The 144,179-nt window shown below is 38.5% G+C and overlaps 2 protein-coding genes across 3 annotated transcripts; both read right to left on the bottom strand.

Annotated features, from left to right (window-relative positions):
* Nucleotides 1-30,004: 30,004 nt before the first annotated feature.
* On the bottom strand, nucleotides 30,005-128,163 carry LOC103035230 (protein diaphanous homolog 1). 2 transcript variants are annotated; one of them, XM_049474734.1, is made up of 18 exons: nucleotides 127,350-128,163; nucleotides 84,315-84,341; nucleotides 80,230-80,391; nucleotides 78,922-79,023; nucleotides 77,324-77,454; nucleotides 77,117-77,200; nucleotides 75,872-75,941; nucleotides 74,146-74,285; nucleotides 72,583-72,688; nucleotides 72,172-72,282; nucleotides 70,662-70,780; nucleotides 69,181-69,297; nucleotides 64,499-64,614; nucleotides 59,657-59,721; nucleotides 52,484-52,663; nucleotides 45,880-46,452; nucleotides 30,934-31,048; nucleotides 30,006-30,757 (listed from the first exon to the last, which is right to left on the bottom strand). In XM_049474734.1, exons 1-18 carry the CDS (start codon nucleotides 127,458-127,460, stop codon nucleotides 30,705-30,707), a joined length of 2,382 nt encoding a protein of 793 aa, XP_049330691.1. In that variant the 5' UTR covers nucleotides 127,461-128,163; the 3' UTR covers nucleotides 30,006-30,704. The 2 variants fall into 2 exon arrangements, with proteins under 2 accessions (XP_049330692.1, XP_049330691.1); XM_049474735.1 differs by lacking the exon at nucleotides 84,315-84,341 and having other exon boundaries at nucleotides 30,005-30,757.
* A 10,586-nt stretch (nucleotides 128,164-138,749) lies between these two features.
* LOC125799041 (small integral membrane protein 32-like) lies at nucleotides 138,750-141,313 on the bottom strand. The gene is made up of 2 exons (XM_049474733.1): nucleotides 140,659-141,313; nucleotides 138,750-139,419 (listed from the first exon to the last, which is right to left on the bottom strand). Exon 2 carries the CDS (start codon nucleotides 139,395-139,397, stop codon nucleotides 139,047-139,049), a length of 351 nt encoding a protein of 116 aa, XP_049330690.1. The 5' UTR covers nucleotides 139,398-139,419; nucleotides 140,659-141,313; the 3' UTR covers nucleotides 138,750-139,046.
* Nucleotides 141,314-144,179: the final 2,866 nt, after the last annotated feature.

Raw genomic sequence — 144,179 nt, 5'->3', positions numbered from 1 at the left:
CTGCAGGAGAATGATGGACACTGAGATGGGAGGAAAAGAGAGAGAGAGAGAGAGAGAGATAATGAAACATTGAGCACTCAATACTCAATTTTTGTGGAAAAAAAGAAACATGCGAGGGCAAAGTGAAAGTTACACGAAAGAGAGAGTAATATGAGTAATATGGTGTGTGTGTGCGCATGGTGTGTGTGTGTGTGCTCTAAAGGTTTGGAGCCTGAGGGCTGGATATAATGAGACTTGTACTATACCTCACACACGGACCTTACACACATCAGTCTGAAAATTTCACTCTTTGTCTCACACTCACACACACCCACACATCAACTTTTCCAAAACACCACAATCTATCAGGTACACACTGCACACCTCCGAATTTACACTTCATAATTCAAAACAGCTTGATTGTCTCAGCTAATTAAATAATTCAACAATAAATCAAATGTACATCTGATTTATATGCTGTATTGAGAATGTAATTCATATCCTCACTCTCCAGTGGATACACTATAGACTTTAAGGGTTTACAATATGGACAATAACAAATGGTATTTAAGATAATGCTGTTTTATATAAAACAATATTGATGGGAAACATAAAGATCCTAAATTAGTTTTTTGGCTTGGCTGCACAAATTTTTCCAAGTTTAATTAATAATTTACTGAACACGTTCACTTTCGACCTTTACCTCACTCTGCCTCCAGCCTTGTTAGGTCATGTGAGCACAGACTGCGGCATGAAGAGTCACCTCTGTTGTTGCGCGCAGGTAATGTAATTTTAATGGGCTGCTAATCATGATGTTATTGCAGCTCTTTCAATAGCAATAACAATAAAATAAAAATTATTTATCTTAAAGCCCCACTAGACATTGTAGATATAAGAGTAGATAGTAGAGTCCAAGGGTTTTTCCTTAATACCAAGAACAAGAAGAAAGCAAAAACAAGCTTACAAGAAGAGAAAACAAGGACAGAAGATCTATTAAGATGCTATGTACTTAATATGTTATTAGCTTAATTATTAGGGGTGTCACGATTCTCTAAATCCTCGATTCGATTTTATTTCCGATTTGAGGGTCACGATTCGATTCAATTCTCGATTTTCTTTTTTATTATATATTTACATTTTATTATTTTATGCCTCATAAAATTTAAATAATATATTATTTATTATTATTATTATTATTATTATTATTATTATTATTATTATTATTATTTATTAATATATATATGGTAATGCCATCTAGTGACTTTTTTGGTAGCAACAGTGTGCACTATTAAAACTGCAACGTGCAAAATAAAATAAAAAAAATAAAAAAAATAGGAACAATTAAAGCCTTAACAAACTGAACTCTATCCTACTATAACAGTTAAACATGAAAAATAAGACTCGGTCCCTGAGAATTACAAGTTTTTTTCTTTAAGAAAGATATATTATTAACTTTATCTGAGAGAAAGTTGTTTTTTTAATTCAATGGAAAGCAACAGGTGTAGTCAATCATAAGTTTAAGATTTTTAATCCACCTGACTGTGATCTATAGTCAGTGTTCTCAAGTCACACTGACACACGCATTTCAGCGAGTTCACACGCTCTCACCTGCGCGCACCCACCCCTCCGTCAGATACAGATAATCCGTCGATCGATTTCGATAAAATATCGAGATCGTGACACCCCTATTAATTATATAACACTACTGTTGACTATAACAATAAAATCCAGCTTTTCATTTAGTCAATATTAAACAAAGCTAACCAGATGAGCTAAAGCAACCACAGGAAGCTATACGAGCCTCATGAGAGAACAGAATAAACATTATATTGTTGTTTATCAAATAAACATAGATTTGACAACTGTATATTTCTAACATCATAATTTTAAGCCAGAACCAGGTGCCACTGGAATTTACAATGTGAGAAAATAAACATGTATAATTATTGGCCTGCCCAGCATTTTCTGCAATCATATAAGCGCTGATCTCTCAAAGAATGCTGGGAAATTTTGCTCATTTTTCTCGGCGAGTTACTAGACATCTTTGATTTTGGGAGAGGAACAGGAACACATCTGAGAACTTAAACTGTTCTTAGTAAACATGTTCTTAAATACTGCAATGCAACTTGAGCACAACTGTAATATTTTAAAGATGAGCAACATGAAAGCTGCTATTTGTATGCCCTTACCCAGTAAAGAAAACTGGAGCAAGAGCACACAAAATATAGACAGGAGGAGAGACCATGTGACCACCTTGGTCCAGACATTCAGGTGTGAAAATGCCCTTAGTTCTGTTCTGTAAATATGTGATCTGATTTACTCTGTATCAACTCTTGAGGCTTTAGTGGAACAGTATTGTACGAATGCACATGTGTACAAAGCATTAGCAAGGTGTTGTCTATTGCGTACATGTGTGAAAGGGGGGGAGAGAGAGAGAGAGAGAGAGAGAGAGAGAGAAAGAGAAATGGAGCACAAGAGAGTTTTGGGTAGTACACGGATCAGTGTGATCAGATTACAGAATAAAATCCTAATTAATCCAGATTAGCAGGATTTTGAGCACTGAGCCCGAACTGACAAGCTCCCTACACAACGCAGGTCCTGATAGACTGTGACACTGTGTGTGTGTGTGTGTGTGTGTGTATGTGTGTGTGTGTGTGTGTGTGTGTGTGTGTGTGCCCATCTCCCATGTGTGTTAAGCGACAGTCGGATGATAGTTAGGGTTATATGGGCCGTATAATGAGATAACTCGTCCTGTGTGAAGTGTGCACTCCAAAGTGTACACTCTCTGGGGGAAGAGTGTCACTGAAGTGCACTTCACACACCAGCACAGTAGAAGAGGACAACTTACAGTGTCCCAATAGTGCACAGGACAGCTGGAGCGTGTGTACACACACACAACCACATGTTTAACTACATCATGAGGACCACTACTATTTTTGCATTATTGTAGCCAAGAAACAAAGTATCTACACATATATATTAACCCTTAACCCTCAAACCATACTTACCCATAACAAACCCAAACCACAATAACCACAACCCAAAACATATTAATCCTAATCTAATCATACTAGTCCTAATTCTAATCCCAACACCACTAACCCTAATCTTAAAGCTAACCAAAATTATACTAACAAATCTACATAGTGTTTTTTTCACATTTTGTCACCTTAAAACCACAAACTTTCATGTATTGTATAGAGATTTTAAGTGGTAAACTAACAAAAAGTAGTGTTTAAAAGTATTCAGCTCCCTTTACTCTAAAACCCCTAAATAAAATCCTGTGCAGTCAACTGCCTATAGAAGTCACTGAATAAGTTAACAGAGCGCAGCTGTGAGTAATTTAGTCTCAGTATCAATACAGCTGTTCTGTATCAACCCCAGTGGTTTGTTAAAGAACACTAGTGAACAAACAGCATCATAAAGACCAAGGAACTCACCAGACAGGTCAGAGACAAAGTTGTGGAGAAGAAGTTTAAAGCAGGGTTAGGTTATGGAAATATATTCCCAACCTTTAAGAATCACAAGGAGCACTGTTTATATTCTACAACTGCAAACCCACAAACTGACAGTTCCAACAAGGAGAGCACTGGACACAGAAGCAGCCAAGAGGCCCATGGTCACACTAGAGAAGCTGCAGAAATCCACAGCTCAGGTGGGAAAATCTGTTGACAGGACAACTATAAGTTGTGCACTCCACAAATCTGGCCTTTATGGAAGAGTGGCAAGAAGAAAGAAATTAGAAGTGCTGTCTGTACAGCACAGATCAAAGAATATTCATGTGCTAGAATGGCCCAGTCAAAGTCCTGACCAAAATACCATTGAGTTTCTGTGGCAAGACATGAAAATTGCTGTTCGCAGAGCTGTTTTGTAAAGAATAATTAGCAAAAAGAGATATACCCCAAAAGACTTGCAGCTGTAATTGCATTGAAAGGTAGCTCTACTAGGTATTGATATACTTTTGCACATCACATTTTTTTTATTACATTTTTTTTTTTTAATCGATCTATCATTTTTATTCCACTTCACAATTACGTGCTATTTTGTGTTGGGTTACCACTAAAAAACTCAATAAAATACATTTAGGTTTGTGGTTGTAAGGTGACAAAATATGAACAAGTTTAAGGGGTATGAATACTGTAACACTGTATTTAAACATACACTAAACCTAACCAAACTAATCCTAGACCCAACTCAAACCATACCAGCCGTAATCAAAGTCAAACAATACAAAATAACACAAACTATAACCCAAACTACCTCAAACTAAACCATATTAACTAACCCTATTCCTAAATCAAATTGTATTTTACCTTATTCCCAACCCTAACCAAACCATCTCTAATTCTAACCCTGAACATTCTAGCGCAAATTACCTTTGTATTATACACCTCTACACCTGGCCCTAAGTTTAAGAATTTGTGTTGAAAACATACTGAAAAAAAGCCTATTTAGAAGTGGCTTCTACAAAAAATGTCCTCACTTTGCAGCTGCCCTATAATTGTGAGGAGATTTTGTCTTCACAAAGGCAGTGAGCCCAAGGACACACACACCAAATAAAAATCCATTAATCTGAAGATGGTAATTAAACTGCATTGATTGAGGTTATGGAATGTTAAGACTGTTATATTCACACAAAATGTACTTATCTCAGACATATTTTAGACACAGCAAGGTATGCTACCACTCAAATCAAATCCAACAGAATCAGGATGAAATGTATGATGACATGAAGTACTGCTTCATTTCCTGAAGAGCTGTGATTGAGTCACACACAGAGCTCTCTTTGTGCAGAGCTGTATCCTGGCCATATGAATTATAGGTCAGCAGAGAGCAGTGAGAGAGAGAGAGAGCTGATCCTGATCATTAAAGCTCATCTCAGTCTATTGACAGAACTTAAGATCTACAGTCCACCAGGAGCTTTTAGTGCAGGGATTCAAACACTGAAATCAAAAGATGCTGTAAATCAAAGAGACTCCACCAACACACACACACACACACGCACACACACCAACCAACACACACACACACACACACCCACCAACCAACACACACAGATCCACACAGCTGAATTTTAATACCGCCTTTTCAATATTTTGTAAACTGCTTCTACTGGACAGACTGGAAGCACTTTCTCCTTCAGTGTGTATTGAGAAACATTGAGAAACCTCTTTCACTCTATTCCACACACACAGACACACACACACTTCACCTTCATGTTTTCACTCTCTCCCTCTCGCTCTGTTCCCCCAGCGGGAGATGGACTGATGGACAGATGCATTAACATGCTTTATTCACTCAGCGTCTCTCTATCTCTCTGAATGCTTGCTCATGTTCAGCTCTAAGTGGCATGCAGTATTCAGCAGCCAGTCTCTATGGACGGACACACATACACACACATATACACACACAGTTCACAGAGTGTGTGTGTGCAGAAAAAGGTTCATGGGGGTGTGTTTGTACATGTGCCTATGGCGGAATGACAATGTCTGTGTATGTCTTCTAAAGGTTAGACATGTCTATTGTGTACGTGTGCGTAAGTGTGCCTATATTCGTGCACAAGACAGGTTTTGGTTTCTGGTCTAAAACCCCAGTTAAAAGGATTAGCCTACAGTATAAGAACCAACAGAAAGTGTTTGCCTATAAAGCACCTTCTGCAAATTTAAACGTTTTTATTGTAACTGTGATGTGAAATTTTACAAAGAACACATCAAAATAACAGCAAACAGCAAACATTTTATTAGCCACAAGCAGCAACAAAGTACTTAAGTTACTTAGTATTAGTATTAAGAAGTGTGTTCTCTGTTAAGAATGTGTATTATTTTTACCAAACTGTTGTAAGTGTAAGAGTATACGGTTTAAATGTGTGACTGTATAGAAAAAACATTATATATATATATATATATATATATATATATATATATATATATATATATATATATATATATATATATATATATATATATATACACTGCTCTAAAAAATAAAGGGAACACTCAAATAACACATCCTAGATCTGAATGAATGAAATATTCTCATTGAATACTTTGTTCTGTACAAAGTTGAATGTGCTGACAACAAAATCACACAAAAATCATCAATGGAAATCAAATTTATTAACCAATGGAGACCTGGATTTGGAGCCACACACAAAATTAAAGTGAAAAAACACACTACAGGCTGATCCAACTTTAATGTAATGTCCTTAAAACAAGTCAAAATGAGGCTCAGTATTGTGTGTGGCCTACACGTGCCTGTATGACCTCCCTACAACGCCTGGGCATGCTCCTGATGAGGTGGCGGATGGTCTCCTGAGGGATCTCCTCCCAGACCTGGACTAAAGCATCCGCCAACTCCTGGACAGTCTGTGGTGCAACGTGACGTTGGTGGATGGAGCGAGACATGATGTCCCAGATGTGCTCAATCGGATTCAGGTCTGGGGAACGGGCGGGCCAGTCCATAGCTTCAATGCCTTCATCTTGCAGGAACTGCTGACACACTCCAGCCACATGAGGTCTAGCATTGTCCTGCATTAGGAGGAACCCAGGGCCAACCGCACCAGCATATGGTCTCACAAGGGGTCTGAGGATCTCATCTCGGTACCTAATGGCAGTCAGGCTACCTCTGGTGAGCACATGGAGGGCTGTGCGGCCCTCCAAAGAAATGCCACCCCACACCATTACTGACCCACTGCCAAACCGGTCATGCTGAAGGATGTTGCAGGCAGCAGACCGCTCTCCACGGCGTCTCCAGTCACGTATGTCATGTGCTCAGTGTGAACCTGCTTTCATCTGTGAAGAGCACAAGGCGCCAGTGGCGAATTTGCCAATCCTGGTGTTCTCTGGCAAATGCCAAGCGTCCTGCACGGTGTTGGGCTGTGAGCACAACCCCCATCTGTGGACGTCGGGCCCTCATACCATCCTCATGGAGTCGGTTTCTAACCGTTTGTGCAGACACATGCACATTTGTGGCCTGCTGGAGGTCATTTTGCAGGGCTCTGGCAGTGCTCCTCCTGTTCCTTCTTGCACAAAGGCGGAGGTAGCGGTCCTGCTGCTGGGTTGTTGCCCTCCTACGGCCTCCTCCACGTCTCCTGGTGTACTGGCCTGTCTCCTGGTAGCGCCTCCAGCCTCTGGACACTACGCTGACAGACACAGCAAACCTTCTTGCCACAGCTCGCATTGATGTGCCATCCTGGATGAGCTGCACTATCTGAGCCACTTGTGTGGGTTGTAGAGTCCGTCTCATGCTACCACGAGTGTGAAAGCACCACCAACATTCAAAACTGACCAAAACATCAGCCAGACAGCATAGGTTCTGAGAAGTGGTCTGTGGTCCCCACCTGCAGAACCACTCCTTTATTGAGTGTGTCTTGCTAATTGCCAATAATTTCCACCTGTTGTCTATTCCATTTGCACAACAGCAGGTGAAATTGATTGTCAATCAGTGTTGCTTCCTAAGTGGACAGTTTAATTTCACAGAAGTTTGATTTACTTGGAGTTATATTGTGTTATTTGAGTGTTCCCTTTATTTTTTTGAGCAGTGTATATATATATATATATATATATATATATATATATATATATATATATATATATGTGTGTGGTGGCTTTCGTCTCTTACTTTGTCAGGCCTTCATGTGTTTAAAGGTTTTTAGAGGGTGAGAGAGAGAGAGAGAGAGAGAAAGAAAGAAAGAAAAAGAGAGAGAGAATGAAACTGCCGCTGGTCTTCCCGCCGTACACGTTCATTGCGCTCCGTCGCTCCCAGTTTGTGTGCAGGTGGAAGTCGAGCACCAAACTCGTTGGAACAATCGCAATCAGGCTGCTGCCACAGCAACGCATCTCACACACGGGAATGAGCACTGAGCTGCGCACACACACACACACCCCGTTTCACTCGCTCGCCCGCTCTCTCTCTGTCTATCACTCAATAGCCAGGTGCTTTGATCTCTCATTTGATCTTCTGTCAGTCTCTGATTCTTTTCCCTCTCGCTGAGAGTTCACTTTGATATTAATCTCTGTCGGTGCACAGAACAACAAACAATATCCACTTTGGAAAACAGGAAAAAAACACACAGCTCGGACACACACTTTCAATTAGCAAACAAAGAAAATAAAAATAACTCTAATGAATCCAAAAGTCCAATATAAAATCAGGAGTTACCATGGATCTTGTTTACTTTCTCCAAACATGCAGAAAGTAAACACAGCTAAAGATGTTCAAAAATTGGATGTTTTTTTTTTTTTTTTATAATTTATTTCAATTTTTTTTTTCGCCTAATTTAGCTAGGCCAATTGTCCCACCCATTCAGCTGCTACTCAGCTGTATATCCTCCACCACTGGTGATGCCACAACACAAGGAGGGTAAAGACTAGAACATGCCTCCTCCGATACATGTGAAGTCATACACATGTCTCTTTTTAAACTGCGGGTGATGCAGCATTACCGAGTAGCAGGAAAGTGCAGCGACTCGGATCTGATACATCAGCTCACAGACGCCATTTACCCACCCAGAGAGAGCAAGGCCAACTATGCTCTTTTAAGGTTCCGGCAGCTGATGGCAAGCCGCATGACCAGGATTCAAACCAGTGATCTCCTAAAAAATTGGATGTTTTACTAGAGTTCTTAATTGTAAATGATTACCAGTTTTCTTTGTAGAAAATGTATGCATAAATGTATACAATTTCCTTTTTTTTTTTTTTTTTTTTTTACTGGTTTTGCAAAATCTATTAAAGATTGGGGCAGCCAGTTAGAGCAATCCTCGTTCATCTCAGCAAGATGTGTGTCATAATTCCAAAGACTGCAGTTCAAATTGAAAGCTGAAACATACTACAAAGTGGGATGACTCGATATGTAGCTTTATCTTCATCTATAACAACTTCATCATGTTGATGTTTCAACAAGTGTATATAGATCAAGACTGCAGATCCAAGGGTTCATGGATATTAAGAATTGTTGTAAAAAGAGTTGTTTGTGCTGTTATCCCACAGCTTAAACAGGATAACTCAGGTTGCTCTCATGTCTATGTTACCTTCTGTCTCTGTCTTTTTAGTTAGACTGTTGCACTCTATATTGGCTAATGTTTACATTCTCTGTACAAATGTAAACATTTAAAAGTCAATTTATTTACGTGTTTCAGTGTTAACGATATCTTGCCTGTACAGGCTGACACTCCAGTTACCTGCCTCAGGCCATCTGCAACTGCCCAGCTACTACTAGCTGCCCTAGGTTAGATAGCAACCTTCATCACTGACTAGGTTCCAAATGATTATTTTCTGCTATCAAGATTTTAGGGTTTTGCCCTTTAAAACCTGGGTTAGAACTCAGATGTGCTAACCTCATTTTTAACTGTTTTAGACTTTGTGTATATATATTCATTTTCAGAACTTGAAGTGTTATCCCCTCCTTAATAGCCTAGAACTGCCAACAATTGATAAAAATATATATATATATATATATAAAAAAAAAAAAACACAGATCGAGTCTTGACTGATTGATGGTGTAAAGTACCACATGTTTTTATTATTATTATTTTTTTTAAATATTGATTTGAACTGACTGAAGCAAACTGAAAACGCCACGTAAGCCACGTTAACACACTCCACTTTTTCTCTGTTTTCATTGCATTGTTACTGCTGAATGTATAATGACCACACGGCTGGAATAACAGCAGCCAAAACAGGAAACTGCTTTTTCCAATATATTCATTGCCAGACATTTGTAATGCTTGTTAACTTCTGAAAACACGCCTCAGTTCTCCAAAACAACAAAAATTCAGGTCATCTCAATACAGGTGCCACATGAGTGGTGTAAACAGAGTGCAATGCCAATTCACTAAAGCATGTCGGGGTCTGGCTATGCAGTCTTTTTTTATTATTATTATTATTTCCTGTGCAGAATTATGAAGCAAAAACAATTTTTTTTACATTCTAGTCTGGTCTGACTTTAAAGCCCACTCAGAACAGACAAGCCTATACTCCAAACACCAGTTAAGACAAGCAAGCCTGAAGACAAAATCGCCAGTGAAGAAAGAGTGTTCGTAAGCAGAGAGAGAGAGAGAGAGAAATAGAGAGATGGAGAGCTAGAGAGAGGAGGTGGAGTGAGGAGATGTGCAGCATGTATAATTGAGGAGATAGATTTGGGTTTTTAGAAATAAATGTGAAAGCGTGGTTAAAACAAGTGGAAAGGGGGAAATCTATCTCTCCTTCATCTCTCGCTCTTAGATGAGCCGCTCGTGTATTTTTAATTCAAACAGTTTAAAAATTCAGAGCTTGGGGTGCGGAGAGGGGGGGATGTAGAAGCAGTGGGGTAGAAGTACCTGAAAATGGACAAAATGAATGAATGTCTTCGGGGGATTTCTCAAGTACGAGACTAAGTGGAATACCTTGCTTTGATTAGCGAGAGAGAGAGAGAGAGAGAGAGTGTGCGTGTGAGAGAGCGTGCGAGAGAGAGAGAAAGAGAGAGAGTATGTGAGAGGGGGAACAAAAAGTGGCATATTCAAATACTAGAAAAAAGTTTGACATTGTGAAGAAGGAAGAGAAAAAGTGAAAAGATGGAAAGTAAACTCAGAGTAAGGACAGAAAGAACGTGCGACAGCGTGAGTGTGCGCGAGAGGAGAGAATACCCTACACATTTCCATGCAACAGCAGGGCACGGTGAAAAATTAAAAGTGCCTTGAGGGGAACAAAGAATTGGAGACAGACACTGACAATCACACAGATGCACACACGCATGCTCACACTCGCGCACAGAAACATGAAGTGTTCTATAGCCTAAGTGTGCAGAGAGATAGATAGAGAGAGAGAGAGAGAGAGAGAGAGAGACACACACAAATGAGTGCATCGTAAAGGGCAAAAATTAAGGTCAGAAGCAAATGGAAGGCACTTTAAATACCATGTGTGCTTAATGTCTGTTTCAAATGCCAACCCTGCCTGGCTCTCTGGGTGCTGAGGCCATGTTGGTGAACAGGTACACACTCGCGCGCTCTCTCTCTCTCTCACACACACACACACACACACACACACACACACACACACACACACACACTCTCTCTCTCATACACACCCTGAGAGAATGTGTCTAATGGTCTAACCTACAGATGCTTCTGTTTCTGTGCTGGTGAGGATGGTTACTTCAGTCGATGTTGGTTGGTTGGTGATGGCAGTATGTGAGGCTCATGCTGGTGAGGGTGATAATCAGTGTGCGTGTCGGTGATGATGTTAAGGTACGTGAGAGTTAGTGAGGGAGAAAATGATGGTGAGGACTGTACCATGAGCACACCATGTTCTGACCCTAACAGCTCTTCTTCTACAGACAATTATTTTGACTAGTAACACGTAAGCTTCCCTTACTGATTCTGAGAGTGCTTTCTCTCTTTATCATCATTACCAACTTGCAAAGCTCTTTCTATCTTCACAAACATCCGGTTCCTTTACAGTGCTCACCAACATGCACTGCTCGTACCAAGACAGACCCCTATGACCCTCACACACTAAGAAAAGTAAGTACAGAGTTGTACTTAAAAGGGTGCAAAGCTTTTTGCTGGGGCTGTACATTATATTGAGGTACAATAGAATACCTTTTGGTGAAAGTCTTTTTTTTGTACCCATGGTTTTTGTACCAGCAAAGATTATAAAGATTCTAAACATTATCATCAACTGAATATGTGAATATAATTAAAATATATACTGTTTTTAGTACAGTGATACAGAATACAATTGATCTAATGGTACAAATCTGTACTTCCTGCGGTTGGAAAAGACTTTTTACTGAACTAAAAATAACAAACGTGTATATATATATATATATATATATATATAGACTCCGCATAGCGAAGCATCCAGCGTCATATATATATATATATGTCTATGTTAAAAAAAATAAATTATTTTTTAAGTGATTGACATCACTAATATAATTTAATTTAATTTTGTCAATGTAATGCTGACATTTTTTATTCAAAACTCCTAAAACTGAAATGCTTAAAGCAAAATGCGTAGGAAAAAAACACATTAAAGGATTTTTGTTCTCAATAAAGCGCCACAAACGTGCTTACCTGTTTGTTCCAACAAGATCTAAAAAAAAATCTCATGGTGACAGTATGAGAATATATAAATGAGATTACTCATGTTGGCTGTTAAATAAATAAGTTGTGTGAGAATAATGATCATTTTTTGTATTTATTGGTTACAATTTATCAAAAAAAGTATGGTAAGTTTGGTTATCGGTAGTGAATTCAAAGTATCACATCAGTATTGACATTTTTAAAATGATATCCAGCACTACTCTTACCATTCTCAGACAGTGAACCTCTTTACTTACAAACATACACTCTTCTTACTGTCGGTCCTCACTGACATGCTATCCTTACCATCCTCACAGATGTCTACCAATCACCTTCCTCTCCGACACACGTTCCCCTTTACCAAACACACAGCAATAGAAAAGGACTGCACTCACAGACACACACCACACTTACCATCCTACACTTACCTCAACAGCTCTTTACAGACATGTTTAATTAGGCCACTTAAACAGCTAAATACATGGGAAAAAAAAAAGAAATGACATTTATTCTCTATAATATAAGTGTCTGATATGGTGGTTGGTCTTATAAAGTTTTCACTGAAGAATGACATTGACTGAAGAGAACATTCATATTCTCAAAATATTCAGATAAGTGCAACAGATAGCATTTTGGCAATAATTCATTGAGCATGTTCATATTTGCAAATGTGTAATATGACAACTTTTTAAAAATGATTTATTTAGACAGAAACCCATGACATCTTCAGTTACTTTAAAATCTGTTAATAATCCAACTAAAGAAGAAACATAGAAACGTTTAATTTTTTCCTTTATTTTACATGTTGGACCAGGTGAAGTGCTGTGTTAGGTATAAAGAGTATACACCTTCAAATATAGTTTTTTTATTATATATAATAATTATATTATATATATTATATATATTTTTTTTATTTTTATTTTTTAAGATATAATTCAATACACTAAAGTGTTTTTATAAGCACTGGAGTGGTCCGTGTACGTGCACTGTGCCTTTAAGAAATCTTTACTTGTTCCTGGATATTTAGGAATAAGTTAGCAGTAAAGTTATGAGCTTATAATTGTTTTGTCCCTTTTGCCCTAAAGAGAGGTTCTCACACTGTAATTACAGATTAAAAATGAAAAATATGAAAATTTTAGGGAATGAGGAAGAAGCTGCTGCCTTGCTCTCCGCTTTAGGCATGAGTCTTTAATTTCTCAGAAAATGTAAATTGGCTTAAGTGTGTATGTGTGCCCGCACAAGTGTGTGTGTGTGTGTGTGTGTGTGTGTGTGTGTGTGTGTGTGTGTGTGTGTGGGAGTGAACAATACGTTTAAGGTAGCCGCAGTGCCCAATTGGTATAGCTGATCATATCAAATAGAGGGAGGGAGGAAGAAAAACATCCTATAATAACTAAAGCCCCAACATCCTCCACTTACATGCCTTCTTTTCTATAATCGTCCCACTTTCCTCATCCCCCTCTTCTCTTTTTCTTCCAGCTTAACTTTAATTGCATGAGCATCAGTGCTGGAGTGAAGCCCTGAATCCCCCCCTTCTCTCTCTCTGTCTGTCTAATGCTAACTCTCCTCCCTGATAAGAGTGTGAGAGAAAGAGAGAGTGAGAGAGGAGAGAAGAAGGGCTGTTAATGCTGCTATCTTGTCATCTCCTGCTTTGAAGATGCGGCTGGAGCGTCTTCCCTCTCTCCCTCTCCTCTCGCTGTTATCAGTGGCATCAAAGTGGGGGCCAGAAAGAAGCCACAGTCAGCTTAAAGCCCGTGGGAGCGGCGCGGCTAATGCAGTTAAAAAATAATTAAAAACAATCTCCATCATCTGAGGGAGCCGAGGAGAGGCCTAATCAGCTCTGCTTTTCATGTTTGCGCCGCTTCCCTACACGCATTCGCGCACACTCTCGCACGCGCAGGCACACACTCGCGCAGGCACACACTCGAGCCCGCTTACTAGCACTCGTGCCACTTTAAATTCGTAACTTGCACTCGCTGCTCTTCTTTTCTTTCTGAGGCTATTCCCTTTGCTCTTTTTCTCTGAAACTATCGCCATCTCCATCACTGTCCCACTTGCAGACACTTGTAACCCCCTCCGCCTTCCTCAAACGAATGAATTAATTAAGTAACATATGCCTCCTGATAATTATTCAAAGACCCAACAGCCTCACATACGCTAACAGGCAGACATATGGGCACACGGATGAGCTGCACACAAGCACATACAGCTAAATGCCAGGCCTGATCTTTAGGTAGGTCACATTCTCTGTCCACAAATTACAACACAAAATAAAACTGAAAAGAAAAGAAAAAAAGTTAGGAGAGTACGTTTATGTTTACGTTTAACTTACTTCATTGCAGACAGAATAAAGCATAGATACTTAGTTGTTTATGTTTTGTCTGGTCAATTTAATTCCATATGTTACGATACATCCTACAGACATTCCTGCATTTTACAGCCTGCCACACAATACGAATAAAAAATAAATAAATGGGACAGGGCAATATTGTAATGAAGTAAAAATAAATAAATAAACGAATAACAAGGTGAAGCCAATAAGTGATTTTAATCATGGTTTGGCACACAGCAGAATCCACAAAAAGCTAAATCTATTAAAGCCAAAGATGGGCAGATGATCTCTTTTTCCACAAATGTATAAAAAAAATAAATAAATAAATAAAAATAATGTATTTTTAAACAAGACAATGCAAAAACATGTGCTGCACACACAGCAAGGACATGGCAGTGTAAGAGAAGGGTACAAATACTAGATCGGCCTGCCAACAAGAGTAATTTGTAAATTGTAAAGAATTAAGGAAACAAAAGAAACACTGCATCACTTGGTATCCTCAGTGCCAAAATGTCATTTAAGGGCGTTTTCACAACAGCACTTTTTGGTCCGTTTGAAATGGACTCTCGTTCTTTTGTAATTTTAGTGCGGTTTGTTTAAGCAGATGTGAAAACAGTAATTACACTCAGGGACTGGACAGAGACCAGGTTCGCTTGTGGTGAGAATGTTATTCGGTCTCGATCTGACCCAGCAGTTTAATCTGATATTCTAGCCAAATAACACTAATTACCACAGGTATGAACAAACGCTGTCTCTGCTGCTCCATGCTGTTTATACACACGCTTTGTGCTGCATTCACCACTCGCAGCTGCGCAACTCCATTTACTACATGTACATCTGCGCTTGCACGTCTTGTTGAAAATACTGTGTTTATAAGCCAGACAGCTCTGACCAATTAGAGGAAACTACATGCTCACATGGGATATTAGTACGCTTACTTGATGTTTTCAGGTTTGTGTCGGTGTGAAACCAAACCAAACAAAACTGAGGGAGAGATCGCTCCAAGTAAACAAACTCAGGTGTAAAAACGGCCTTATTGTTGTGAGAAGAAGAAGCAGCATTACAAAACAGCAAAGCTTCACAGCTTTACTGTCCAAACCTTTTTTTTATTTATGGAATGGATGTATATTAAATTAAATGAAGCTGCCCACGTCAATTCTCATCAATTAAGTAAAATTAAGCACAATGTGGATCTATAAAACGCAGCTTTTCTAACAGCATACTATCCTCCCTAGTGCCCAAGCCTTTTCTGATGTGGGGTTCTTGGACGCACGTTTTTATGCTTAGTCTCCTCCACAGAGATCCCTTGTCTCTGCACCTGATGATGGAGGGGTAATGTAAATGGTAGCGCAGCTCTGTGATTAGAAGCTCTGCTTTAGCATCTTTAACACCATTTCACTAAATCCCCATTAAATATCTCGCCGCTTTTTCTCTTCCTCTCCTCCGCCTCCTTAATGGCAATAAGCATTTAAATGGTAATGGACTCTCTCTCTCTCTCTCTCTCTTTTTTTTTCTCTCTCCCTCGCTCCCTCCCTCTCTCTTCCTCTCTCTGTGGAACTTGTTTAAAACGTGGCTAATCTTGGGCAGATAAAGCGCAGATTAAAACGGCTGAGCGCTATAATGTATGGGAGGCTCCAGCGAGCGTCCTGAATTTGCATGTAAACGAGAGCTGGAATGGGAGCGGAGCGGCGGCACAAAAGCGCAGGCTGTTTGGGTAAATAATCTGTTGCGTTTGGCAGCGGCGGCGAGGCAAGCCAACAGATGTGTTCGAGTGTGATAAAGAGGAAATGAATGCGAGGAGACATCCTCGAACCAACACATTACACAACGCTAGTATAGGACGAGAGAGAGAGCGCGCATATACGAGAGAGAGTGAGAGAGAGCGAGAGAAAGAATATGAATAACAACTGAAACTCAATCGAGCCAGCGAAACACTTGAATTACCGTCAGAGCAAACTTCACTTCTTACAGAGATAAGAGGACATAAACACTCACTCTACATTATACTGTGGAAAGCAATAGATGAGCAGCCATTCTCACTCAGACGCTGTTTATGCTTCACTATGCAAACTCTGCACACGCACCAGTTTACTCAAGAATTCACAACTAAACCAAGCCCAAACTCTCAAATCCCATCCTACAGATATATTTCAAAAAGAATGAAGAAAAAGAAAAAAAGCCTTAGCACTGCAAAGTAAAGGAAACACTATAAAAGGAGAGAGAGAAAGGGGGAAAAAAAATCTTGGAGTGTGGATTGAAAGAAGATAAAAGCTGAGAGGAAAGCAGAGATGTGGAGGCATATGGATATCTAGAGAAGAGAAATAAGAGGTACTTGCGCATGGTATTAGTGACCCATGCATTAACCTCTCAAAGAAAGACGAAAGAGACGGCGCAAGTGCGAGAAAGCGAGCGAGGGAGTGCAAGCAAGAGCGAGAGAGCGGGCGACAGTGACTGAGTGAGGGAAAGAGAGAGTGAGAGAGCGAGAGCGAGAGAGAATTTATTTATTAGAAGGACACTGCATGGAAAAATCTGCCTTTATCTTCTTCCTGTCTCACAACAAACACAAAACACTATCTAATATCTCTGCTTAATATCCAAGTGGTTGCATCCTCTATACACACACATGCACACGCTATTTAAGCATTACACATACCTTGGATACATCAAAGCAACAAGTGATGATATATGTCCGAATGTTGGGCAAAATAAACAAATGTAAACATATTGTGATACATTTTGTCATCATGATAAGTAATGATTACTTTAGTAGTAGACTAAAGACTAATCTATTGTTGTTCAAATTAGCCAATGATTATTTCTGCCATCTCCGCTTCAGTGCTTAAATTAAATTGACCAATTTCTCATTTCATTACAGAAAGTGTAATTAGCACAGTTTAACTGGGTATACAGCAAGTACTGAGGACAACTCTAATGCTGGATCTGATGCATTCTGTCTGCGGCTCAAAATATTGTTTTATATTGTGATATTAAAACAAAAGGATCCAGCATCCTGACTTTCTCTTGCTGTAGTCACTGAACGCAACCAAATTTACACAGCAATGCTCCAAAATCACGTACAAAATCACGTACAAAATCACGTACAAAGCTTTCCCTGTATAGTAGTGACAGATACTCAAACAAAATCAGGATCAACTCTTTTTAGCTTTGATTTCAGGAGAAACAATAAATGAGCAGGTGTCTCAATATTTCTGTCTATTTAGAGCATCTGACATACAGTGTCATTATTCTGAACAATCATGACATTCTATTAAATACCACACAGTTTAGTAATTACCATACACCAGTTCTTGTTTACTGATTATCATCTTATTATTATATCATTATCTGTTACACTGATACACCTATATATAAACTGACAGCGTGTCCCATGACTTTTGCCAAATAATATGAAAGCTAAAGAACGCTACTCTGACCAGTCGGGCCAGATTCGCTTGTCTGTTCACATGGACAGTTCTAGCCAGATACTGCCAGTCATGATCATAACCCACTGCACTGTCCACTATGGGTGGTAATATCTTCTATGATTTATTCACGGTGCACATTTGACACATGTTGTCTTGCCATGAACACATAGACCGGTCTTCAACCTCATTCGCAAGATAATACCTCACAACTTACACAGGTGTGCGCATTCCCAAGCCGTCCCCTGAGGAAACACTTTTCCCATTCTTTATATCCACACCTCAATGTTAGCAGAACAAACAAAGAGTGAAAGAACTGTTATTTGAAAGCTCCCTAAATAAACCCACTGCTTCACACTCCCAAAACACTGGCGGTAATTTATCACCTCATAAGCTGTGTACACAAACTTTATAACCTGCCTCTAAGGAGAGTACCACAATAAAACACAAAGCCTTATACGACGAAATGAATCAGAACGTGGAGAATAATCCATAAACACAGACCAGACCACTCTCTTTCTCTCTCCCTCTGTGCTTTCTTCCCATTTCCCCATCCATTAGCAAGCAGAGATGAACCTCCATCACTCCCACATGATTGAACTGGGAATTCCAAGCACAAGAATAGAGACGGACAGACAGACTGATGGTTGTACAGAGCAGGTTGAGCAGAGAGAAAACAGTAACAGTAATAAAAAAGGAAATGCCAATTTTTTCTTCCATTAAAACTTTAAATGTACACGTCTAAAACTCCTCCACTTTGGCCTTATTCCATTAAATGACACACTAAAACAGAGCCCCATGTGAGGAGAAGTAAAAAACGATATATACAGCAAAAAAGAAAGAAGGAAAAAACACAATAAAATGGTTTATGGACAGGAAAGAGGGACATTAAGGCCAGGATTTGGAGAGAGAGTGAGTGCGTGAGGCAGTTAGACACCTGTAGTTGAAAGGGCTTTATGGGGTCACTGCAGTGGGGCTGATTTCTGTAGACTTATCACAGAATAAGTGCTCTAAATGGGCCGGCATAGAAGCACACAATGTGTGTAATTGCTGGGTCATAAAGACATACGTGCACCGTGGGGACAAAGTCACACAGCTGGGCGAGTGTAGTGGGGACTCGCGAGTGAGCATTAAAAGGCACAATAAATGTTTAATGAGGACTTGTAGGATATTATTAAATAAGGACATGGACATGCCATTGATGTCCTGGGATAAGTACGGTATAAAGCTTTATGTGAGCACAGTTTACAACACTAACTGCAGAAAGAGAAATACAGTATGGAATTACTGTACGCTCAGCTAAAACACTGAGGGTGTTTTAGATCAACCTTCGTTTCTAAAATTATGTCTAACTCTCTCTTTTTAAACTGTCCATTATATCAATTCCATTGAGAATACAGGAGCACCTTGCATTTCTATATAATTACAGACTGTATTTCTTTTTCTTTCACCCTGTTCTTTATTGGGCAGGACCCCACAGGATAGACCACCACAGAGCAGCACAGTATAATTTGGGTGGTGGATCATTCCCAGCACTGCAGTGACTGCACCAACATGGTGGTGGTGTGTTAGTAGTGTGTGTTGTGCTGATACGAGTGGATCAGTGCTGCTGGAGTTTTTAAACACCTCAGTGTCATTGCTGTTCTGAGAATAGTCCACCAACCAGAAATATCCAGTAGGGCTGCAACAATTAGTCGATATATCTCTCCTGAAAACTGTTTATTTGGGTGAGTAAAGGGCTTCTGTTTATTTACAGTAAGCTCAGATTCCCAAATTTCTCCAGCACTAAGGCTGAAGCATTAGCGGCTAACCATTAGCGACTAGCAGCTAATGCTGCCCGACAGTGCTACCTTGAGAAACCCTGCTCCTGTAAGCCAGAGTGATATTAGCTAGCGGTTCGTCCAACATAGCTTGCTTTAACACAGTCTGATATTCTCCCCTTTAAACAACGAAAGAGCTAGTGTGGTTAGAGGATACTGCTAATGCTGCTCCAGCATTGATAGCTGGGGTTAGTGAATTGAAACAAGGCCGGGAAAAAAACGCCCTTATAAGGAGATAAGTAGCCCAAGAATAGGCGAAAAAAAGAGAACGGCCAGAAACTAAAGTCATGCCAAGTGTGACAGAGAAACAGGTGAGGAATGTAAATAAAAGTTCACCAGAGAAGCATTTTATTTTTTTTTATAGTTATCGTTAATTATAGTTTAAACAACCTCAGAGGCTGTCTATTGCCGACCTCTGCTATATTTTCAGTGGAGCTGAAAATGTGTATAGAAACAATGAATTGGTCATAATACTCTGACTAAACTGTGAAGGTGAATAGAGAACAGTGTGTATAGTATGATAGACCCAATATGTGCTGCTAAAAGGACATTTATGTTATTATGGAGACATTTCTTACTGCACTTTATGAGGACATGCTAAGACTAGGAAGAAGGTGGTAAAGTGTGAGGTTATTGTGGTGAATGATGTCCACTTTATAGGTCTATTATATCATAATGGGCAACATCCACAATGAAATGTGGAGAGAACGGAAAATGTTAGAGCTGAAGGCCCGTCTGCATTCGAGGCCAAGGACGGCTAAGCAGACTAACGCATCATTATCTGCGCTCCTGCTTTGCTACGGCACTCTGTTGACCTTTACAGCAAGATCTACTTCATTATCATAACTAGAGAGGCAGAAAATTAGAAACATAGAGAAGAAGATGATACTGATCTCCACAAAGTGTGAGAAGAGACACATATATTCAGACATAGTTAGAAATTACAAAGTCACACAACCCCTCAAGTACTGGGCAGCTTTAATTAAACTTACTATTACAATTATTTTACAAATGGCTTAATTTTCCTCTCTTTCCCTGCTCTCCCTCTCTTTCTCTCTCTGCTCTACCATCTGTATCCCTGTGCAGGGAATTCCCATCACAGCAATGAAGGGACTGACTGAATTTTATCTTCTGATTATACCACTGTACTGCTATTGTAAGCTAATAGGCTGCTTAGTTTGATTCTACATTACAGGTATTCCTACACAATTCTGCATAATAGTTGTGTAAAACAATACAAATATAGCAACGCATCACAATATTACGTTTTGCATCTATATAGATTTTAAAAATCAGAGTCATTTTTTTATTTTTGGTTTAGATGTATGGATATATGTCAGGCAGTGGTTAATATAGTGTTGTAGTTAAATCCTGCACACTAGATAGCCATGGGTGACATCTGCGGTTAGCCGCTAATGCTAAAGCCTTAGTGGAAATCTGGAAATCTAAGCTTACTGTAAATAAACAGAAGCACTTCACTCACCCAAATAAACAGTTTTTAGGAGAGAAATCTGTGCAGAATAATATCCAGTGCTGGTTTCACTTGTCTAACTCAGTTACAGTTTTGTTTACTTAACTTAGCTTTACAGGTCTCCCCACCCAGCTGTAAGACCTACTGAATTAGAGGGAAACCATGGCGACACACCTGTTCCTAACAAGTGCCATTTAATGCGCCTTATAATGCGATGCACCTTGTGTCTAAAAATAGAAGTGAAAGTAGACGTTAATAATAGTGTGCCTTATAATCCGGTGCCCCTTATAGTGTATAAAATACAGTTTTCAGATACACTGAATTATCTCTGTATCGTTAGAAGTATTGTATCTAGTTCTTGTCAATACAGAGCCTTACTGAATACCTTAAAATCAGATGATGCTCAATAATTTACACACACTGGGACTCACTTATAAAATATGAACAGAAAAATAACTGTGTCCCCCCATAAATTCCCACATTCACTTAACTGTACACAACGTGCAAAATAACTTGCAAAAGTATTAAATAAAGAGATAACATAAAACTAGAAATCCTAATCTCCTAAAGAAAATGTACAACGGTTGCGTAGCTAAATGGAAGGACGGAGGGAACATAAAGTGATAGACAGATGAGTGCAGGTCAGAATGACTGTGGATTAGAGCTTAAAGACCTAGCACTGAAGAGCACATGCAGCTTGATTGCTGCCGGGCAAATGAAACTTCACACTGATAAAAATGAATAGGAGTGAATGCAAGGAACAAGGCATTACAGAAATGACAAATAGAGAGGTGTGGGTCATTACAGCTGTGGATCACAGATCAGTTACCTGCCCTGAGGGAGTACAGGTGTCACAGAGAACCACAAGTATGGAGGCTGCTGGGCAAATGAAACTCTACGCCATGGTCATGTTTGAAAATGAGTAAGAGTTAAAGGGAAAAGAACAAGGAACAAAGGATGGAACAAAGGAAAAAAGGAAGGAATAAAGGAATGAAGGAGAGAAGGAAGAAATTAAGAAAGGAACTAAGAAAGGAACAAAGAAAGGAATAAAGGAAGGAAGGAAGGAACAAATGAAGATAAGTAGGAACTAAGAAACGAAGGAAGGAATGAACAAAGGAACGAACAAACAAAAGGAACGGCCAAGTATGGTGGATGCTGGGCAAATGAAACTCTACGATGTGGTCATGTCGTACAACAAGGAAGGTAGTAAGGAACAAAGGAAGGAATGAAGGAAAAAATTAATGAATGAGGGAAGAAAAGAATAAAGGAAGGAAAGTAGGAAAGAAGAAAGAAATCATGGAAGGAAGGAAGGAAGGAGCGTAGGAACAGAGGAATGAACAAACAAAGGAACAGGTAGGGAAACAAGAAACGAAGGAAGCAATGAATGAACAAAGGAATGAATGGAGGAAAGTATGGTGGCTGGAGGACAAATAAAACACCATGGTCATGTTTGAAAATGAATAAGATTTAATGAGAGAAGAACAAGGACTGAAGAAAGAAACGAAGGAAGGAATTCAGGAAGGAACGAAAGAAGGAAGAAACAAAGAAAGGAACAAAAGAAGGAACCAAGGAAGGAACGAAGGACCAAGTAATGGAGAAGGAAAGGAAAAAACGAAGGAAGGAACAAACAAATATTTGAAAAGAAATGTAGCAGTTGAACAAGAACATGCATCCTAAATCTGAATACTGCAACTATACCAAACAGTCTGAAGCTAAAATGGTGCCATTATTTCAAAAATTAAGAGGGGAGAAAAGGGCAAATTTTCTTGTTTACTTGCAGTTTGATCAGGTTTATTTGTAAAATCTGTATATAACTTGAAATAGGTTACATTTTAAGGCGCACTCTTTGCTGCACTCTTCTGTAAAACAACAGGATTGGGTGTTGTTGAGCAAGAACACACAAACCCAATGTCCCCATGCCCAATGCCAAGCCTTCACCAGCGAGACAGACTGGGATGCTTTGGAGCAGGTAAACATAAGCCCAAGGTCTCATGCCCAATGTCAAACAACTGGCACAAAGGACAGCTGTGAAGCACTGAACTGTGTGTCAATAGATCTACATTCTCTGGAGTGATGGAACATCACACAATACCTCTGGGATGAGTTGGAGTGGTGTTTATGATCTAATTATGCACCATCATCCCCTGACCTCAATAATGCTTTTGTGGCTAAATGTAATCAAATCATCATACCAATGCTCCAACATCTAATGTAAAACCTTCCCAGAGGAGTAGAGACAAGCCCTTTAAATACCCTTGACTCCATAAGAAATGTTATTTTATAAATTAATCATGTGTCTACAAAGGTTTGGACATATAGTAAATCTCATTCAGTGATGTTTTGGTTCTGTTGCTGTTCTGGACGTGTTGAAAGAAGTCTATTATCTACTGGTGGATGTCATAAACAACACAATCACAAGACTTTTAAAAGTAGTGAGAGCTTGTAGACTGTTTTGGGGATCGTGTGGAAAAATCCAACCAGCGCATGCAATCTTGCAATAAAATGCAATTGAAATACAAACTCTATAGATCTAGAAAATGTTTCAACCACATTTCAGCACTATAATATTGCAAATATACTAGTGGTTTAATTCCTTTGCCAAGCAGAGCACAGAGACATAAGGAGGAGGCTGACTTTACATGCATCAGAGGAGGCATGAGCTCGTCCACACCTTCCGAGTGCTGGGAGTATTGCTCTGTCAATTTGGGAGGGAAATTGGGCCAAATACAATTATTACACAATATCAGATCATAAGGCCATGCTTTGCTAAAGGTATATACACTTACCAAGCATAACAACTGTCTCACAAAAAAAAAAAAAAACACCCTGCCCTTATTATTATATTTCTCTTACCCCCTCTATATCCTTAGATGCCTGTCTTAAAGCGTTCATTCATGGTTCCAATTCCTGCGCTTTTGTAACACACTTTTCCCACTACTCAGCAGAGTTTAACACAACCATTCGAACCCACTTTTTTCTTTCCTTCCTTTCTCTATGTTCTCTCTCTATCTTTTTCACACATACCAAGCCAAGATGCCTGGCCAGCCAGCTTGCCTGGAGGTGTCCGTTCTTGGTTCCAGCATTCCGGAATCAGGCCTGTATAAATACGTAGCACAACTATTCTACTATTCTAATCACATTCTTTGCTTTCCTTCCTTTCTGTTCTCCATCTCTTTCGCATGTATCTATAGATGCAGATTGTCACCTGATGTTGCCCAGCCTGGTTCTCCATTGCCCTGCTGCCCACTGTGATGCAGTCCTGCCCTACAGACCTGCACTGATCCATTCCTGCCACACTTCACAGATGTCCACATGAATGTTTAAATTGTCTGGACTTTAGCTTTCGCTCATTAGCTATAGCTCTCCATTATCTCGTTAACATCAACACTGAACATGTGCCCATCAGAACCTGTTTCTACATTAGCTGAAGTTCTCCATTATCTCATTATCTCTTATGTATATCTCATATGTTATTTGTTGGTGCTGTCCTGGTCGCCCAGATGAGGATGGGTTACTCTTACTCATTCTTGGTCCTTTCCCAGGTTTCTTCTTCTTAATATAAGGAAGTTTTTCCTTGCCACTTTTAACAACACCACCTTGTCACTGTTGGCACTATCACTGTGGTGATTATTCATAAGATGATTGGACCTGTATATATGTAAAGCTGCTTTGTGACAATATTTTTAGTAAATAAAATACAAATAAAAATAAAATTTAGTTGAATTAATATGCATAAACACCAGCTACAGTTTGGAGTGATTGTTTTCCAGTACCACAGCCCAAACTTGGTTACTCAAGCCAGGGCTCTGGATAAGAACATCAGCCAAATACTATAGATGTGAACTCAACCATCTGTTTATCTGTAGTTTTACATAGGATCTCCGGTGGATTTGGCGTTTTACAGAGACTCTATAAGACTAGGTCAGAGGCTGAACTGCACTTACCATGGCATTACACATGTAACCTAGGAAACGGCAAAGACTGTTATTAGTGTAAAAATGTCTTTAAAACGTTTCTAACAGTTGTCCATTTCATTGCCTTACAGTGCTGTTAGCCAATCAGAGTCAATCAAAATCCTATCATTTCTCCCTGCCCACTCCTCCACCGGACTAAAGCAGCGCTATACTGGATCATTGGAGCATTTTTTAAATATATAAATATGAGCCAGATCACAGGACTTTAGAGACTAGAGACCACAAATAGACATTTTAAAATGAATGAAAAAACAATGGAATGGAACCTTTAAAATATGAAAAAGAGGTGTGAGCTGGTCTTCAAAGCCAGATAAGGACTGACAAGGCACTTCAACAAATTTGTCTGTGTTGTTTGTTTTTTACTCCTCAGTTTGGTTTATCTGTGCAAATCTGCGATCATTCCAAACACATGACATTTAACTGCCAGTATATGTGATTATTGATCTGCAGACAGAACAGAATACAGAGCAGATTTCCAGCAGATAGTATCACCAGTGCAGAATGATGTACCTACAAATGCAGAAGCACGCTAACAAGCTTACACAGAACCTGAACACTGAAACGTGTTTCCAGCTGTAGCGTGTGCAGAAATGAGTCAGATTAGACAGAGAGAGATCCAGAAATGGTATGTACAGGAACAGCCGCGTGGCACAAGAGGCAGCCCACCACCATATTTCATTCAGCAAGTGTCTCTGGAAAAGTCTCAGAGGAACGGATTGGAATAAGAAATTAGACAGCAACAGATGGCAGAGGAGTGACAGACAACAGCGAACCCCCTAGACACCCCACTCTGTGTGTGGAAATACAAAATTAAACCTGCCGGTGTATTTCTCTAAAAGGTTTAATGCGTAGCAGCAGTGGGAGTGTGTGCAGGTGTGTGTTAGAGAGAGAGAGTGTGTGTGTGTGTGTGTGTGTCAGTGATCTCTGCAGAGATATGAGGTGGGAAGGTGAGAAGTGATTTAGAGGGTATATACATGACGCTGGTCGCTGCAGTTTTAAAGCAGGCTGCTGTATGCATCCCAGAAGGTGAGTGTGAGCGCGAGTGTGAGTTGGAGCGAGTGTGTGCGCGAGAGATAGTAGAGGTGAGGGGTTGGGCAAAGCCGGCTGGCAGGTGCCACTGAGTGCACCCCATAGAGAGATGATACTCTCAGAGGAGAGTGGAAAAACAGGCTGGCAGCAGGAGAGAGAGTGAGAGCATTAAAGAGTCATCTTCATAATGAGACAACACACACATTCGTGCGCGCACTTTTCTCTCTTCTCCATACTGCGTGTTTATAGCTGTACACCCCTCTATCTCGCAGGCTAATTGGGCTATGCGAGGTATAGACTTCAAAAGGCACGGGCCTATCTAACAGTCCATCGGCATCCTGCCTGAAAAACGAGATAAAGCGGGAGAAGAAAAGACATGTCGAGATTTCGTAAAAAAGCAAAGGAATTAAAGTCAAAATCAGACATCAGTGGAGCTGCTCGGTGCAGGGCTAAACACTTGCGTAACACACACACACACACACACGCAAAACCTAAACAACTTTCATTAGCCTCAAAACACTGCTGACACTCACTACTAAAAAACATAATAAACACTAAGAACTCACAAAGACATGTAAAAAAAAAAAAAAAAAAAAAAAATATATATATATATATATATATATATATATATATATATATATATATATATATATTAATGACTAAAATGAACTCTTCTACCTAGGAATCACTTTCAAAGGAATTAATTAAGACTCCAAGAAACACAACCACTAGCAGTTAAGATCTGTAAAGCTGCTCTCTGAAACTTAAAACTAACATACAGAAGAGAGTAAATTAGTACTACATATACTGTATATTTAAGTGTATTTTTATGTTTAAGGGCCCAAAATCGAGCTAAATAACCATCTAACCAGATATCTGTTATAATAGAACATTGAACTAAATGATCTAATCTTGACTGTGTCATGCTAGAAGAAATAATTTGTTCATGCATTTGTTTATTTGGCCACTATTCCATATGAGTGTGGTTTATCTGTAAAATTTCACACCATTTCATAAAAATATAGTTTGGCTGTTCAAAGTTCAAATCGGGAAAAAAAAAAAAAAAAAAAAAAAAAAAAAAAAAAACATTTTGGATTCATGGTCAAATCACTGGACCACACAGCTTATTTGGTTATTAGTGTGTAATGGCAAGTAACTGATGCTAACGGGTACATAATGAAAGAGGGGTTACAATATTAGAATATACTTTAACAATTGTTTTATTGTTTTATGGTTTTGGCAGAGGACTATATAGGCACTAAAGAGATATCTGAAGTTTTTATGAGTTTTCATGAAGCTTTTAGGCAAGTCAGGGCAAGACAAGTCACACAGATTATAAGACGCACTATCAAAAACATCTATTTTCTGGTCTATTTTTATAAATAAGGGACACTAGATAATGTGGTCTAAGTAAACAAAACTGGGGGAAAAAATAAAATAAAAAAATCAACCGAGTCAACGGAGTGCTGGATGTTAATCTACACAGATTTCACTCCTGAAAACTATTAATTAATGTTCCTTTATGTATTTACAGTAAGCTTAGATTTCCTACAAGGGTAGGCTCTAGCAGCAGTTACCAAGAGCTTAGCCAGCCACGGTCAGCAGCACAAGTTTGCTGCAGTTAGAAGTGCTTACCCAGCCACGGTCAGCAGTGCAAGTTAGCTGCAGTTAGCAGTACCTAGCCAGCCCCGGTCAGCAGTGCAAGTTAGCTGCAGTTAGCAGTACCTAGCCAGCCCCGGTCAGCAGTGCAAGTTAGCTGCAGATAGCAGCACTAATTAGCTGCAGATAGCAGCCCTTAGCCAGCCCCTGTCAGCAGTGCTAGCCAGCCGCGGTTATCAGTGCTAGCCAGCTGCGGTTAGTGCTAGTAAATGCCACCCGATAGCAGAATTTTAAAAAGAATAGCTAGCGGTTCGCTCCATGTAGTTATACTCACCTTTGAATGGAGAAAGAGATAGCACTGCAGTTAGGTGCTAATACTAATGCCAATGCACACAACCTCAGCACTGGAGAAACTTCACTGAAACTCCTTTATAACGCTGTACTTCAGCGGAGTGACTTTACTGCTCCTTACAACCTGACTGATAAAATTTCTTCCATAAGACGCACTGGACCTTACAGGTCAACACAGTATACAGATGTATGTTGCTAATGCTCTATTCCAATCCTATTTACAATATCTCCATGTTGAAAAAGCTCTTCCCATGTTAACTTCTGTTCAGCATGTTTGTAAGAACTCAACAGTATTCCCCATGTGTGTCAGCAAAGCAGATGCAGATGTGAAATGGAATAATGGGAGCGCTGAAGAGCCTCTCATACACACTGAGATCAGTGTAAATACACACAAAGCCCACGCCAAAACAGATTCCCTCAGGCACCTAATTAATACACATGTGCTGATGCCACTGCTAAAATAATAATTCGTATATTTTGTTCTACATACTGCACATAATCTTTGATTAGTAAAAAAAAAGGGGGGGAGACCAATGCTCCTTTACAACTAACTATATTTTTGATAAACAAATAAGAGAGATGACTCTAGCTTTAGGGCCCTTCGAATAACATCAGCAACAAGTCTTGTGAGGTCATAGACCTGCGACCCCTCTGTCAGCATGAAGATATAGAAAGAGAAAGAGAAGGAGAGAAGGAAAGAGACAGAGAGAACGAGGAGAGGACGGAGGGAAGAAGGGAGGTGATAGGTTGTTCTGGGCTGGCAGTGTTGTCCTTTCGCTTGGCTGGGTAGTCAGGGATGACCGGAGGAGAGGAAGAAGGGTGGAAGAGGGAGGAATGCGAGACTGGGTCGCAATAGCCTCAAAGAAAAGAGCAGCAACACACACACACACTTTTGTATGGACAGGACTGGACAGATGGAGAATATGAAAAGGGCAGCATTCATTTAAAGACAGATATCAGAAAAGGTTATCCTGCATCAAATCAGACAGACAGACACACACACACACACACACACACAAACACACACCTCAGATCACAACACAACACAGCTGTCAGATATGACATTTCCAGGTTTTTCTTTTCACATTAAAAAGGCATATATGCATGCATGTGTATGTGTGTGTGTATGTGTGTGTGTGCACGCGCGTGTGCGTGCGTGTGTGTGTGAGTATGTGTGTGTGAGTATGTGTGTGTGTGTGGAGGTCTATGATCACACAGTTGGGACACAACCTTGTTAAGTTTGAGGGTGTTGAATACTGAATCAGTCGCATACATATGGAGTAGAGGGCATTCTGACAGCAGCACAGAGAGAGTGGACCACAGCATGAGAGGACGCAAGAGGGGAGAGAGAGAGAGAGAGAGAGAGAGAGAGAGAGGGAGGAAGTGAGAAAAGGAGAAACACGGACGGGAAAATGTGAAAGAGAAATATTACATGAGAAAGAGAGGCTAGGGATGGTGGGAAGACATAGAAGGAAAGGAGAATGGATCTGAGCAATAGAGAGAGCAAAAGGATGTGTGTGAGAGAGAGAGAGAGAGAGAGCGAGCGAGCGAATGTATGGAGTGTGTGTGTGTGTGTGTGTGTGTGTGAGTGAGAGAGAGAGAGAGAGAGAGAGAGAGAGAGAGAGAGAGACAGAATAAATGTGAGAGAGAAACCAAGACAGACAGACAGACAGACAGACAGACAGACAGATAGATAGATAGATAGATAGATAGATAGAGAATGGGTTAGGATATAGGATGAGGGAAACAATTTGTAAGAAAGAGAAAGGAGAGAATTTGTGAGAGAAAATAGAGTATAAGAGAGGCAGGATGGAGAGAATGGAAAATGAGAGAATGTGAGAAAGAAAGAGAGAGAAAGAACACCAGAGTGAGACAGCTAGCAGAAGTATGAGAAGAATACGAATCTGAAAAACAGCGTGAGAGAATGTGAAAGATATGTTAGAGAGCATTATGGAGGGAGATCATTTTTAAAAAGAGAAACAGAAAGAATGAGAGAGAGAGAGAGTGGGAGAGAAAGTGAGAGAGAGAGAGGAAGAGGATGTAAGAAAGAAAGAGAGAATGGACGCGAGAGAGACAAAGTGAGAAGCAGGGGGTATAAGAAAGTGTGAGGGCAGGAGGTGACATGCAGGGGAAGGGCACGGACAGCACTGCAGAAACACACACACACAAATATCCCCCCACAGGGATGTATCTGGCTGTAGTTTGACACAGAGCAGACTTGCCAGAGGACAAAGATTCTCTCTCTCTCTCTTTCTCTCTCTCTTTCTCTCTCTCACAAACACACATACACCAAAAGGTCTTGCTCATATTTAATTCAGCATGAGAGAAGTTTTGCATATAAAGTCACAAGAAGTGTGATGTCTGTTCTCCTGAGGTAAGCACCAAATACACACATACACACACTCACACACGTGCACGCACACACACACTCAGCCCTGAGGGAGAGGGACCAGTTCTCTGCCACCCACATCCTCCTCTCTGTCACTGAGACTTTCCACTACAGAGCGATGAGATTTCTCTCTTCCTCCCCCTCCTCCTTTCATCCATCCATCCATTTTTTTTCAATCCATCTATTGCAGCAAAGCTATCCGCCTCCTGCGGTGAGTGCTCTTTCTGTCTTCCTGTCTCAGAGGACGGAGCAGCAAAGCGCCACCCTCTCTCTCGCTCACTCACGCACACACACTTACACGCAAAAATGAGGGGGTGTGCTTACCTTTGGAAGCTGCGTGGGAGGATCAGAAATATGTGGAGAGAGACAGAGAGAAAGAGGGAAAAGAAAGACATGCTTTTTACTTTCCTTCAGTAGTGAAAACACATACAGTAGGAGAAATAGCACAGTGTGATGGAAATGGATGGAAACATACAAAAACACACAAATACACAGGGAATAAGACTCACTCTTGGTCTGGGAGGAGAAGATGAGCGTGAGCTTGGAAAAGAGTTCATTGCTCTCGAAGCGGTCCTCTTTTGCTTTGACCCAGAAACTCTTCTCAGAAAGGTCTTCAGCTGCAATCTGCAACATAGAATAGAAGACAATCAGCCTCAGCCACCCAGACATGTATCTATGCATCAATCAATCAATTATAAAAGTTTCTGATTTTTCCTCTCAAATGTCAGTTTACAACATTGATGATATTATTTTTATATTCACATGCTAAAGGTCATGGGAGAAGAACTAGAATTGCTTCCAATTTCGCTTTTCGTTTGTTGCTTGTCTTGTTTGCACTGACAATTCTAGCTAATTCTAGCCAATTCAGACACCACCAGTCACAATCATCCCACTGCACCGTCCACGGAGAGTGGTAATGCATTGTGGATGACCCCACCGATCCCTCACATGGACTCTACTACCAGACTCTGCAATAGCTTCTGCCACCAGGCAGTCAGACTCCTCAACAGAGACAGAGCTGAAACCTTCCCCCTGCAATATTCACTGTTACATTCAATAAAAACTATAAACTCTCTGCCTCAGTAACACCTGTGATCATATATAGTCTATATCAGGGGTCGGCAATTAGGATATTTTCCAAGCCATTAGGTGGCGGGCCACCAAAAAAAAAAAAAAAAAAAATCTGTTTTGGAAAATGAGGTGTAATGGGATGGAGTGCTACAGGCTAGTAGCTCTCCAGCCCAGAGGGTTGTTGAACCCAATTGCAGAACAGTTGAATTAAAAATAGGTAATCACAAAAAGAAAGGAAAAAAAAAAATAAACACACTACTCCTCACGCGGGATCGAACCGTGCCGTCAGGATCGTGGTCCAATACACTACCAATGCCCTGGGTAGTGAATTTGTACACAGCCATATTAAAAAAAAAAAAAAAAAAAAAAAAAAAAAAAAAAAAAAACGCCCCTATAACGAGATAGGGAGCCCAAGAACAGGTGAAAACTAAAGTCACTCCGAGCGCGACAGAGAGACAGTGGAGGAATGTAAACAAACCGCTATTCGAACCCAAACGACTCCTGGTCTACATGTTACAGTGTGTTACATATCTCTCCACCTTATTCTGACTAGAACATTTCATTGTACTGTATCGATAATGTTGTCTCTCTTAAATTGTCGCTTGTCTGTTGTATTTATTGTAGTGTTATAATTCTATGTTGCACATTTGCACTTTATGTTTATCTATTGTAGTGCTGTTCCATGTTGCACCATGGTTCCAGAGGAATGTAATTTCTTTACACTGTGTTCCTGTTCTCAGATGGAAGCCTCTTGACATGACTTGAGAAATGGAATGTCCACTTTTTAAAAATCAAGCACCTCGGCCAGTGTTGAGCATAATCCTCAGGGTAACACAACACTTACAACTTATACAGGAATTTAATTGAACACCATCATTCCAGAAAACACAATTCCACTGGTCTACAGCTCCCCTGTAACTCTACAACCCACAACTGCTATCAGACATGATGCCAATAGATTCATGCATATCTCTTCCAAAGCGTTCCCATTCTTTTGTACTGTAATGAACTGAAATTGAACCCAGTCTCTTGAGATCAGAGATTTGTAGCAGTATTAACAGTCAGCTATTAATAAACACCATCAACTCTATATCTAAACAAAGCATTATCTGTAATTCGCCAACACTTTTATTTATAGAACACATTTCACATTGTAAACACAAGCTGGGCATTACAGGCAGCAGAAATCTGTGCTGACTGAAATCCTCTCTTACTGGAGAAATAACAACCATCCTGCCAGTTGCGGAGATTACCAATTAGGGGTTTAATGGATTATAGTGAGTGAAAGCTTTATCGCGAGCTACATTCTACTTTGGCTCATCGGAGCCTCACTCTCAGAAAGACACAGCACCTCCGAAACTTGTTCCAGCACTATATGAACACAGCTTCAAGTCAATTAATCTCTTTCGCCGGCAGAGTGAATAGTGGGACCTGCTAAAGGTCTCTGAGGTGTCAGTCAGAGCGCTGCTACACAGGCCCCACTTCTGCAGCGAGAAATACAGAGCCTCGTGCTAACAATCTCCAGCCTACAGAAATGAATAACCAAACACAAGAAGCCAGAGAAGAGCGAAGAACAAGGATTAAAGCATAGGAGAAAAGATAATGAAGAGAGGAAGGGGGCAGAGAAAAGAAGCACGTAGGGGGATGAGAGAGGGGTGAAACTCATTAAAACTGATCCTGATTCTCTACACAAAGGACCAAAACGGGACAAAAGGTCCAATACACTCAGGGAGCGAAGACAAGATACTCCCCCTCTCTCTAATTTTCTTTCTCTCTATTTCCTTTGCTTTCCTCTCTCTTACTCATAACTGGATTTCCTTTCTCCCACCTCCTCTCCTCCTTACACAAATCCGAGCCTATCAATCGGCGCCGCCACGTACCTTTCTACTTCCCCCATTATGATGCGCTCTCTTTTATGCGGGCGCTCAACAGCTTCAAAACTGAGCAGAATTAGATTCAGTTCAACAGCAGAGAAATTCTCAGCCAATTAGAGAACTTTAAATATTTAGAGCCTCAATCAGGATGTTTTTGGAAACCATTCATGTCCTTCTTCCTTTGCTAGTTTCTCTATTGTGCTTCCAAACTGTATCAGTTTGAAGCTGCACACAGTAGACTGTAAAAGATGATTATGATTTGTTAATTAATTCATACACAGAGAGGTCCCAATCAAGTTTATTTGCCCCCAATCCATTTTGAGTACCTCACCATTTCTCCCCAGAACCCACATTAAACACATACACAGATACTTAATATTTAAATGTACATTAAATAATGATGATACTTTAACATTATGCTTTTAACATTTAACATTAGGCAGCAGAAATCTGTGCTGACTGAAATCCTCTCTTACTGGAGAAATAACAACCATCCTGCCAGTTGCAGACTCTCTGCACAACCAGCAAGCTGAGTCTGCTCCCTGCTCTGCTCTCTACTACTCTGGTCTGCTGCTGTGCTGGTCTGCTGCTCTGCTGCTGAAAGCTTGCTCTAATCTTAAACTTCTACACTTTTCTCTGTTTTCTTCTCTTTTACTCTCTTCACACTTACTAATCCACTTTTAGTCTGCTTCCTCTTTGCTCTACACACCTATTAATCCACTCTCAGTCTACTTTTATAGACTTTTTCCTCAGGTTTGCTGGATTAGCTGTTTGCTGCTGCAGTTTGTTTGTGTAAGTTTCTAATTTCAACTGAAACAAGGTGAGTGCTTTTTTTTCTCCATGGCTTCTGCTCAGGTTTACTCCTGTTTAGAGTGTGGCAAATAATAGCTTAGACCCCTTGTCCACCGATACTGGTAACAATAGTGGTATTTGTAGTAAGTGTAGTAAGTGTGAGATAGTTAGCACCTTGGTGGATAAGGTGAATAAGTTAGAGCTGCACGTCCGGGGTTTAATAAGGGATAGACAGCAGGATTCACTGTTAGCAGCCCCGGGTGTCTCAGGGAGAGTTAGTACCCCCTCGACTCCGGCCTTAGAGCCCTCACAGCGGGGCGAATGGGTAACGTCTCGGCGGCATAGTCGAAAGGCTAAGGCTAATGCTACCACAAAGGCCACAGCCAGCCCACCTGAACACCACGCTCCCCCAGTTCACGTGTCAAACAGGTTTGCCCCGCTCAGTGAAGCACCAACTGAGGAGCCTGTTAAAGGTACTCTGGTGATAGGAGACTCTATCGTCCGACACGTGAAATTAGCTACTCCTTTAGGGGCACCAGCGGCAACAGTTACTTGTTTACCGGGAGCCAGAGCACCGGACATTAGTGGCAACCTTAGGCTGATAGGGAATAGGAGATATTCGAGGGTAGTAATTCATGTAGGGGCCAATGATATTCGTCTGCGGCAGTCTGAAGTAACTAAGGCTAATATTAAAGAGGTGATTAAACAAGCCCAGACGCTGTCCGAGGAGGTAATCTGCTCTGGCCCCATCCCAATGAGGCGTGGTGATGAAGCTTACAGCAGGCTTTCTTCGCTGAACCGCTGGATGTCCAAGTGGTGTGCAGAAAATCATGTGGGCTTTATAGATAACTGGCTACAGTTTGAGGGAAAGCCTGGTCTTTTAGGTAGGGATGGTGTCCACCCCACGCGGGAGGGTGCTGCCTTACTTTCATGCAGCATAGCTCATAGCCTTTTAGTTAGTCGGCAGAGTAGTATTAGAAGCTGCTGACAATCCAGAGCCGGGACCAGGCCGCAGACAGAGAGGCTTAACCAACTGTCTGCGAGCTGCAAAGAGACGATACCTAGATACCAATGTATTCAAACTGTGTCTGTCCCCCGAGTGAAACAAAAACATCAAAAAAATAAAACAGTCAATCTAAATAACTTAACTTATATTAAACAATCATATCCAGACTGTAGTACTAACACTTCAAGCCTAAAGATTGGTTTACTTAATATTAGATCTCTAAATTCAAAAGCAGTTCTAGTGAATGAAATCATAACTGATCAGAAATTCGATATTCTGTGTCTGACAGAAACCTGGATTAGGCCAAATGAATATGTAGCATTAAATGAAGCCACCCCTGCAGGCTATAATTATATACACAATCCGAGATTGTCCGGTAGAGGAGGTGGGGTCTGCATATTTTTCCAAAGTACCTTAATTAGCAATCAGAAACACTATGATAATTTTACTTCTTTTGAGCTTCTTTACACCAGTATAATTAATCCAATTACAAAAAAGAATGCATTTTCTTTAATTAACATCTACAGACCACCAGGGCCCTATTTAGAATTTTTAAAAGAATTTAGTGATTTTGGCACAGACTTAGCAGTAAGTAGTGATAAAGTGATTATAGTTGGAGACTTCAACATTCATTTCGAAAAATTGGATGATCCATTAAAAAAGGCATTCACATTGATTTTAGACTCAGTTGGTATTATTCAAAATATAACAGGACCTACTCATTACTGTAATCATACTCTGGATTTAGTTTTGACCCTGGGTGTGAGCATAGATAACCCGAATATTCGTTCTCAAACCTCCGCAATTTCAGATCATTACCTTATTTCATTTAAATTACATCTTAGTCATAATATACGTACATCCCCTAGCTACTCTGTAAAACGTTCAATTACGCCTTTTACAGCCCAACAATTTACACATAAGCTTCCAGACTTATCAACTCTAATGTACTCTCCTATAGACCCAGTAGAACTAGACAAACTAACCGAAGGTTTAGAAAATACCTTTCGCTCTACCTTAGATGTTGTAGCACCCCTTAAACATAAAATAGAGAGACAGAAAAAGCTTGCACCGTGGTACAATGATCAAACTCGTACCTTAAAGCAGTTAGTACGAAATTTAGAGCGTAAATATCGGTCAACTAAACTGGAAGTGTTTCACTCTGCGTGGAAAGACAGTCTTGTAAAATATAGAAAAGAACTTAATAAAGCCCGCTCAGCATATCTGGCCTCACAGATCGAGATAAATAAAAATAATCCTAGAGTTCTCTTTAGTGTTATTTCCAAATTAACTAAAAGCCAGGCAGGTACTGAACCTCAGATTCCAGCCATTCACACCAGCAACGATTTTATGGACTTCTTCGATAGTAAAATTGAAAACATTCGGGATAAAATTAAACAGATAAATATTACATCCTCTCTGTCATCTGGTGTGGCTGATTTAGAACAAAACCCTGTTACTGAAGTTAGGTTGGAAGTCTTTAACCCACTTCCACAGCTAGAACTAGAGAAAATTATCTCCTCTTCAAACAGCACAACCTGCACACTTGATGCAGTTCCCACAAAATTATTAAAGCAGGTACTACCAGATATAATTAAACCTCTGTTAATGATAGTAAACTCATCGCTCACCCTAGGCCATGTACCCAAAGCCTTTAAAACAGCTGTAATAAAACCTCTGATCAAGAAACCAAATCTTGATCCTAGTGTACTGTCTAACTATAGACCTATTTCAAACTTACCGTTTATTTCTAAGATTTTAGAAAAAGCTGTGGCCCAACAACTTTGCTCTTACCTGCAAAGAAACCAAATCTATGAGAAATTTCAATCTGGATTTAGGCCTCATCATAGCACTGAGACAGCTTTAGTTAAAATAGCAAACGATCTACTTACAGCTGCCGACCAAGGCTGTGCTTCCCTACTCGTACTTCTCGATCTGAGCGCAGCCTTTGATACAATAGACCATACTATCCTTTTAGAAAGACTAGAGAACATGGTTGGTGTAACTGGAACTGCATTATCATGGTTTAAATCATACTTAAACGATCGCTATCAGTTTGTGAGGATAAATGATATGTCTTCCAGTTATACCAAGGTAAGATATGGAATTCCAGAAGGCTCTATATTAGGACCATTATTATTTACATTATATATGCTCCCACTGGGCAAAGTCATTAGAAAATATGATGTAGATTTTCATTGTTATGCGGATGACACGCAGCTCTTCATATCAGCCAAACCTGACGACAGAGTGAGATTAAAGAAAATTGAGGATTGTGTAAAAGATGTGAAATTGTGGATGTCGCACAACTTCCTCCTATTAAATAGTGATAAAATAGAAGTTCTCCTATTAGGCCCCAAAGCTGCTAGAAATAAATTATCAGGCTTAATGCTAAATCTGGCCGACTTCTCAGTCACACCTGGTTCAGCAGCTAAAAACCTTGGAGTTATTATAGATTCAGATCTAGCATTCGATAAACACATATCTAATGTTACTAGAACAGCTTTTCTACACCTACGTAATATTGCCAAGCTAAGAAATGCCCCATCACTGCATGACGCAGAAAAATTAGTCCATGCCTTCATTACCTCAAGGCTAGATTATTGTAATGTGCTACTGTCTGGATGTTACTGCAGTCACTTAAATAAACTTCAGCTAGTTCAAAATGCTGCAGCCAGGGTCCTTACTAAAACTAGAAAATTTGACCATATTAGTCCAGTCCTGTCAGCACTGCACTGGCTGCCAGTCAAATTCCGCATAGACTATAAAATTCTCCTGTTATCGTATAAAGCCCTACACGGGCTCGCTCCTGAGTATTTACGAGACCTCATCTCCTGTTATGAACCACCGCGATTACTCAGATCTCAGGGTGCTGGTTTCTTAGTAGTCCCTAAAATTCAGAGGAGCTCTGCAGGAGGAAGAGCTTTCTCTTATAAAGCGCCTCAACTCCCCGAATATGTTCGGGACTCAGACACAGTCTCAATCTTTAAGTCTAGACTGAAAACTTACTTGTTTAGTTTAGCTTTTGGTAATTAATGTTTTTTCCTTTAGATAAGGCTGCAGATTCAGGGGTTCATGGACAGAGGGAATTATGGTAAACTGAGATGCTGGCTGTTGTTCTCCCACTGCACACGGTCACTCAGGTTTGTGGACGGTGGAGTGGGTGGATGCCAGTGTTTCAGGGAGCCTCCATGTCTATGTTACCTTCTGGCTCTCTGCCTTTAGTTAGGCTGTTTTATTCAGTTCTGCCGGAGTCATTTGCCACACTCTGATAATGTTTTAATATTCTCAGTTTTGCATAAATCCAGTCAAAACTAATTCCATCTCTCTGCTTTCCTCTGAGTTACTGACTGCCCACCTGTCTGACCCGATACCGATGTTGGACCCTCAGGCTCTCGCGTCTCCTGTCCGGCCAGACTGATGGAAGCTTCTGAAGTCAGCTCTTCTCCACCACCACCACAGATCAGCTGCTCATCGACCATCTTACTCTCCACTACAGATTACATCCAAGCCATTAGTGGCGCTATTACACTCCTGAATACATAAAACCTATATGGATGTATAAAAGACTTTTTAAATTTTAATTTAAAAGCCGTTTGACCAGTGGTAGGATGGCCCCCCCTCAAATGTGAGTCTTGGTCCTCCCAAGGTTTCTTCCTCCTCCTGCAGCTCTGAGGGAGTTTTTCCTTGCCTCCGCGCTCACTGGGGGTTCTGTATTCTGTATTTTCTATGTTTAATGTTTTGCCTGATTCTTTGTCCTGTAATCATGTTTCTGTAAAGCTGCTTTGTGCCAACACCTGTAAAAAGCGCTATACAAATAAATTTGATTTGATTTGATTTCTTTTCTTCATTTTTTCGTATTGTACTGAATATAGTTATTTCTCTTTTATTGACATAATGAAATATGAGGGTTTTTTTAAGACTTTATAGTATGTTTAATATTTTATAATCCAGTCTGGCTGCCCAACCAGAGCATCAGTCTCCCACTTCCTTTAAAACACTGCAGTTAAGTACATCCGTGTTTATCTCTGTTCTGAAAGTACTGTTCATCACTGGTCGGGGTCAGTCACGCTGACCGCACACACACACTGTCCTTATACATCATAACAACCTCCTCCACACTCACATGTTTGTTTCTGTCATAAACTTTTGACTCTAAACTGTCCTCTAGTGCAGAGGTTCTCAACATTTTCCACCTCACCTCCCACCTGTTGGTAACGTAAAAGCATTACGGCCCACAGGAAAAAAAAAAAAAAAGCTTTTAATGTTTGTTTATTTTTATTTCTTAAGAGCTGGCACTGGAAAACGAGAAATACAGCTTGATCAAAAGCATAAAAGATAAATAGTCCATTAGTGTTAAGTTACAGAAAGTGTGGGTTTTTGGGTTAGCATCACCTGTTCTCTCTCACAGATCTATATTTGAAGTATTTGATGTTTGGTTTGGTTGTACATGAAGATTATTTTTGTTTTTAGCTTTTTCTGTGGAATAGTATCACCAATCTTTCTTTGTTTAAGAACCTTCTGTTTCTTTGGTTAGCAGCTTGTCTGCATCAGGTGCCCATTGTGGATCTGATGGTGTTTATTTTGCCAAATGCCTTAGCCAAAGTTAATTCTGCAATCTGTTGTATTGTTGTGTTTCTATTATGTTTATATAATGCATATAGTTTGAATAGGACTTAAACCTTACGCAATATTATATTAAATAAATATAAACTATAAATATAAAAAAAAAAACTCACCACCTGGATTTAACCACAGTAAATAATCTGAGGTTTCTGCTGTTGGTCAGGTCTAGGTTCAGCAACAGTATGTGCTGAAAGAATGAGGTCAGCTGACTACCTGAATATACTGAATATAGACCAGGTTATTCCATCAATGGATTTTCCCTTCCCTGAGGCAAATTGAGGCATATTCCAAGATGACAATGTCAGGATTTATGGTGCTGGAATTGTGAAAAAGGGATTCAGTGAGCATGAGATCATCATTTTCACACATGGATATCCCATTGAGAAACTTTGGGATGTTTTTGGCCAGGGAATGTATAAGCAATTAAGTAAACAATATGTTTTACATTTAACACAGAAAAACACATTGGTTTCAATTGGATGTGTAGCACAGATGGTAAATTACACTCTAGATGGGTGTAATGCAATAGTGTAATTGATTCCATTGAATCAGACGCACAGGGGTATAACAATTTTAACTTTTGCTTGTCGCTTTTGCTCAAAACTCAAGGCAGAGCAGCTAATCTGCAAGTATTATTATCAGCAGTTTGCACAGATGTGATCAGGGAGCACAGTGCATAACAAGTGCAGGTACCGGTCCACTACAGACTACTGCCTCCCTGAGGATGGTCTGTCGACCACTTGACAGAGCTTCACAACCCACTGGTTGAGACAACCTGCTTTAGAGGATGTATTGCTCAACATCCATGCCAACCCATAGGTTCAGTGAAGCATGTGGGCAGTAATGGTTGCATCACTACAAACATATTCATGTCTATACATAAAAGAAGTATATATGAGCCTTTACACAAACTTTCCATTCCAAATGTGATGATATTTCTCGTCAAGCTTAAACCTGTCTCGCGGGAGAAAAAAAAAACAGTTTAATGTGGACTTTTTAAGAGGGATTTGGCAACCCAGTAGCAGCGAGTGTGAGAGCAGCTCTCAGCAGAAGAGGAAAATTCGGGCATTTGTATAGAACAGAGGTCAGTAATGGGCGGACCGCGGTCCGGACCCAAACGTTGTCCAATGCAGACCCAAACCGATAAACTGCTGAGAAAGATTTAATTGTGCGGCGCAGTAAACTCACAGACCAATCACGTGTGGGGTAAGATCACCAAACGCTCTCTTCAGTCAATCAGATCTATGCAGACGCGGTAAGGAAAAAAATAAATAAATAAACACACCGCTCCTCACGCGGGATCGAACCCGTGTTGTCAGGGTCGCGGTAATGCGGCCGTGAAAAACCGCCTTTATAAGGAGATAGGGAGCCCGAGAACTGGTGGAAAAACGAGAACGGGCAGAAAAACGAGAACGGGCGGAAACTAGTCACGAAGAGCGCGACAGAGAAACAGGGGATAAACGTAAACAAAATCTGTCCAGAGAGGCATTTCTTCTTCTTCTTCTTCAACTTCTATATTTTTACATCATTCAGTTCAAACAACCTTACAGGATATAGCACTTAATTATTTAATATAATTAAATACCCCTGATATAGAAGATGCTTCTGCTACTTTTAAGTTGTATGTCTGGCTGCATTTTGGCTCCAGTGAAAACAATAAACGGTAACAGAGTGACCAACAAGACTCAAACCATATATAAATATTGTAAGTAAATCCTACACGTGACTGTTTCATACGCAGTTGTACTAATCCCTTAGCTCTGTACTGTATTAAAAAAATGTTCTGTCTCTGTTTGCACTTCAAGCATAGTCTTAATATGAGTGGTTATGGTTCTGCATATTTAAATTACAAGATATTTAGGAGAAAAAAAAACACAAACCATAGACTTAATATGACTGGTTGTGGTTTGCACTTATTGTTTGCACTATATAAGACCAAGAAACATTTTATTTTTATTTTTTATTCTTATTTCTATTCCTTATAGAATAAATGTGCGAGAGAAACCAGTCTGTTAAGTTTGCAGTATATGATTTTGTCCCAAAAAAATATATAGTTTTCTTTAAAATTTAATTTTTAAATCTCGTCTCATCTCGTTATCGTGAACCCAATATCGTGTCTCATCTCGTCTCGTGGTATTAGTGTCTCGTCACACCCCTAACCTTAAATGCTGCATCGGTTTCACTCTAAAGCAGAGATGTACATACGTAATGTAACTGCTGCAATATTTATGGTGGAACTGGTAATGCCACTGAACTTAAATAAGTTAAAGCACTTTTTTGTTTTGTTCACCTAAAAAAACGTACAATTTATCACAGTCTATTGTAGTTTTTGAATTAAAAATGACACAGGAAATAGAAGTGCAGCAGCTGAGAATCATGTTTGATAACATCACATCTCCTACATCACAACTAAGGACTGGAACTAGCTCAGGATTTAAATGTTGATACTCAATTAAGCTTTTAATATACTTGGATCAGCCATGATCCACTGTATGCACAGGATCAGACTAGAGCATCCCTATTATATATTTATCCCTATATATATATATATATATATATATATTTACTTTTAAACCAGACAGATTGAGGTGGTTGCCACAGGTCAATTGAAATTCAGCTCAAGGAAACACCTGATGGAACCAATGTTCTCCCCGACTTATTCTCCCTGGTAGTGTCTCAGCAGAGGACTACTCTCTCATCTCGCTTTCCTTTTTCAGAGAAAAATGGGAAGAAGAAAGTGCCCCACACGAGAGAAATGGATGGAATGAAGAGGAGAAATGATTGAAAAAGCCAAAGTGAGAGAAAAGAAAAGGATAAACAGAGGAAAAGCTAGAAAAGAGCAAGAAAGCCAGCCAGACAGAGGAACAGACAAAAAAGACAGAAAACCAAAGAAAGAAAGAAAGAGTGCAGGGAGGAAGCAGTGACTCCTCAGATACCAGCTTCTCATTACCCTCAGTGCCACTGGCTGAGTGTGAGCAGCATGTGTGTGTAAGTGTGCCTGTGTGTGTGTGTCGTAGGGTGTATATGATAGCAGGAAGCAGCAGCGGAGCAAGCAAAGAAAAATATGTTAATTTAAATTACAAAAGAATGCTGTCCTTTCTAGCAGCAATTTAATTATCTTTCACAGCCCCAGTTAAAAGAAACAGGCTTATTAAAAAGCAATTTCACTGACATCCTCGTCAAAGAGCTCTCACTACGAGAAGAAAGCATATGAGAGAGAGAGAGAGCGAGAGAGAGAGAGAGCGAGAGAGAGAGACACAGAGAAAAAGAAAGAGCGAGAGAGAGCCTCATGAACTCAACTGCAGCCATTAAAGAGTAGCTTTAGGCTAAAAGGGGAGACAGAAGCGTTTTGATGTTTTAACTCTTGCAGAGAGGCGAGAAAGAGCGAGGGAACAAGAGAGAAAACAGAGAGAGAAAGAGCAGAAAAAGAGCAAAGACTGATAGTCACGCGTGACTCATACATATACATGCAATATGCTATTAGAGAGCCATTCTGGTTTGGTCACACTCGCACACATACACCCCCAGGGCTGGTCGGCTATACCTTTCAGCTGCAGGACTACCTGTGATTTATATTCCAGCTTCTCCATCACGCAGGTTACATTCACATTACAGGGTTGACGAGGCACAAATACGTATTTGTCTATCTAAATGTAAATGTCATTTTTCAGGATCATGTAATAACAGCGAGGACATGCAGTGTCACTGATGCAAAGCACCACTCTCACCATGCATCAACAGCTACTCGAGTGCTTATAACTTTGTGGAATCTACAGCCAGATAAATGCGAGGGAGTGAGAGAGCGAGCATGTTACCGGCAAGCTTCAACTGCTGCACCACAAATCAATATCATGATTAATTGAACATTTTACCTTAATTATGATTAATGAGTTGCTTAGTAAACTTAGTGTTTGAGTCTAAAGACTGGATGGGGAAGGGTTTAAGGGGGCAGTGCATGAACACATACTATGGAAAATATTAACAGAATAATAATTATTAAATAGGAAAAAAAAAAAAACTACATGTGGAAGATTTCACTAGTTAGAGGTTCTAAATACTGTTTTGATTCACATTATTAATAGCCAAGATCAAGGAATACCTAAAAATCTTCACTGGGCATTTGTATGAAATGTAACCCTTATTACACTTACTGGCCTTGACAGGGTGTAAATGGGTTGCCCTGGTCTGCATAAAGGAATGTATATATATATATATATATATATATATATATATATATATATATATATATATATATATATATATATATATATATATATATATATATATATATATATATATATTAAAGCATTGTGCTGTATTTGTGTCCCCATATGGACTGGTACTCTGACCTGGATTAACCCCTCTAGTGCAGTCCTTTATGAGTCTTTTCCTATCGAGAGTACATTATGTGCAACTGGCTGGTGCATCTCGTGTGTGTCTTGTGTCTTGGTAGAGTGCTAAGTTTGAAATATGATGCGGAATGTTAAATATAAAGCATGCTTGCACATTAAAAGGTGCTAAATAAGTCTAATTTTCATTTATCCATTATTTATCAGGTATGTATATACTTATATTAAGCATTATTTGGGCATCAGCTGATGTTAAATCTGATCTTTGTGTTTTTATACATAAAAGCACATTTTAGGTAAATATATGCTAGTCTGTTCAATTATTACAAGTGTTTTTTTTTAGTATGTGAATCATTTGATATTCTGGACAGATGTGTCTGTTTGTTTTAGGTCTATTTTTTTAATGACCATATGTGCGATATGTTTAATGTTACCTAATTATCCACACTGAATTTTATTAAAGTTATTTAATGGCTTAAACAGTGAAATAACTTTTGATAAGTTTTGGTATGTGCAGAACAGTCTACTCTGTGATACTCTGTCTATTGTATTGCATTGTATTGTTTGGATTACTTATTGATAACGATAATGATTATTTAACAGCATCATGACCACATTGATTTCATACCACTTTCTTACCAGTAATAGAGTGTAGAGTGAAACAGAGCGCTTCTGATAGCTTCGCTTTTAACTGGTCACAACTCATAAATGAAGAACATTGCTGGAGGCTATTTAGCACATGGTTTTGAAGGCATGTAGTGCATGACTAGATGAAAGGTGCGTGCTTTACGTGGGCGCTTAAGATGAAAGGTGGTTCGTTCAAACATGTTTTTTCATTAAGTTCAAAGTTTCTCTGCCACCTTAAAATACTTCCATATTGAAGAACATGCTTTACTTAAAAACGTGAACAGAGTAAAGAATCTACAAACCAGAAAATAGCTTTAAAGTAGGGGTGGAACGGTACGTGTATTCTTTACGAACCATCACGGTTCTGGGGTCACAGTTCGGTTTGTGTAAACACACGCAGAATACACGGTACACAGGCTGGAGCACACAAGCAGTGAGTGCTGCCATAGGAAATGAATGAGAGCGCAGGGTTAGGCGCTCGGACTGTCTGTCTCTCTCTCTCTCTCTCTCTCTCTCTCTCTCTCTCTCTCTCACAGATATTAATGCAGTACAAAATGATCTAGTTTGTCAGTTCTAAACCACATAACACTATTATTACTGTACCCTTACAATAATACTGGAAAATTCCTGCATTAAAAAAATGATACATGATTTTAAATCATTTTTAAGTGATTAACATCACAAATATAATACATTTCAACAATCTAATGCTGATGGTTCTTAAAAAGAACTAGTAATTTGCTTAGAAAAAAATAAGTGTACTTTAATCAGTTAAAGTAATGCTGTTATTTTTGTTCTTAATAAATTGACACAATCAGGCTCACTGTTTGTTTGTTCCAGCAAGATCTAAAAGATGGAGCCTCTCATGAGAGAACCCTGGTTTCAAGCATTTAATAATAAGTGCTCGAACTCCATTTTAACATTCCATCCCAAAAAACAAAACATGATTCTAGTGAAGATTGACTGTTATTATGAAGTTAATATCGATGAGGCTATACAGAATGCCCAGCCTTCTTATTTTCTCTACCAACCGTACCGAAAACTTACACATTTTCTGTTCTGCTACACCCCTACTATAAAGCTAGTGATGCAAACACAGTTGGTACACACCTTACTCCAGTTGGCCCTCTTCAGCTGCACCTCTGGTTTGTAATCCTTCTTTTGCTCCAGGCCGAATGGTAGTTGTGGAATTGCAGGGGCCCAGGTAAATCCACCTGGAGGAGGAGGAGGCATCCCAGGCATTGGGGGAGGAGGAGGCATCCCGGGCATCGGAGGAGGAGGAGGGGGCATACCTGGAGCTCCAGGAGGTGGAGGAGGGGGTGGAGGAGCACCAGGTAATGGAGGAGGTGGAGGTGGCATCATACCTCCTGCACCAGGCAGAGGTGGAGGAGGTGGGGGTACAGGCATACCTGGAAGTGGAGGGGGTGGAGGTGGTGGGGGCAGAGCGGCTTGGCCTGGGGGCGGAGGGGGTGGGGGCAGCGAGGCTTGGCCAGGCAGTGGTGGGGGTGGAGGGGGTGGGGGCAGCGAGCATTGACCAGGTAGAGGTGGGGGTGGTGGAGGAGGTGGCACTGCAGGTGTAGAGGCTAAGCCAGAAGACTGTGAGGGAATGCGCACAGGAACTGGAACTATTTTCAGCTTGACATTAGCCTTGGCTTCTTCAAGATCTTTGGAAAGCTTGGTAACCTAGGAAAAGAAAACAAAATTTAAAAAACACACTCTGTAATAAGATAATGTACACTCATGGTCAATAAAATATACAAAAATGAAATCCTGAAGGAAGTGTCAAAATTGCAATGCTACTCAGAATACAGGAACAATAAATGATTAAAAACCTTTAAATAAATAATGATAAATGCATGTGTAGTGCAATATTCTAGGTAACTCTGTATGGATTTGTAGAGGTTCCTAATGGTGTCCTGTAACAATTCCCATGCAGCTTAAACATTAAACATCCACCGTTCCTGGAGTGTTAGTAGCACATTTATTAATACTATCTATTCAAAGTGGGCTTCAAAAGACAGCAGTATGTGAACAAGCATTGTCCTGTTGGAATAGTGCACCAAAATGTTTAAAAAGCAGTGGTGTGCAGTGAGGCCCTTCTAACCCTTCAGAGAAGGGGTGACGATATGTGCATGTAAATAATGACAATTTTAAATCAGGAAATATAAATTATAGTTATTATAAGTGTTAGGACCTATTTTATAAATTAACAGATTAAATAAATAACAGCAACTAATTCAAAGCATTAGTCTGTGTTTTTCAGTTGCTACAGGACTCTTATATGACTGACAGCTGTTTTAACCAATCAAAGCTTTTTAAAATGGCTTCTGCCCCTGCGTGACTGCGCGACCCTTCTCCTGATTTTGAGAAGGGTGTAGTAATGAGTCTGTTAGCAAAGTCATGAGACAATCTAACCTATCAGATTCATGATTTTCACTCCGAGGGCGGGGCCAATTGTTGTCTAATCCCTTCTCGGCATTCTGCTGTAGGGGTACACATTGATAAGTCGTAAAACAGAATGCATGCTGGATTAGTTCAATAGCTAGCAAACTATCATGGATTGTGACTGCAAATGAGACAGATATTGTCTCATATCTAATTAAGAAGCCTTTTTAAAAGGCTGTCCTTCAATGTGAAACTAATTCACAATAATATGCAGCCTGACTGGTGAGTTTTCGTGTGCACTTAATGTTTTGGCTGCTCTGGCATCCTGTAGACATACAAATGAGTGATCTTTGTTGAACGCCTCTACTTGTAGGAAAATTAAGCACTGATTGTTGGGTCTATTGTATAATTTTGTGGTTTGTAGCTGTATTTGTCAGCTGTTAATGTGTATTAATTTCATATAACTCAGTCAAGATAGAGAATATGTAGTTTGCAGAAGGGGTACCCACTATATTCACTACATGCCACTGTTAAAAAGGTATGATCAGTGGTTGCAGGACCTCATTAACATAATATTAGTAACTGCTTGCTGCAAGAGAAGCATTGCTGTGCCTCCATAACAACTCAACTACTAACCAGTTAAAGAACAGATTGTGTATAACCTTCCCTTTCACTTCTAGTCTATAAATTCCCAATGTTCTGCATGTAACATCAGTTCTCATTCTTGGATGTTGTACAAAGATGGAACAAAAAAAAGAAAAAGAAAGAGAGGGAGAGAGAGAGAGAAAAAAAAGAGAGGACACAAATTAGCAAGTGATGTGGATTACACAGAATGGGACTGCAGCGTTGTCAAACTAAGTTTTCTCAAAGCAGAGTTTACTAAAAGCCCCAGGGACAAATAATGAGGTTAGGCCCGGACAGGGAGAAGGAGAGTGAGGATGGGCGAGTAAGTAGATCTAAAAAGGTCAAGGCTGGAATTGGAGAGAGATGAGTGGGGGGCTAAATCCATGTCTAATTAGAAGCATCATTTATTTATCCAGAACTCGACACAGCTCATTAAAAATGACCAGCCTGCTAATACCACATCAGGGAGAGCGCGAGAGTGAGAGAATGCCAGCGAGAAAAAGGGCGAGAGAACGCGGAGAAGAAAAGCGCGAGAGAGAAAAAGTGAAGCAGAAGAGTGAGGAGGCTTTTCTTGCCCAGCTTAGTTGGAGCGTGTGCCAGTGTTTGAAGTGTGACAGGGAGAGGAGTCCATTGATGCTGAGAAACCTGGATGTAGTTCAGAAGGCCAGGATGAAGAGAGAGTGTGTGTGTGCGCGCACAAGTGTGTGCAAGTGTGTGTGTGCAAGTGTGTGTGTGTGTATGATGTGATGACAAGCGTCTCTGACAGCTGTTTATCTGTTCCACATTAAAAGCAGGTTGAGGTGACAGGCTGTGTTTAGCTCAGCAAGTTTTTCGCTCTCCCTCTGCCTCACTCTTTCGCAGCCGTCTATCCTCTTGCCATCCTCCACTTTCTCTTCCATCCATCCCTATTTAGTCCAAACGTGTCTCCACCTCCACCTTTCTCCTCTCATCCTTCCTAAGAACTTCTCTACTTTCGCTGAGTCGGGTATTTCTCCTGCTGCCATCAACTGTAATTATCTCTCCAACAGACACACACACACACATACACTATCTTTCTCTCTTTCTCTCACACATACACACACACACACTTGTGCTTGTACAGTGCTGATGTCAGGGAGTTCGCTGACAAACAATGTATGTCACCGTAGTTTGACGTAGCTCTAACTTTTATTCCTTTGCTGCTTCATCTTCTCTCTCCCCTTCCATCGTTCCATCTACCGTTTCAGTGATTTTCACCAATAACACAATCATGGCAGCAATTCACACCTTCTCCTGATATGAGCACGGCTCATCAGATGACGGATCCCAGTACCGGTCAATATAAACCTGTTTTCTGGTGACTGGGTAGAGCTGCATTTATCTTGTCAGATTAGTTTCTTTTTCTGTCTTCATCTGATGGATTCACGGCGAGACTTGGGGAGGTTCAACTCATTATTTGAGAAATAATTTCACAGAAAAGCACAGGATTTTTTTTCTCTCCATCTCTCTCTGACAGTTTCAGAGTGCAGTTTTTGAAAGAAAGTGAATTTCACACCAGTTTGACAACTTCTGTTTACTGGTTGGCTGATCAAGTTGATCTCATTTCAGACTGTAAACGTGCACGCCTCAGCATTCTGCACAAGCAAAGCAAAGATGAGGGGTAAGAAAAAAAAAAAAGAAAGAAACGCAAAAGGATGGAAGGAAACTTCAGTGTGGAAAACTGAAGAAAGACTAGAGAGAATATAAAGGGAAGAGAAGCAGAAAACACCTGCTTCATGACATGATTAACAAACATATCTGTCTGTCAACAGTTTGATTTGCAGAGCTGGAGGAAATAATAAGGCTGGAAGACTGATATTTATGATTTTCAGATGTTAACTAAAAAACAGGGGTCTCCTGTATAACTAAACATGAGTCATTTTTGTAAAAATGTTATGACTAGTGTGTATAGACCCTTAGCCTGGCTTGACATTTTTTCTTCATCTGCACTTTTTTCTTTATAAATAATAAAATAAAAAAGTGTTGCATTAAATTACTTTACAAAGAGAAAGTGACATAATTTAAACTCAGAGCATCCCTTTATGATGTTCAAAGTTAAATTCAGATAAAAACTGAGACTTCTACACATACCATGAATTCTTTATTGCTGTATTTGTGCACATTCTCTCAAAACTTACTAATGGGGATTTAATGGAGCAGTGTAGCCCATAGCTTATGTTAAACACAGCCACTGCTATATATACACAATCAAAAATGAACTCTTCCAGAAGCAAAAAAAAAAAAAAAAAAGGGTGTTAAACTGATTGTCATGTGTGCCAGGTCAAGAACTCGACCACATGATGATCTGTGGCCATTCTGGGATCATATTTACCACCTCCTTACACAGCTCTGTCATGCTTTATTGTGAGTATGGCAGCCATGCCAGTCAGTATTAATAGGATATTACAGAATTAATGAGGATTTTATGCCCGAGCTGTTTCTGAAAGGATTAACATCTCAAAAAGGTGTTTAATGAGAATTTTGGAAACTGTAATATGTAAACGGCACCCGTCTTGTAGAATGACTCACCTACAAAAAAAAGTCTTTCTGCGGACAACAAGCTACAACAAAGACTTTAATTAAAAGAACATCAGAGAAAGCAATCCCAGCATTAAGTGGCTGAATAGTATGGCAAAGGAAGAAGTGTCCATAAGCAATTTTGTACCATTTCTAATTCAGAAAGCTGGGGGAAATAACAGGGGGGTTGCTATGCAGAGTGGAGCACTCATATTTTGATATTTAGGAGTGAACTGAACAATAGGCCTCTCCTGCATAAGTACGCCTTGAGTTCTTGTATGGAATTAGTGACGTCTGTGTCCAAAACATTTGATGAAAAGCATCAATTCAACAACTAAATCCTTATTTTTGTCAAGTTTAATTTATTATTTGTGTAATAAGTTTTCTTTTCTTTTAACACCCCAAAACACTAGCTTTAATGTTCAGTAACTTGTTAACTGTTGCTTTTTATTAATGTAAAGAAAGTTATTTTTCTAAACTAAATGGTGTGTGCTACATGATGTTTCAAATGTATGACAGTGTCTCTAAATGAGGAAGGAACTCTAACAATACAACACATTAGTCCTGGGCAGAATTAATATATTTAAACAGGGCTATAGTTACTTCTGTTCTCACGTTTCTCTAGGCAGGACAGCGTGAGACTCCACCAGCGCTGAGCTGTGTTACGGTGTGTTAGCTTGTTATGGAAAACTGGTTAGCGTTAGCTAACAAGCAGTATGCTTCTTTGGAGGTGCTGGTCAACACAGCGCTTTATATTTTTTACATATGGCGGTATGTGAAAAATGCATACGGTTCTAATTTCCCCTCCAGTATATTGCATGAACCAGTATACCGCCCGGTTTTGGGAGTTTAGAGACCTGAGGTTTTAATAAAAAGGAAAAGCAAGCAATCCTGAATGACCAGTCTGCAAGATGTGCCTGAACATATCTGAAAACAGTCTTAAAACAACTCACTCACCTTTACCTAGTAAACATATGTTATTCAAGAATCCATTAGCTGCATCATGGGCTGTGCGGTGGGGTTTAACCTGTTAGCTAACTTTTCTAAGCCTGGGTGGTTTGGCTAATTGTGAGTCACAATTAGCCTTTCTTTCATTCCAACACCAGTCACTTAACTTTACTCCGTTTTTTTAACGTCAAGAATTTCTAATGTCTCTAAGCTGCTCTGGGTTGAGTGTATTGTAACTGATTGTGTTACTTGTGGATTGTGGATCTGTAGTCAAGCTAGCTAAGAAAAAGCTAGCATAGTGAGTGAGCTACAGAACAAAACACACCAATGGGGAAAAAAAAGGTTAATTTGAGTTTTCTGTCCAACAGCAGTCACTTGATCTGACTAAGACTTTTTTGTCTATACATTTTATAAGAGGGGTTTCAGTCAGCCAGACTTGAGCAGGCACAGATCATGCACGTTATCATGCTAATAGCTAATCTAATGCTTTTTCAGTAATTCTCATAGTGATGGCTGAATAAAATGTAATAACAATTAATTATGTAGAAGTGGGGAGTGTTCACTTGTTTCTGTGACACTTTATATGACTGTTTTTAGTTTTAAAATAATGAGGATATGATGGTGTAGAAAACAGATAAAAGGAGGACTATTTGCTTTACTTTGCACTAGGTCAGAAACCTGACCTATTAGAGAATTGTAGCTATTCTTCAATCAGATTGTGAATATGGCTTATGTGTATAAATAAACAGGAGGGCTTCAATAAGGATTTAATGCCTAAGGTGAGAAAATGTGCTTTTTTTTGGAGGGGGGGGGGTGTTTGATGAAAATATTGGAAGCTGCAAAGTGTAAATGGCACCTGATTTGCAAAATGACTCTTTTAAAAGAAAAAAAAAAAAAAAGCTTTTGAAAAGAAATCTCATGAAAGTCAGAAAAAGAAATCTCAGTATTAAGTAGTTGGCAAGTAGAGGGAAGGAAAAAGAGTCTATAAGCAATTCTGGGCCGGTTCTATTGATCCACTCCTTATAAAATGCTCACACAGCATATGCGAGTGCTGGCATTTTCAAGTGGCTATCTGCAGTAGAGAGCTTCTAATGTGACAGCAGTGGTTGAAATACCATCAATATACCATCAGTGAATACCAATTTAATAGACAGATAAATCAGAAGGGCACTGCTCTGAAGAGGAGTGAATGTGTGACTCTGTGAGCGGCGAGACTCAATACCTGTTCCTTGAGTTGGCCGATTTCACCACTTAGCGCCTGGTTTTCTTTCTCCTTCTCCACCTTTTCATTCCCGAGAGCTTCTTTATCGGTGCTGAGCTCTTGGACTTTCTGTTCATAATCTCCCTCCATCTTCTTAAACTGCACCTGTAACTCGTGCCGGGTAGTCAACTCAGCATCCAGCTACACAGACACACACAAAAAAAGACACATCAGTCAGAGCAGGGGCTTTGATATGTGGGTGTATGTGTAGGAATCTATTGCTGGTGACAGGAGGCATTCAGCAGCCAGACAGCCTTCTCTATATCACAGTGTGCATGCTGGAACTCACCGGGCCTGACAAACCATGTCAAAAGCATACAGATTGCAGTCACATTGAACATGAGGTGTCCGTGCGTGCCTACTGGAACACACGCGTCCACTATATGGGTGAGTGGCTATCTGACACATTTGACAAGCTCTGTAGCATGTACTCACTGCATCTGTCTGCCATAACAGCCATGAAATATGAAACTGCCTGGCAAAAAGTACTGAGCAGACAGACCAATGGGAAAGTGGGAGAAACTCAAATTTTTTTTTTTGTCCTGTCACAGTGTAATACCAATCCCTCCTACAGTGTTCAACAGTTTGGACACTGAGTCCATATTTTCTATATTTTATATTGCTGGTTTCACTCAAACTGATGCCATGTAAAGAAACATTGAAATGTTTGTAGACTAATTAGGCATACAGTTGGTTTAAAACACTCAATTACTTAATAATTACAACCCAAATAAGAAAAAGTTGTCAGTGACAGAATGGAAAACACAAAAAATAACTTCCATTTCATTACAGACAGTCTGAATCCAGAATATATTATACTTGACCTGGTCAATTTCATTTAATTTTGTTTATAAATATTCATTGCTACTTTTTTGGCCTTCAACACAGTTTTATATAAGTTGGAACAAGAGATATTTAGACCCAATTCCATTTCACCACTTGGTCCTACCACTTACTCCTTTTTGTTTTTGTTTGTTTGTTTGTGTTTTGTGTCATTTGAGCAACATATTGGCTATTTTATGGCATCAACATTGTTCATGACTTGAGCATCACAGAGCTAAATCAGTTTCTTCATATGAAGGACTTTCAGATTTTTAAGTATTTTAGCTGGTGGAATCTTTTTAAACTATTCTTTCATATTTCTAACCCTATAAAAGTTATTTCTGGTGGTTAAAAGTGCAGGGCAGTCTACTAAAATGTGTTTAATAGTTTGAGAAGTGTGACAGAATTGCCAGGCTGGAGCCTGTTCACCAATCAGGAGGTGGCACCACTTACCCACTTGTCCTAATTCTTCTTAGGCTGGAGGGGTAGGGGGAAAGGATAGGGCTTGTTAGCTTTTCAAACAGAGAAAAGTGATGATTAGCACTATATTACTATAGTTTAATATGTGGTTTTAATGTTTTACGGCCAAATTCTTCATAACAAGCATAAAAAACACCTCTGGTAGTTTGTCTCAGTAGCTAGCTAGCCAACTTTCCCGTTTCACTTTAAATGGTGCAACAGACGGCAGAGGATGCAGCATTTAAGGCAGGACGGAAAAATAAAATAAAAATAAAAGCTAATCAAAGCTAATTTTAGCACCCAATCACAGATAAATAATTAATTTCTGCACCATCTCAGGTCATACAATAAAGCTCTATAGTTAACTAGTTATCCAGCAGAAGCTAGGTTGCTGAACTTTAGCGCTCCTGATGATGTATCGGGTGCTTGAAGGGTTAATCCAATTCTTAGGGGGAGGATTCACCCCTTCCTTTTATAACTCGGTTCCATGAGGAAGGGTTACACTCAAAAACAAGGGGTAGGGGTAAGTGGAAGAAATGGGATTGAGCCTAAGAGCTAGAAAATAAAGTTTAAAGTAATATAATTATACAAAACGCATAAATAAACTCAAACAGGGTTAGTGCACAAGCCAAAGCTGAACACCTGATATGTTTCAGACAGCACTGCATGCATTAAGAACCATGATTCAACAATAACTAATGAACCACAGTCATGCATGAACTCCACCTGTTGCTGGATCTCTCTCTATATATAATATTCATGCATTTACACATAATTAATTTTGCAATCTTTACTCCTATCCCACCTATTGGTTTGGGCTCTTCAGTCAACTTATCGTGGCTTAATTTCAAGATGGCGGCACCCGGAGAACTACCTGAAGGTGCTGTGAGTATAAACAGTGTTTTTTTAATCAACTACCTGTGCGCTTTCAGAGTTCTCATTGCCTTGTTTTAAACGTCAGGGCCCTCAGAATTCTAACAATAAAGACTGGCCCTACATTGAGCTATTTATTAGTGTAAAAATAGCTATTTCTTTGCTTAGGCAATGCTATGCCCCCCTAAGCCTGTATTTTGTAATGCTACGGGTGAACAGAGGTGGGCTATGTGGGGTAAACATGTAAAGTGGTATGAGAAATTTCTTATTTCATATCTTTTTTCTTTTGAAGAAATGGAAACTAAAGAGGAAAAGGACCATTTAGACTGTTAGAAGGAGGTCTAAAAGTTGGGGTCTGTCATGGTTGTGTCAGTACACTTCTGTGATGCAGCAGTAATACTGATCCTAAGACACCAGATGAGGTATTTGCAGTAAAAATGGGACAAAATCTTTAGTGCCAAACATTATTTAAGTGTTGGGAGATGGAATGGCAACTAAACAAAGTGGAAAATGCTTTGACGCGCTAACTCTCTCCAGGAATGGATGTACAACAATTATAAAAAATAAATAAATAAAAGTTGACTAGACTAATCATGAAATATACTGGGTTTATACTGTCTGAATTAAATAAAAGTCAAAGAAAAAAATTTAAATAAATTCATACACAGTCAATACCTTTTTTGATTCAGGATTGCAATTAACAGCCCAAGGTCAGTTATAACAATTGCTTTTTAGACGTTAAACCGCTGTACTGTCGAGTACATCCTAGCAACAAGGCTATTCTTCCCCTCCTCACACATTACTGCTGACACTGGTATGAATTGGCACTCCGTTCGTGTGTGTCCATCAATCTTTCATCATCTCTACTGTGTGCAGAGCTTGAATCTATGCAAATAGGCTTTTTGACTTGCTCGCTCATATCCCCTGTCCGAATTGTGTGTGCCCAGTATGACAGCACTGGCAGAGAGAATGCATAAAAAGGAAAGAACTAATCTCTTAAGGTGTATTCTCAGCCTTTGGTCCGAGTTTCTGTAGATGTGAGGTGAAAGTAAAAGAATATAGAAATCTGTCCAGCTTTCAGAAGAGCTGAGCACTTCTAAGCCTTAATGACATCAGAGTCTAAACATCTAAACAATGAGAAGCTACTTGTGATGTCATAAGACAGAACTGAACTGAGGCCCAGAACACAACAATGCAAACAATCACAATCACAAACACGGACCAAACAAACAAGTGTTTGGCTGCTGTGTCAGAGCTGTGTTTGCTGTGATTGTTTGGAATCCCAAACATGTTCTCTCCTGATTATTAAATATTACACAGTATTAAAATTACTTTAAAGATATTTTATTTTATTCATACACTGATCAGCCGTACCATTAACCAAGGTTCTTGCACCATTTTATAAGTCAAATTTAATGTTTTTTTAAGACCTGTCTTTGACCGCAATAAATATAATTTAAGACCCAAAAATGTAGTCATGTTTTCTTTGGTAGAAAATTATTTGTTGTACTGGAAATCAAAATTAAAGTAGCTAACTCACCGCTAACATTACAATGTTATCTAGCTTGCCACTAAGCTTAGTTCTCTCCCCGTAAAAGTAGCTAACTCAGCGCTAATGTTATTATGTTAGCATGTTAGCTAGCTCACTGCTAATATTACTATGTTAGCTCTCCACTAACCTTAATTCTCTCCCCAGAAATGTAGCTAGATAACTCGCTGCTAAAGTTAGTATGTTAGCTAGCTCACCGCTAACATTAGCTATCTCTCTGCTAACCTTAATTCTCTCCCCAGTAATGTAGCTAGCTAACTCGCTGCTAAAGTTAGTATGTTAGCTAGCTCACCGCTAACATTAGCTAGCTCTTTGCTTACCTTAGTTCTCCTCACTAATGTAGCTACATAACTCACTGCTAATGTTATTATGTTAGTAAACTCTCTGCAAACCTTAGTTCTCTAACAATAATGTAGCTAGATAACTCGCTGCTAACGTTAGTATGTAAGCTAGCTCACTGCTGACATTAGCCATCTCTCTGTTAACCTTAGTTCTCTTGCTGGCAATCTTAGCTAACTCACCGCTAAAGTTAGCATGTGCTTTCTCACCGGCATTAAAACACAAAGTCTAAAAATGTAATACCTACAGCAAATTTACAGTAAATTTAAGACAATATAAGACTTTATTACCCAGATTTTAATTTAAGAGATTTTAAAACATTTTAAGTCCTGCTAGCATCCTTGTTCCCACACTCACTGTCTATTATATTAGCTCATCTGATCATATAGGAACACTATGTAGTTCCATAAGTACATAAGACTGTAGTCCTGTGATCTGTTCCACTGCTTGCTTTATTCTCCTCCTTTCACCTGTTCTTCAATGGCCAGGACCCCAGAGAACAGACCACCACAGAGCAGCTATTACTTGAATGGTGGATTATTCTTAGCTCTGCAGTGACACTGGCATCTATAGCAGATTTACCTTGTAGATAAAGTAAAGTCAGAGACAGAAGCTCTGAATCTGTTGCTGCACAGTTTGTTTTAGGTCATCCTCTAGTCCTTCAGTGGTCCCTGGATGCTGTCCACTGGATATTTGTTTAATATTTTAAAAGTAGTTAAAAATAATCATAAAATAATAATTTTCTCTGTTAACTTAAGATTAATTTATATAAAGTGTAATAGTATATATTTTAATATACTTTTTTGTATGATATTTCACAAATAAATAAGAGGCCATGTCTACGTTTTGGTCTAAATTGTTGTATATTTTTGCTCTTCGAAGCATCTATTTTTGCTCTTTTGGGTCAAACTGACAGGAATAGTATGGGTGTAATATAAACATACTTACATATTTAAACATATTAAATTTAATTATTAAATTTAACATTCACATGTTCATTACACTAATAAATAATCACATCAGATAAAGTCTCATGCTCCAAAAATAGTTAGAAATATTTTGTACTACTAAACACTGAAATGGGTCAATTTGACCCACAGCATATTAGGGGGGGTTAAAAACACCAGCAGCACTGCTGAGGCTGATCTACCCATACTATAAAAGAACAGAGTGAAAGAAGGATCATATATTATGCAAATGAACAGGAGGACTACAGTGTTTAATTCTGGAACTACAAAAAGGGCTCCTTTATGTTAAGTGGACAAGTAAAGATGGACAGTGAGTGAGCTGATATTTTGTCTCTGTACATATATATCAAACTACAAAAAGAGCATTCAGCTCTTTATGACACTCCTACATACTGAGGCACTTATAATGTCCTCCATCTCTAAAAACGATAGAAACAGCTGAACATGAGATATAAAAGGCATTTAAATGTTTAGATGTTGTTAAAATGTGGAAAGTACTGATATTTAGTGATTAAATATGTAATCTGTGGTGTTTTGGGCACTTCTGGAGACACTAAGTTGACTAGAAACACAGACTAAGTAACCAGTGTGAGTGAGCCATTTACTCATCTCCTATTGCTTTTCTGTCCCCAGCACAGAAAAGCAATACTGTTACAAATTACCAATTAGTCGGCAATGAAATTGTAATCGACAAATTTAAATAATCGACTTCGACGATTATATTGACGAATTGTTGCAGCCCTATTTGTAGGTAGGTGAATGCAGTTTAAGAAGTCTGAATCAAGGGCTCTTACTAGTGTAGTGTGCTTTATTTGCCAGCCAGGCAATCAAACCCTAGTGTGCCACAATGGGTGTAAATTAGAACAATCCAGAACAAACCCAGATAGCTACAGCACACCTGCAAAAAGTTTGCATTAGACTGCACTGGAGTTTGTGTGATCTGACCTTGACGAAGTGAAAAAGGAGGTGTGGGTTTAGTGAGATCAAATCAGTACCCCCTCCCATAAATAAATAAAGAAATAGATAAATACATATCCATAATCAATGCACTCCAGCTCTGCACAGTCATCCCTCTGTATTCACCTCATGTTATTTGACAAATTCTCCCTCTCTCTCACACACACACAGACAGACACAGACAGGCAGGGGGACAGAAAAACATTGATAATTTCTGGTGACATTGACAGGGATGTGTTTGCAACCCTGGCATGTAATTATATGGCATCAGTGGAAACTGAAGGGTCACACTCTTTCTCTCTTTCTCTCTCTGTCTGTCTCTCATACACACATACACACACATGCTTTCTATATATGTGTGCGGGTAATGAGAGTCTGTCTGTCTCCTCTCCTGCTTTGCCACACAGCTATTACTCTAAATTAGACAGGGAGGAATGAGGAAGAGTAAACACTTGTCTGACAGCCGCCTGATAGGGGTCATCCTCCACACACACGTGCACACACAGATTGGAGAGAGGGCATCTCCTTATGCCCCAATTTCGGGCAGTGACAGGGAAATTGCACTACGTGAGCGGGTGTACACACACACACACACACACACACACACACACACACACACACACACACACGCAGGCACGCACTCACGCACACACACACACACACACACACACACACACACACACACACACACACACACACACACACACACACACACACACACACACACACACACACACACACACACACACACACAAACACACACACACAGGGTGGGGGATAATTGCGGAGTGTGTGAGAGGGAGTCTTGCTGGGAGGGATTAAGAGAGAGCCTGTCAGGGAGAGGAAGAGGAAATCTCCTGTCTGCTCCCATCTCCCCTCACAAATTACACATCTGCCAGCTGACACTGAGTCTCTGTGTGTGCGTGTGTGTGTGTGTGCACGAGCGCGTGTGCACGCGTATCACTAAAGGGGCGTCTGGGAGCTTTGAGGTTGTACGCTGAAGAAGTTAGTTTATATGTAAAACACTCAGGGCAGTTGAAAACTGATTGGTGGTTGTGTGACCTTGTGAATGGGTAATGCGCCTGTGTATACGGGCAAGGTGAGAATGAGTAAGCAAGTGTGTGTGTGTGTGTGTGTGTGTACACGTCTCTGTGCGTGCGTGTTTACCTTTTTCTCCAGCTCCACGGCCTTGGCCTCACTGATCTCCACTTTCGTCTTATCCACCATGTTATCTAGAGAGGGGAAGTGAGAGAGAGAGAGAGAATGAGAGTGCGCGCGAGAGGTGTGTGTGTCACGTTTTTTCTGGCTGTGGGGATAAAGTGCCCTTCACTGTGATGAGTCTGTGTGTCTCCTCTGATTCGTGCTCCGATTACTGAGCAACCTAATTAAAATCCCATCCCCTCGCTCTCTCTCTTTCACAGACACACACACACACACACACACTCTCACACATCTCTATCTTGCGCAACAAAAAAAGAAAATAACCCCAAACACTTTTAACATAAGAACTAACGATAGAACAAGCAAATATAAAGCTCATTTTAAAGTACAAAGGATATGTAGTTGCTTTAAAGTTTACACATAAAACTTCTCTTTAGTTTTCTTCTCAGAGAGTATTCCGTAATAATATACTGACACAAGTCAAAAGTCACGGGACAAGAACAAGTATCATGTCCAATGACTTCTGATCACAGAAGCTCACAGGAGCTATGTCTAAATGATCTCCTGTGTTGAATGTGTTTGTCATCTATGATGAAACCTATGTTGCTTGCTCCATCCATGTTCAGACTCTGATCTACACTGTGGGTGGTAATGCTTTCTATGATGTACACATGATTCCTGGTAGACATGTGAATCTGTGGACTGGGGAATGGGGAATGCTTAGGTGCTTTCATTTATACTTTTAGACTTTTTTTAATTTAGTTCCAAGCTAAAAAACAGGTGTTAAAAGATGGCTTAGTCCAACCAAAACATATTGACTCAGTTCAGACATGGTTCTGAATTAGTACTATCAGGATGAAAATGCCTTTTTTAAGGACGGTTTGGAGTTTTGGACCAATTACAGGAAACTGAGACAGACTATTGTTTCCATTAAACAATAAAATGGGGAAAAAAAGTTGGTGCTGGGTTAAAATCAAGCTCTTTCATACTTTGGATGCACCTCACACAGCAGTACGTGCACAACAGAATACACTGGTTACTCTCGTATCTACTGTAACTGTAGATTAACCCTTATTTCTAAACAAAAATCAAAGGAACCAAAACTGATCCGTTATCCTACTGTGCTACTGTGTGATGTGCATGCCCTTAAACTGAGTCCTATTTTGGCAGAAAGGCAGAATTCGGCACAGTACCAGGAATTAATACTGCCGAATTAATAAGAGTGTCGCAGCTCTTCTTAAGTTCATTCACTAAACTGCAGTGTGAAACTAAAACTAATTGGATCAAAAGCATGAGCCTTGCATCTATATGACATGGGTCGAACTTTCAAGGGTTAAAACGCCTTTAAACGCCTGCGCAACTTTACAAAAGGAATGTCACTCCAATCCATCTGCCACTCACTTTAACTCTTTATTATAACTTTATTTCTTATCATTTTGCCTTGAGCATGTGGGCCAGTTCTCAACCTCACAATTTATACATGGGTGTGGGCGGTCTTAAGTCGTGTCCTGAGGTTACACTTCATGATTAACGAATATATTGCTACTCCATAATTTTCAGTATGTCAGTGTATTTTTTCTAGGCATTTCTCAAATAGCCCAACCAAGTGCTGGACCTTTGGTTCAGCCTGTGAGGAATATGCTTTTCAATAAGCAAGAGAGTCACGTTTACGATGAACTTCTGAGCAGCTTCTGGAGAGTTATGATAATACTGGGGCGCAAGTAGCAATGAGAGCCTGAGGTGAAGAAAACCAGTCAGAAGGAAATATTACTGATCTCCCACCCTGCCTGAGCACGTACACACACACACACACACACCTATATAGACACACAGAAATAAGAAAATAGAAGCCAGAGAGATATACAGTTATACAGACAGACAGACAGACCAGAAGAAAGTGAAGCTAAAAGATGCAGTAGATCAAGCTAGAAAGAAAAACAACTAGGAAAAAAAAACAGCAGAAGCAAAAAGCAGCATTTTTTTTCTGAAGAAATTTAATGAGAAGAGAAACTGAGGACGCAGCCAGGAGAAGCAGAGAGGGGGTAGGAGAGTGTGAGCGAGGGGAACTGTACTTACTTTTCATAACCACACTAAATGGGACAAGAGCCCAATAAGAGAAAAGAAAGAGTGGATGGAAAGAGGAGGGTGGGGGGGTGAAAAACCTGGGAGCAGAATGCAGAAGTGTTTCGAGTTCAAAGGAAATCTTTAAATAACGCGAGGCAGGGCAGAATTAGGCTGTTCTTTTCCCATTATGAACAGAAAGGAGAAGGAGAAGAAGAAAAAAGAATAGGGTATTTCTGAAAGTGTTTAAAATATCCCTGCAGGATAAAACCCAAGAGAACAGCGCACACACTTACGCACACCTAGATCACACTGGACATCACATGCACATTTATAGAGCTATGCCTTTACACAGGAGCCAACTAGAGACTGGCTGTTTTCTCTGTGGAATCTTGCAGTATGGCTAGAAATAATCAATAATACGATGTGTCACAATATAAGATCAGCAGTGGAACTTACTGCTATCCTGTGCATCTCAAAAAATGTGAATCTCATATATTATATAGATGGATTACACACAGAGTGATCTATATTTAGGTGTTAGAATACTATATAAGACCAATTGGTACTTTTGTGAGCAGTGTGGGCAGTGTGCCAAGTCCTGCTAGAAAATGAAATCTGCATCTTTATAAAAGTTGTCAGCAGAGGAAAGCATGAAGTGCTGCAAAATCTCTTGGCAGAAGCTGTGCTGTGCTGACCAACATAAGCAGATGACATGGCTCTTTTTTTTCCTGAGATACTGACTTTTGGGGTTTCATTGGCTGTAGGGCATAATCATCAACAACAAAAGAAATAAATGCTCAAAAAATGATCAAAATGATCAATCTGTGTTTTATGCATCTATATAAAATATGAGTTAAACAGTTTGAACTGAATTACTGAAATAAAGTAACCTTTCAATTATATTTTTTATTTTTTTTGCACCTGTATGTTATCTTGAAGTGTTCTCGACCTCAACGGACAGTTGAACCACCTACCCACACCTGTATACGCTGTGAGGTGTTCTCTTGTGAGTGAAGCTGAACTAAGGTCTGATAGTGGGTGCCAGATGGATGAGACATGCAACTTGAACTGAAATTCCAAGAATTCCTCGATCATCCACAGTGTCACGTGTTTACAGAAGACATTTCCAAACAGAAATCACATCCACATTCAATGCAGGAGGCCCCACGTGCATATTCCACAGTTCAGTGTAGCATGGCACCAATTGTTTTAATACAAACGCACACAAACATACACACACTAATTTCATGATATGAATTCATGTTCATATAAAGGCTTCACAAGTCCGTTTCCTTTCTTATAATTCTCATTTGCTCAGTGCTGCCACACTGTGGAATGAACTGGAACTGCAGCAATGACCAAACTCTCGCTTAGCCCAGTGATTCTCCAACCTGGCCCTGGAGGAACCATCCTCTGCACATTTATTGATCTCCCTGCTCTAAACACACATGATTCTACTGATCAGGTCACTAACAAGCCGTTTTTAGAGAGGCAGGGGGAGTGTAAAGCAAGGAAACCACTAAAATGCTTAGGACTTTACCTAAGACTACATATAAATGTGTGTTGTTGTTGTATTTATCTTTATTATTAGCATTATTAACATTAGTGGGCTATTATATAACTATAATATTAGTGATTAGTGGTTAGAGCAGTAGTTCTCAAACCTTTTAGGCCATGTACCACCAGTGACCAAACTAAAACCTTAAAGTACCACCTACAAGCCATTTCACAGAAACACATGTAGTCACCACACACATAAAGTTATCTATACACAGTAATCTAGACGTGTAATTCACACATATATACATGCTATCATATCTTTAGGTAATTGTTCTTTACCTGTTGTGTGGAGCTTGCTTGCTTTTGTAGTCTGTAAGTATGATTAGGTTATTTGTTTGGTAATTGTTTTGGTTAATACTGTATTTTATCCTGCTGAGACTCTCAAAAGGATTTAGACAGAGTAAATAAACTACATGAGAGCCAAGCAGTAAACTACATGCATTTTTTTTTTTATCTTAATAAGCTATTAACTGCAATGCAGAAACTGCAGTGAACTTTTTGTGACTGGCTAACAGACGTAGGTTATCATATCTTGTGGTGTTCCACAGGGTTTTACTGTAGGACCAATAAAATTGATGTTAATAATGATAAAAAACTGGAGGATGAGAGGGGAGGGATGAATAATGTTGGATTTGGAGGAGAAAAGAAGAACATAGAGAAAAAGGGATTTTAAAAAATCTAAATTTTGGACTGGATCCCTTTATCTGGTTTTGTACATTTGTTTTGTATATCATTTATGTGCTTTTATACTGGATATTGTTAATGCTTTTATTTTTTATTCATTGGATTTGTCTTGTTTCTCTATCTTCCTGTTTTATTATTGTTTTTGGTGCTCTTCCCTCGCTTCCTCGAAAAAAAAAAAAAAAAAAAAATATATATATATATATATATATATATATATATATATATATATATATATATATATATATATATATATATATATATAGGTAAAGAACCAAACGCAAACAAATGTAATGTTAGGAGAATTACAGGTGGAAACTTAATAGATTTAAGTTGTTAATATTTCAGTGCAGATGTTTTTCTGAGGTCATCTAGTTAGTGTACCACCTTCGGATGCTTCGAGTGATGTTAAATCATTAAACCTAGATGGGTGCCTCCAGGACCAGGATTGAGAGCCACTGGCTCAGTCCACATTCATATAAAAGGGGTCAGTCTGTTTATTCATTCATTTATGTATTCATTTATTTATACAGCATGCCTTACCAATCAGCCCTTCGATGTCCACCTGTAGGCTCCTGCATTTGAAGTCTGGATCACAGCCACTTCTGCGTAATACTATCTGAGCAACACACTCGTCTATCAGCTTGTAGTACTGTGGCCTGTCAATAGAGAACAGGAGATGAAGAGAGAGAGGGGGAGAGAGAGAGAGAGAGAGAATGAATAAGGGCAATAACTTTACTATAACAGACATGTTTAACCTCCAGGGACGCAGTCAGTAAGTCAGTCGGCAGTGCTGAGAGAAACGTTAGTGCTGCCTAAATTAGAACGTGGAGAGAGGCTTTATGAGGGCTGGAGAATAATGACTGAAATGAATCAATACGGAAACACAAAGCATTTCACAACCACGACCTTGAGCTCACAAAACAGCTTCACACCTCTCAGAGTCAGTGTGTTATTGGAGCAAGAGTGGGCAGCATTCAACTAGTACATAAGAGTGTGTGTGTGTAAGATTATAAAGAAACAGTTCAAGTGTAGCTGCAGCCAATTGACTGGTGTGTGTATGTATGTGTGTATATGTGTGTGTACATCTGTATATGTGTATATGCTTGCGTATTCTTGTGATGCACTCTTCTCTTTCTCTCTCTTCATTTCTGAAAGAACTCAAGAGTGTGTCTGTGTGTGTAAGAGTGTGTATGTGCGTGAGTGTGTGTCCTGATGGTCAGATATTTGATGGGCTTGCAGACACACTCCATTTGCGAGGAGTCTGGCATCGTGACCTGGTGTGAAAGTAACTCAATACTTTCTTCATTTTCCACCAAGCTGTTTCTCTCTCTCTCTCTCTCTCTCTCTCTTTCGCTCGCATGCTCTCCCTCTCTCACTCACTCTCGCGCTCTTATTTGGCTTTGCTCTCTTTTTCTACTCTTTTTTCCAACCTCCAATCTCTCTTTCTGTTCCATTTTTTTCTGTTCATCTTCAGATTTTTCCGTGGAGCGAGAGAGACATCTAGTGTCCGTTTTTAAAACGGATTTCTCTTTGTCAGGGAAACTTCAGCTCAGCTCTTACAAATTGAGATGAAAACACATAATTAGTCCGTGGCTTTGTCTCTTCGGCTGCTCAGATGGAGATAATCTGTGTGTCTCGGATTGCTCGCAGTGGGAGATGAACCGACTGTAATCGATATCTGCTTGATGGATGTACGGAACGCGGTCATGCAGAAGCAATTATCAGTGTCCTAACGGTGTCAGCAGTTTTAATGCAGTGATGATGGTGTATTTAACTCAACAGGTAAATAAATACTGCTGATTGCAGCAAAGCCACCAGCAGCCTCCAAATATAGAACCACTTTCCTTCACTCGCCATCTTTCTCCTCTTCCGCTGCCTCTCTCTCCTTTCCTCCTCTACGCCCCCATCTCCTCTTTCATTATGGTGACTCCGTTGCAGTTCCTTTACTCCTTCCATTCTTTTTTCAAAGCTTTCATTTGATTTATTTTTTTATATCCCTCATATCGAAAGTGTTCTATTTGTTCAGTGTAACCAAGTGAAAAGAAAATGAGGGTGTCAGAAAAGAGAACGAAAAAAAAAGAGAAATTAGATAAGGAGGCAGAAGGAGTGGGAGAGAGCGATAGCAAGCGAATGAGAGAGGGAATTGGTTAAGGAGAAAAAGAGAGAAAGCATAAAAGAAAGACAGAAAAGAGAGAGAGAGAGAGAGGGAGGAAAGAGAAAGAAATAAATAGGGAAAGAGAAAACAAAGAAAAAAGAAAGAGCATAAGAAAGAAAGAGTGCAAGAAAGAAAAAGCACAAGAAAGAGTGCAAGAAAGAAAGAGTGCAAGAAAGAAAGAGTGCAAGAAAGAAAGAGTGCAAGAAAGAAAGAGCGCAAGAAAGAAAGAGCTCAAGAAAGAAAGAGTGCAAAAAAGAGCGCAAGAAAGAAAGAAATTATTAATTGCTATGACAGTGTATATAATTACATTCATGCCAATAAAGAACCACTGAACTGAATTGAACTGAAAGCAAGAAAGACAGAAAGACAGAAAGAAAGAAAGAAAGAAAGAAAGAAAGAACGATTGAAAATAAGAGCGAAAGCACAAATGAATGAGCAAGAGTGTAAGAGAAAATAGAGAATTAGTCAAGAAGGGATAAAGAGAGAGTAAAAGAAAGAATTAGACACGAGGGAAGAAGACAAAGAAATTGAAAGACTGCGAGAGTGTGCACGCGAGAGCACCTCTTAACAATATTATTAAGAGTCATAGAGACACAAATGAAGCCACTTTTTAAAAACTGTACATATGCGTTTCAGCACATTCAACATGATCACATGATCACATAATAAGATAAACACATGAACTGTGTGAGGAAATTAGAGTGCTGTTTAACCCCTTCATAACTCATTTTTTTTTTTTTTTTTACAGCCACTCGCTAAATCGCTTCCTCTTCCTCTCTCTCTCTCGCTCGCTCTCTTTCCCTCCCTCCCACACACCCCCTGGACAGACAGAGGCACTCCAATTTCCTGCCTGTCAGATCACATCGAGCCGACAAGAAACGAGCAACAAGTCTGACATCTTAAAACCATTCACAGTCTGTCTGTCTCTTTCCCTTCCTCTCTCCACCTATCTATCGCTCTCTCGCTCACACCCATTCTTTCTTTTCCCACTAATGATATAGTTCTGGCTTTCTTTGTGCTTGTTCATATGAAATCAGTCTCTAGGGAGAAAGAAGGGTAGATGAGAGAGAGAGAGAGAGAGAGAGAGAGAGAGAGAGAGAGAATATCCAGTAAGAGATAAATCTAAAACTAAATTCTATTCCAACCTGTAACACACACAGGGAATATAAGTGTGGATGTGTGTGAATTGTAAAATAAAACTGCTCTTAGGGGGCGTTCCGTTCTGTTTCCAAGTGTTTTAGGGGTGTGCTGTATTGGATCATCTGCATTAATATTGATATAATTTTAGGAATTATTAAAAACCTTTCATTTTGTAATAATAGAGAAATTCTCTATTTATCTGGTTTGCTATTTACTGAAAAGCTTTAGTTTAATTACACTATTTTTGTTACATAATTTTTAGGGCTGTCAACATTAAAGCATTAGTATACGCAATTAACTTGGAATCATTTTTTTTTTTTTTGCAATTAATTACAACACCAAGTTTGGCCCCAACTTCCACTGTATTTCTTTTTTCTAGAGCGTTTTGCTTGTGGCGATATATTAGCCAGATAATAATATACTGCTATGAACAAATGTTGGTCTCTGCCGCTCCATGCTGTTCACACACTAAGAGCGCAGTATGTGCAACGTTCACTGCTCACAGCTGCGACACTCTGTTTACTACAAATGTGCAGCTAAAAAGCTCTGACCAATTAGAGAAACACAATGAGCCTGTGTGGTTTTTATTTTCTCCCCCAAACAGAGAGAGAAAACACTCCAAGTAAAACAAACTCATCAACTGATCCAGACCATAGAAACCAATAATAGGTGTAAAAACCCTCTTTTATACTCAGCAAATTAAGTTCTAATTCAGACATCCTTAAAACCAAGCAGAGATGTTAACAATAAAGTAAAAAAAAAAAAAAAAAAGTTTCCTCTATACAATCTGTCATGCATTCTTTATTCTAGCGCCCCACAGTGGCTTTATCTCCCCTAAAACATACAAGTATACTAGTATTTTATTAACACCACTAATATAAATATAAAATAATTTTACATTTCTTCATTTTTTTCTTTTAAAAACTTGCACTATAAAATGTACATCTTATAACCAAGTGCAATTAATCACAGTTAATCACAGTATATTGTTGTGATTAATCAGATTATTTTTTTTAATCGATTGCCACCACTAATAACTTTATTATATTATTAGTATTTATTATAAAAAACAAAATCTCAATAAATTGATATTTAAACAAAATAGACAAACATTTTATTAAGTTGCTATTTTGGCACAAAAAAACTGTCATTTTTCTAATTGTTGTAAGAACTAAAAAAAAATTCACAATCAAGAATTGTTTATACATTTGAAGAATAACAAGATTTCTTTATCTACACTGTAACTAAGCCCTTATTTATTCAAAATAAAACTTTAATTTTGGCGCAAGAGTATGTTTTTGATATCAATACAATATTTTCAGTGTTGTGTCACATCGCCAAAATATCATCACTGTAAAATACTCAGAAATATAGTAATACTATTGTAGAGCCGTATCACCAGTCCTAGAGAGAGCGTGTGTTTGTCTCCAAGTGAAATTCTGTTTCAGTCTAAGTAAAATTTTGTAAACAAAGCATCCTGATGTGTGTGTCTGTGTGTGCACATGTGCGTGTTTTAATTGATATGTGGGTGTGCTGCATTTAGAGATGAGTGCCGATAGCCATCAATCTACCCTCCCGCTGCTCATCAATCAAACCCTCTCTTCTCATTCCCTCATTCCTTTCTTCCCTCCCTCCTTCCATCCACCCATCGCTTCTATTTTTATGCTCATCTCGCTCCCCCACCCCCTCTGTCTACTCTGCTCTGACACGCCGGTCCCGCAATCACACAATCAGCAGTAATACAGCTTATCATTCTTCCGCTGCACTCCTCCTCCACTCCCTCTCTCCCCCCGCATTGTACCCAGTATAGAACTCCGTGATTAAAATTACTTCTTCCACGCTCACTATTCCTCCTCTCCTCATTACACCTCTGCATTCATACGGCTCTGAAGGTCAACGGGAGGTCACGGCAAGGTGAGGGTCCTACCTAACCATGTAGTCGCTGCGCACCAGCAGCAGGTGCTGCATGATGGAGAGGAAGAAGCCTTCAGCTTTAGAGTCCTTCACCGTGTTCAGCAGGATCTGGAACACTTCCGAAGCATCAGTGAACATCAAGCCGTTAAGGAAATAAACAACATCTAAACAGACAAGCTACAGGCGTGAAATAATCTTATATTTAATTTATAAATAAGCAGAAAACCTGAAAAATCTGATAAATACTATAAAAAAATAGTATTTCATATAATGTATAGCAACTGATTAGAGGGATGAACTGATGGACGTAGGTGGGTGGGTAGGTAGACAGACAGACAGACAGACAGACAGAGGAATAGCTGGTTGAAGAGACAGATGGGAGGTATATATAGAAAAGGATAAAAATATAGACAGACAGAAAAAGACAGACAAATAAATAGACATATGGATAGATTAATAGGAAATCACAAAGACAGTCAGTCAGACAGAATAGGATTTAAAGCACAGACAGATTACCAAAATAGACATATAAATTAGCCAAATATACATATAAACAGAGGGACAGACAGTCAGTGAGTCAGATCAGAGAAGGATCGAAAGATAGACAGATAAACACACAGACATAGAAAGTTAGCCAAACAGACCTATATACAAAGAGAGAGACAGACAGTCAGCCAGTGAGTCAGAGAAGCACTGAAAGATATATAAACACACAGACAGACATATAAAGTTAGCCATACAGACCTATAGACAGAGAGACAGACAGTCAGTCAGATTAGAGAAGAACTGAAAGGTAGACAGATAAATACACAGAAATAGAAAGTTAGCCATACAGGCATATAGACAGACAGACAGACAGACAGTCAGAGAAGGCCTGAAAGATACAGATAAACACACATACACAGAAAGTTAGCCAAACAGAGCAATAGACAGAGAGACAGACAGGCAGTCAGTCAGTCAGTCAGAGAAGGACCGAAAGATAGACAGATAAGCACACAGACATACATTAAAAGTTAGCCAAAGAGAGCTATAGACAGAGAGACAGACAGGCAAAGAGTCAGTCAGAGAAGGACCGAAAGATAGACAGAAAAACACAGACATATAAAGTTTGTCAAACCGAGCTATAGACATAAAGTCTTTTATAACAATGAATAAACCCCAAGGGTTCCTTGCTCCACCTGGTGGCAGAACTCTAAAATTGTATTTATTTATAAATACAAAATACTAAAAACTAATTAACACATTAATCCCAGTCTACTATAATTATTTAGTAATCTACAATGTTTGGGAAATACACAATCAGTATGAAAGCGGGCACATCTATGACTTAATGAAGGAAATGTATCTTATTCACTTCTGAAATAGTTTTGGCATCTTTGAGACACCTGGTGGCTGATTTCAGAACTGCATGTGATTAAACAGAAGACGTCTAGAAAAAGTCTGACCACTGCATTTATTACATGATGTGACCCTAAAGCTCTGGCCGAAGGATATTCCATCTCAATGCGCACATCATCGAGCCGGGAGCGGAGGTCCTCAGAGTCCTCCTCCGCCTGCTCATCAAAAACCTGTAGCTGTACTCGCAGCTCCTCATTCTCAATCAGCCTCACTTCCTGCTCAGGAGACACACAGAGAGAACAAAACAGCAACAGATATTAAAACAAGAGACAGGTGGACTGATCTACATAAAAACAAAGCACAGTGTAAATTCTGTCAAACATCCAGATGTCCAATCATTAAAAAATATATTACTGAATTAAAAAAAATGTATTTGTATGCTAATTGTATTGGGATTGCATTGTATGTTTAAATTTGATTTCGTAATTTTTTTTTCAGTATGGCTGTGTAACATACTAAAATGTTTCATACCAACACTGATGACACTTATAATTTGATATTTATAGGAAAACTATATTATTATTTATAGCATTTTATGTTTATAACAAAAATATAAAAATTAATGACAGTTTTATTTAAATATTTATTTAAGAGCCAACATGAGCAAGCTTAATCTCAAACTTAAACTATGCACCAAATATTCAACAACCAAAATTAACATTTTTAATTTTAAGTTCAAGGCATATTTTTATTGGTAATTTTGAGTTGTTTTTAAAAAATGAAAGCAAACCCTTTGAAAACATGTTTTTTATTCAGCCTTTGAAAGGTTTCAATTTGTTCAGTTTTGGTCAAAAATGTTTATTTCAGTGCAACCCAAGATTAGGCTATGGAGGCTATTAAAGTGTATCCTCTCCTGACTAATGATGTCAGATATAAACATTATGCAGTTTTCTTTAAGTGTTTCTTTAAATGTTTAATCAGATTTTATGTATTACTCATAATAAAAGCCACAATCTTAAGCCACCTGTTGAATTCTAAACTGTTGTCAGTAACTTTTTTTAAAATAGAGGTGCACTCAGTTAGTCAGGCATGTATTTTATTTTAGTAGCATTAATAATAGTAAGGTTAAGTCCTGATTGTATTTCAAGCCACGTTTTTAAGTATTTTAACATATGTATCAATTTATTTAAAACCCTCAGTATGAGGGTTAGATTAAACTAGTAAATGATGTGGGGTTGATGCTGCAGTTGGTCTGCAGGTCTAGGTTCAGCAACAGTATGTGCTGAAAGAATGAGGTCAGCTGACTACCTGAATATACTGAATATAGACCAGCTCATTCCATCAATGGATTTTTCCTCCCTGATGGCACGAGCATATTCCAAGATGACAATGTCAGGATTCATGGGGCTGTGATTCAGGGAGCATTGAGATCATCATTTTCACACATGGATTGTTCACCTCAGAGTCCAGACCTTAACCTCATTGAGAATCTATGGGATGTGATGGAGAAGACTTTGTGCAGTGGTCAGACTCTATCATAATTAAAGCTGCAAGATTTTGGTGAAAAATTAAGCCACAGTGAATGCATATGGAGTATGGTGTGTGACCTTGGTGGTTATTTTACTTTTGGCCAGGCAGTGTATGTGTGTGTGTGTAAGTAACTCACAGAAAGTAGCTCTCTGAGTCCCAGACGCATGAGTTCAGAGCGTATATGGATCCTGAAGTCCAGCTCCTCTCCTCTGCTGATCAAAGCGTTGATCAGCTGCATACAGCCGCCCTGAATTCACACAAACCAAACACTTAAGCTGAGCTCAGAACACTGACAATAGTTCATACGGCAGGAGACACATTCATTTAGAGTGGATCAATATCATTTGTGAAAGTGCTAAAGGAGAGTGTAAACATAATCAGCTTCCTGTTCCACTGCACTGTTAGAAGATGGAGAAATTATTATTCCGCTCATTGTACCTATTCTAATTTATATTCTACTATGCAGTCTTTCTAAAATCTAATTTGTAGACAAAATGCAGATCCTCTTGAGACAAAACAGGCACTCATTAAAATGTGTGTGCATTACCTTGAGAGCGATGTTGGATTTCTGCATGCCAGACAGTAAGGGCTGAAATCTCTCGATGTCCCTTTCCTCAGACAGCTCAGTAATGGACTCCAGCACACGTTCATGACTGCAGAGCAAATTACACACAAGGTAATACATTATTGGTAAAATGGTGCCGCATGAATGGTCAAGGGCCTGCATTACATTATTAGGCAAGTAAATAAAGCTTTAGTACATTTGTATCCAAGTTGAGTGCACTACAAACTCACATCTCATGGTCTCAGTTCATTATAGTCTTACAATATTAGGATCTAAGTTTAAGTCATCCAGAAGGTTAAAAATGCAATAAAAAATAAGTTTCTTAATTATTTTAGTTCTAGGCACAATATTTTACCTGCTTATCAAAGTTTCAAACAGTAAATATAAAGCAACAATTTTAAGCTGATGTCTGTAAGTTTTGGCATTTAAGGCCCTCTCTGGTGAGAATGGGTAATTGCACCCAGCATGCAGAATAATCATTTTAATCTTATAAAGCGGAAGAATCCAATTCCAGGTTATGTTCAGTCAGAGAGAGAGAGAGAGAGAGAGAGAGAGAGAGTGCTTGCTCAGTAGGATTACGAATCTCTCAGTGTCTGGCGATTTGATTCGATTCGATTCGGATTTTTGGGGTCACGATTCGATTCAGAAACAATTTCCGATTCTGGAACGATTTTTTAATTCAAATGGCCTATAAATTTTGTTTAAATTATGTGAGAAGATAAAACGACAAAAGGAGCCCATCTACTGTCGCGCGGAGCTCACATACTGTCGCGCGGAGCTCACATACTGTCGCGCGGAGCTCACATACTGTCGCGCGGAGCTCACATACTGTCGCGCGGAGCTCACATACTGTCGCGCGGAGCTCACATACTGTCGCGCGGAGATTTTTAACAGTTAAATAGTTCAGCCGGACAGTAGCTGAGCTCCGCAGGACAGTTAAAAAGTTTTGCGCGACAGTAGCTTCACCCAAAAAAAACTTGATTTTTTTTTTTTTTTAAATGAGAATCGATTCTGAATCGTTCAATGTTAGAATCACGATTCAAGCTCGAATCGATTTTTTCCTGCACCACTAATGCTCAGTCAGAAGCTTCACTGCAACTACACACTTTGTTTTTGCTATGAGTGAATGAGCTACTGAGCTCTGAGTTTCCTCTTCTGAAGTCTCCATTGCTCCACCAGCCGCTCGCGTTCAGTAAAACTGAGCCGGATCCTCTTTTAGAGGCTGTACGTGTGATGTAAGTATGTAAAGACGCATGACATGGCCAGAAGAACTCCTGCGAAAAGCGTTCCGACACCCCAGTTTTTAGAATGAATATATTAGGCTTAGCAGGGATGGTCGTTTCAGCACACTGGTACCATTAAGAACACCATTAATTTTTTACTTTCTCCTCTCAGAAATGCTTCTGCTTTCAATTTAGAAACTAAATAACACAGACAGCTACTATGTAAGCACTATGTGAGATTAGGACACTGTTTCATAACTTTAACATTACATGGTGCTAAGATTAATAAACAAAGACAAGCAATATACACTGTAACACTTACAGGTTGTCAGTGTGCTCGAGGATACAGATAGCCGACAGCAGTCTGACAGCGTCCACCATCATATGAGGCACCCTGGGATTGATTGCTCGAACCAGAAGTGAAATCCCATCAGCAGATGACAGCATGGCTTTCAGACCGTGCTATTATAACAGAAAAAAAGAAAGAAAAAAATTACAGCTCAATCAATTCACCATTCACACCATTCAAGTGATGGATAAGCCACTACTGAATGTACTTTTGTCCTGTATAAAGAATATATAAATATAGATTGTAAAATAAATCACAACTATTATTATTAATCTATATAATAAAGATTTAGACATTGTGTATACAGAGCAATGACACACACAGTGGTCCTGGGAATACCTTTTAAGTCTGAACAAGGAGATATAGACATTATTTGAGTGTAATGAAACTTATATTCATTCACTCCCAAACTAAAAGCTTGTATTGTCCATATCTGCCATTTTTACATGGCATTATGTGAATACGGCAGTAGTTGTTTTTTTCCACGTTGCCCAAATCTTTCTCCTAAATGCTATAAAATCACTGCAGGTTTTCTGTAAACCTGACTTCATCTTTGCATCTTTGCTGCTTCTTGGTGTCAGCATGAATATTCACTATAATTCAGTAAATTCTAAGCAAGTGACTCTGGTGGTAATTTATTCTGGTGTTAGATCTTTAATTAATTTGGCCCCAAAAAAATCCTGCATGAAAAGAGCACAAACTAAATCACAGTAAAATTGCGAGAAACGCTTATTGCATGCAAATTGGTCAACATATTTTTGTCTGTTGTAGTTCATAATAAAGGATAAAAAGGAAATAATTAAGCAATAATTACATGATAGGGAGTGTTATAACGTGTAATACAGCACTCAGCCTATGGCCTTGTACCTATGACTCCAACACAGCAGTGCCAATATTACATGTTATAGCATGAATCTCGAGTTAATTATTATTATTATTATTATTATTATTATTATTATTATTATTATTATTATTATTATTATTGTCATCATAATTCCATTATCACTGTTTGTTAAAAGATTTTAAGTTAATGCGGATGAGAAATTATGATCCGTTTCGTTATAAAGACTCCACAAGTTAAAAAAGTTCCATTGCTGCTCTGTTTGTAGCTATGCTGCTAGGCTGGTAAGCGCTGCATCATTGCTAGTTTACCTGTTAGTATTACATTTACAACAAAAGGTAAATGTAATCATCCACCAAAGCTGGCAAATGAATGTCCCCAGGATACTGTTCTAACTGCCTGGGTTTTTCTTTTTTTTTTTAAAGAAAGGATTTGCCACCTATACTCTTCATTCATTACAAGTCATGAAAATACCTTTATGCCTGTATACTTTAAGAAACACCACACAAGTATGCATATTTCGAGTACCACCAGAGGCAAGGCAACCAGAATAATCTAAAGAAAAAAAAAAGCTCCAACATTATTTCTGCTTCTGACATAATTAGCCACTAATGCCACAGTCATTAGCAGCCACAAAAAGTAATACAACTCAAAGCCTTTGTTGATGTGCGACCAAAAAAAATCAGCTCTGCCAGCTGCTCTGATTTCTGATTAGGGCTTTAAGGAGCATTACTGTAAAAAATCTGTATAATAAGCAACTAAGCTGTAAGCTGAAGAGCTTCGGATTGTCAGAAGGACTCGGGCTGTAATCCTCCTGCCGGCTGGAGTGTGATCAGGACGTGCTGTATCCTCACTCACCTTGTTGTTCATGAAGGCTTTGAGGCAACGGATGATCTCGTGCTGGCACTTCACCGAAATCCCAGAATTCCTAAAGGTGGGAGAGGGGGTGGAATGGAGACAGAGAGAATAATGAATACAGACTAACATAAGAATATAGTCATATTAAATGCATAAACCTTCTATTAAAGACACAGCTTCTACAGTGGTATTTATGTATGGGCAAATACACTCAATCTAAATTATGTACTCAAACAAGCTGACAATTTGAATAACAATAATGCACTTTATTAATAAATAGGATTTCCTAGTTCACAGTTCCTTAATAAAAGTATTGCACAACTTGTGCAGGGTGTATTTAAATTTTGGGCCCTGTGAAACAATAATTACTTATTTCACTAGTGATCATAAATGCTGTGACATACCACTAGCTACGGAAATTAATTTCAGAAAGAAGATGTCACTTCTTTACTAGGGTTGTGCCATATTATATTATAGACAATAATATTGCCAAAAATTCGGACATTAAAAAAACTCCATACCGTATTTGCTCATATTGCTATTTAATTTTAAAATGTTTGTTTGCAGTTTATGTGCACCACCAAATATCCAGCACTTTCGTTTAGTGATAGATTCTGTTGTTACATTACTACTTTTGTTTAGTTATATTTTTACACTATTATTTTTTATATACAAATCAGGGCCTTTTTTATATATCCAAATATTTACAGATTGTTTGTTTCTACTGAATGTATAAAAGTGTTATATATGTATATAGTAAAATTTCATAATTATTTTGTTGCAGTAGAATATTCATGAAATTAATGAAAAAAAAATAATAATAATAATAATAATATCGCCAAAAATATTGGTATTAGTATTGTGTCCCGTGACTTTTGCCAAGTCCCACAGAGGCTAAAGAATGCATCTGGAATGCACGGGAATCTGGCATCACTCAAACTCTGAGTATTCATGTTGCCTTGCCGTGACCATGCTGGGGCCAGTGTTCCACCCGGCTTACAAGATAACACCTCACAATGTGTACAGGTGTGGGCATTCCTAGGCTGTCCTCTGATGTAACACTTCTCAATCAAAAAAGAAACACTGCCATCTTGTGGCTGTTGGCATGGCAATATATATTCACTCCAGTTCTCCACTGTAAATACAACCGAAACTAATATTCTAACTATACCAGTTCTACCCATCATATTAAAGTCAAAGCAAATCTTTTCAGATGTGTGTTTTGTATGAGAGTAAAAGTCTCACGGATATTCCTCCTTCTCCTCCTGGAGCCTCTTGAGAAAGCTGAGCAGCAGAGACAAACCCTCATCTCCGAACGTCTGCACCCAGCTGTGTCAGAGCACAAACACAGAGTTACCATGAGCAGATAAAGTGGGATAAAGTGAGAGCATGAGTGTAACAGTGAAAGAGAGTCACTGTGTGTTGGTATTGATGTGAGTCTCTGTGTGTTACCTGACAGGGTTGTTGTTAAGGGAGACTCTTAGAGACTCCAGGCAGCTCAGCAGCTGTACATCTCTGGGTTCAGTTCTCAGTTCCTGAATGTACATCACCGCAGACTTGGAGCTTTCTTTCTGGTTCTGACCCTGATAAAGACACACATACATAGATATTTATAACATTTCAGTGGTAACTACAATAAGCGTATGATGAGAGCTGGTAAATTTTAAGATATTAGTCTTTAGTGTACTGGAATTTTTACAGAAATCTGCACAAGCTGCAGGTAAGTGAAAAAGGGGCCCAATTTAATTCTCTTAAACTCAGGCAGTAAAATAATTGACAACAGTTTTGTTCGCTGCACAGTTTAAACACTGACTTCTATATTACCTGTGGTGGGTTAAACTACAGCAGAAAGCTTGATAAGGTGAGTTAACTCCATTAACATTACTAAAATTAGTTAAAGTAGCTGCCTAAGTTTTAGGGAATATATACAAAAACCTCTGGAATATAATCAAGAGGACGATGGATGATCACAAGCCATTAAACTGAGCTAAACTGCTTGCTTTTTTGCACCACGAGTGGCATAAAGTTATCCAAAAGCAGTGTGTAAGACTGGTGGAGGAGAACATGTGACTAAAAAACAGGGTTATTCCACCAAATATTGATTTCTGAACTTTATGAATATGAACTTGTTTTCTTTCCATTATTTGAGGTCTGAAAGCTCTGCATCTTTTTTGTTATTTCAGCCATTTCTCATTTTCTGCAAATAAATGCTCTAAATGACAATACTTTTATTTTAAATTGGGGGGAATGTTGTTCGTGGTTTATAGAATAAAACTTTTTTTTTTCTACAATCAATCCTAGAATTTCATGAAAATAACATCAGGCCTGTGTAAATGTTTACTATAATATAATTTTTAGGTTAATATCCTGCAGTAAATCCTGCATTGGATCAGGAGCCTCACCAGTAGGAAGTACAAATAGAGGGCATGACAAAAATCGTGACTAATCCAAAAAAAAAGAAAAATAAATAAAGTCAGATTAGACGACTGCAAAAATCTACATTAGTTGCACCCCTAAAGGAAGTAGGAAAATGAAGAGTCATAAGTGGGGGCCAATTCATACAGAACCTTAAATTTGGAAAGGTTTTAAAACCTTGAAACTCATGTGAGTTCAGATTCAGCAAAGGAATTGCTCAGACTTATTAAAACGTGTGCAGAGAATCGCAATCTAATCAATGTGTAAGTCATTTGAGTACTCTCACGTTTTTGTTTCACTTCAATCAAGCTTACAAAATTGGGCCAAAAAATAAAAGTAAAACACCTTTATAGACCACAATTTACAGTCTACAGCTCTAACACATCATTACACAAAACATGCAGTATCCCTGTTTAAATCCCTTTAACCACTGTGGTATAAATCAGTTCAGCTCTACAGATTCTCAGGAAACAGGAACTCTGGCTCCACCCAGTGAGCACACTTCACCTGCAGTGATGTGTTCCACCACAAGAGGTCTCCACAGTATGTTTTAAGATCTAGAGAGCTAGAGCATGTATGCAGTAAAGGCATCATAGGCACAAGCATCTCAGTAAGTGTGTATTTGTGTGGCTTACAGCTGTGGATGTGTGCAGGTACTGAGAGACCATCTCCCTCTTTATGCTGATGTCCTTCTGTCTCAGCGGCCGCTGCTTTTCCTCGTTCAGATTCATATCCACCTGAAGAGAGAGAGTCAGAAACCGTCGATATTGAACTGTAGCATATTTTCAGTACAGTACAACCATGCTGAGCCTTATTTACGCACATAGACTTATATATAATAAAGCTTCCCTTCATTGATTTTATGAATAACCGATTAGCCTGCAGATTATGCAGATTAATAAAAAGAAATGTTTAAAGCGTTGGCCTCAAAAAAGCTGCTTGTATTTGAATACAATTACAAAACATACCATTATGTGTGTATTAATGCAGTTCTGCAAAAAATAGGCCATATAACATGGTTCACAATAAAACTGCCAAAAATTTGTTTAAAAAAAAAAAAAAAAAAAAAATCCATATCGTGATATTCTTGATAGCAGTTTGTTTTGTCTTTGTTTTGCTATTTACTGTTTTGCTTATTTGCTTATTTTAAAACTGTTTGTTTGCAGTTTATATGCACAACAAAATATTCAGCACTTTAGATTTGTGGTAGATTTTGTTGTTACATTACTTTATTTGTGTTATTTTTATTACTATTACTATTATTTTATTTACAAATTAGGGTATTGGTAGGTTATTATTTTATTGACAAATGTTCACAGATTTTTTTTGTTTCAACAAAATGTATAAAAGTGTATTTATAGTAAACTTTAATATTTATTAAATATTATTTATAATATTTGTTGTATGGTAAAAGAAAAAAAACATATAGACATCACAATAGCATTATCACAATAATGCCCTAAAATATGTTAATATTATTTTAAGGCCATATCACCCAGCCCTATGCTCTAAAACAATGTAAAAGTCTGATATATGATCTACAGAAAATGTTTGATGGCATTTACAGCTGTCAGTATTTATGCAATAGTTTATTTTTAGGGACAGTTTCTTTTCACTGTGATCTATACACTGATCACGTGACTCTATAGATAAAATAAATGTAGTAGTGACTTGGAAGGAACAACATATTAGCTTTCACCACTAGAGCTGGTTGAATCCTAACTAGTAATTGAATTGAATATCAGACAGAAATACACTTTCACAGCACTGTATGGAGTTTTTGGCAGTAAGGATTTTTTTTAACCAGCAGGAGAATTTATAATGTGCATAATTAATCCTGTGACTCACTCCTATTTCATTTAAAAGGCACAACTCAATGTTAATCTTTTATATTATAGTTATAAGTTATATAGATATATAGCCAGATGAATAAAGCTCCTCACCAGCATCTGTTCAAAGAGCTCCAGGATGTAGTCGTCAGAGTGGTCCTGCAGCATGGCGTTCTGAGCTGGAATCTCGTACTGTGCAGCAGAGGAGTGCCTGTTGCTCAGCGTGCTGGACTTCTCTTTCTCCTTCTTAATCCTCATGCTGGTGAAGCGCTCCAGCTGCCGTACCATCAAACAGCAGCATTAGCATGTTGATCTGACCACTCTCCACACACTATATCTACACGCTATGCACACACTATATACACACTATGTTATATTACACACACATCATTTCTGAAGAAAGAAAACCTTGTAACTCCATGTTTGCTGATTTTCATGTTTTAATATAATTAAACATGGAGAACATTTTTTAACAAATGAACTGAAAAATGTGCAGTACTGACTTATGCTTGATTTTTTTTTTCCCAGAGATACTAGGGGTGTCACAATTTCGATATTTCATCGAAATCGAACGAAATTATGTCATGGTCTCGAGCATCGAAGTCAAAAAGAGGATCGACGATCCCTCCCGCAAAAGGCGCAGCGCGCTACACAAATGGTGCAGCACATTGTAGCTCAAAGAGCAGCCCTTTCTCCAGAGAATGTGGACATTCTCATCTTCTTAAAGAAAAACTTGAAAATATAAAAATAACAGTTGTTTTGTCTAGCCAAATATGTTAATAGTTTTGGTACCTAAAGGAGTATCTTTCTCTCAGATAAACTTATTTTTCATGTTTAACTGTTATAGTACTATACAGTTCAGTTTGTTAAGGCTCTAATTGTTATATTATTTTGTACATGACTGTTCCTGTATTTTATTAATATTCATTTTATGTTGCACATTTCTGTTTTAATAGTGCACACTGCTGCTACCAAAAAAAGCCACTAAATGGCATTACATATATATATCTTAATTAAATTATTTAAATTTGACCATAAGTGCCTAATGTGGTGTATTACAGATCACTTGTATCACTTTACATCACTTATATAAAGCCCACCTTTTGAAATAAGATATTGTAAATTTGATAAATCAAACAAATGAATGACCATAGACTAATCTAAAAGTGGCATAGGCCTCTCTGCTGTAAAAAAAGAAAAGAAAAAAAAATCGAGAATCGAATCAAATTGTGACCCTAAAATCAGAAATAAAATCGAATCGAGGATTTAGAGAACCCTGACACCCCTAAGAGATACAGTTACAGTTTTGGAGATAAAAGGTTCTTTAAGACAGTGATGACATGCTCTATGTGTCTTAAGAGCTTGAATGACTGCATCATTTTCAACAATGCTATTAGACTTTGGGTAAAGATATCACGTGCACTAAGGAAAGAGGAGATCTGTTTACTACTGAAAAGGGGCTTTTAATATTTAGCATTAATATAATTTTAATTTTTTTATTGTTATTTAGTAGAGAATCATTGCCTTAAAAAACTTGAAAGCTTATAATTAGTGTGTATTAACCCAAAATATAATACAATATACTAAGCTCACATTCTTCACTATTCTTTTCCAACTTCCATGGCTTCTTTTACACACATATACACTATCTCTGCATGACATGAGTTACAAAGAATTCCTTTTTTTTGTTTCACAGCTAAAGTGAACAGGCTAGAGTGTACACAGCTCACTCTATAGGAGATGTTTATAGATCTTACAGTATAGGAGTGCCTCACAAACACTGCATGTATGAATACAGACTGTAGCAGTGCACTCAGTCCCATCGCTTGTACCATGCAGAGATAATGTGTGTGAAAGAGGCCCAAGGCTTTATGCAATGCCATCAGCAAAGCCATCACAGATTTAAACAAACAGAAGAAAAAATGTGCATCCAGCAGGTGGCACTGCTGCGCATCAAATCTCCACTCTCATCACACAAACCATTACACTTTATAATAACGGGTTTACATTAATTAGCAGTACTTACGACAGAATGACACTAGTTAAGACATTAGATGTTAATTGTAATGATGAATAAAGTCATTACTAATTACAACATTCTTAAATATTTAGTACTGTCTTAAATAGTGTCAATTAATAATTATTTGAGATATTACTGAACCATTTAACAATGTTTAATGCTGTCGTAAGTACTGTTATTTGTGACCCTTATTGTAAAGTGGTACAACACAAGCAGCTAAAGTAAGCAGCTTAAGCATGAAGCTACATACACAATATTAAATCATTCTAAAATAACAATATTCTTTAGTTATATTTTGCATTGTGTTCAGTCTAAACCTCTCGGATTAAGGCAATGTGTTTTACACCATATTGATATGTTACAATTCTACAATTCTTTTTAATAGTAACATATTTCATTGTAATAAAACAAACACACAAAACAGTATAGCATAGCATATACAGTAAAATATTGTTTTGCTCTGTGGGGAAATGAGTGTAAATTACTGATGTCAGTAGTATATTAGAGGTGCATTCTGAAAGATAATGCTGTCACTCATGCTTGACTCTTTAAACATTGGGTAGAACAATGTGCTCTTATGGGTTTAAAAAAATAAAATAAAAGAGTATTAAAATCAGACAATTGGAAGCATTTTTCCTCCTTAAATATTTAGCATTTGAGCACAGCCTCATTCAAACAGAAATACATTTACATGGGTTTCCTCTGTGATTTATTTTTTTATCCTGGTCAGTCTAAGAAGGGCAGTATTGCTATTACTATTACAAACAATAAAAAAAAAACTTTACAAATAATAATAATCAATAAATACAAGCAGGTGTAGCCTCACATTTGGGAAAATATTAAAAAGGTTGCATATTGAGTCTATGAGCACAGATTTTTTACTTTCTGAAATGCAAAAACAAAGGTTTATAAAATCATTTTTAAAAAGAAATATAAAATCAAACTCATGTTAGGCCTGTCACAATAATTACATTATCGACTTATCGTACAATAAATGGACATGAGCCTAATAATATTTGATATCGTGATATCGCCTATCGTGTTTATTTGTGTGTTTGTACACATATATTACACCAATGCATTAATAACAAAACTCCATACACACAGTGTGGACTGCAGTAGGTAAAGAAAAAATATGTATTTCCAAGACTATGATTATTAAAATTTAGATTTCTTTAAAAGGGTATAATTTCTTTTTTGTTGTTTGCTGGTTCCTTTTTGTATATTCTTTTATCATTATTGTGTGACATAATCAGTGATCAGTGACATAAAATTGTCTTAAAAATGATAATAATATTGATTATCGCAACAATTTTTGGGACAATATATCGCCCACAAAAAATTCCTATCGTGACAGGCCTTACTCATGTTAAAATTTTGCTGCTCCATTTGGATGCTACTGTTGTTAATGTGTCTTGTGATCATGTGATGCAAGCATTTGGACTTTTTTTTTATTTTATTTATTTATTTATTTTTACATCCCCATAATAAATGAATGCAATTAGCATGAAGCTTATGATAGTATAGTCTAGAGGCGGAAGTTGATAATATGGTCAATTAAAAGTTTTAATTTAATTTTTTCTTCTTTTTTTGCATGTAATACAACACTTTGGCATGATTTATGATTCAAAAACTGCTGTACTTCATCCAGGTAAATAAGACCCATTATTATGTGCTCTAAGTGTTTAGCTCGAGTTTTTTTAACGGATTTGACTTAATATAAGGTGAAAAATGTGACTTTAAACTATTTACTTCTCTGAAAACACACAGATACATTAAGCTCAGTATAGAGAGGCAGGCCGTGTTTATAGTTTCTCCTGAGGAACAGAGGCAGCATTTCTAATCTTTCAGAATGCAGCTTAAACATGGGTTGTTTCTCAGAGCGAATAGACGACAAGTTTAAACACATTAGTGCTGCCAGACAATGGAGCAAACAGTGCACAGAGCAGGTGGTGACATTACAGACAAACACACACACAGGCATTAGGGTTAAACTGTCAAAAGTAGTAGTGGTGGTGGTGGTGGTGTTATAATGTGTGGGATGACGGTGGTACAGTGCTGTTATGGAAACACTAATGGGGTTAGCCACACAACACAACATGCGTGACACACAGAGTGTGTGTGTGTGTGTGTGTGTGTGTTTATGGGGAAGGAACCGAACACACACTTATTCACCTACCTCATCAGGAATGAGTCGTTTGAAGGTCTGCACAGAATAAGAAGAGAAGGGGAAAGATAGAACAGCAAAGAAGTGATCAAAAGAAATCCAAACTGATCAAAAAAGAACAAAAGTAAATACTTACTAGAGCTGTCACTACTGATCTCAAATCTGAACCATATGGTTCTTCTAATTTTGCTGGAGTAACTGTCTCTACTGTCCAAGGCAGATATTCTACTAGAGTTTGAAGCATTGCTGTGAGGATTTGATTGTATTCAATCATAAGAGTTGATTAGGTTAAGATGTTGGATGACCACCACCTCTCTTATGCAACTCCCCAATCCATCATGAAAATATTGGATGGAGCACCATCATTCCAGAGAACAGTCCTTCCACTGTTCCACAGTTCAATACTGGGGCTTTATACCCCTCTATCTTACGTATAGGTAGCATAGGTTCATGTCTATCTGCTCCAGAGAGTCCTATTTTATTGGCAGTATTTCTATACAGGGACAAGACAAGCTTGGTTTGTGCATTTGCACAACTGTTGTCAGAAACCTAAACTGGCTGGCTGAATGCCACATGAACTTATTAGAAGGGGTACACACACTTGGATATAATGTGTGCACATATAATACAGGCTTAATCTTGCTATAGGACATTTCAAAAAGATAGATTGGAATCAATTATTAATTTGAAAGCAATCACATTTGATTCATTAATAATGACAGCCCCATTATAGTAAATTTAATGTCAACATTCATTGAATAAGAGATGAAAAATCAATCAACAATTAATAAATGATACATACATTCATTAGGATCACACACTGTATTGATCTGAATCTCAAACAGATAAAATGAACTAATACTTTAAAAGCTATTTTGATCAAAAAGATACAGATTCACAGATATAAACAGATAATCACTGAATGCACTGTCCTAAAGCAGCCACAAGAGGGCAGAGCAACCCAACAAATACTTGTTACTAAACTGATTATTAGAGAAGGAACATTTAGACTCAGTCACACAGTCCTGCAATGAACAGAAAAAGTGCTGAAACAAGAACTGTTTACAGAATATGATAAGGCACAAGCTCTTTACCCTATTATGTCATTCAAAGAAATCAGACAATATGCAGAAAAAACACAGGAATGGAGAGAAAGAAAGAGAGAGTGAAAGAGGTCTCCGTCTTTTAAACATTAATGTTCAAGGGATTACATTATACTAGTGCAAAAAGTATAATTGAAAAGATTTTTTATTTTCGTAATTTAGTTTAAATGTGAAACTCATATTAGATTAATGTATTACGCACAAACATCTTATATTAATGAGTTATCCATTTCTTTTATTGTTAATAATTATGGCTTACAGCCAATGAAAACCCAAAAGTCAGTATCTCAGAAAATTATATTATATAAGACCAATTGGTATTTGTGGGCAGTGTGCCAAGTCCTGCTGGAAAATGAAATCCGCATTGTCATAAAAGTTGTCAGCAGAGGGAAGCATGAAGTGCTGTAAGATTTTGTGGAAAAACAAAACTGCACTGACTTTAGACTTGATAATATAACACAGTGGATCAACACCAGCAGATAATATGTCTCAATAGACCTCAAGCAGCTTGGACTGTGTGTCTTTCCACTCTTCCTCCAGACTCTGCTCTCTTGATTTCCAAATGAAATGCAAAATTTACTGATGATCAGAGATGGTTTGGAGAGTCACATCATGAAACACTGATTTTTGAGTTTTCATGGCTGTAAGTCATAATCATCAACAATAAAATAAATAAACACTGAAAACAGATCACTCTGTGTGTGATACATCTATATTCATATTTTAAACTGAATTGCTGAAATAAAGAAACTTGTCAATGATATTCAATTTATTCGCTATGCACTAGTATTATCATAATATCGCAACCATTTAACAAACAATGAACTTGTTAAACAATTCAGAAACACACCGACTTATTTACATAAACGGGATGTTTTTGTCAAATAAAACACAATGGATAATATTGAGGTCAGAAAAAATGAGTCATGTTCCTACATTGGATGGTAACTTAATGATGTAATTATTGTAACAGGCCTAATTCCAGCTAACTAAATGCAAAGTTTCCCTAATGAGCCGATCTGAGTGTAAACATCCCCAATCATGGCTGACCTGAGTAAGGAACACCCTCCTGACCACATAACTTCAGCTTTTAGCTCATTCTCATTACACTGTTAGTTGACGTCTCTGCTGTTTCCTCTTTTCTATGATTACTGTTTATTTTTAACTAAATCTCTAACGTTATTCAGGCTTCTACAGATTCCTGGACTTAACAAGCACAATACTGAGGGGTCCACAGTGCTGTTAAAGCTAAAACATTGCTGTGTAATTCTGCCATTCATCTGGCAGACTACAAGGAAGATGATACATGGTTCTTAAACAAAGTCCACCTGACATCAGCAGATTCTGTTTTTGGAATTACCCTCAGGTCATAGCCAAAAGGACGTGATGTCGAACATCAGCTTTTAAATTATATTATAGAAATCAGTTTAAGAGTGTGAAATTCCCTGTTAATTTTACTGGATATACGCTTGCATCTGTACGGACTTGTAGATGCTGATGTCAACAAATCACAAAATTGTGAAGTTCATGAGACCGGGCATTTCTGCAGTTTCAACACAATCTTAATGAAGAGTGGTGCAGCTCTCACTCTGTTAAAAAATATGCTTCTTGATTTAACAAGAAACATGACATTTTAGCCCATTATGAGGCAGTTTCCAAGATAATACCGCCACCAAATGATTGTCAAGGGATTTCACTGTTGCAGACAAATTTCCAGTGTTGGGATAAAATCATGAGAGTCTTGCAAGAGTCGAGATGCAGTCGAGTTGTGGTCACGTCAAGGTGGTTAGGATTGAAAGTCTTAGTCAATCTTTTTCTCATCCTGGTGTTCAGATAAAATCAACCGTGTTTAATATTATTGTAAGTCTTGAGACTTAGCTCACGCAAATAGTGATGTGAACAATGTCAACAACCAATAGGAGAGCTACAGGAAGTCACAAGGCAAGCACAGGAACATTTCCAATCACTCAACCAGGGTCATGTCCACATTCTGTCGTGTCCTGTCTTTTTTTTTTTTTTTTTTGCTGTTTTTTTATAAACAAATCACTGCACACCCAAAGGCAGCTGAGGCCAAAAGGTGTTTCTGTTTCTGCTCTATTGTTAAACAGCTTCTCTTCCTGTTAAACTCCATTAGAAGCATGATGGGAAATAATCTCAGAAAGAATCAAGTTGCAGTCTTACAAATGGATTCCTTTTTTTTAGCCTGTGAGTAAAAAGTCTGTGGCTACAAAGTCGGTGATTTGTCTTTAGAAGTGAGAGGGTGTCTAACTTTAGTTTATTAAAAGTCTCTTCAAAGATCTCTAGAGTATGGTTAGCATAAACATAATCTTGGCCTACACTGATTTTAAATGGAGATTTTCCATAAAGAGGTAAACTATTCTTCAACAAACCTACAAGTAGTTTTTTTTTGTTTTTGCTTTTCTATATTTAGGCCAACTCGATAGGGCCAAGGAGGAGGCTGAATCCACCCCTTGTCTCTATTGGTGGAACACATTTGTCCTAAATTTGAAGAGTTTTTGATGAAGTTTGTGTATTAAACTATCCATCTGATGAAGGCATCAAGGCATAAACCAAACTCTAATTTTTAAATAAATAAATCATTTCATTTGAAGGGAAAAAACAAAACACAAGTTTCCCCAATAGCATGTTTCTTATGTGCGGCCAACAGACTGCTGAGAAGGAGTCTCTTTAGGACAGACCTACCAAAGAAACAGCCTACCTCACCTTCAGCCTCAACTTTGGAAAGCAGCTATTGAGTGCTGCACATTTCTTCATAAAGAAGCAGATACTTGTCCCCTTGTATTGGTTCAGTTTCAGCCCAGCACAGCTAGACTGCCTAACTGACAACAGTACATAGTTAACACCAGGTCTACACTCTACACAGGCCTCCTAACACTGTCCACACCCTGCTTGTTCTGTATGACTAAGCGTGATAAACAGAGAATCTACCAATAAGTGATCTATCAGTTTAATGCATCAACTAAAAGAGGCTTTTTTCTGCAAAGACGTAGAATGGATTCAGGAAACTATTCTATTTTAAGCGCATACTTGCCAGTATGCATCATCAATGCATCGGCTAAACACACACTGTGCACACATACACACCCACACATGCATCACCAGCAGCTTTAGTAAAACTGTGTACTGTTGTTCTACAGTGTGCTAAAAACCTGAATCAGGAGCTCCTTATTTATTTATTTTATTTATTTCAAGTCGAGGCTGGTCTTCTCAGCCGTCCTGCCCTCCTTCTGATTTAAAAATAGAATACTACCTTCCTTTTTCTACACTCGGTCCAGCAGTTCAACTGAGCATATACAAGCTCTTCATGGTTTTGTAATAACATACTGTAGTCCTTCAGTTTCTGCATACTTAATAATGTTATTCAAAAGGTCAGGGCCCCTCACTACTCATAGCACCCAAATATTGTGTTACATATTTTAATAATCAACAGGCTACTTTACAAATGATATTGATTGAACTTCAATACGTTTGAAATGTGTAATCTATAAAACCACAAATATCCATCGCCCTGAGACCCCCACACAACAGCGCTACATTATAATTACAGAAGAAACATCAGTGCAAATCAGTGTGTGGGTGTGTAACAGAGGGCTCACTGCTGCCCCTGCCAATAGGATGAGTAATTCAAGTTCATTTAACTGCCGCCCACCGATGACCCCTTAGTCTTCTAAGTAGAATTTGACCGATTGTTGTAATTTTCTGCATAATTCAATCATGAAGATAAAAGCAGTTATTCGCAGTTGATTAGTTTAAAAATCTCCATTCTACAGAGACTCAGGGTCAAGCTGGTGAGTTTAATCTCACTTTTAAAATAATGTGGTCTGAGTGAATATGATTCCTGATGCTGCACACACAGTTTTATGTTTGGTTTGGCAACAATTTTACACATAAAACAGACCTTATTTTTTGTTGTACCATTATTATCCCCTATAAGACAAATTATTTAAAGCTTCTGTCAAATTTAGGCCCAATCCTACTTCTAAACTGTACACCTTTCCCTTGTTTTCGAGTGTAAGGTGTGATGCGGAGATGAAATTAGCTTTTTATATATTTTATTTTATTTGTTTTATTTTTCCTTTCCACTAGATCTGGGCGATTTAAATAGATTTTTTTCCCCTACTAAAAATTAAACTAAAGATGATAAAGAAATGGTTAAAAACTAGTTCTTATTTATTTAGTGTTTACTTACATGTCCCCTTTGTGGTTAAAGAAACAAACAATTGTAAACAGCGAGAACATCTAGTAACTTTTAGAAAGCTTTCTCCAACATAGTTTAGGTAGTGACACAACACCCCCTTTAAACTTAAAAATAAATAAATAAATAAAACACCCTCCAAAAACAAACAGAAAGAAATAAAATGGTGCCCTTTTTGATAAAACTTACAAAATATAAAACAAGTACAATTTAATATGTTATTAAGGAAAGTTCCCACCTTAAATGACACAGCTTTTGATCATGATCATACCGTGGGTGGTAATGTCTTCTATGACATCTTACACTTGAAACACTGAGAATCAAGCAATATTAAATGCCTGCACAAATGCTGAAAATAGAATACATCATCCATCGGGATCCATCTATTATTCTTCTTGCCAGTGTTCAACTACAAGATAAAACCTCACAACTTTTACTGGTGTGGGTTCTCAAGCCGTTCTCTGAGGCAATATTTTGTCCATTGCTATACCATGACTCTGACCTTGCCACCACAAAACCAGTGTTCTTCATGTAAATTGAGTGGTTGGTACAAAACTTAAAAGAATATGAAGAGGTTTATCAGTTATCTATATTTTAGTGTCGTCACAGCAACTCTTCCCCTCACTTGTTAACTTCGTTCAGAGATTGTCAAAGCTTTCCTGCAAGTAGCATGTTGAAGCAGTGGTGAGAGATAGTGTCAGGAACTGGCTGATGAGAAGAGGGTGGATTCTGTGCTATTTTAGGTAGGGGCTCACTCTTAGGGTTGCTTGGCCACAGAAAACTGCACTCAGTTTTTAGAAGCCAGTTTTTAACAGGCCTACATGTTTGTGTTTTTTTTGCCATTTCTGACGTTCATATTTATAGAATGTGTAAGACTATCGTGTCTCATAGAGAAAAGAGAATAAAGACTTTTAACTCCACTAAATGGATAATACTCCTGTTAACAGTGCATCTTTTGGTAACTATAAGTATCAGTGATTTGTAGATTGAGCTGAAAGAAGATCTGTAATCTGTGATCGACCTCCAAAAACAGTGATCAGTCTATGTCTAGTTACAATATTTATCATATATTTGCTTTTGAGATGTTTCTCAGTCCTGTAATTTTGTATCTATATGGGGTCTGGTACCTATATGAATTGCCCCGTCACAGGTCAAGGCCTTCACCTAGGTGGAATCCAATTCTGTGTGGATTTGTTTAAATGCCACCATCCTTAGACAGCTTGTGTAGATTATTCAGCATGTATCACAGCAACAAACTGCGAGTGTCGAGTCCCATTTGTTAAAATGCACTTATGGTTTGCAGCAGTGACTAATACAGAGTCACAAGCATCAACAGATTGGGTTCTGACTGTTTTTTGCACACTCATTTCAAACAGACTGATGAGCCAATCTGGGGTGCGGATTTAATGCCTTGGTTAATTTGCGTGTGTGAGTAAAATTTAGCTGGCCTGATGACTGCTTGGTGAGAGAGCTGCACATGGTGTGTAACTTACACAGTGCATTGGAATATAACAAGGAATTTCAATCTTCCAACTCTGAATGATGAATAAATATTTATTAATGAATCATGTTCAAGGGGGTGTGATTCAATCTTTTTAAATATATGTAAATAATATATATATATATATATATATATATATATATATATATATATATATATATATATATATATATATATATATATATATATATAAATAGTATTAAAAAACATAAAATCTAAAAAAGGTAAAGAAAATTTGACTTTGTATCCAAATCAAAAAAGTTGTACACTGTAGTGGGTAGGGTTTAAGCACAACACTAAATGGAAAACTGTCCGATACCAATTTTTACACATAAACTAATTAAAAATCTGTACCTTGTTTTTAAGAATTCATACTGTATTGCAAAACATATCACAATGTGTTGATATATTTATATTTTCTTACACCCCTATCAAACTCTAGCATCTAGACTGTTTCATGTCTTAGGCTATGTTCACTTTGACCTGATATTGCCATTCCTGTGTTGATATGTCAAAGCTTTTCAAATCAGATTTGAATCGCTTTAATGTGTGATCCTAAAACAAATATGCACTTTAATTCATAAGGGTTCAACAATATAGTAATCTTAGTGTTGATCTCAGCAGAATACAAGAACTTCGGACTCACTAAAGCACTAAGACCCATCAATTACTTTATGCACACTGTAGTGGACATAAGACTTAGACCATTTATACATACTGTTTGAGTTCTACTGTACTGTCAAAGAGGATATCCTGAGCTTTGCAATGAGACATCAATTGGGAGGTGGGGCTAAGTGAGCACAGTGAATTTCTTTTCAAAAATGCGGCTATTGCAGCTTTTACAATTGAAGGCAATATATAATTATGAGACCATGAATCTTTGTTTGAAGCAATGTAACTAATCATGACACATACCAGTGACATTCTAAACCATGTGACTAAACAAATTGTTTAAATCCCAAATTGCTGCTCTCTGAATAATATGGAGCTAAGCTGAAAGAGAGGCTTATAACTGCTGTTTTATTTTGTTTTATATGACCATTTAAAGAAAAATAAGGCGTGAAATAAAGTACAGGATAGCATGATAGGCTACTTGCTTGCTAGGTTAGCCAACATGCTAACTAGCAACGCCAAAACAATTCTGCACATGACAAACAGAGGGGACATGTGAGCAATTCATCATCTGCATGTGTTAATGCAGGGTTAAGAGTCAAGTTCTGCATTCCATTTTATATCCATGCAGAACTCTAGCCACATTTTAAACACACACAGCTCCCTATATCGTTCCAAAGATGATACCATTATAAAATCTCAGTAAAAGAAAAGAAAAGAAATAAATAAAGATAAACTGTAGCTCTAAAATGAGGATGGTCAGGTGGCCGAGAGCCCGTATCAAAGAGGTTCTCTAAAGTTGACTGATCAGTCACTTGCCTCATCAGGAGAGTATTGCTTTGTCACTGCAGCACTATCACTGCTCGCCTGCTTAAAACGTCTTTAAGCTTTTCAGTACTTGTCCACGGCTTCTTTGTGATCCTCGCGGATAATACAGCTCTCATTAAAGGCATTTTAAAAAGGACAGCCACTTCAAACTACAAACCTAAATGAAAATGACTTTTCCATGACTTAGAAACAATTCTCCAGAAGGAAAAATGATCAAAGACAGTCGGTCATGTTCTGCACCATGTCTGCGCTTTCAAACAAGCAGATAAAACACAGCAACATCTAAAAACCTCTCTTTTCGCGCATTTTAAGCAATTCCTTGTGTGGCTGTGGTTCAGGGTGTATAATAAGCATGCAAGTGAGTCATTTTGGTGTAATTACAAGCATGGGGTGTTTAAAACTGAACACGGTATGAATGTTAATAAGGAATCTCGGTACTCTCTGTACTCCTGGTTGAGTCAATGAGAATCAGTGTGCTGTGAAAAGTGTCCTAATTGTATCCATGGAGTAAAGGAACCGGTCCGGCTTACAGCGCTACAAAACAAGCACAGACACATTTTACATCTTTATGTAGGTCTAGAATGTAAAATACATATTTAACAGACCCAAATCTTGTCAAATGCACAAATTCTACAGTCCACAAACAACAGGTAAAACTAAAAAAAATAAATAAATAATAATAATAATCTTAATATTCTTTAAATATATGAGCAATTTTCAATTCTCAATGCCAAAATAGTAGCAAACAGGAAATAAGAGCCACAAAGTATGCAAAATCTTTTCTTTTACATTTATTTTCGAGAGAATCAAAACTGTGCAAGCACAATAAAAAAAAACAAAAAAAAAAACAAACATTTAAATGTAGCTATTTTTATAAGAACAGCATGCAGTTTCCTTTAATCTTATAAACAGCTTTTGTACTGAATTAGGTGCAATAATATACTTCTTAAATTTCAGTTAAGGAAAAGTGTAAAATACTAAAATTACTACCAAATACAAAAGTTCTTTACAGGTTTCTGACAGAAGCAAAAGTTTATCTACGCAATTTCCCTCAGTCAGGTTCTATTTGTAAAGATGCACAATTAAGGTTGGACGATATAAAATCAATATACTGCCCATCTCTATGTATGTTTTATCTTACTTGGAAAATTACTTTAAACATTTTAAATATTCTTTACTTGATACTATGGGGAAAAAGAAAAGAAAAATATTTGTAACACTACAATGGAAAAATAACATAAAAAGCATGTTTTTTTATGTTTTAAATACTAAAATAAATTTAAATAGTAAATAGCTACTTTTGTATCTAAGCAAGTATTTGGTTGTTATTCTGCTGCTTTAATTGGGATATTAAAAGTGACAATAAAAGTGTATACCCATGTATACACCTTTATTGTGAATAATTCATGTACTTTGCATAAAAGAGTTTTGATTATATAATATCAATATTAAAGACATATTGCAAGCACAGGGCTGATGCTACTTGTCAGCACACTTACTCTTTATCTGCATTAATGCCAGCAGTCATGATTGGTTTAGCTGTAAAATTTGCAGCGTGAAGCAGAAATAAGCAGCACACAGCGTTCTCACACACTATTACTGACACACACACACACACAAAATCACTGTTCCTAAGCTTGAGTAAACAAACACATAGATCCACATGTAAACATTCCTCCACACCAGGTAATTATCTCAGTGCAGGTATGTATGCACGGCGCATAACCAAATCAGTACGGGAAGAGCGTGGTAATTGATGCTTTCGCTCCACAGAGAGATCGCTAAATGTGCTGCACTCACCAGAGTAATGAGACTATGACCAACCTAACGTCTTCCACTTAGACCCCACTAAGGCCTTACGACCTTTTACATTAAAGAAGAAAGCGAGCAAGAGCACAAGAGAGGAAAGCAGAGGAAGGGGAGGAGACGGAGCCATTTTCCTATACGATGCAAAGCTGTGCCGATGATAGAGAGTCAATTACACGCCTGACGGGCGACTCAGCACAGAAAGGTAAATGAGTGCTGGTCAATACAGAGAGCTCTTCCTCTCCATCACTAACACTCGCTCAGTCAGAGAGTTAGGAAATGCGCTACTAACTGTAAAACACACACTAGCATGGCAGTTGACAGGCCGGACATTTAAGGCTTAGCTGGGATAATCACACAGGAAACAGTGCTGGAGAGTACACACAGGCAACACGGGCAACGTGGGAGAAAAAGACGCATGCCAGTGTGCTTTAGCTGAAGTGCAAACATTCAGAAGCTCTAACCAAGCCAATCTTGCATAACATTTTTTTTATTTCTTGAATACTTGACACACACACACACACACACACACACACACAACAGTGAACAAAAACACTAAGTGACAGACAGGGAGAGCCATCACTGCAGGGCCTGTGAAGCAGTGGGACTTGCAGCAGGGGTACCTGAATATCGAACCTACAGCCCAGTTATCGATGGCCTGGTATTCTAATCTCCAAGCATCCACTATCAGCACTACTATGTATCAATTGAGTGAGCAACAGGAAGCAAGTGAATGAATGTGAGAGTAGGGCTGGGCGATATGGAAAAAAATCTTATTACGATATAGTTTTTCATATCAGCCGATATCGATATGTATCACGATATAAATCAAATCACTTTCTGTTACACTTAAAGGTTTCTATTTTTACTCAGAAGTGACAGAATAAGGGAGTTATGGACAAAATCACTAGCAGGCTCAGAGCCTTGTGGACAGACACTAGGATGTTAACATCTTGCCAGGTGGGTACAGCTTTTAAATTAATTTTAAAAAGGGGACAAATATATAAACTAAAAAATATGTAAGACCCTTTACATTATATGTCTGTTTAATTTAAATTGCAATAACACTTTATTTATTTTTATAAAATTATATTTAATCAAAAGATCATTCCCCTCCCTGAATGCAGGCAACTACATAAAGCAAAATACAAGAGTATATCACAGTGTTCATTTTGACAGGTGATTTTGATACAGTCTTAGTCTTTTCACTAAAATGTATAATAGTTTTAGTTACATTTTAGTCTATCGGATATTATTAGTTTTAGTCAGATTTCAGTCTAGTTTAATTTTGGTCATATAAAAAGTATGTATTACATATGTTTTACTGTTTTTCTATTTTCTATTTGTTGTAATTTTAGATAATTTACTGCTTATGTTTTTTTTTAAATAAGAGCCTTTAGTTTTTTTTTCATTTAAATTAAGCTAACATTTAAATATTTAAAAAAAAAAGTGGCCTATAATGGAGGTGGGAGGAATAAAGTCAAGTTTCTGAAATGATCCACTTCTACTGCAGTACAGATTTATACTAACATTACTGGCTTTCAGTAGACTAGACTTACATTACTTAAGTGTATTTAAAACTCCAGTTCAGTAACAGCAATGTTTAGCTCAGTTCAAATACAGCTAGACAGATTATATAATCTTCTGTATTTAGTAAAATATCCAGCATAACAGACTCTCTATCTGTTAAAAACTATAAAACACAAAGACAGAGGAGAATGCTGCCCTCAGGGTTTTCTAACAGAAACAGTGAGAGTTAGGAAAAAAGATGGAAAGTGCTTCCTTTCTGTGTGTTTATATACTAACCCCTCACTCGTGCTGAAGTTAACCTTAATTTACACGAAACGTGGATTAACACGGCTAACGTGCGTTACCCATTAGTTTATTAGAATGTAAAAAGCAGTGAAAGCATCTTAGCTAATGATGACAGATTGCACAGATCCCTTTTACACCTAAACATCGCTAACTTTAAACTGGAGACAAGCTAATCTAACTAGCAGCAAACAGAGCAGCGTTTACCTGCCTTCAGAAATCTGAACAAGCTCACCTCTCTAAATATCTTGGAGACGCATGCCTCATATTTAAAAGGTGAGTTTTCCAGTGTAGCGCCGCTGAATAGTATAAATGAAGTTTATCCAGTAAATGGGAGAGAAGGAGCCGCTATGTGAGGAGTTCAGAGTGGAGGGGCTCGGGGGGTGGGGCGGAGGGGGATGGTGGAGAGGGGAGGGGAGGGGTTGTACTGGGCTGAGCAGCAGTTCAGCGTGCTGCCTGATCTCGTGCTGCGCCTTTTCACAACGCTACTTAAACGGGAAATAGAAAATTTAGTTTATCGAATTTCTCGCCCCGACTTATCGCGATATATAGTTTCCTCGATAACTATCGATATCGTTTTATCGCCCAGCACTATGTGAGAGTGTTCAACACAGTGAGAGAGAGTAAGCAAGACTGAGTATGCAAGGAAGCAAGGAAGAGGAAAAGAGTGCAAGCAAGAATCAACAAGAAAATGACTGTGCAAATGAGTGAGAACAAGTGAGCTAGAGAGCAAGTGTGCTAAGAAAGCAAGGAAGTGGGAAAGTGAGAAAGTGAGCATGAGAGAGCACATAACAACAAGTGAGAGAGTACATGTGCGAGAGAGAGAGAGAGAGAGAGAGAGAGAGAGAGAGAGAGAGAAAGAGAAACTAAATCTGGCCTTCTGACACTAAAGTGAAGTCATGTGAAAAGTCTCTCATTGTTCCTTGACTAAAATAACTCAAATCTATTTACCAGAGCGACCAAGACCTGCTTCAACACAGGAACACACACTGCACAGCACTGTTTCAGGCCAAACCTCTGTAGTACAACCATCTGAACTACGGAAGTCACACTTCTACTCACATTTATTCACTGCCTATGTGCTTCAATTGATCACATAAAATGGTACCAAACAAACACTTGGGTTAGAAAGCAATGGGACAGCAGCATATACATTGATAATAACCTTTGAAATCAGAGACTGGCATAGAAGCACCACATCTGTGTAATTAGTTTTAGTTAAGGTTTTGTGAACTAAAAATAGAAAACAAAAAAAAACAGCAGCACTTGTTAACTTGAGAATTTCTGATTTATTACAGATACAAGAAAATAACCAAAGCATTTTGACTCTCAAGCCTTCATTAGGGTTAAAAGACCTGACGAAGGCCTGAGTGCTGAAACACAGTTTTTTTTGTATCTCTAATAAGTCAGATACATACATAAATAAATCTTGTTGTGCAGTGCAGTTGTGCCGGTAGTGCTGTGCGATATGACGATAAATATTGCGGAGACTATAATGCTACTTACCTTCTATCATCTGTTTCTACAGTAATTTCATCAATCATTCATGCAAATATATATATTGGCGTGGTCACTTTGCATAAACTCAGTTTATGTAAGTGATCATAAAGTAAACTTCAAAAAAGCTTCATAATGTGGTTTGGCGACATGACGCTGCTTTCCGTTATTTGACGGAGACTTTATGTTAATTGAGTTTATTTTGATACCTCAATTTAAATACCTGTACAATTTTGAAAAAAAAATTAGCTCATCTGTTTTCATTTGATACATATATATTGCTGCACTAAAAGGTAGTAATTCTCATTTGTGAAAGTTGGGTTTAATGTCACTTTGAAATAAAGTTGGAAAAAAGTAAGCAATGACATTATTTTAGTCATATTTTTCGAAGAATAACTGAAAACATACTAAAATGTGGTATATCATGATATACCTATTTTGTTATCGTGATATAAAAAAACATCGATATCGTGATATATGATTTTTCCCATATCACCCAGCACTATGTGCCAGATCTATTCACTTCTAGACAGTTTTGTGAATTATCAGAGTTCAAGTGAGGCCAGTGAGTGGGTGGCAGACAGATGGGACACTCCATTTCAGAAGTAATGAAGAAGGTACATTTAGCAAGTCAAATTAAGCGGACAGGACTTGTTTTGATAGTCATGGGAAACAATACTAGTCGAACATACCATAGCATCTGAGTCATCTGTCACATCGCAGTGCACACTAAGGTATACATTTGGACCTTAAAGAGAATGCTGTACCTGTAATGGCAGATTAACACTGTAACCTAGTGGACTAAAAACATATGACATTCCTGTGCATTATCTTTTCCCCACAACATATGGAAAAGCTGGTGTAGCTGCTGCCCATTTCAAAGGTCAAAGGCAGAAGAACATATAAACATACCTAGAACTATGCCTGTGCTTTTCTAAACATTTTAAAGCTGAGTGATAACTCAGGAATGAGGCTGGCTCTTTGAGGCAGATCCTTATCTGGTAATTAAGGAGCTTTCATTAGCAGTGGGTTTCTGTTTCGTTAAAAGGGAGAGCAGACAGGCTGCAGGTCACAGCTGTGGATGATCAAGACGGCAGCTAGTTAAGGGTTTGTGGGAAAGCATTACAGCACTATTTTAATGTTAACCCTTGGCTGACAAGACACATTGATAGGGAGCTTGTTTACACCTTGCTTTAACATGCTTTTTTAGTAATCAGATCACTTTACGATTTCACATGACAGCATAAAATCCCTGTGCATGGATCACAATCAGATTACTTATCTCATTCCTTATTCCTTTGCAGTTTTAATAGTCTGTTGCGACTTCTAACAGGAGCGTGAGAATCATCTATTGTGTGTGTGTGTGGGGCCATGTGTGTGCTTCCTGGTAGAATTAACGCAAACCTCCTGGGTCTTTCTATAAATGGCAGTGCAGGATTTAGACTTTTTTTAGGTTATGTGTTGTAATTCCCTTGTTGCAGGGAGACCATAACCCATAGACAGAGAGAGAGAGAGACAGATGGGGAAGGACAGAAGTGATGTGAGGTCACTAGTAAAGTTGAAACAGACACACCCGTATAAGTGGCAAGCTGCTTCCTGTGCAAGGTTCTTACAGGAAGTATGACTCTCTGTCAGGTTCACACTTTCATTTCGCCCATATTTTCAGACAACAACTAAAACAGCTTGTAAAGGAGACGAACACCAATACTGAACCACCAGCGGGGAGAGAAAAAGAATGAGAGAGAGAATAAAAGGTGAAGGAGGGACCAAGAGTGATTAAGAGATTAAAATTAGAGATAAAATATACAAAAAGAAATAGAGTGAGAACACAAAAGAGCATGGAAGGAAGTGAGAGACAGGCAGAGAGAGAAAGAGAGTGAAAAGACAGACAGAAAGGGGCAGAGAGACAGGCAGAGTGAAAACGCAAGAGAGTGCGAAAGGGTCTGTAAGATATAAAACAGACAATAAGAAAACCAAAAGAGAACACTTGCACATAACTGTATTGAGTCTACTGTCAGAGAGTGTGTGTTTGTGTGTGTGTGTGTGTGTGTCTGTGAGAAACAGACCGCAGAAGGTGCCTTGTGTGTACAGCAGGAAGTCCTTTATGCTAAATTAGTCAGTTTCCTCTAAGCGTGCTTACGTTCCCTCTCTTTCTCTCCCTCTCCCTCTCTCAATGTTTCTCTCCCTCTATCTCCCCACCCCTCCAACCCCTTTTTTCTCTCTTTCTTTTCCACTCTCTCTCTGTTTCTCTCTCTTTCTCTCTGTAGCATGGTCAGCCTTTACTGATGATGCTTCACTGCACAGAGAGGACCAGTTTCACGCATGACTGACCACCTGCCTCGAGCTTCTCTCTCTCTCTCTCTCACTCTCTCTCTCTCTCTCTCTCTCTCTCTCTCTTTCACACACACACAAACACACACATCCACACACACACAAAGACAAAAGAGTCAGCTGCAGTCAAAGTGCTTTTACTTGACAAGTCCTCGTCAGGCCTTAGATAAGGCTGTATCAAAACGAAACAGCCGGAAATCACTGTTCCCTCACCACGTAATTGAGGGGGTTACCCAGCCACTGAGTGCTAATGAGGTGACCCACCCAACAAATGCCATCACTACAACAATGGCTTGTCTCACTTAGCAACGGGTGTGTGTGTGTGCGGGTATGAGTGTATGTGCACATTCCATAGCAACAGCATATTTGCATATTTGCTGATCTAGGAATCCAAACAAGCAATTATTCAGAACTGCATGATAAAACTGTAGGTATGATCTGATAATATCTAAACATTAACTGCATAAGATTTAACTCAATGTTAGAAATGTGCTTATCAGGTTAGTGATATCAGTGGTTGCTTTAAAAAATATTGTGAAATATTTGGTTTCACAATCTAAAAAATATTTCATGCTCAGCAAGTGGAATTTGTGCTTTAAAGCACCCTTAAATATAACTAAAAGAGAAAGAATCATGTTGGCTCATGCAACATAGGATTTAACATGTATGTGACTCTGATTATGCCGCATTACTAATTTTTGACCTGCCCACCTCACCAAAGTTACAAAGTGCAGTTGATGATGCAGCATGATGAGCAAGGAGTAGCAATGACATAGAGGCTATTCTTTTTTTACAGATCATAGAAGAATTACATAATTTTTTTAAGCAGAAAAAGAGTGCCTTCCTACATCTTAACAACAAACAAGTTGTCTGTGCTATATTTAAGTAAGCGTGTTTTACACATTTGCTTTATTGCTGAAAAATGTGCTGCTTCATCACAGGTGCATTTCATCCAATTTAAATAAATGCTGTAAAAATAAATGTATAGTTGACGTATAGTTGTATGAATTTGTATTTTCTACAAGTGCTTTAGGGTTTTTTAATTGTAAAATTGCAAGACAATTGCAATTGTAGTTGATGATGCATAAAATACTTTTTGGACTAAAAAAATGTACCAAGAATAAAAAAAAATTTTGGAACAAATAAAACTGATTCCACAGGGCACCACAGATCAGAAAAATGAGTGTGTAATCGACGCTTTTATTTTACACTTTTAAGAACATACACACACTTTTGCAGAATTCATTCAATGGGATTTTCTCTCAAATTAATGCAAAATCAGGACACCCACTTTTTAGAAAGTCTTCTGTTCACTCCTCTGGGAACAATGTTCTTTGACTTCAAATCTCTGGCTGAAACAGTGCTAGCAATTCCAACCATCAGCAGAAAATTTAAATCGCCACGAGAAGCCACCAGTCTGAGGCAAAGAGATGAAATCTAATAATCTCTTCTACAGCAATCTTACTTAATGGGTTTGATTACACACAAGTGAGTACCCAATAAACCAGGAGAAAATCTGGAGAACAGGCTAGGATACAGCCGGGTATAGTAGCCTACAGTGTGTTTTGTAGCCTCCACTTAATAAATACATATTAAAACAACATTATGCAACATTTTTAACTGATATGCTCCACTGAATATAATAGGAAGAATAGCATCTATATTTTTTTTTGTTAATCTGGTTTTAGCTAATTAAGCACACTAACTTTGAATATATATATATATATATATATATATATATATATATATATATATATATATATATATATATATATAAAATAATCCTCACGAGAACTGCATAACACTGCAGAACCCTACTGATATTCATGCAAAATTCATTTTCCACTTTTGTGAATTTAATTTGTAAAATGCATGTAAAAAGTATGTTCTTTAGGGGTGGCTCAAAGCAGAAACGCCACTTCCTAACAGCAGAGGGGCCCAGGAGCCATACATATCAATTCAAACATGCAGTAATGGCGCTTTAAATGTCTTCTGATCATTCAAAATGATCATGACAGGTAAAAACAGATCACATCATAATTTTCACAACCCTGTCTGTCAAAATGAAAGAAAAAGAGAAAGTCTAGAGCAGCCTCTGGTCTACATAATTCCACAGTTCAGCTGACGATCATGTGAAATTTGGCCATTCAGATACAATTAAGCTCGTCATCATCTCTGCCACTACTTATGACTGTCTGAGTGGACTGTTGAGTGTGCAGGTGCCACTTCGGCATGCCGGCGTAATCTACAAGAGCTCTGTCTGAAAAGAATTTTTATGACTTCAGAGCTCTCCCACCCAGAAAACGGAAAAGGAAGTTGAGTCACAGGTTCAACCATCATGCCGTTGAGTTATGAGCAAACTACAGAGGTGCAGTGTATGAGTGCAGCACACGCACAACAAGGAGCTCTGATTCAATTATGGCAAAGAATACAAAGGACCAAAACAACCAACTTCACCCTTATGCTGCCCCCCACCCACTCTCAACAACAGAGGCCCCTATGTGAGTGCTCTGCTGTGACGTAGTGAGAACTGGTCTTACTGCTTAAGAGAGCCCACAGCCTGAAAAGGGAAGTGCAGCAGCATGAGGTTATGTGTGCATGTGCCTCTGTGTGTGTGTGTGTGTGTGTGTGTGTGTGTGTGTGTGTGTGTGTGTGTGTGTGTGTGTGTGCACATGTGCCTCTGTGTGTGTGTGTGTGTGTATACTGTGGAGTTGCGACACCTTTCCGTCCACTCCTGAACAGCATTACTTATTAGACAGCTATTACTTCTTTTATTTTTAAGAAACTGAAAGCCACTAAAAGAACTGCTTGTTTCAGAAACCTCATTCTACCAGCCTACCTGCTGCTGTTCACAAGCTGCTGGGTCACAAGCTGCTTCCCAGTTTCAGTTTCGAATTCCCAAGGAAACGTTCAGGTAGACAGCTTTACCTGCATGCTGTGCCATTTCTCTATGATAAACAGCCACATGCTGAGCTCCCCTCATTATTTATAGAAATTAATGCAATATTATTATCGCCTAGTTCCATTGATAAAGCACAATTTGCTATTTTGATTAATGCAACAGCATTATAGTTGTTGTGCTTAAGAGATAATAACATTATCAACATATTATACAACATGAACATGACCCCAATCATTTCTGCTCATCTTCATATTGCCCATTGTTATTTGGCATGTAGAGCTTGTTAACATTAATATGTCAGCATGGCAACTTTGCACAAAAACAGTGGTTTTATTTATTAGTACATTTAAGTGTCATATGCCATCATTTTGGGTATTTGGGGATTTAAAGCTTTCTCTGGTGAGAATGTGTAATTGTAGAGAGCATGTGGAAAAGCACTTTAATGCAAGTTAATATAAATACAGTTCTGTGATTGAGTATATTGTTTGTGCATTTACTGTCAAAATAGAGAGCAAAAACATTCAACAAACCTACCAGACCACTCTGTTTTAATATGACCATTATATGACATTTATTACATACATTTTTAAGACAATACATTGTCCAGAAAAGTAGATACTGGTAATGTGTCACACCTAATTATGGTTAATGCAAGTGACCTGCCCTTTAAGGATGCCCGTTACAGTTTTCTTAAAACTGATACACTGACTACTAATCTGCAACAGCCAATCTTCTGAATTCAGTCCTAGCTGAATTTGCTGGGTAAGACATGAGTGTAGAATAGAAAAGTTCCTGTAACCCCCCTCAGTTCTCAGTCTTAAATGTCATGTAAAAAGGAAACACCCTGTGAGAGGGAACACCCTTCCCTTATTAAATTCTACACACAATCTCTGAAGACAGTGCACAGGTCAGCATTCTAAAGTCCAAATAACTCCAAATAAAACTCTCTGCAACCTACAATAAACACCATAGCTGTGTGTCACTGATGGAAGACTCTGGAATGTTCTCCTCCCCATGCATAAACATTTCTTACATGGAACATTCACAGCTTCCTTTAAAGCATATATTATAGAATATATGTCTGCTTGATAGTGTGCGCTTCTACTCACACTGTTTAAAAAGTGTCTAAGTGTGTGTGTGTGAGAGATTTGCATGACAGTTGAAGGCAGGAAACATTTTCAGCACTGCTGGTAATGTGTGTGCAGTTTCACAATTCTACACAGTCATCGCACATTTTTCAGTAGCGCCATAGTGTCACCCAGCTCTGTGTTCAACTGACACAGAACTCATTACCATAACACCACAAGAACACGCTCTGAACACGCACAAACACACGCAGGCTTGCAAACACACTCAAACATCCACTCACTTAATATTCTGTTGCCATTTGCTGCTTGTCATGTAAGACTGGAACAGATACAAAGACTGTTATTGATTTGAGGCTCCTTACCCATATACACATACAGTCAGCGGGCACATACAAACAGAGTGACATACACACACACATTTCAAAAGAAAGACACACAAAGGGTGTAAAGCACTTAAATACTGTAATTACAGTGATTCACATGCCCTTTCTTCACCAGTACAATTTCTCTACAACCAGCCACCTACTGCCTCTCTCTGCTCTCACCAAACACATACTAATCCCTGAATGACCTCAACACAAAGAAGACATGCTAAACTAACCACTTTCATTAATAGTGCGTCACCTCACCCACTTAAAATTTCATATACATTTTTTATATTATTTTACATATATGGACAAACTGATTTGGCCTAAAATAAAAAATAAAATCTGTTTAAAAAAGATGCGAGCACTGTGTTGCTGGCACTGTGCATCAATGCACACACACACACACACACACACACACACAGGTGTATCATGGACACAAGCACTGTAAGCTATAATGCAGTACTGCAATAAACATGAGACTCCACAGTAGATCACACGTGAGTGAAATCTTAGATGTATGAATATGTACGTAAATAAGCTATTTTGGGCTGTGTTATCTAGACAAAGAGCAGAAATTTGGCACATCTGGCAGTTCATATTCAAGAAATAGCAGCCTTGTTTGGAGATATTGTTAAAATGTTGTAATACCACAGAGCAGTTAAACCCATCACAAAACTGTATCTCTACCACACACACACACACGTACCTGCTGTAGTGTAGGGCATTAGTAGATTAGTGTTAATCATACTAGGGAAAATGTGAGAGTCAAACTGCATGACTGACAAGCTAATCCTGCCTAATCCCACTACTGCACACACAAACACACAAACACACAAACACACAAACACACAAACACACACACAAACACACAAACACACAAACACACAAACACACAAACACACAAACACAAACACACACAAACACACACAAACACACACACCTCTCGAAAGTAACTTAAATCACCTGTCTGCTTGTGTGGGATGTGTTGTGTTTGGACAGGGCCCAAGAAATTGACATACAGCATGTCTGGTATATACTGTATGCAAGGTGTACTACTTTGTTTAAATAAAATAAAATAAAAAAATAAAAAATAAACATTTATAAAATACAGTTTGATCTAATTACAAAGTACAGCACTGCTATCTAGCAAGGCATAGATTAAACAAAACAAATAAAATAATGTCTGGCATCAATCTTTACATGTAAACTAATAATTACAAATTGATGCAGAACTGCAAAATCAATATCTACATTTTCTTACTCCCCTCATACAAACTGCACTGTTTCAGGAAATCTCACTCAAAACCTCAAAAACTCATTCATGGTGTGAATCAGCAGAGCAGATAATTCACTGAACTAACTAAGCAGATCACATTCTGCTCAGCAGAGCAGAGTTTAGCCCACACTCTAATGACCACAGCACAACCTGCACAGAAACACCAGACAACACTTTAGTCCCAGTGGTGTGAAAACACCTGACAGACGAGCTCAGGATGTTAAAACCTCACACAGTGTAGTCTATCAAATCATACACTGCCTGTTTTTCATCAGAACAACAACCTGCATCCACAGACCTGTAGCCGTACCTGTAACCACAGACCACAAACATGTAAAGAAACCTCGATTACTTGCTGCCAACAGCTCAAAACAAATTCTCTCAAAATGTCAAAACAAAAAGTGGTTAGTTTTCACTGAGAAAAGAAACAGACTTTACAGAAGTGTGTTTCCCACAGCTCTGATTAGAAACAGGCCTCGGAAGTTCAGACACATGTGAGGGGTTTGTAAGTTTTGAGTAATGCTGCATGGATGTACCTGCAGGGATACAGCTGACCATGGTATGAACCAAACATTTTACAATTACACGTAATTATTTACACTTAATCACAGCACATAGATGCCTTAACATATGGATCTTAGGTTTGAGTTTACTCATCTTATCCACAAAAGACCGGTGCAGCTGCAGGATTTCATTCTAAATAACCAATTGCAATTTATTTAGCAAATCTCAGCCTTTCAACAACTAAATAGTTATTAAAGGTGTGTTATTGCTTGGTTTGATTAAAAACCTGTAGCCACACAGGCCATTTACAGATATGATTCGTCACCCTTGAAGTATAGTAACAGAGAGTATGCTACAAATCCAGAACCCCAAACAAATATAAGAAAATACTGGGTTAAGGACCCCCCAAAAATCTAAGAAAATATGCATCAAGTCAACACAATCTCATTAACCCATTGTAATACAGACCTTACACAAAATGATTTTTAAGCGTTTTCACTGTCGCAGAAAACTTGTCGGGATAAAATCATGAGAGTCTTGCTAGACTCTAGTTGCGGTCGTGTCATGTCAATCATTCAATGTAAGGTGGTTAGGACTAAAGGTTTCAAATCAGTCTTTTTCTTATCCTGGAGTTCAGATAAAATCAACTGTGTTTAATAATACCCTACGTTTTGCGACTTGTCTCACGCAAATAGTGATGTGAACAATGTCAACACCCAATATGAGAGCTACGGGAAGCACTGAAACATTTCTATACACTTAACCAGTGTTTTTTTAGCTGCTTTTTTTCTGAACAATGACTGTACACACAAAGACAGCTGTGGCCAAAAGATGCTTTTGTTTCTGCTCCAGTGTTAAACAATTTCTCTTTCTGTAAAACTCCACCAAAAGCATGATTGGAAATAATTTCAGAAATAACCTGTGTAACTTTTACACAGTTGATCCTACACTGCATAGGTTATTTCATTTCTTGCCCCTCCCTATAGCTCTTTGGTGGTAGCAGCACTTAGGTAGTACGAGCAAGTTAGGGAGGCACATGGAGAATCAGAGGAAACTGGCAGTTAGAGTAGACGGGTACCAGGAACGTGTTTATGACACAGCAGGGGCCTCAATTTAAGAGAGAGTGAGAGAGAGAGAGAGAGAGAGAGAGAGAGAGAGAGAGAGAGAGAGAGAGAGAGAGTATGTTTAGAAGCAAGAGTGAGCCAGTGAGTAAGCAAGAGAAAGAGAACATGAAAAGGCCACAATAAAGATCATTTCCTGCAATACAGTCAGCCAGAACAACATAACCATGCAGAGTCACACCTAAGAACATAGGCTGCATTATACAATGAGGGTGTAACCTTGAGGGAGTATGATGCACCTCTGATCCATAAGGAAATTCTGAATTTAAATAATTTCTTAGCTGAGCTTGAGCAGACCAGCAGTTTCTGCTGAGTCAACTTGGCCAATTTACACAGGTAGTTAGCTCTAGAGCTATTGTGCACCTATGGCTTAAAATAGGTTAAGTGTTGAATATCTGTCTGGTGGTACACCAGCAAAGGCCAGAAGTAAGTGACCAAATATCCAAAATAGAACATTGTGGTAAACTTTAAACAGGTAAAACAAAAAGGCTTGATAACTTATTTAAGTTGATACACATTTCTAAATGAATTAAAACGTATAATATTTGTTGTTGCGAGATGTTATCTTGTAACTTAAGGCTGTACACACTAACCAACGTGCTAATGGCTTTCCAAAATGAAGTGGCGTATTTCTCACTCTATAAGGTGCACTTAAAATCATTTTTTTTTTTCCAAAAATAGTCAGTGCCCCTTATGTATGAATTTTACCAGAACACTCAGTGTAGCACTGTCAGGCGGCCGCTAATGCTAATTCTCCAGCCTTAGCTAAGCTTATTTATTTTACAGTAAATAAACAAAAGCTTTTAGCTCACCCAAATAAACAGTTCATAGGAGAGAAATCTGTGCAGATTAACCTCCAGCACTCATTTGACTTTAAAAGAAAGTCTTTTCTTATTACAGTTTTGTTTACTTAGTTTAGCCTTACTTAACTTAGTTAGCTACCCCACCCCCAACCCACACACAACACCCAGTGGCGAGACCTGCTAAATCAGACGTTTCTTATAGTGTCTCTTAAAATGCATCTTATAATCCTGTGCGCCCTACAGTGCAAAAAATATAGTATCAGAGTTTAAACAAGGCCTGATAGTGGGTGACAGATAGATGGGACATTCCATTTCCAAAGTATTCCATTTCCAACCATTTAACAATTTTTAGTACCCAATATCACAAGTTTACATAGAAAGCATTAGAGCACAGAGAACCACAGAAACCACTCCCTTTTTCAATGCAGAAGATTACACATGCATCCCACTTTCAATGGAAAATGGGCATGTCAGTATATATCCTACCCTGCACACATTTAAGTGCATAAGTGGAGGTGAGATTAAATCATTTCTCGTTTCTCTTGGTGGTCCCGGTCATTTCATTAGCATACTGGGGAGTTGACTCCATTAAAGAAACCTCCTGTCTAGTCGTTAAACCCAAGTTCAGTCATTAAACTGCTGCATAATAAGCCATAATCCAATAATCCATAATACAGTAACAGCCTCCCATGATCATAAAACAGTACATTTATCACTAATATAAAAATACTTCATGCAAACTATAGATAGGACGGAATACAGCTGTTGGGTTTCACTGGTTAAACCTGCTCAGAGCTGCAGGCTCTTACTGTATATAGTACAGTATATGTTTTCAGACTCTCAGAGTACAGTGCATCAAGTTTCACAACAATATTGAACAAAACAACTTTAATTGCTGGAAAAAGCACAAAAAAAACTCACATTTCAGCTCAAGTACAGTCATGCAAAGCTTGGCACTTATACTACAGAATGTTTGTATGTTTCTTATTATTGATCAATTACATTTCTGTGAATAGAATAAAGAAAGCAACAGCTTCAGGGAAATTAGAGTTTGTGTTCTCTTGTTTTACAAAAATTCCCATCTGCTTCAATAAATATTTTTCAATCACACTTACAAACAAACAACTAAAATCTTTTTTTTTTCCCAATTTCCTAATTCTGAAACGGACTCAGGATTAAAAGTAAAACTAAAGCATTTGAAAACATGTTCACATGATAAATCAAATGTGATTTAATTACTGAAAATACAACATCCGCCACAAATACCTTTACAAGAATTAATTAATTATGTCACATGATTAAGTTTTAGTCTGCATTGTTTTAACCAGAATAATTAACATGTCAGAACAGATGAATGTTATTATTTTGCAAAAAACCCACAGAAACCACTGGATCCAGGGCCAGACAATTAGCTTGAAATTAATCAAAACTGACATTTTAAATCTCTAACCAATATAATCTTGCTCACAGTTTTTTCTCCCCATAGCGCATGTTCATTTAATATCATCTTAAAAACAGCATGTGAAATAAATGTGACTATTCCCCTTCCAGTCTGCAATATGGAAGTAACATGCAAGGTGGAGACGAACTCAATAAACTGAATCCAGCTGAACATCTCAAACAGCTTGTATTAATGAATAGTGCTCACTGTGCATTCAAATAATTGTCCTTAAAAACATGCACATAAATATCTAGTTTTGTGCAGATATTTCCAGTAATAGCCGAAATCTTAAAAGCTTTTTTACCTTTTAATAGGCAATTAAAATGCCCGATTAAAGGGCCGGTTACTACAGTTTTGCAGTTTACTCAGGTTTTGAGTGCTTGGCTGACTATAAAGTGCTGACTCTCGGTCGGTTCAGATACCTGATGCGAGACAGCGAGCAGGTGGGGAAGGGGCTGGTGTGGTCATTGGTCCTAGTTATAGGATAGACACAATGTTACTGCAACACTTTCTGTTTATCATACAAACTCTTATTGCGATAATGCTACAAATACAATTCATCATACAGCCCTAGTATGTACTTTATAGTATTAGCATATGAGCCTTTCTTAACAGGAGTACTTATGAAGTGCAGTGAACTAGTTTCTGGGTGGAACTCTAAGTTACCATTGAACTTTGGCTCTGTATTACATCCATCAATCTTCACACATACCCGTAAGCCACACGTACCATGAATTTACTGTAGAAGCACATCCTGAACCATAACCCTCCACTTTATCTACAGATCTACAAACTCTAACGCAACACTGACCTTTTTTTTACAGAAACATTATGTTTATCATTGCAATCTTAGGTTTTACAGCTCTTTATCTTTGGTAGATATAGTGGTCAACCTGACTGACCAAAAGTGTTTGGTCAACTGTGCTGTTGCTTAGCTGTAGCCATTGGCTACCTAGCAACAGAGGTCTTAACAAACATACAGTACAGTTTGAATGCTCAGGAACGGCAAAGTCAAGTGTTAACTACAACAAACAAGAAACAGAGGAAAGAAGAAGTGAAACCAATTAATCTGAAGGATGTTGTGTGAAAGAATCATACTAACAAACACATCCTCTTGTTTTCACATTGTAGGCTTCAGTCTTTTGTCCCCTCACTTTTAGTGCGCCCATAAAAGAGAATAATTAAGAAAACGTTTCATTAATGAAAGGAAGCATAAAATGCCGGAGGTAAATTTGAAATTCGCATTAGTTTCTGATGCTCATTAATAGAGCTGAGCAAAAACTTGGCGATATGATACGAATCAATAGACAGGGCTTATGATTCAACATATTGTGATACTATAAAAAGTATTGTAAAATATAAGAGCACACTATTTAAAGCCATTTTTAAAATCAGTCCCTAAGTTTTTGATGAGAAAGTATAATTGGACTGAGCATAAAAAAAGGAATTTTAAACATTCATGTATAGTTATGCAGTCTTTTTTCAGAGTCTACCTCGTTTTTTTTATAATTAATATATTAGACATTGCTATATATTAGATAATACATTAGACATTTAAAGAACTGCTCCCTTTAAAAGATACACAATATTTATCTTAATACACATGTCTGCAGTAAAATGCATCACTAGAGACAGATCCCTAAAACCATTATTTGAAAACTATCCTATATTGCAAACAGTGATTTAAATTCAAAATATAATGCATTTCATGCAGTTAAACTAAACTAATTATGTACAGTTAGGTCAGTGTTTCGTTAAGTACTAATAATGTCCTTGATATACTTGATATATAAAATTTAATCACAATATGATAAAATATTGCTACCTCCACCTGCCCAATCACAAACAGGAAAAAACCCCACAAATATTTCAGAGCAGTTCCCGAAGAGCATGGAGCTGGTGAGGGAGCATAGCAACAGTCCACAGATCCAAAAGCACTCTAACAAATGGCTAAAGGGTTTGACTTGATGAGTTTCCAAGGAATACCAAGAGATTCCAAATAAAGGTAAGCGCTCACAGAAAGGGATATTTGAGCGTCTGTATGTGTGTGCACACAGTGCTGCGGAGAAGGCCAAAGCTTGTCTAATGGCAGCCAAAGCCTTTGGTAAGTCCCTGAGCTGAGCCACAGAGAATAGGGCAGTCAGTCAGACCATGGCACTGTAATAGAAGACTAGAGGAAAAGAGCCAGTAGCCATGATTCAATTTAGACACAGAAGGATAGGAACACTAACAGAGAGAAGCACTGGGAAATGCATGCTCAGATTTACAAAAACACCCAGCTGGCCTCCCAACACACACATAAATCCATACAGTCTGCTCATACATTTACCCTGGCAGTATTTGTGAAGGTTTTGGCCATTTGTTAACTTTTCTTTTAGGGATGCACCGATGTGGGAATTTGTATTTGCTGATACAAAGCATCGGTTTAAAATATATGCCAAATTGGCAATAATAATTGCAATATCATAATGTTTTATTATTCATGGTTGGCAGATGGGTGAAGCCATTTATTATCAAGCCCTTTTAAAATGATCATGACCACAGAAACTACCCAAATGACCCTGATCCAAAGTTTACATACCTTAGCTTAACATCTATTGCCTTCTTTAACATCTTTAACAGTCTGAAGTCTTTTGTGGTAGTTGTGGATTAATTTCTCAAACGGTAAAGTCGCCTAGTCTTGTTAGTACAGAAGTAAAGAAGTTCAGAAGGCTGAAACGGCAACTCCAGAACCTTCACCTTATTTGCTTTAGCCAATGACAGGTTGGCTATCATTTATGTTCTCTAAATAGTGTTAAAAAAAAAAAAACTATGCCTGTCACAATAATTGCAATATTGATTTACTGTACAATAAATGAACACGACCTCAATTATTTTTGATAATCGTGATGTCGTCTATTGTGTTTATTTGTACGTTTGTTCACATACATAACAGTCAACAGTATTTTAGCCAGTCATGCTTCAATAACTGTGCCTCCATACACACAGTGTATGGACTAAAGTAGGTGAAAAAATAAGTATATAATTCCCAAACTAATTATAATAAATGATTAATTAAATATTTGCTGTCTTTAAAATGTGTATAATTGCATTTTTATGCTATTCTGTTATCATAATATCAGTAGCATTTAATAGTCTTAAACTTACAAAAATTTCTTGTATTGCAATAATTTCTGGTACAATATATCGTCCACAAAAAAATCATATCATGACAGGCCTATAAATAAGAAAATAATGCCACAATACTAAAATGCAGAATATTTAGTGACCCACATAAACAACTACACACAAAAAGTATTCTTAAAGCTCCACAGTAAATAGCAAAACAAATCCACTACTAGGGCTGTGACGATAATTTTATTACCGCAATACCGCGGTTATGGGACGTCACCGCGGTGATGAGCTCATTACCGTCATTACCGCATTTTTTTATGGCTGTCAAATCTGATTGACTGCGTTTTGAGCGGTAGTAAAATGCTCCATATAAGCACAACTGTGGTGAATTCAGTATTAATATGTCAAGTGTAAGTCCTACACTATAGGGCTGTGCAATATATCAAATATATTTTGATCGCGATAGATATTGGTGTCAAACGATCTCAAAATTCATAATATCGAATATAAAATTTTTTGTCATTTATCTGTGCTGCCGCTGCCACGCCAGTGCAGCGGCAGCACAGATAAATGACAAAGATTTTTGGGTTAAGCAAAACGCGGTGCGTGGTACTCATTGAGGTCAGAACAGCTCTGGAGTCTCCTGCTCACTTCGTCTCCATTGAGGCTGCTGAAGAGAGTGAAGATTAGCAGCACTAATATTGGCTCGGAAATGGAAGCTACAGGGCAGGCTCAGTAAGTTGAGAAAAAAGGAAGAAAAAGACTCAGAACAGAAGAGAATCATCTGCAAGATTTGCCGGAAAGTGGTGTCTGCACCTCTCGCCAACACATCAAACTAATTCACCCACCTCAAGGTAAACCATAGAGCCATGTAAGGTGTTCCGTGGTCACATTTTGAGAAAGTAAAATATATTAATTCATTGTCTGGCTGCTGGCTGTTCTGCGTGAGCACCGCGGAGAACGCGCGGCATTGCGCCTCAGTCTTGGTAAAAATAGTAAGGTTGGTTGAAGTGTAGTTCAAACAGCAAAGCAATGATATAAAACTATAACCACCATCTTTACTGAAATGTTGTATCTGACCAAGTCTGAGGTAAAGTGCGCTGCGCCTTGTCTCTTTCACAGCACGCGGAACTGAGTTCAGAACCGCTACAAATATAACCATATAAAACTCAGTTCAGATAAATAAACTTCAGATGAGTAAGGACACGTAAAGTGAAACAAAAATTGTCAAACATAAAGGACAGGTTTCTATTATTTTAAAATGGAACTAATGTCTTTTTTTTGGTCGGTTGTCTCTTGCGAGCCGATTTCTTAACGTCACGACATTTTAATCAACATATTATATGACGCGGGTCCCGTCAGGATATCTTGCGGCACAGACAGAACTGAATTGTTACTGGCGGGAACAGGAGTTTAATCAATGCAGAGGATGTGGGAGCACATTAATAAATAGTTAAGAAAATTGTAATAATCACGCAGTGATTCTCATGCACGCAACAAAAAAACCCTAAGCACAAAAAAGGAGCGGAGAATGGACCGACACGCGCACATACACACCGATTTTTTTTTGTAATGTGGTAAGAAACGTGACCGCACTATTCAGCGCGGTTTTATTTTTATTTTTTTAATTTTAAGCACTAAATGTAATTTATTAAAGGTATTTAGGACCGCGGGGCAGGTGCGGCAAAACTGTGTATGTGGCGGGCTGATGCGGGATTAAAAGAAGGATTTTTTTTGCGGAACGGTAACGGGACAAAAAATAAATGATGTCTGAATTAATTTCCTCCAATCGAATATAATTTAACATGGTTTAAGAATATAAAATAATTTATAAACAAACGAAATATTTAATATTGAGCTAATAGCCCAAGTGCAAAAATACAAAATCTGTAATACTCTGCACTGCACAATTCAAACGAAATAGCCGTAACGCAGCTGCGCTCCTGCCCTGCGATGCAGCCGAAGCCTGGTGTGATGCAGCAGAAATTCTGGGGTGAAAACTACATAACTACACAACATAAGGAGACATAATGCACTCCAAATATTCAGGAGGGAAGTGAAATAAATGATACTGTACAGATATAATCTGTATCTAGTAGATATTTAATGAGAAATAAGAAGAGTGTGAATAAAAAAAAAAAAACAGACGCCTATCACAGACTTCTTCTATCACAGCCGGGGGTCAGTGGAAAATTTTGCTGTGGATTAATTCGTCTTTTTTTTTTAAACGAATATTAGAATATTCGCTACCAATTACTGCCGTATATCCTGAGCTCAAAACCGCTATTCGGGCCAGCCCTAAAATAGATCTATGGATGGAGAAGGGGGAGGCGGACAAGCTCCCCCTTCAAAAAGTCTGCGCGGAAAAAGACAGGTTAGCTGTACAATGACGAATTATACAGGCAGCATATGTTCACTTGTTATGCTGTATTTATGGTTCATGTAGAGGTTGTATGTAGGCTGTATGGTTTGAAGAATAAAGATTTGTTACCAATAAATTTGTGTTTTTTTTTTTTTTAGGGGTGGGGGGGGGGGGTAGTGGTTTGGGGTCTCGCGGTTAACCGCAATATCGCGGTGATGCGTTTTTTACCGCGGTTATAAAAAATCAATACCGCCCCAGCCCTATCCACTACTGCAGTTAGTTAATCACTAAAGGGTGCAAAATGTGACTAGAGATAGGATTACATCTGCTGGCACAATCAGAGGCCATGGCCTTTTCTCACAGCAGCAAATCCAAACAAATGAACCAATCAGGTCACTTTAGAACTTGCTCAGAGAAATCTGATGGTAGTGATTAGCAGCACACATTGAAAAGTTCTGTAAAGAAAAGAAAAACTGCGAACTGTGACCTCAGTATCAAGTTATTGCTTTCTTTTTCACACTTCAGTTCTTTCATGAACATCACGCATGCATCATGCTACAACAGAACTGGCAGATTATCTAAAGAAAATATTTCACAAAATAAAACTTTTTATTTAGTTTGGTTCATAATAATTACCAACACACAGGTGGGCAACTAGCTGCAGACTAAACGAGAGGGCCATGGTTCGCTAAACACTGCAGGTTTCAGTCCAGATCCAAGTGAACCCTTGTTCAGTTCATCGATCGCAGAAACACATTTTTTACGCACCAAACAAGTGAAATTCCTCCACATAATTTACCTTTTTAAAAAACAACTCTTGACAAAAACCCAAGATCATTTTTTCAGATATATGCAAAGGGCTGTTTATTTTACTCTGATTTTAGATATTGCAGGCCTTTTCACAACTATGCAAAGCTGGATGAAGTTATCCTTACATTGTAAACATTTGATCCAGTTATAAGGAAATTCAAAGAGGGCACTGAAGAACTTTGCATTCACTATAAAAAGGCTCCCACAAGCAACTTTCAGGTAGTGTACCTCTTGGTGAGAGCTACAACACACTTAAAGACATTTTGCCCAGCTGACAGGTTTTTGAGGCAGGCCATCAGTATATAGAGTCAAGTATGATGGTGGTTTTAATTTAATTGCCTGCCATCATGACCATAGTCAGCCAAGCCACTATTGCTGGCTGCAAAGGAAAACCCTGAACTGTTATGAACTAAAACCACACCATCTTTACTGACCTACAGGATATACACGTGAAGCCTCCTTTACAGAAATATAAAATTAGTAATTTTATTAAGATATAAGCCATGTAAGGGATCAATCAGGATTATATCTACTGGTATTGATATGTTAGAGAAAGGAAAAAGAGAAAACTATGAAAATGAATGGGTGTTCGTATTTCTAATTTCTGACCAACTACAATGAACACCAACGCATTATATAATGCACTTGCAACCATTGAAGTAAAATAATAACATCTCAAATTCTCTTGAGTGAACAACTAAAACTTTTAACAACTGAACTTACTTTTAAATTGGTACTTTGTAGCTTTTAACTACTTTTATTTAAAGATTTAAAGCTAAACTATCAGTGTGCGCTAGTTTGGATAAAGGTGTAACAGTCTTAGAGAATCACTTCCTGTGAAGAGCTGATGTTACCGAAGCGGTGACTCTCACAACATGAACTGAATCACCAGGATGCTGCAGCAAAACCAGAACTCAACCACAACATGGCAATCACAGCCATGTTGTTTCTCTCGCACCTCCCCCTCTAAGATTCTGAAAGGATGTTTGAATTTAGATGAAGGACAACACAGCCAGCTTAGGCAAAAAAAAACTGTATTTTAGTATCTCTCAAACATACAGTAGTGTTCGTTCTCTCTTTACTTCTTTCCACTAGCTGAGCCTATATATTCTGTTTAACCTCCCACATTCTTCTAAGACTTATATCCATTTTTATGAACTGTTGGCCTTATGTGCTGTTACTGGATCCTGTCTTATTATACACACTCTATAATACAATGTATTTAGTTAATATGAACGACTGTTTTAAAGCAAATTCCAAAATGATGTAATCAAGATAATTAAGAGAATCTGTGCATATACCTCTGTGGTATTAATATATTACACTTTTTCTTAACTAAAATATAAGGAGGTCATTTTTGCACCCTGTGCAATATAACCAGATTTATTGTGCTTGCAGTGTTTTCTGACTCCTTTAAAAATGAACATAAAATAATAATAGAACGATAAATGTCTTTTTTCATTTGTTATATTTCTCGTAACTAAAAATCACTTATATAAAAAAATATTTAGATTTTTTTTTTTTTTTTTTTTTACTTACAATATTGCACAGTGCTACTTTGAGGCTTTTACACCTCAAGACAAAGTAATCTGTGCTACAGTCAGTCTTCTCTATAACTGAACCAGGCTAATCTGAGCTCCACCATGCACATGCATGACATGCTGTCACTGGTACACTGGTTGTCCTTCATTGGAACACTTTGGTAGGTACCGGCCACTGCATACTGAGACAATCTGACCCAGACTTCTGGACATCTGAATTTCTCCCTTGACAAACTAGCTCATATCCTAACACTTCCCATATTTTTTATGGTAAATTTACTTCATCTGATTTTAATGTTATTGCTAACTGGTGTAAATATGTGTGATATAGAATGCCAGAGAAATAAAACAGAATGCAACAGGATAAGAAAAGCAAACAATGGTACAACAGCTCTGGCTTCTAGGAATGCCAAAAATCAATAGCCTCAGGCACTCAGTCTATATAAGCTCCGACCCGTTTACCCAGTTGTGCCTGTAAATTATGCAGCTGCTTCCATAAATGCTCTCGATCATCAGGTCACTGCAGATACTATAGTGTGCTGCCCACCCCTCTAGCCCCAAAGCTTCTACTCCTATCTGGCAGTGCTATCTTTAAAGCTGGATTTAATGGATGAAGCAAAGGCTGAAAGCAGCACAACATTATTAAACTAGAGACTTGTAAAGCCTGAAGAATGTGCACAATTGTATTTCAATGTTCTTCTCCCAAGCAATGTTGCTTATAAAGCTCAGCCGCAGACTATAATAAATGACTAAATAATGCATCGACATTATATTTCTGAATAAGTATATATTAGTTGTCTGTGGAATGCCTGTGTATGCATGTAATAGTTATGTATTCAAAAAGTAATAATGCAATAATAATTGAAAATGAAGTTTTCAATGAATTGAAATGAATCAGCAACAGAGCCCACAGCCACCACAGAATTAGTGCAAAGGCAACCAACTCAGCATTTAAACCAAATACACTATGAGCCTGTTTCGAAGGCAGGGACTAAGTCATGGACTATTTTTCCCTTTCAATTAAAAACAATTTCCCTTAAATGTGCTGTGCAAGCAAAGCATATGCTTAATCCCTGTCTTTGAAACTGACCCATATGTATTTTTAAATGTACTGTTTCCAAATATCAAGTCCAGAACAGGGTTCATATTTTTGTGTGTGTGTGTGTGTGTGTGTGTGTGTGTGTGTATTAAACTTGTCCAGTTAGTTTTTGTTTCACTTGCATTTTAGAGATAAGTCTTCATTGCTGACATCAGCCGTGTCTTCCTATACTTAACATTTGCAGCAGGACTTGGCATGTTGCCAATTCAAATAGTTGCCTTTCCAGACGTTGAGCAAAATTAAAAACTCCAGAATCCAGCTTTCTTCAATTGCTTACAACACAAAGCAGATTAAACGGAACAGATCACCCTTGAATACCTTTTATTTCTGTTCATTAATAAGGGTTAATCTACAGTTACGGTAGATACGGGAATCACTTGATGATAACTTCTGCTCCCAAGAGGAGTCACATTTCAGAACACCACCGGTTCCTTTTTTCCTTCCTTTTATTTAAAAAAAGTCCACAATTTAGCTGATTTGGAACTAGGGTTGTAGCGGTAACCGGTTTCACGGTATACCATGGTATTAAAATGCACGGTTATCATACCGTGTGTGTTTGCTTATTACCGGTAAAACGCAAGCCAGCGGACAAAATTAACCCGCGCATGCGCAACTCTGCTCCGCTTCAGCTACTCAGCACACAGCGGTGAGAACAGCAGAAAGTGCATCAGACTAAACAAATCTCCGTCCGCCTAAAAAAAGGCTAAACTAAAATCAGCAGTGTGGGAATATTTCGGATACCCGCCGAACGCACCCGAGGATGGTTATCCGATTTGTAATCAATGTGGCCATAAAGTCACAGCTAAAGGGGGACATACGTCAAACCTGTTCTCCCGTCTCCGAGAACACCACCCCGCCGTGCAGCGCAAAGTATGTGTTTAGTTTATAATTTTAATCTGAACCTAAATAAAACCTCTTTGTAGTCGTGCACAACCCCTGCGGTAAGCGCCCGCAAAAGCGCTGAGTTATCCGAAATGTGGGCACTCAGGTACAGGCGTGAAGTGCGTGCTGCGATGGATTCACGTGTCCGTGTAAAGGTCCTGGCCGGACTGGATGTGAAAGACGCCATTCATTTACATGCGTTAATTTTCTGAAATTCTATTTTTCATATGTTAAAACCAGACTCGGTGTGAACGCCTTAAAATAGAAATCTCTATTGTGAGGATCATGTCAGAAATAAATCCCCTCTTTCTGCAGTATCTGGTTATATACCAACTTGGCAGTAAAACGGACGTTTACAACAGTCGTTGATCAGACACTGACCCAGGCTCAGTTTATCAGATATTAAATAATTTAAACCTAAATAATTGTACTGAATATTTTAAATACAGAATCTTTACTTCTTAGAGGACATGTAATGTGTGTAACGTGTGTGTATATATATATATATATATATATATATTTTTTTTTTTTTTTTTTTTTTTTTTTTTATATATGCACTCCTAATGCCCTTAAGAGTAGTGGAAAGACCTGGTTTGCTTCACCTGATGGTATACAGCTTTTTTTTTTTAAGGAGACATTAAATGTATAATTGTTCCAGGTTTCTACAATAAATAGTTAATTGAACAATAAACCTTTGTTGTAATTTCTTTAAGGGTCAGTTTAATATTATATGTAATAGGGCTGTCCCTAACGATTATTTTTTAAACGATTATTCTAACGATTATTTTTTTCGATTAGTCGACTAATCTATTCATTGAGAAACATATTTAAATAATTATTATTTTACGTTTTAAAGCAAACGATAAATTACTATATTTATATATAATAACAACAACAACAACAACACAAGCCTACTAAACCAAACCCCACACTTATAATCACTTACATGTACAGCACGTTGTTTAGATCTATAACGCTAAAAATGGATAAGCTCCCATACACCACAACCGTGTGTTGTTTTCTGTGACCGCTAGATTTTGTGACCACTGGCAAGTAGTTCTCAGCAGACCGGTGCACTGGCCGATTCGAAACGTGTTCGTTTCTAATGTTTACCCCGACTGGCCAAAACGGTTCAGTTTAGGGCTGAGGGTAAGGTGTAGGTATAGAAAGCTTCCGTTTTGCCAATGAACGCTCATAACCGTGAGCACTGGTCACAAAATTCCGACGGTGACAGAATACGGTGTGACACCGCAGCGCCGACGGCGCTAGCTAAAATAACTTAAGGCAGCTAGCTTAGCTAAACACCTGAACTTATGAATAATGCTACTGTTTCTGGAAACTATATATATAAATATAAACCAAAAATGTATAATTTCTGCCTGTGGCAGGTTTAAAACCTTTGGTAGACAGTCTTAAGTCTTTTTAAGGACACCCGCGGAGACCCTGATGTAAACGGTAACTTACTGTGTGACCCTGTTGACATAGTGCTCCTGGATGTTTGCGCTTCAAGTGCTCCTTTTGCACATATGGCAGAGGACCACATTGTTGCCCTTTTGCGTGAAATGCTCCCAAACTTTAGATGCCCGCTGGCGTTTTTTTGTAGCTGGAGATTGCTCTCCGGAGTCCAAGCTCTCTAGAGCTTAGATTCTCTGCCCGAACCCGACATGACCCGAGGCCCGCCCGTAAATCCGACCCGGGCTCCAGAAAATAGTCCGAGATGTAGGCGTCTGTTTTTTAATTATATTTTTATTTAAAAAAAAATAACGAAAACTGAAAGTGAAACTAAACTAATTTATTTATAAGCGCTGTTTTCACTACCGCAGTTCTACAGCGGGGGTGTTGTGCCGATTCTGTCCGCGAAGCGGGAGTCAGATTCAGCAGAGAGTCGGATTCGGCACAAACGCGGCGGCACCTCGCGGTCCGCGGTGTCAGTTGTAAGCGCTCGCGCTAGCCGCAAAATACGGCAGAAAACACTGAGGGAGCTGCAGAATTATGAATGGGACTAGAATATGAGCACGAGGAGATCAAAGAGAACCTTCACCTGTGAGTAGTTCTCACCAGAACACGCAAATCTCTCTCTCTCTCTCTCTCTCTCTCTCTCTCTCTCTCTCTCTCTCTCTCTCTCTCTGTGTCTCTCTCTCTCTCTGTGTCTCTCTCTCTCTCTCTCTGTCTCTCGCACGTGAACTCCTCCGCGTTTGACCTGCAGAACTGTGTTTAGCTGTTCTTAAAAATCATTTTAATGAAATAATAGTTCTATGCTTCTATGTTACCGTGTTAATTAACATAATTCTGATCATATTTCGCTCATTAAAACAGCCCGAAAACAGCCAGTTGGAATTTTTGGGCCCGATCTAACCTCTAATGCTCTCCACAGGCGCCGCCATGTTTACGACGCGCCGACGCACGTTATGCAAATCGATGTATTTTTGTAATCGATGACGTCGATTATGTCGACGCGTCGCCCCAGCCCTAATATGTAACAAACTGTGATACCGTGATAACCGTGATACCGCGGTATTTTCTGAGACGGTTATCATACCGTGAAAATCTCATACCGTTGCAACCCTATTTTGATTCAGATCAAACTTAAAAAGTCTAAGGTCTGGACCAAACAAGGTAAACATCAGAATGCAGGTGTTTTTTAAGGCTTGGACACAAAGTTAGATGCAAGTCTGCAGTAAACTATGGAGTACTTCACTAATGTAGCTCAATATTATTACCTGTACTGGATGAAACACTTACAATGAATTAACTGGAGAAAGAGGGGGGCAAAAATAAGTAAGACTGTGTTTATTTGAGCCTCTGCACACTTGTGTTTTGGCTCAACAAAAGAGGGCTGGTGAGAGGTCAAGCAAAACATGCAACGATTAACTGGTAAATACAAATTTCCCTGGGCCCTTACACTTACTGAATAAAAGCTCAATTGTATTTATTCTAGCATTTGTGTTTTACTAAGCAAATAAACACTTACTGCCCCGATAAGGAGCCTTAAATTCAAACGTTCATGCAAATCTATTTTTTCACAATATAGAATATAGTATATACTGTATGTAGTGCATATATAGTAGCTTCTATAGAGAGAGCACTGAAAGGTCAGACATGACTTAATAACTGTTGTGTATGAAAACAGAATAAAATCCTGGTCACAAGGGAATGTGTATCTACGTGTACCATCAGTATCACTTTTCATCAGTCTGAAGCTGTTATTGTCATAAACTGCAGGATTACAGTACAATGGCTAAAGCAGGAGCCTGGGGAATGTGCATTTTTCACCAAGGTGCAGTTTTAGGCAGTGACCCATGACAGTGGCCCCTTCCTCCAACATCACTCACACCACCCCCCCACCCCCTTACACAACACCAAATGTATCTTCCTTACTCATGTGACCTTTCACCCAATTCAAGACATCTGTAAGACAAACCATGCACACGTGTTTGTATGTGTTTAACAACCAGCTGGGTAAGTGTAAACTAACATTCCTTCTCAGAGGTGTTGACCATGCTGCTCTGCCAACTCCACCATCTGACAACGTTCCACTATTACCCTGTTTACTGGCCAAACTGTGAACAAAGCACAGAGCACAAGCTAGAACCTCACCACCTCTGCCCAAGCACTTTAAACATTCCACCTCCAGAATTATCCAAAGATCTAGTTCACCTTGTTATGGAATTTCTGTACCGTATAAAGGAGAGCAACGACTGATTGATAAATGCCAGAACACCAAGTACGACAAGCATGCTCAGAGTCAACCCTGATAAAGTAAAGGTCAGGAACACACTACTGAAGCTTAGATAAAATAAGAGAACTGCGCACATTCAGCAAATTCTGTCGACAAGCTGCTCCTTAAATTTGCAATATGCAAATGGGTCACCTCCTCGACAAACTCCTACCCACCATACAACTATATGGATGCTGTTTACATAAACCTGCCATCTGCCTTTTGCTGTTTTTCACTTTTTTTTTTTTACATATATTAAATAAATTGTTTTGTACTTTTTAAAACTAGGGATTCTAATGAACTCAGGACCAAACTGAAGTTATTTGGTCAAAAATGACAAAAGAAACACTTTTGGTGTTTGGACAAATAGGTTAAAAGACCACATAATTTATAATGAAAAAAAAAAATAAATAAATACATTTTAAAAATGTAATATTGTGCTATGTTGCTCTGTTGATTTCTAATTACTTTTTTCCTTAAATAGTAAGACAAAACAGATGAAAAAGTGGTTAAAATTAAGAAATATTTGCTGTTTTGTTTGGTTTCAGACCAACAGAAATACTTCAAAGTGATTTAGAACAAGAGCTAGGCAATAGATCATAAATATCAATAGATTTTAAATATTTGATACCATACTCAGAATCCCGTACCTTCAAAATGTCACAGGTTACAGTCTGTGTATGATTTTAAGAAGGAAAGCTTTGTTTGTGTGGAAGCGGTTTGGTTTCTGAAAGAATGATGTTCAACAGATTACAGACGTGGGAAGGGCAATATGGTTAAGTCAATTAGCTTTACTGTCAACACTGCATATATACAGGACATAAGGAGGATTGAAATTAAGTTACTCTCCTTCCCAAAAGGAAAGACATGTTCATGATATTTAACACTATATTATAACATAATATAAGCATAAGTAACATCTTAAAAAATCTTAAAAAGCAAAATTCAGATATCCCACACTTAATACAGTGATTTTTATGTAGTATTTGTTATATTTTTATTCAGGTTAAACAGGTCATTCTATTGCCCAGCTCTTATCTTCTGTCTTGTACAAATTATGACTTAGAAACAATTGCAATTAATGGTAGCAGCATAATGACTTTATTTTAACATCTCAACATAATCCAGACACCTTAGGAATCCAGTAATGAATCACTGAGACTATTAAATTAAACTTAAATGTCAGACATTTCAGCAGCAATCATCAACATTACAGCCTGCTGAGCCAATTTCTAAGTGTATACTCTACTGCACGTGATCCTTTCAGACCTGCAGTGATATTCGTTCCAACTTTATACAGCACCACCTGGCTTAACTAATCAGCTAACGTCCTTAACAAATGCAAGCGACCTGGTTGTGAAGGCAGGTTTCTCTAAGGCAAATACCTACACTCAATGTGCTTCTTGGCAGGTCAAGCTTGGGGCTCTGCTGTTTGCCCACACTGCACTAAACAAGTGAACTGATGTACTTTCCAGTAACACAACATAAACATGCCATTTTCAAAAGATGTGCAAGCATTTACTGTCTCAGTACATAGTGTTGTGTGTACGAGGAAAATAAAGTAAAGTAGAGTAGAGAGTAGAGAGCACAGTGGGTGTTACTGATTGTGACCGGCAGTGTCTGGCTAGAATTGTCCACGCAAACGGGCAAGTGACTCTTTCAATGCAGGAGGCCACATACACTGATCAGGCAGGTCAGTGAAAATTCTTTAGCTTCCACTGGACACAATGCTAGTTCCTGTCCCATGACTTTTGGCATGTCACAGTAGATCCACATCAATATTTGTTAAGTAGAATGTTTTCTAAATAGTGTAATTTTTGGTAACAGAATTTTATAATGTACACTTTATTAGTAGTACAATTTTTTAAAACAATTGCACCATATTTTGCACCATTAAACCAAGGCAACAATTGTTTGGTCTGAATAACATTTTATGTCGCACTGAAAAACAATATGGAAATGTTTCCATATAAATATTCTAATACAACCTTGCAAATCGTTATTACATCACAAGTTTTAACAACATTCAACATAACATGAAACATTATTTCTGGAATGTTACAGACCAACTTTCCAGGAACCTTTACAAGCCGTGCTATAAAATGTTTTCTGTAAAGTGGTTCTGTTTTAATTAGAGTACCCTCAAAAAAGTAACATATGAGTTTCACTGAACACATATGTTTGTGTGTATTAATGTATTTTATTCATCCTGCATCCCTTGCAGGCCTGAAGAAGCAGGCAAAGATAAAGATGCACCACGTCTATTGTCTGCAAGCTCTCCGGGAGACAGCGGATGGGTATCACTATAAAGGGATAACAAACACCAGGTGTGTTTACGAATCTATGGTAACATTAGGAGGGTGAATATCAGTTTTCTTAAGATGAAAAGACTGGGAGATAGGATAACACGCTGAGCGCTGTCATCCAGCAAGGCTGAACTGCCTGGCTTGACTCACTTTTCCCAGACTATGACGTAACAGAGTTCCCTTTTCCAGTAGTAACCACAAACACAGTCTCAGGAAGCTTTACAGCTGGCTGAGACACACAGGTCCAGCCCACACTGGCTGAACTAGTCTGTGTGCCAAGTGACAGCCTTTGAGGCTACCAGTGGCAGATCTGATTTTAAAATGAGATCTGTTCAGGCAGGCATTAACACTCCCATGCCATCCATGACTTGCATTTAAACATGTTAAGCATTAAATAACCGAATCAAACTGACCACATTTAAGTCTGAGAAGAAATTTAATTATTTACATTAGGTACAATAATGTACGTACATTCGGTACAGACATTTTGTATAATCTGTTTGTTTTTAGCTTCTTGTAAAATCAAGTGTCTTAAAAAGACATTTTGCATTAAGAAGAGTTATTGCTGCTTTTGTTGGAGCATCTATTTCTAATGCCTAGCAAAGGCCTTCTACTAAATTCTGGAGCATTGCTAGAGCATGACAAGAGCATTAGTGAGGTCAGTGTGTTAGGAGGATGATCACCTCTTCACCTCTTATTCTCAACTCCCCAACTCTTCCCAAAAGCACCAACCTTCCAGAGAACACAGTTGCACCACTCCACAGCTCAATGCTGGGGGCTTTACTGCCCTCTGTGCCATGCCTGGCATTAGGCACAGTGCCAATAGGTTCATGTTTATTTATCTGCTCCAGAGAGTCCTGCACAAGCTATGTGCATGCACTTGGACATATTTCCCAGCAACTGATTTAAAATTATAGAGCTGGATTTCTGCATTAGTTATAGAAAGGGGTCCACAAACTTCCCAGACAGGGATTAATACTAGTCATAGATTTATACATAGTGTATTCAGTGCTCAAAACCACTAAAAACGTAGATTTGTATTCAACTTTTAGCAAATTTAGAACTGACAGTGGTTTGTGTGGTACAGTGGATAACACAACCACCTGCTGATGGTCTACCAAGTGGGAGGCTGGGGTTCAATAAGAGTCCTAACACTAAATTGGCCCAACTCTGTAATAGAAATAACCTTGTAAGCCACTCTGGAAAAGAGCATCAGACAAATGCCTTAAATGTAATCTAAATGTAAAAAGGGTGCACAACTTTTTTTTGACATATGGGGTTGGTTTCTTAGACAGGGATTAAGCCTAGTTGTAGACAAAATGTTTCCTTTAAATATATAGTATTTATTTGAAATGCTAAAATGCTATATAGTACAAGACTTGGCTAAAACTTAGTTTCCCCTGTCTGGGAAACTTGTCTCAACACATGTCCCATAAAGTGTTACAGTCCACATGGTCTGTTAGAGTAAAACCCAAACCCCCTCCACTGGCGTCCTATATTTTACACACACACATACACACACACACACACACACACACACACACACACACACACACTTTACACACTGCTGTTACTTCCTCATCATTAGCGAAGGCAGGGCACGTAGATTGTCTCTTAAACTCAGAAAAAGCACAGACTACTCTAGGCTTGATTCGCATGGCTCAGAAAAACGCCTGCCTGCTGCCTCCTCTTCTCTTTTGTTTTCTAGTAAACTACATTTGAATTAAATTAGACAGCTAGCTAACTAGCTAAGTTTGATGGGAACAGGAGTGTTTGGATGAGTGTAGCTGCTAGCTAGCTTTGCATAATCACTTCTTAGAGCCTTCTAGCACTTTAGCACTTCAGCACTTCATGACAGTACACTTGACAGTACATGGTGTGATTCAGTGAGTGCTTCTGTGATGTGACAGCAATGAGAGAAAACCTGCGGGACATGTAGCTCGTTTATAGTTAGTTATTCCGCCAGCTACAGCTTGAGTAACTTTAACCCAACTCAAAATACTCACAAATTTCTTCTTCTCATTTCCCTCGTCGTAGGTTTTCTTGGGTTTCTTCTCTTTGGTGCTTTTTGAAGAAGCACCAGAGGACGCTGAGTTCCCAGAGTTTGGAGGATCCATGGTGAATCTAATCCAAACTGATTGAAAACAATGAAGGCAGTATCCAGTTCTCCGGCGCTGTGGAGCTTTTTTTACACGCTTTTCTTGACGGTGAACTGTAGCTAACTAACAAAGCTGAGTTAGCTACTGTAACTCAGAAATTATCCTCTGCTTCCTCCAGACTGCTACAAAAAGTACGTTAGTTCGCTAAATAAATCCCCGCGGCCTGAAAGAAAGAGGCTGAGAACCCAGAGAGCCCTCAGTCACACAGGCAGTCCCCACATAAAGGAGGGAAAAGGGAGGGAGATTTGAATAGGAGCCCCCTCTTAAAAGCACCTAAATCTCTTCCTATCAGTGACTTACTACAAGTTTACTTCCACTAAAGTCCGTTTAAAGTGGAAATAACGCAAAAAACACGCACTTTAACCGTCTTATTAACGTGTTAACTCAAGTTTGGCTAACGTAACGTTGACTACTCGTGTGTACTTAGCTAACAACTACCGCCCTCAACCTTCTGCTAACCTTCAACAAACCCTCAAAAAACTTCACCACCCCCTCACAGAAACATCCAGCGCCGCGTGGTTTCCCTCGACGAACATCCCGACAAGCACATTTCCCAACTTTATTCCCATACTAGCTAAATTCTCCCAGCTCTTTCGCTCGTGTTTACTAAAGAACAACAGAAGCTCTCGCGCGGCTCCTCGTCGCTTCCTGCCTCGCTCTCAGGCACGCAGGTTAGCAGCGCGAGGGCGGGGTTACGCACGAGGGCCTCACCTGAGATAGCACTGCGCGTGCACTGTGCTTTTCACTTTTCTAAAAACAAAATAATACTACAAAATAAAAAAAAGAATATTTCAATGAATGCTCCATAAATAATTCAAAATAACACAGTTATTTACAGGCAGTCTGTAGCCTACATATATATTGCTCTTTAAACTGCCCACTATCTGAACTAAAGACTGTGAAGTGCCTAAAGTTTTGTTTCTAAATAAAATTATGAAGGGTTGATACATTTTTCACTTTTTTTTATTAAAATATGTTCACAACAGTTATTGTAGGCAAAAAAAATATATTGTGATTTTCTTTTCTGTTACCCAACAGCTCCACCATGTGTGAAGATTAGGAGCAGCATGTTCAATCTCAGCTATAAAGGCCGGGCTTTCATCACGCAAAAAAAGCCAACAAGTGTTAGACTGTAACACAAAGCATGGATTCTCAGATACCCAGATTACTTAAGTTTAAGGAGTACTACTGACAACATTTTGCCCAAATTCCAAATACAAATATTGTCATTTAGCGCATTTATGTGCAGAACATGATAAATGTCTAAAATAACAAAAAAAAAGATGCAGAGCTTCCAGACCTCAAATAAAGCAAAGAAAATAGTTCATATTCATAAAGTTGAAAGAGTTCAGAAATCAACATTTGGTGGAATAACCTTGGTTATTAATCACATTTTTTCATGCATATTGGCATGTTCTTCTCCACCAGTCTTACACACTGCTTTTGGATAACTTTATGCCATTCCTGGTGCAAAAAAAAGCAGTTCAGCGTTGTTTGATGGTTATGATGGTTTTCAATTAGGTAAAATCAAAGGAACTCATCATTTTTAGATTTCAAACTGTTCACTAGACATTTATTGCATTTATTTTCTTTAATCAATTCGGCTCTTTGGAATTTTATTCGTAAACCATATTTGTTTCTGCTCATTTTATCTTTTGTCTCTTTTTTTTGTCATCAATTTTATACTTATGTATACTCATTTATATTAATACAACTTAACTTGTAGATCCTCTTAAATCTTAAAATCAGCAGCAAAGCAAAAAAAAACTTATGATAGAAATTAGAAGAAACTGTGAAATCCATCTTGTTGAATACCCCAAACCATCGTACAGAACAATAAATCTCTACCCTATTACTTACATCTCCTGGATCTCTAAACACACAGTCCATTCCCCTTATAAAGGACTTGGTATTTACCTTATGAGCCTGAACAGATGTGCTAAAACAGAGGATGCTTAAAATGTGAAGCTTCCCAGAACTGGCATTTAAGAAAGTGGTTTACAGCCATTATATTATATTTGATTTGTTTTTAGTTTTTTTGTTTGTTTGTTTTTTACATTTTTGTTGATATTTACTTTTCCTGTAACTTATAAATGATGCATTATAACTCATGATGTGTTTATTATAGTAGTGTTGGAGACAATTATAGTTAATAATTTACACACTTTAAAAAAACAGAGGTATGAAAGGAGTATTTTTTTTTTTACTCAAAGGTACACTGTTCATAATTGTACCCTCAAATGTACAATATTGGTCTTTACAGGGTCAGATTTGTTCCCTCTGAAGTACAAAGTAATTTCTAACAGCAATAAGTACAAATTTGTACCATTTAACCAGTCAAAGGGTACATTCAGTATTCTGTACCACTGTACTAATAAACAATATATATTTTATTTGCACACTTTTTTATTTGAGAGCCAGACACTTTTGCATCATGAAGACACATATTTAGTTGATGATAATGTTTATAATCTTTATAATCTTTACTGGCATAAAAACATGGGTACAAAAAAGGACTTTCACTGGAAGGTACTTTTTTGTACCTCAATATAAGGTACAGCCCTGGCAACAAGCTTTGTACTCTTTTAAGTACAAATCTGTACTTACTTTTCTAAGTGTGCATACACTTACAAAAATAGGCTGCAAAATTCAACATATAACTCTGTTTCAAGCAGATATGTAAATGATTATAGGTCTGGCCTGATTAGACACTGGGTCTTGCCATAGGATAGCATTTTTTTCCCTCACTGCCCTATAAAATGCTCTCAGAGGCTACTTGGACTGCTACAGACTGGAAGCATGTCATCTTTTACAATGAATCTAGGTTCTGTTTGGGACACTAAAAGCTCAGTAATATGTGCAGGACAACTACATGTACATCTGTATAGCCTCTAATTGCAGGACATCCATCTGCCTTCTTTTATTTTATAGCATGATAATGCTTGCCCATACACAGCAAGGGGTTTCTAGCATTTCCCTTATCAACAGATTTATAGTTAATTCTTTTTTCATTTTTATCAAGAGTTTACAGGATCTACAGACCCAGCTGCAACAATCTGGGCAAATGTGCCACAGGAAGCTCAAGATGGTACTAGAAACTTCTTTTAATTGTACTGTTTCCCCACGCAATCCACTTTTGTTTTAATATTGCATGTATCATTATCATATTAACGTATATAAAGTTTCATACTACAGAAACTCATTAGTTTGTATTCTGATGCAGTAGATCCTGGATCTTTTTAAAAAGTATTCCTGGGAGCTTGAGAAGCTATCAGATGGTTGCGACTGCTCTACCTAGTTCTCAACATCCATACATGACACATCCATAAGCTTAAACCAAGTTGCCGTTACAAACTAAACATATAACCAGAATAATTTTCAGAAGCATAACTCAAATCATGTTCCTTTTGACTTCATTTCAAACTCTAAAGAACAGCAGGTGAAATCCTGCTGACGTCTGCCTTATGTTCACTTCATTTGGTCCAGGCTAGAATTAACATTCAACAGAAACCTAAGCCTGACAGAAAGAGATATCTCTGGCAAACCAGTCGTTTTTTTTACAGCTGAGAAACAGCCACTGTCACTCTGCTCATGCAAATTCAACACCATATTGTCCATAGCACTCTCTCCTTGTGAAAAAAAATGTGCTGACTCAACCCAGTTTTATTTTGGTTTCTTTCCAGTTGATGCGATTAAGTATTATCATTTCTTCTGCACTCATTTCCATTTCCATTTACACGCTTCCCTTCACCCCCCTCAATCCACCCACATCTGCGCACATGCGCAACAGTGTGGGCATGTTCTGTGATGCATTGGTGTGCCTCTGTGCACTCTTTTCTCTGCAGGCAGTAATGATACCGTAGCTGCATCACCAGGATTGAGCCTTCACGTTGGCTGATCTTTGGCAGGCGATTTAAAAATAGACCTATTACACACATGCACACACTTGTGTGGATACAAACACATACATGCATGTTTCGAATTCCTGTCTCTGAGGGGGGTTTTCATGTTTTATTTTGTCTCTTTTTTTCTTTTTGATCAAGACTTTGGGTGTTTCCATAAGAATACATAAAGGAGCTTCCCATCTGCCCTATTTACAGGGGTTGGACAATAAAACTGAAACACCTGTCACTTTAGTGTGGGAGGTTTCATGGTTAAATTGGAGAAGCCTGGTGGCCAATCTTCATTAATTGCACATTGCACCAGTAAGAGCAGAGTGTTAAGGTTCAATTAGCAGGATAAGAGCACAGTTTTGCTCAAAATATTGCAATGCACACAACATTATGGGTGACCAAGATAGCAAGTCTTTGTGATGTATCAAGTGCCACGGTATCCAGGGTTAATGTCAGCATACCACCAAGAAGAAGGACAAACCACATCCAACAGGATTAACTGTGAATGCAAAAGGATGCTGTCTGAAATTTCATTTCAGCTTCAGTTTCATTGTCCAACCCCTGTAGATAGTGTACCTCCTGGTGAGAGCTCATTGACTGCTATAGACATGGCTCTATGACATACTCAAAGACATTTTGCTCAGACTTTAAGCCTAACCTTAGGATTTAAAGGAAACCCTTTGCACTTAGGTACATTTTTCAATTTTGAAAAACTGCATATAAAAGTGGAGCCATGCCCCAAAGTTTGGACAAGCAGCCTTCTGACCTGAAGGTTGCTGGTTTGATTCCATAAACTGACAGAACATGACTATGAAGTGACCCTGAGCAAGGCAAACTAACCCCCCCATAGCACCACAACTAGGGATGCACCACGTCCTCTGGGTACAATGTGTGTGTATGTGTGGTCACCAGTGTGTTTGTGTGTGTGTGTATGTGCATCAATGTTGTTAAAGGTGGAAGTCGAATGCGTATGTGTGCCACACAAAAGGTGATTGAGTGATTCTTCTTCGTGCTTTTATATTCATTATTAAAAACGTGTGTTTTCCTTTTATAGGGACCCGTCGATTCTCACCATTATTTATCCTGGGGCTATTCGGTCCTCACAATGAGGCACACACACCCACACCCACAAATCCATACTCTATAGGCCACAGTAATGCTCTTAAGGAGAGCTGATCATTGATGCACTGCACGCTGCTGCTGATATAAGGCCAGTCAAAGGGCAGTCCGACATTTTTAATGAGGCCCATTATGAAGCCTATAGCCATTAAGCATGCTCCATTGCTCCCTTCCCCCCTGAAAGTTTAGTAGAAAATGCTAGTGAAATAAACGACTGTAAAATGAGCCTGGGCCTTACGTTCTCACGAATTCCAAAACTCGATCCCCTTCAGTCCCATTTCTTTATCAGTCAGTCGTTTTCTATGGCGTGTCACACCTGCTTTTCAGCGCATGTGATGCTAAGCTGGAGGCGGATTAGAGCGGATAGTGTGATCTTTATCAGGGCACGGCGCCTTGTGTTGTGTGGGAGCCAGGAACGCAGAGATAGACCGGGCTAATCTCCCTCCCAGCATATGCACATCCTCATCAGAGCCACGCACATCACTGCAAAAAGACACTGTAATTAAAAAAGAAGAAGAGCAAGACTGCTAACTGAATGAGCGCTCCAAGCAATTTGGGCGTAAAACAGTGATAAGCCCGCTCATGATCTGTGCTGGCAGAAGGAAGATTGGAATAATTCTTCATGCTTTTATCATCTTCACATAACGGCCATTAAACACTGGGAATCATTGCATTCATCATTGCAAAGATATACTGGTGTTCAATGAACATGTAGACTCCATTTAAACGTGGTCACTGTATGCAACTGCTGCAATCTGGATTAATATTCTGGTAAGATTTTGGCCATATGAGTTTACACTTGGTAAACTTGGCAATCAAATGTATATCCTGTTAGTCAGTAGGTAATCTGAAAGTTGTGTGGGATGGAATATGCAAATTTGCCAATTGCATGAGTTTTGGCTTCTGAATCTGTCTCAGAGAAACTGATGTGTTTACACTGCTATAATTTGTATCAAACATGTCTCAAAATTCTGTGTGAAGTCGTTTGAGTGACCGGGTTTGTCTCTGTTTTAAATGCATCTCAGATCCCCTCCTAAAGTCCTTATGAAATCTGTTTTAAATGTGTCTCAAACCATGTCCTGAAGAAACCAGAATGTTCAGATTTATATCTGTTTAAATGTGTCTCAGATCACCTCTTGAAGTGGTTTGAGTGATCAAATATGTGTCTATTTTAATGCATTTCAGGCCACCTTTTTCCCCTTTTTCAGTCTGTTTGTATTTATTTTAAATGTGTCTCACATCACCTTCTGAATTTGTTTGAGTAATCAGATTCGCATCTGTTTTAAATGTGCCTCAGACCATCTCCTGAAGTGGTTTAAGTTATCAGATTGTATCTGTTTTAAATGTGTCTCAGACTACCTCAGTCTACGTTTACCTGGTTCTGTTACCTGTTTCTGTTTGAACACTGTCTCAGACCTCCTTTTAAAGAATCTGTTTCAATTAAAATGTATCTGTTTGAAAATGTGTCTCAAACCACCTCCTGAAGTGATTTAAGAGATCGGATTTGTGTCTGTTTTAAATGTGTCTCAGACTACCTTCTGAAGTATCTGGTTCAATCCGTTTGTTTTTGGATTTAAATGCATCTCAGAATACCTTCTAGAGCGTTGCTTTAATCGGTTGGTCTTTCTTTTAAATGTGTCTCAGACGACCTTCTGAAGTATTCTGTTTGTATCTGTTTGAACTCTGTCTCAGGCCACCTTCTGAAGTGATTAAAGGGATCTGATTTGTGTCTGTTCTAAATGTGTATCAGACTACCTTCTGAAGTATCTGGTTCAATCTGTTTGTTTTCGGCTTTAAATGAATCTCAGAATACCCTGTGATTGGAATTGTATCTGTTTTAATTGTGCATTTAATTGTTCACACTTCATCATTATTGATGCTAATAAACAGTGTGAACATTTAAAAACAGGCTATATTTGACTCTCTTTCAGACATAACCTGTGGGTACTTCTCAGACTGTGCTTTACTTTATGTAGTGAATTTTCAATGTAGGCAGTGTTTTATATTTCAGTCATGAAATGCACTTCCTCAACACAAGAGGTTAACTCAGACACCTTAGACTCTACAAACAGATTCTCTGCCATAAAAAAATGAGAAAGCTAACCCCCGTTACATCTGCTATAAACATGCTGTCTGCTTCTTTAAAACAGAGCACTGGCAGCCCTGAGCGCTAAAGTCTCTGGTTTAAAGACTAGATAACCACCTTCTGATGAAATACCTTGAAGGTCAGAGAAACTTTTGAAAAACTGCTAGCACTGTGGATTGCATTGGCCTGTATGAGAGCCAGCACTGAGATTTTTTTATGCGTCAGATTGTCAGATAGTCAGATAGTTAATGTTACTGTGAGGAAGCCAACTATCATGTCTGTATTTATTAGCCTCTGCATCAGTGCTACATCAGTGACTCTTTGTAGCATGCTGGAATTATAGTGAGAGATCACCAACAATGAAAACAAATGCATTAAATATACGATGAATTCTGTGAAACCAGAGGGTACTGAATATAATAATAAAATGATAAATAATATATTAAATGCCGCTTTTGCTTGGACTGCACCTCTAAATGCTAGCTGGTTTACTGTAACAGATATCAATAAAAAATTTAAGAGCTTATTTGCAGAAAGGGATAAGCACTATCCTTTAAACACACCTTCATCTGTTTTTTTTTTATTTAACTCTTCAGTAGTTTTAGGAGGAAACCCAATAACAGGAAACCCAATATGCATGTCCTGCAGGTCCTCAGCTAACAGTTTTTGGTTAGTAGAACATTACAGTTGACATTCAATTGACATTCTTAGAACGTTCAAGCTGTCATATAATCTGAATGTTCTAAGAAAAGTTTAATTTAATGTTACTTTTTAACATTTAAATAATGTTTTGTATTCATCTAGCTGGGAACATTATGTGAGAAATGTTCTAATAACATTGTCATGCAAACTATTATCATGTCACACGTTTTTTAGAACATTCTTGGAACATTATTTCTGTAATGTTTCAAGATAACCTCCATAAAACCTTGTCAAAATGTTGCCAATTCATCCATCCATCCATTCATCCATACTTAAGCCTCCAATTGACATGGCAAAACTCATAGGACACAAAACCAGTTCCTGTCCCATGACTTTTGGCATACTTTATAAACAGCTACATAAACAGCTGTATTAAGGAAATATTGCTGTAGTTTGTAGTTTGATACGCTTTCTTAAAAAATGCAACCCAAAATTGTTGATAGAAACAATGCAGAAAGGATAAAAGGCCAGTTATAAAAAATAATGTTTTTCTGAATGTATGTCAGATTATCATTTACAGGTTTTGGAACACTGAGAGTATAGTGAGAGTATAGACACACCTCAGTCTTGCACCAAATTTAAATCACTACTATAAAATGCTTGCCAGTTCATTAGATACATTAACAAATGAACTACTTTTTTTATGTTGTCATCCTGAATGGCTAAAAGAGCTATTTTATCTTTACAAATATCCTCCTGAGACCTGGACTTTTGCTTGGTGTGCATTTTTCATTTCTCCTAGCTATTTGGGATTAGTAGAACCGAACATAAGTGATTTTTGGCCAAAAATTAGTGTCCTCATTTGGGTACAGTAGTTTACTTCAACCTTTTGTCCTTAAGAAGGAGTTAATCAGTCCACAGCTTTCTAAAGCTTTCTACAGTAAGTCAATAAACTCGTTTTACACATAAAATTTGATGAGAATTTTTATCTGGCCCATGTTTCTGTCTAGACTGGCTGTAGAAACTTTTGACTGGGATTCCCGCAATCTTTTTTTCAATCAATTGAGTGTAATGTTATCATGCGACCATTTAGTGTCTCCATATGAGTCCAAAGGGACATCTTTAAAAATAAAATCATAATGCAGAGACCCAGAAATGTAACGTCCCCATATGAGGACGCAGTGTCTCAGGAGGATATAGAAATATTTATGGTGAGTGCTACACTAATACTGGTGGCATAGTATAGTCTATACCTAGGTTAAATGAAACAGATACATTGGGAAAATAAAAGCTATATCTTAACCAACCCAGCAGGAGTAAATGCCTCAGTAGGTATATGCAATGGCCAGGGAAAAGGAGCCACACTTAATTTTGCCATGTCTAGTGGAAGCTAAACAATGCTGCACTGACTAATAGACTAATTTTCTATCATATTACTACAGCGTGATGAGATTTTTCTTTGCTGGTATTTTAACAGCACTTAAAGTCATAAACATGATTTGTGAAACAGCAGCCCAGACTATTTTTCCAAGATTTGTTTGCTGTAAAAAAAAAAGAAGAGAACAGCTCATTTCAGACCTATCACAACCTTTGTGTAGTGAAAGTGCATCACTCTACATCAGTGGTAGGCTGCAATCCAGGCTGCATACAAAGGATCCATACTATTTGACCTAGCGAACGAGAAGTGCAGACTAACTCAGCTGCAGCCTAGCTTTGGATTGCAGCTACAGCCTCTAGTGGTGAATCCCAATTCCATATTTATTATTAATACTACTTAAACTAGTTTTTGAGTGTGAGGGTTGTAGTGTGGGTGAGTACACTCAATTACTTGCAGTAATGTATGTTTAACCAGCCACGCTTCATTACTTACGAAACTGGTTAATACAATAATTAAATAATTGTATATAGAACTAATAGAGCTTATAGTATTTCTGTGTTGTATGCAGTTGAGATACAGCCATAGTGGAGTGTCCATCATAACCAAACTCAAAAGTATGTATTGTGGATATTTGTGTCCATTTTGACACTTTTAAGTACACTACACATGTTATACTGTATAGTAAGTATTATTATTTTCACTTGGTACAAAACTAAAAAGGACCGTAGAGGGCATATACATTCTCGATATACATTCTTTTGTGTTTTTGTGTCCTTGTGTTATTTCTTTACATAATTTTAAACTGCCTAAATTGCATTCCAATACTCTAGAACACATTTACCAAGAACAGGTAATATATCCTGATGTTTTTCTGCTCATAAAACCAAGGATGCATTGGTTGGTGCCTTAATTAATGAAATTACTCAACAGCTTTCAATGCTAATTCGATTCTGACATGCTGGTAGACCCAAAATTATACCTGTTTAAGTTATTACATTTAAATAAAGGAACTAAGGAATTTGGGTTGGGTAGTTGAGTTTAACGCCACATCAGCTCGTCGGCTATTTCGCGGCAGGAAAGGTACTGTCTAATCACAAGGTTCTACGATCTAAGCCATCGCAAGGCAGACAGACACAGACAGACACACAGACACATTCACTCACACCTAAGGGGCAATTTCAATCAAGTTCCAATTAGCCTGAATGTGCCGTTTTTGGACTGTGGGAGGAAACCGGAGAACCCGGAGGAAACCCACGCAGACACGGGGAGAACGTGCAAACTCCACACAGAAAGACTCGGGACGCCCCAGCCGGGAATCGAACCCAGGCCGTTTTGCTGTGAGGCGGAAGTGCTACCCACCGCGCCACCGTGCTGCCCCCAACTAAGGAATTTGTAGAGTTGTTGAATCTTTGTTCTTTTTATACAAACAATGATTGTTTACACTATTATGTTGTGAGACATGTGGTAGCCATAGCTAAGCTGGTTAGAGTTTGATATTAGTGACTAACTAGGATAGGGTTTTACTGTTATACTGTACAGTAGTATAATTTAATATAATAAAATATCAAGTACACAACATCTCAATAAATGTCTTCTATTCTTGCAAGGGTAATGGTAATGAAAAGGTAACTTGTCAAGAACAATTTACCTAAGAAGCATACAAGTCCAGACTTTGTGTTTTTGGTGTTGAGCTTGATTTAGGGTGTATCAGTGTGTTTTTGATGGGAAAAGTATGTCTTGTGTCACTTGCCATTCCCTTTAAGAGCCAGGTGTACTGTAACTTTGCCGATTGCTATTTAAATGGCTGTTGACCTATGTTTTTTAGGTTATTTTCAGTCAGTGTTGCACCTGTGTTTTCCATTGCCAAGATAGCAATAAGGCAGACATTTACCTGAACACACCCAATTTTGAGACTCCTTCGCCCATCGATGTAGATGTATTCACAAGCACTGTTGCTATTTAAACAATACAGGTGGAAGGTGTGCAAATAGGCTGCTGGTGGGGTATAAGATAGAATGAGCATGGCAGCAGGCCTTGTGCAGGGTGTAAGATAGTGCCCAAGGTGTGAGGCCTACTTTCACACTTGTGATTGCTGGTTCTTCAGTGAGTCCTGAGGGAACTGATTGGGATATAGTACAGGTAAGGTTTAATGATGGATTTACACCATTACAAGAAAAGAATCAGTGTTACACTGTTCACACGACATGGGATAAAAGCTGACGGACATGTAGCGTGACTTTACAGTGCACTCATACCAAGTGTTCCTTCACCTTTAGGGAGATAAAGAAAGTTAAAGAAGAGCGTCAGTCTGAGCCCTTGACTTCCCCTCAGGCAAGCTAGTCTCCTCATTATTAAACACCGCAAAGCCTCCGTGTGGGTCACGGCACCATCAGTATCCATCTGTCGGTCCCGCGCCTCCTCGCGCCTCACTTATAGGAGCTGCGGGCCTCGCGCAGGGAACGGTCGTAAGGCATGGAAGCGAAGAAGGAGTTGCGGAGCTGACAGTTGATGAAGAGCACGATGAGCAGCACGAGCAGGAAGAGCACGAGGCACATCACCACGTACGTGGCCAGGTCTGGCTTGCTATACTCGCCCTCGCGCAGCCCCCCCGCGCCCCCTCCTCCTGCGCCGCCGCCGCGCCCCGAGGGCTTCAGCAGCGCGGACACGCTCACGGGCGCGTGCAGGGAGACGTTGAGCGGCGGCGGCGCGTGCGTGTGGCTCATCGCGTCCAAGCCGCGCGCCGCCGCCGTGGAGTTCAGGAGCACTTGGCGGAGCATGATGAGCGCGAGCTGCGTCAGGCTGGAGGAGAAACACAAATAAAAAAACAAATGGAGAACAAAGTGCGCGTTACCATCAACACACCACGTGAGAGTGTACCTTCAGATAAGTTCTAAATCTATGGGACTGGCACGAGCTATCACACAATATACAAACACAAAGAATAAAATACTTTAATATAACTGTCAATAAAATACATAGCGATCCCACTAAAACACACAGAAAACAACCAGACAAACATGTGCTCCTAGGTTAATAGTTTTCTCGTGAATGCGTTATGTTTTTCAATCTATATGGTTATATTACTAGCATTTTAAATTGGTTCCATTCCATGAGCACATTAGTCCGTACATAGAACCATTGTGGATAAACCCAAATGGATATAATTATCTGGATTCAGTATAAGTCAGTTAAATTGAATTCAGTTTTAATGCAATGCGTTTTACTTTCAGTCCAGATTAGTATAAATGAGTTTTTTATTAGTTCAATTCAAACCAGTTTAGTACAGTTCAATTAGGTTGAATTCAATGTAGAATAGTTTAAATCAATCCAGTTTAATTCACACCAGGTCAGTTTAGTTCAATTGAATAAAATTTATATTGGTTCAATTCAGTCCACTTAAATACAAAGCAGTGCAGTTTACTTCTTTTGAATTCCCTTTAGTGTATTTGAATCCAGTTTAATTCAACTCATTGCAGATTAGACCAGATCACTTAAACTCAGTTCAGTTGAGTTCAGATTAATTCAGATTAGTTCTGGTCAATACAGTTTATTTATATTCTGTTTAGATTAATTAAATCCGCTTTAATTCGGGTCAAATAATTTGGTTACCTTTAATTAAATAATTATTTTCTCTTCAACTTATTTTCTCTTTTGAAATTAGAACCACTGCTTCAGCATGATTGCCTTGTGATCTAACTGCATACGGTTGCCCTGAAGCAACAAATAAAAAAATACGTTTTACGAGGTAATTTAAAACAAAACAGACAAAATAGGCTTTTAAATAGTCTTTACAAATATGCTGCTTTACATATTAAAACATGTAGTGGACAGTGTAATGATGAAAAAAGTGGTTTGTTGCTTTAAGTTTGCTTTAATTATACTGAAATTCAATTGACTTAAGTTCTTAAAATTCAATTCGGTATTTGAACAAATCCTGAAAGAGCGAAATAAGCAAATGTTAAAATACTACACTTCTCTATTGCATCCATTACGTGTTCACACCATAACTTTCTGAATCCGGTTTTATTTGGCACTCACTTTCTGTGCGTAGTGTCCAGCAGAGATCTGGTGAGGCGCGCATTTCACGGACACCCTCCTCTTCCCTCCTGGAGCGACTCAAGCGGGGAGCTTCTCCGCCTCCGCGTGGGACACAGCAGTAGACGACGACCGCAGCGGTTCAGCCATGGCTCCCCCGCGCGCGCGGCGCGGTCCGCATTCTGAACGGTTTGGTGCCGGTGGATCCCCGGTGGATAATCGGACAGATGTTTCAGTCACGTTTCTTCACCTTGCCTAGACGTGACCGCACGCGCGAGAATTGCTGCGTATCGTGCTCCGCGCACAGCCTTCACGCAAAACAGGAGCGCGCGCTGCCGGAGGACGCGTAGGTCGCCTAGGTCTCGAGACCATCCTGCGCGCTCTGCAGCTTTTTCATCGCCGGGAAAACGTCGATGCGTCTCGCGCGCACGCCCGTCATCGCCCGGCACCGCAGACGCTCATATCGATCCGGGTCCGCCTGACGGAGGACTGATAGATAAAAAACAACAACAAGAAAAAGAGAAAGAAGATTCACCAGCTCCTCCTCGCACGCGCTCTGTGTGTCCGCTTTCTCACCGCGCCGCGAGTGGAGAGTGCGCAGGGGCACGAGAAGAGGAGAGAGAGAGAGAGAGAGAGAGAGAGAGAGAGAGAGAGAGAGAGAGAGAGAGAGAGAGAGAGAGAGAGAGAGAGAGAGAGAGAGAAGGGAGGAATGGTAGAGGAGAAGAGAAGGTGGAGGCTATGCTGAAGAAACGCGTGACGCGCCTCCCTTTTTTTCCTCCAGACAGGCTCTTCAATTTGAGAGCAAGTGAGTAGAGGAGCGTTAGGGCAGTGTGGAATGTCTCGCTGAGATTTAAGAAGGACAGATAGAGAAGCTGACAGCTGAAGGGTCAGACTGGGGTTGCAGGGTAAGGTAGGGCTGTCTGCAGTACACCAAGTTCTGCCAAATCATTGTGCTAAAGAAGAACAACAGCTGCTTCCGTTTGGAGACTGAATAGACCTTATAAAACAAGAGATTAAATAAAGTGATGGAGTAATCCCACCCTTCACAATTTGGTGTTCCTCATGGTTATGTTCATGTGTGTATTTGAATTCTTGTTGTGAATTACTGTGTTCTCCTGGATTCTGGCCTTTGGACTTGTTGCTGACAATCTGAAAAATCCATAATTTCAGATGATCTTCTTTTCTTTTCTATTTGGCAACCTAAGACCAAAAATACTTGAAAGAGCAGAAATACTTTATAAAACAAGAGATTAAATAAAGTGAAACATTCCCATCCCTCACACATTGGTGTCCCTTCATAAATACCCTTGGTTTTTAATCACAGTTTTCATGCATCTTGCCATGTTCCCCTCCACCAGTCTCACACACTGCTTTTGGATAACTTTATTCCACTTCTGGTGCAAAAGTTCAAGCAGTTCAGCTTGGTTTGATGGCTTGTGATCATCCATCTTCCTCTTGATTATATTCCAGATGTTTTCAATTTGGTCAAATTAAAGAAACTTGTAATTTTTAAGTGGTCTCTTATTTTTTTCTAGAGCCAGACTATAGGCTGGGAGTGATGAAGAAAAAAAGGAAGGAGATATAATGTTTAACTGGTGTACTAAACTAAATACTTGCTTCTGTCCTTCAATAGAAACATGATACAATAAAAAAGAATCTAAAACAAAAGTGTAACGCTAAACTAGCATAAAAAAGTGTCTGACATTGAGCATGAGACTGCAGTTAGAGGGAAGGTCAGGCCACAAAGACCTCAAAGCTGCTCAGATTTAGCGATTGTCAGAATGCTGAATTTGTATTATCAGAGGCCGAGTTCATGAAAATTCATCAGCTCCTGCCTTCAAGCAGCTCAGAGTACATTTGGGAGGAGTGCAAGGACAGGGGACTCGAACAACCTCACCAGAAGTACAGATGGTCAGCGCAGATATCAACATGCAGTTTCAGAGTATCTGGAGGAAGGACAAAATGTGTGCAGTTTAACTTCACTTGCTGTGGGGGCACAAGCAGAACACAGGTGAAAAATCTGTCTGCATCTGTTACGGTCCAGCACAGGAAACAGGCAGAGCCATGGGTGACCACGGCGTGAATGTGTGAGTGTGAACACAAACACCTAGTCACAGTGTGTAAACATCTTACGTATAAAAAAGCAAATGTTAAAGCACCAAACGAGCCAACAGAAGCACATTTTTAACAAATTTGCACGAATATCCATGGGATACAGTATTGTGCAAATGTTTAGGCCCCTGTGGGAATTTCATTAAAGAATAAGTGTAATAATCATATCTGTGAAGTAAGTGTTTATAAGCTCAGTAAAACACTAGCATTACAATACATACAAACAGCAATTTTACAAAAAGCAGAGCTTTAACATCACTGTTTGCTTTAAAACACCTCCTATTCTCTCCTCATCTGAGTTTAATAGAGTTAATTCTAGTTCTCATCATATTATCAACACCTGGTTTGGTAAATTGGTAAATTTGGGAAATCAGGTGAGCTGCTGATGGAACTGAACATAATATACACATGCTGGCTGAGGAGCATCCAGGAGAAATCAGGAACTATACCTAGTTCTTCAGCTTGGCTTACAGGATACTTAGTTAAAAATTAGAATTCCTTGTTATGTTTTACTGTATGTATGTTTATTTGCATCTGTTTAAATAATATGTGGTGTTTTTCAGGTAAAAACACTCATATTGCTGAGAAAAACAAATAAGTGTAATTTGCTTTGGTGCCTAAAACTTTTGCACAGTACTGTATATATACATTAGGAGGGGGAGGAGATGTATGGGGTGCGTGTGGGGGGTTTAAGAGATCAGCTTTAAGGTTGTGTAACTAGTGACACTTCTCCTGCCATAGGGCTTGCTATAGCTGCAGTTTGCTACAGGCACGCTGTACCTTCGCTGCTGATTCTCGATGGTACAGCATCAACACTGACCCACTTTCTCTCGCCGATGTCCGAGTACATCTCTTTACATTTCACTTTGTGACAAACAAACTCGTTCACTCCTGTTTGCTGCATAACACTCCGAGGCTTGTCATGGAAGTGGTGTAGAGACATGGAGTGAGCTGGACATGTGAAAATCAGGAAGAACTGAAAAGTGTGATCTCTGAAGATGTATAAAGACCTCTGAAGGAATACACCAGTCTCCACATTATACAGCTCTGGAAAAAATAAGAAACCACTTTAAAATGATGAGTTTCTTTGATTTTACCAAATTGAAAACCTCTGGAATATAATCAAGAGGAAGATGGATGATCACAAGCCATCAAACCAAACTGAACTGCTTGAATTTTTGTACCAGAGCGGCATAAAGTTATCCAAAAGCAGTGTGTAAGACTGGTGGAGGAGAACATGCCAGGATACATGAAAACTGAGTTGTTTAAAGTCTGAAAGCTCTGCATCTTTTTGTCATTTCTCATTTTCTGCAAATAAATGCCCTAAATGACAATGTTCATTTTACTCAAACATCTACCTATAAATAGCAAAATCAGAGAAACTGAAGTGGTCTCTTAGTTTTTTCAGAGGT

The sequence above is a fragment of the Astyanax mexicanus genome, chromosome 2 (assembly GCF_023375975.1).
Source record: "Astyanax mexicanus isolate ESR-SI-001 chromosome 2, AstMex3_surface, whole genome shotgun sequence".
Classification (NCBI taxonomy): domain Eukaryota; kingdom Metazoa; phylum Chordata; class Actinopteri; order Characiformes; family Acestrorhamphidae; genus Astyanax; species Astyanax mexicanus.
This window is presented reverse-complemented; position numbering and strand designations above follow the sequence as displayed.

What these genes read in the sequence shown, in the direction of transcription:
- LOC103035230 (XM_049474734.1), bottom strand. Translation starts at nt 127,460, where the DNA reads ATGGATCCTCCAAACTCTGGGAACTCAGCGTCCTCTGGTGCTTCTTCA. An exon ending in GATGTGCGCATTGAGATGGA is followed by an intron (nt 69,298 to 70,661) that starts ATATCCTTCGGC and finishes CTTGATGTTCAC; the next exon opens with TGATGCTTCGGAAGTGTTCC. An exon ending in CGCAGCGACTACATGGTTAG is followed by an intron (nt 64,615 to 69,180) that starts GTAGGACCCTCA and finishes CTCTATTGACAG; the next exon opens with GCCACAGTACTACAAGCTGA.
- LOC125799041 (XM_049474733.1), bottom strand. Translation starts at nt 139,397, where the DNA reads ATGCTCCGCCAAGTGCTCCTGAACTCCACGGCGGCGGCGCGCGGCTTG.